The following is a 121,896-nucleotide window of genomic DNA, read 5'->3' on the forward strand; positions in this document are numbered from 1 at the left end:
CTGAAAATGGTACATTTCCACAAAAAAAGCTATTACCATGGTATCGATACCATAGCACTTTTTTGAAAATGAAATATTAACCTCAGCTACAGACATAGAGACTACCTAAATTTAGTGACCCAGTATACTGAAAATGTTCGACTAAATTGCCAAGAAGCTTGTTAGCAAAACAACAGCGAGATAATCAGATTGTGGCTGATCCCTTGATGACCTCTGTGTCAGGGGTCAGAAACAGGGTTGTGGGCTAGCAGAGGATCTAGATTAGTCTCAGGATAAAATAGCTTTTAAAGCACTATGAGAGGATCTACAGGGGGTCGGTAACGAGATTATCGCTATCAGGAAAAGACTATATTCAGATACAAAATGCAGATTGAAAAAGTAAAAAATCAAGTAAATTTCATTTTCACAATGGACAGTGTTTCAGAGCAGATTTACAGAAAATTATGATGTTAATATTTATGCTTTCATAATATCTTAATGCCTTTTTGTAGTAGCATTTAGCAGATTAGAGCTGTGCGATAAACAATCAAGCAGTCGAGATTAGCTAGTATGTATCACTTTACATGAGTATAATGTATGCAGGTAAAGTTGGATATACAATTTTATATGTAAAACTGAGATAATATATAGCTTCACATGAGTATACTGTATCCATGCAGGTAAAATTGGATGTACTATATATCCAAATTTATATACTGAGCTGTGCGATAATAGTTACGTTTACGAAAATGTACGTTTAGATTTGTTATATAGTATATATGTAAAGCTACATGATAGAATAAAAAGTTGGCTATAGTAGTTATAGGTTGCATGAACTAATATTCAGTATTTCAATTCAATAAAATGATTTTGAACAAATATTGAATCAAAAGCATTTTATATCTTTGCATTCCGTATTTTTCCGAATTAGATTTCATTTCAGTGCACTTTTTTTGAACCCATTTTGCATTAATTCACAATTTTCCCAAATCTGAGCACATTTCAAGTCAAACAAATTGCTTTGTGGGATACATTCTTCAATGTACTGTACTCAGTTTTATACTTGCTCATTTTGACAAATGTAGGTCTTCTATTCCACATATACTGGAAAGCTGCATAAAGAAATCGTATGAGAAGTAAGTTATTCCAAAACGACTTGAGATTAAATATATTCACATTTTGATCATTTTAATTCATGCTTAAAAGTTCCTCTTTTACAACAGCTGAGCAAAACATTTCAATGCATAAAACTGTCCGATACCTGTCCAGATTTTCTTTCAATACGTGACCAGAGACATCCAGTCACTTCTGCAGCAGATGTGAGTTTGTCATGAACTACCATAGGCAGTTCAGCTCAAGGTCTTGCTTTATTTAGAGGAGACACATTTGAAAAGGTATGATGGAGACCGATGCTAGCGTCTGACACACACACACACACACCTCAGGTTCTGCTTCTCTCGTTTCCTCATCAGCATCACTCAGCTCCCGGTCGCCATGGCAACACCTCCCACGTCTGTATGCCAGTGAGATGTGTTCATTAGAGGCTTAATTTGCCTCCCACTGTCTCGCTTTCTATCCTATAGCATTACCTCTGATCTTCAGTCTACTGCTGCCTTTTCCTGTTGTCTGAGGCTGCAATAAAGAAGAGTATTTCATCCTAAACTGCATATAAAGCTCAAATTAAGTGTTCATACATAGCCCATTCATTTGGCGCTCACTTTACTAATAGCGTCTAAAGGGGTTACATTCAAAATACCCTCATGCTAAACTCTAGAACGCGCAGATTCATATTGGAGTGACTGGATTTTGCCCGCGAAATTTTGCCGCGCAAGGGTGTGTGACCGCACCTCAACTCTTAAAGGATTAGTTCACTTTCAAATAAAATTTTCCTGATAATTAACTCACCCACAGAGGGAAGGCGTGGACTAATCCTCAAAAAAATCTCGAAAAAAAAACAAACAAAAAAAAAACAAAATCACACCATACTCTCAGGTTCAATACTACATTTATTGTTTTAGCATTTCAAATCACTTTTTTGTGAATGCAATGGCCGTTGAAGCTGCAATATGCAGAATCTTTGGACATGTGGTCTTCACATCACAGCCGGTGGAAATAATCGGGATAGGACTCAGGAAGAAATCATGTTCATGGATGCGATTATTAATGTTACTTTAGTATGAAGCAGAGCAGGAGCGAGTGTTGTGGAGCTGAATGAGGAGCTGGAGCGATTGTGCAACGCCGCGCGCAGCTGAACTTTTATTATGACACAGTCGCCAGCGCCACTTCCGCTTTTCCAATCATGAGTATGAGGTAACACAGCTCTGTTTATCATATTAGATACATTTGAGTGTTGAAAATAATGTTATAACATTACTCTGTGCGTTCGCTCGGCGGCTGCTGTGAGACACTGTTGCACACTGCAGTAAGATAGATCGATTTTAGAATATATTAAATGCTGGATGGCTTGTGTTGATAAATGGCATGCAAATAATTTTAATACGTATGATGTAGAAAATGCGGTATTACTGTTACTAAAAATAAAGCTGCATCTGATTATGCTATGTTAGCTACTTCACAAAATAGTGTTTTTCTCTGAGGCATGGTAAAGCGTGGTACTCGCAAAAAAAAAATAAATAAAAAAAAATAAAAAAATCAAGAATTAAATTTAAACAATAAGACTAAATGTGTTGAGCTATATCTCAACAATTAATTTTCTGTCTATAAATATATAAAAACAGTTGGTCCCTTGTCTATTAAAACATGTATATATTAAAGCGTCTTCTACAAAATAAAACCAGAAACCGAGGGTAACGTGGGTATGACGCCATTGACAGGTGACTCCTCACACGTCCCGGAGCCTTGGTTAAAATTGCAATTTTCTTAAGATTTACAAATAGTTGCAAATATTTGGAATATTGTAAGTACTCAAGTGAACAAAATATATAACACTGACCTAGTGGTTTTTGGATATTTTACTGCAAAATTCTTACATATTGCACCTTTAACACCAAATCTTAGGCTGAACAGACGAGAGGCGTGTTGACGCCATCATGCATGTTTAAATTCAGCCTGTAAAGAGGTCAAAACTCAACAAGGAGAGGACGGGTCCCTCAGGAGAGGCGTACAGGCCAATCAAATCATCTTTACTAGCAGTGCACTTAAGAGATCTGTATTCTCTCGAGATTCACCTTATGAAAAGAGGTTAAAAGTTAAACTATTTGCAGTGTGCATTAAAAAAATCTAGACCAGATTAACAATACAGCAGGTGTTAAGATCATCTGTAGGACGACAGGACTTGAAATTCACCTTTTCATACTTAATATCAGAAGCCATTTGAGAGTTCTGCCACATTACAACCTAGGGACGCTTACACACCAGCGCCACACAGTGGTCAGCTGAGGAACAGCCATATTTCTAGTACTCGCTTATTTCAATGTCTTCAGCAATATGAAAATTGATTATGAATATCACATCTTATTAATGAGAATAGGACCATTATTTTGGGACATTTAACTAAACTTATTTAATTTTGCAATTACTGTGTTATGCAACATTCACACAGGAAGTTTTCTTGCTTTTAAAAACCACAGATAGAAATAGCAACAGAATGAACAAAATTCAATATTTAAACTAGTTGTTGAATTAGTGTTAGTGATCTTAAGTTCACTAATGTATAAATTAATGTTTGATTAATTAGAGAATATTTAACAACATCATGTGGCGCCAATGGTGCGACAAGCCAGAAAAATCTTGGCTTAAAATGAATACAATGTTTCCACAAAAATATGAAATGTGTTCAACACAGATAATAATCAGATATGTTTCCTGAGCATCAAATCATCATATAGGAATGATTTCTGAAGGATCATATGACTGAAGACTGGAGTAATGATGCTGAAAATTCAGCTTTTGATCACAGGAATTAATTACATTTTAAATATATATTACAATTGAAAACAGTTACTTCAAATTGTAATATTTTAATATTAATATCTTGCTGTATATTTGATCAAATAAATGCAGGCTTGAGAGTATAAGAGACTTTGTTAAAAACATAAAAGCTTTGTATACACCTCTGCAGACAATATAAATCATCTAAATTTTCCCACATGAGAAATTGTAAATGCACATGTATATAATTTAACAGAAGAAAAGACAAGAACATCATAAGTGTAAGGTTTTAAATTAATTTATAAAAAAAAAAGCATTGACCCACTGAAGCAGAACAAACAATCATATTTTTTTTTTTTGCTTTTGTTTGAAACATATATAATCAGTCAGACTCGTGGGCCTGACAAGAATCAAATTAAGCAGACACAATCGGCCTACACCAATACAGCCTAAAAAGAAAAGGGAACAAAAAGAAAACGGGGAAAAAGTAAACAAAACAAAACAAAACAAAACAAAACAAAAAAAGACTAATCAAGTGCAGATCTGGTCAGATTCAAAGCAGGTTCTTGTTTTTTTTTTTTTTCTTTCTTCTTTTTCTCCCAGATTATGTTTAAATCGACAGATCAGGTATGTTTGTCTAGTCCGTTACATGCAAGGTGGATGAAAACAGTTCAACTACACATGGAAATGACACGTCCACTCGAGCATCTGTGCAAGTATGAAAATATGTCGGTGTCACAAAGTCGGATTTAAAAATAAACAAAGGAAAAACATAGGAAGGAAATACTCCATTAATACATTTTCTCCATCTTAGAAAAGAATCTACACTTAGTTTCACAGAACAGAAAAGAGACACAGTCCAGACGTCCCACATCCTCTTCTGCTCGTATGCTGCTGCTTATATATCGTTATTGTTATTATTACTTTTTAAAACGTCTCTATAAATGAAAACACGCCCAGATCCTACGCTCCACATATGAACGACAAAATACTGCATATTATCCACTACGACGATTGCAGGGGATTGTAGGGGATGCTGTCAGGCTAGCTGCCGAAAGTTTAGGAATATCTGATGTGTTTTGGAATATTTTGATCCCTTTGGCTGAAGACAGTCTCCACATACAGCCCTAGTATGCACTATAAAAAAGAAAAAGAAAAAAACAACAACCTATTTGTGGTTCATGGTGTGTAATTCCATTCCAGGACATCCTCTTGGCTTTTCACCCTCCGCAATCTGAATGCCAAACTTGGAATGTTGGATCGAAGCCCATGTTCCGCTGTCAGAGATCCAGATTCCACAAGCGGGAGTTCTGGAATTCTCAGTCTACTGTGAACACCACAAGGGTTCTGGAGGTTCTAGAATCTTTCGGGTTCCGACGGTCCAGATAGGATCAACATCTGCGCATCCGGAGGGCATCGCATGTCGCAAAACATCCGGGACAGAGCGCGTTTTTTTGCTTCCAATTTTGGCCGCGAGTTGCTAAATATCAGAATCCAAGCCAATCAAACGCCTCCAATCGGGCAACATCTGCAGGGTCTGTGAAAGTCTGTAATAAAATGCCCAGTTATGGACCAGATGGCAGTTGCTCTTGTGTTTCGAGGTGTGAGTTCTTGTTCAATCGGGCTCAAGTCATAAAACAGAAAAACAGGCAGCTGGTTGCTGCGGAAAAAAAACATATTACAACAGTAACGGACGGTATTTTATGCGTTTGGTTTTCTTTTTTGACATTGGAATTCATTTTTGCTTCACTTGAAAGGGTTAACAGCGGTTGTCCAGCCTGAAAGCCTTCAGTTTTGGCACCGTCAGCTGGATGGAAGAGAAACCGTGATGAGAGAACGAAGAAAAAGGAAAAAAAGAGAAAAACAGAAGGAGGGAAAGTGGTGGTGGTGGTGTTTAATGGGTAACTAGTTGTGGTTGCCGTGTTGGTTGGTGGAGTCTGTGTCCGCAGCGGTTCCGTTCGGGTTGGAGGTGATTTTCTGTTCTTCATCCTCAGTTTTCAATCGTTTGCTCTCCGGCGACTCGCTCGCTTTTTCACCGTTCTGCCGCTTCGTGGGGAGAGAGGCGGACACCGAGGCGTGAGCGGCCAACATGTGTAATGGACTCGACACTGAAGACAAACAGAGAGAGACATTAAAAATAAGATTCCCTCCCAAGTCTTAAAGTCATAGTTCACCCAAAAATGAAAACTATCCCATGATTTACTCACCCTCAAGCCATCCTAGGTGTATCTTCTTTCAGACAAACAGTTTACTTTTATGATGGATGGATGCATTTTTTGGGGGCTTCAAAATCTTGACCCCCCTTCACTACCATTATAAAGCTTGGAAGAGCCAGGATATTTTTCATATAACTGATTGCGTTTGGCGGAAATAAGATAGGATGGCTTGAGGGTGAGTAAATCATGGGATCATTTTCATTTTTGTGTGAACTATGCCATTAAATGTTTTCCTTCACCCAGTCAAAAAGTACTTTGATGCCAATTCATCTGTCACTTGGTAGAAATTTGTCAAATTATCACCTTTATTTTACTTTAATGTGTGTATTTCTTTTGTTGTTGTTCACTTTCACACACTCACACACACTCACACACAGTCAAACCAAAATTTATTTAGACACCTTGAACATTTTCATTATTACAGTTTATTCACTATAATTAAAAAAAAAAAAGGTAATAAAATATGACTAGATCTCAGAGTTAAACTCTCAGAAAAAAAAATTGATCTTAATTATGTTAGATAACACCTAAAGAATTAGTTCACTTCCTGATAATTTACTCACCCCCATGTCATCCAAGATGTCCGTGTCTTTCTTTCTTCAGTTGGTTTTTGATGAAAACATTCCAGGATTTTTCTCCTTATAGTGGACTTCAATGGCCTCCAAACAGTTGAAGGTCAAAATTACCGTTTCAGTGCAGCTTCAAAGGGCTTTAAATGATACCAGATGATGAATAAGTGTCTTATCTAGAGAAACCATCACTCATTTTCTTAATAAAAAAAAAAAATATACATTTTAACCATAAATGCTCATCTTGAACTAGCTCTCTTCTTCTTCTCTATTTGAATTCCAGCACTGTAGACACTGCTAGGTGTATTACTGCCCTCCACAGGTCAAAGTTTGAACTAAATTGTCATATACAATATGCTAATGCAAGTATATAACAATTAGTTCAAACTTTGACCTGAGGAGGGCAGTAATACACTTAGCAGCGTCTACACTGCTGGAATTCAAATAGAGAAGAAGAAGAAGAACAAGAGGGGTAGTCCAACATGAGCATTTATGGTTAAATACGTATATAATAAAAAAAAAAAAAAATTAAAAAATGAGTGATGGTTTCTCTAGATAAGACTCTTAATCCTCATCTGGTATTGTTTAAAGCCCTTTGAAGCTGCACTGAAACTGTAATTTTGACCTTCAATCGTTTGGGCTCCATTGAAGTCCACTATATGGAGAAAAATCCAGGAATGTTTTCATCAAAAACCTTCATTTCTCTTTGACTGAAGAAAGAAAGACATGAACATCTTGGATGACATGGGGGTGAGTTAATTATCAGAAAATTTTAATTTTAAAGTTGACGAATGCTTTAAGCAAAACATGGTCAGGTCAAAGTGTCTAAATAATTTTTGGTTCCACATTTTTATCAATATTATATTCCCTCTGATTACATTAATAATAATGGAATACCTGAGTTAGCCTGGCTCTGTATCGCCGTGGCAATGGGCATTACATGAGTGCCATTTTGGGTGATGGCTTTGATTGGCAGTTGGTGCTGGCCCAATGGGGCTTGTTGCACAATGGTAACCGTTTGAAGGGGCGTGGCTGTGGTGCTGCTCTGAATGACCCTATTGGCTGAGCCTATAGAGCCGTGAGCGATGCCAGGAACTGACTCTACCTTCACTAAAGAGAGACAGAACACATGTTCGTTACAATCATTATCTGAATAAATTCAAATCAGTTCAAGTTCCTTGACCCAACTCCTCACCTTTGACCTCCTCGTACTCTCCGTTCTCCAGCGGTTCTGCTTTGATGGCGGGCTGCAGGCTGGTACTGACGGCCACCGCAGGGATCTGATGCACCACGTGCACCGTCTGCATCAGCGGCTGCGCAGAGGTGGAGGACGTGACGGGGGTGGCCACAGCGTATGTGACGGGTTTGATCGTCTGCGTTAACGGACGCTGGACCGCAATCAGAACCGGCTGGGTGGTGATGGGAGACACTGAGAGAGAAAACATGCACTACTTAGTGATCTTATGTAAACTAATATTAGAGCTGCATGATTTATCGTTAAAAGACCACAATCTTGATTCAAACTGCGATCTTATTCCTTAATGACAAGGATTCGCCTGTGTCTGTTAAACATACAAATCTCTGAGAAAGCTGTTGTCATGTATAGGTATGAAACAGCATCACAAACAGTCTTTTCAACCACACAGTATCATTATTTTCTTACAAATATTCATATTTTAACAGAAGTAATAGGCTAAAAATGTTTAAAGTTTGGATATAAACTCTAGCAGGATTTACATTACAGATTTCCGCAAAACTTTTGCAATAGTTTCTAAATATCAATAAAAAACTATTGAGAAATGACAGATAATGTTTCAAGTAACTGATGTTATTATTTTTTTCCTCTCATGATAAGTCATTCCAAAAATCATGGCAACGGATGTTAGTAGGTTTAAGTATATCGCAGCCACTGCACTAGCCATTCATTTTAATAGCAGGAGACGTAGGTGTGTTGTCCAAGCATTAAAGGAACTATCCATGTTTTTTTGAAAATAGGCTCATTTTCCAACTCCTCTAGAGTTAAACAGTTGAGTTTTACCGTTTTCTAATCCATTCAGCCGATCTCCGGGTCTGGCGGTACCACTTTTAGCATAGCTTAGCATAGTTCATTGAATCTGATTAGGCCGTTAGCATCTCGCTCAAAAATGACCAAAGAGTTTTGATATTTTTCCAATTTAAAACTTGACTCTTCTGTAGTTAAATCGTGTACTAAGACCGATGGAAAATGATATGTTGAGATTTTCTAGGCCGATATGGCTAGGAACTATACTCTCATTCCAACGTAATAATCAAGAAACTTTGCTGCCGTACCATGGCTGCAGCAGGCACAATGATATTGACTCACGATCCGCAACAACTGTTCAAGATGAAAACTGAAAAGTGACGCACAGTCTTTGTTCAACTTTCTTTTCATAATATAAATAAATGCATAGCCTAGGCCCACTTGCTTATCCTGTAAGATTGTGAATAAAAATTAAAATATGGATGAAAAAAAAGAAACTATTAAACATCTTGTAGACTGTACATCAGGTGACCTGTAACCCATTTCCATTGCAGTTGTGTGGATTCGCATGGGTGTATTTTCAATTCGCAATTTCCATTTGTGCAATTTGAAGGATAATGGAAACACATCTACTGATTTCTATGGTAGCGATCAAAATAGAGCAAATTACCTATTTAAAGTAACTTTAAGCTTCAAATAATGATTATATTGATTACACCGATTACATTGATTGCACAGATTATAATGTCAGATTATAAAAAATTATAATGTCAGAAAATAATAATAATAAAAAAAATAAAGATTATGAATTTCTAAGCATAAAAGATCAACATAAGCGAATGTTTGTTAATCAGTGTTTGAATACCTGAGGTGTTCTGGGTAAAACGGGCCTCTTGAATCACAGCTAGTTTGGGTTGGATGGCAGCAGCAGCAGGGGGCGGAGCAGAGACGGTTTCTGACTCCATGGGAACAGGTGAGCCTTCACGTGATAGGCTGTCGGGAGTCTGGACGCCGCTGGAGTGGGCGGAGAGTACGCCCGAGTGATTGGGTGATGCTGGGGCGCTCCTGCCATCAAAGACCAACACATCAGGATGCATTTCACATACACTAGCCATCAAAAGTTTGGGGTCAGTAAGATTTTTTATTCAAAAGTAACCAATACTTTTATTCAGCAAGGACACATTTAACTGATCAAAAAAGTGACAGTAAAGGCATTTATAATGTTACAAAAGATTTCTATTTCAGATAAATGCTGTTCTTTTAAACTTTCTGTTCATCAAAGAATGATGAATAAAGGTTTCTACAAGAACATATGAAGCATCACAAGACTGGAGAAATGATGCTGAAAATCCAGCTTTGATCACACAAATAAATTACTTGGTGAACAAAGTCTTCAAAGGCTTCAAAAAAAAAAAAAAAATCTCACTGTCCCCAAACTTTTAAATGGTATTGTGTAATGCAACATTATAAGATCATCATAACTCATGTTTTGAGACAAAAATAAAGATTGTGTGATATTTTACAGGCAAAAATACATAGCATTCAAACTATTCCGCTAATATTTTCGAGTTCTATAAAATCGTACGTCATAAAGGTTCATGTTCTGACCCTGACCTGGATGAGAGGGGTCCCAGTGGGGTCCTGAAGCAGGGGACGCCCCGCGGCCTGCGTTTCCTGAAGGCCTGCTCCACGAGTTTGCTCTCGGATGACGGGTCTATCCTCCAGAACGAACCCTTGCCCGGCTCTTCCTGTGAGCGTGGGACTTTGATGAAGTACCGATTCAGGGACAGGTTGTGACGAATCGAGTTCTGAAACGGAGAAATGTATTCACACTGTCAACTGAAATCTTCATCCAACATGACTGTAAAAATCATCTACTACACACAAAGAAAGCGGGACGGAGTGTAACTTTTTTCTACTTAAAACGGGATCATGTCAACAGATGAGGTAATTAAAATTACACTTATGATAGTTTGATAGCAACAATGAGAAGCACAAATCATCCACCAAATCCATCAGTTCTGGTGTACCTCAAGGTTCGGTCTTGGGCCCCTATTCTTTTCACTATTTATATGTTAGCAATTGGACAAATAATCAAACGCTATGGGTTTAACTTCCACTGTTATGCTGATGACATTCAGATTTATTTTAGTACATCTCCCACCTCAGTTTTTCCTGACAATTTGCATCAAGGAACTCAAGCTTTGGTTGGAGGCAAATTACCTAAAATCATATACTAAACACACACAAGCCTTTTTCTACTCTTAGGCACTCCATGATTGTTGAGTTTATTGCATTTTAAGTTTTCCAGATATTGTTCATGATTCACTGTAACTCTCTGTGAGGGTGTCTTTGGTTGATCTGACGGCGTGGAACTGACCTGCCAGCCCTTGTCTGCCGTCCTGTAGTACGGGTAGTTCTTGGTGATGTGTGTGTAGATTCCGTTTAGTGTTAACTGCTTGTCCTGCGCCATCGTGATCGCCTGGACGATCAACTGAGCGTACGAGTACGGAGGCTTGGAGTCGTCCTAGAGAGAAAGAGATTTGACCTTTAAGATGAACTAAAGATCATTCAGATTCGTTCAGAATAGATGGACAGTTTTCTCCAGGTATTATAAACTATTGGTACCAAAAGTTTGGAATAAATTTGAGTCTTTTCTGCTCACAGAGGTTGCGTTTAAATATGAAGCAGCACAACTGTTTCCAACATTGATAATAACCAGAAAAAGTTATTTTGAATAATAATATTTCCACAATATTACTCTTTATATAAGAATAAATACTGTTTATATAATTTGTATACACATAAAACTAAGCATTCACAATTTGTCCAAACTTTTGACCGGTAGTGTAGATCTCTCTAGAAGCATGATTTAGATCAAGAGATGAGCACAGAAAGCATTTGGCACCTTTGGACTGTCTCCTTCTGACGCTTCTTTGTCGTTCTCGGACTGAGAGTTATCATTCATGAGCTGCAGGTCAGGCACGATTCGGCCCAGCCTGTAGCCGGACGATCCTGCACCACGTGGACTGGACGGGCATGAGTTAGCAGCGCTGATGGAGAAACGACAGGGAAAATGCATTACCACACACTCCAAAACCATTTTGTTGAGCGGATAGAACGCAGGGAAGGAGGAAGTTTAATTTTCTCAGCAGAACAGGAAACTGCCTCATTTATGTGGGAGCCAAACTCAATTAAATCAATTAAATCAGAAGTGGCCCATAAAGGACGCAGCTGCAGCCACAATTCAAAATACAGACACTCAAAAAACACCAACCCTAATGAAGCACGTCAGCATTTGTTTCGTTTTAAATCTTCAAAGATCAGAAAAACTTCCATATGATTCTGCTATATCAATTGCATCTCATCTGTCAGTAAGTTTTGTTTTCATTAATATTTTTAAAAATAATTGTAAAAGATTTAGGTCATTGAAAAATGCTGAAGTACTAAATTCACTAAAACTGAAATAATAACTAAATAGACAAACAAAAACTAATAATAAAAAAAAATTATTAAGTGATAAAGCAACAAAACTGCGGAAAAAGCAACAAAACTGCCAACCAGCATTTTGCATGTCAATCTTGCTCAATTGTTTATTTATTCAGTTATTATTCCAATGCAAACTCCTGTTAACTGCAGCCAGTAACTACGCTGATGACATTCAGATTTTAGCACACCTCAGTGTTTCCTCCTCCTACATTTAAGGGTTAGTTCACCCAAAAATAAAAATTCTGTAATTTATTACTCACCCTCATGTCGTTCTACACCCGTAAGACCTTCATTCATCTTTAGAACACAAATTAAGATATTTTAGTTGAAATCCAATGGCTCAGTGAGGCCTGCATAGCCAGCAATGACATTTCCTCTCTCAAGATCCAGAAAAGTACTCAAAACATATTTAAATCAGTTCATGTGAGTACAGTGGTTCAATCTTAATATAATAAAACGATGAAAATACTTTTTGTGCGCCAAAAAACCCCAAAATAATGACTATTGATGGCCGATTTCAAAACACTGCTTTAAATATTTTGTTTTGAATCAGTGATTCAGATCGCGTGTCAAAATGCTAAACTGCTGAAATCATGTGACTTTGGCACTCCCGAATCACTGTACTCACATTAACTGTTTTAAATGTGTTTCGAGTACTTTTCTGGATCTTGAGAAGTTCAATGACATTGCTGGATATGCAGGACTCACTGAGCCATCAGATTTTATCAAAAATATCTTAATTTGTGTTCTGAAGATGAAAGAAGGTCATACGGGTGTGGAACGAAATAAGGGTGAGTAATAAATGACAGGATGTTCATTTGGGTGAACTAACCCTTTAACAACTTGCATCAAGGAACTCAAGCTTTGGCTGGAGGCAAATTACTTTACAGGATTAGTTCACTTTCAAATTAAAATTTCCTGATAATTTACTCACCCCCATGTCATCCAAGATGTCCATATCCTTCTTTCTTCAGTTGAAAAGAAATTAAGGTTTTTGATGAAAACATTCCAGGATTATTCTCCTTATAATGGACTTCAATGGCCTCCAAATGTTTAAAGGTAATTTTCTAAAAAAACAATGAAAATGTATATGCTTTATAGACACAAATGATCGCATCACAAGTGGTTCCACCAGAATGCAATTCCGTATTCTTGAAAAAGCTTATGCTGTATGTCCTACGCCTTCCCTATTCAGCTTACGGAATGAACGCAGCGCAAGTTCTGTTTTTTTCCTAGCTGAATAGGGAAGGCGTAGGACATACAGCATAAGCTTTTTCAAGAATACGGAATTGCATTCTGGTGGAACCACTTGTGATGCGATCATTTGTGTCTATAAAGCATATACATTTTCATTGTTTTTTTTAGAAAATGAGTGATGGTTTCTCTAGATAAGACCCTTATTCCTCGTCTGGTATCGTTTAAAGCTCTTTGAAGCTGCAATGAAACTGTCATTTTGACCTTCAACCATTTGGAGTCCATTGAAGTCCACTATAAGGAAAATAATCCTGGAATATTTTCATCAAAAACCTTAATTTCTTTTTGACTGAAGAAAGACAGACATGAACATCTAGGATGACATGGGGGTGAGTAAATTATCAGGAAATTTTCATTTGAAAGTGAACTAATCCTTTAAATTTAACTGCTAAAATGGAGGCAATACTGATCGCCTCTAAATCGGTTGCATCTAAACTATCCGGTTAACTGATATATTTGGATGGTGACTTGATAATGTCCTCTACAACAGTTAAAAATCTTGGCGTTCTCATTGATTCCACTCTTTCATTTAATGATCACATTGGTAAAGTGGTAAAGACAGCTTTTTCCCACCTCAGTCTGTAAATTTTACCCTGTTAGGGATGTTATTTGTTCGAATCCCTCTTAAAAAAAAAAAAAAAAAAAAAAAAATTCTCTCTAACCTAACTTTGTAAGCAACCTCTGTATAATACTTTCAGCCCTTGCTGTGTGTATTGTGCTTTGATGTTAATGTTCATTTGGTTCTGCTCCTTGAACCTGTCTTTGTAAAGTGACCTTAGGTGTTGGAAAGGTGGTAAATAAAAAAAAAATAAAAAAGTATAATTACTATATTAGATTATAAAGTATATTTGAGACTACAGACTATGCAGATCTAGCTATCTATTTATTGTGAATATTTTACAAAATCGCTCAGCCTTTCGACCTGTGTGTGTTTGTACCTGATGGTGCCGGTGGGCGAGGGCAAGGGGCTCATGAGGTGAGCGATGTTATCGGGAATGTTGATGGTTAAAGGGGAGATCTGTGGCTGAACAGCTTTCACCGGAGACTCCGGTTCCCTCTTCTCACGCTTGACGCTCGCCAGTGCCGTGAACGTGATTTTGATGTTCGTACTGGGGAACCGAAATGTGCACCTGAGAAAGAGAGACAAAGACAATTTGCAACTAAAGAGATGTAACAGTTATGGATCGAACAAGCATCAACATGAAACCAGGAACGAAATCTGCAGCCAAAAACAACGATTCACGCTTCCAAAACAAAAGGGTGGAGTGTGTATTGTGGAAAAGATGGTGTTTAACATTTGAAGACGGTCTGATGCGACAATATTAATTCACATGAGAAAGTTTTAAACAGTTAATGCAGAAAAACTGCTCATGTTTCATAAATGAGGTCCAAAGGATAAGCTGCTGTATAGATGTTAAAGTTGTTTACATGCAAAACGAAACCACAGAGACAAGCAAAACTGTAGGCGTGTCCATCCTTACTAGATAAAAGAGCACAGTTCAAGGTGTTTGTTTATTGTGCAGTCAGTTTAATAGGTGTAACCAGTGTGAGATTATTAAACTCATGTAAACACCCTCAATGTGCTTCAAATACAAGTTTTCTTATGACCAAGATGACTGTGGTAATAAAGCTCAGGAGTATAAGTAGACCTCCAGGCGGTGCTAAAATTAACTGTCCCTTGATGAACTAATATTCAGTCTTAACACTAACAGCCCCAGGAGTAAACAAGTCACCTCATCCACGAAAACATGACAGCACACACGGCTCACACAAACCAGTTATTTTAGCTTTGCTAATCACGATGCATGTTTTTTTTTTTTTTAGCAAAAAGTGCAGCATTACAATAAAAACAACACCATGTTCAATAAATAATAACATTAATAGAATCAATTCTCCAAAATGAATGCTGCTGAAAAAGGCCTTTAATTAAAAACAAAAAAAAATATGCACCATATATTCACTTATATGCTCCAACAAATAGCAATATTAAACAGCAATATTTGCATACATTTAAGAAATATGGATGCAATTAACTGTTAAATCAAATGCTATGAATCAGTTCCCGTGCAGCAGACACGCGAGCAGTGTAGTTATGTACACTAAATGTATTAATGTCTTCAAGCCATGCAATGGATTAGGTAGGCTAGCCGTTTATTTCGAAACATAATTAACCAAGGGTCCAAGGCTGATTTTAATGAACATAAGAACTACTTACTTGTGTAAATGCTACAATAAAAGTATAAACTAAATAAGTAATGATATGCTGGTTGATGATTGATGATCTTCCAGCACTGTGTCAGCTGTTGCTCTTATTCTGTGGAGCACAGTAAATCAAGACCGGTCAAATCTGAGCAATCAATCCAATCCAAACACACTCCAGCTGTAAAACGGTGTCTGATTAGTCTCGACACATTGTCCCTATGCACTACACCGGAGATTCAGTTTCCAGTGGTTAAACTTTCAAATGATGTTGAAAAACTAATTTGAAAGTGTTAAAACTGACCAATTGATCATTAATTGAAACAACAATCAATTGTGGGAATTTATCCTTAGTTGAACCAATTCACTTAAGTCATCGTCAAGCTATTCTTATACATTTTAATACATTCATTTTAATTTCCAGTTTCAGCTTTAATTGTAATTGTTCATAATGTTATGTTTGTATGTTTGGACTGGCTATTTTAGTTTAGTATGCATTTTAGTTTTATTTTCTTATAACACAGTACCAACAATAGTCCCATTCTGCCAATGACGAAGAAAAAACAACAAATTTTGGTAAGAAAAAGCAACAAATCAACAGTTTGCATGCCGATTAAACAGATGCTTCTTGTCTAATCGGGTGCTTTTATATACTTAGTTTTCATTCAATCGCAAACTCACGTTCTTACCATGTTAAATGAATAATACATCAAATGTATTAAAATCACAAAAATTCTTCCAAAATGATTAAACAAAAGTGCCCCCTTGGAAGAGTTCAGAAACAGTGCACTACGTCTGATGGAGAGATTTTCCTCTGTGGTGGACAAGGGCCAGTCTCTCCATTTCGGCATCATGGTCCATATGGTTGGCACTGGGCGATGAGGTTTTGTGCCAAGCCTTGTACTGAACTTTGCGCCAGGCCCCTGCAGACCTGGCACACACGCACACCAATCACACCCAGCATCTTCAATTATCCCAGAATGCAGCGGAAGACTACCGTGCTTATTCACTAACAAATAAAAGGAGGATTCAATCCTACTTTCATTCAGAAACAGAGAGGGCATTCGTACGTGTCTGGAATAAACACGGTCCTAAGTTAATTCACCACCAACATTAGGACTCAACTAATAAACTCTTGGGCCAGTTGTCCAAAAAGTTAAATCTGGATCAGAATGATCTGGATTTGGAAATCCCATGTTTTGCCATCCAGGATACGGTAAGCCGTCCTACTTTTGGTGTCAGTTTTTCAAAGCTATTGGATCACCCTGATCCAGATACACATTCTCTCATATTACCAAATCTGGATTACTATTGCTCTTACGGAGTCCCTAAAGAGACATGGTGATGGAAAGAATAAGAGATGGGAAAAAAAAAAAAAAAAAAGATTTCAATCATTTTGTGTTCTCTCAGAAAGGTTTCGAATAGTGTTTACCCGAGAAACTTTGCGTTCGCTCGCAAAGAGCTTTTGACTGGTTCATCTCTTATTACTGTTCCAATGTAGTTTACAAACTGTGATAGAAAAACATTAAATTATATATATATTATATTTAAAGCTGTTTGAGGATTATTTTATTTTATTATTTTATTATTTTCTTTTTTACTTTACTGTAGGTTACCAAAAGGCTTAATAGGTAGTCTAATGGTTAACTTCTAATTTATTACTTTAACAGTTAAACTAATCAAGGGCAAAATAAAAATAATAATAATAACAATAATAATAAAAAGTATAAATAAAATGTATATTACATGATAAAAATGTTGTATTTTTGGACTAGTTTTAAAGTTCCATTATGAATCCATGAATCCACCCTTCTACGATCAGTATGATCCTGATTTTTTGGATCCCAATCTTACAAAAAAGCTTTGAACAACAAAGTGGTAATTTGATCCAGATCAAAACCAAGATTGGATTTTGTGATCTATCTGATTTCAGAATTATTTTTTTTCCCCCTCAGTTGAACACACAATTTTCAAAATTTAATCCAATCCGATATCCAAATTCCGATCCATACTTTTGAACAACTGGGCCCTGATGCTTGTGCTATCTGATATTTTATTCGAATTTCATGCATTTTGATCTTCCATTTCAGTTAAATTTTAAATGTTATTTTGTTTTTTTGTTGACTAATTTTGTTCCGTTTTTATGCATAATTTTTTAGCTTTCATTCGTTAAAACACCGCACCAACAATACTTCCATTCTGCCATTGACGATTTAATTTAAAAAAAAAAAAAGAGAAAGCAACAAAACAACAAACTAACATTTTGCTTGTCATATTAAACAAATCCTCATCTAATTAGGCATATTTTCTTTTTCTTTTTTTCTTCCTGAGTCTCTCCATCAGTGTCGACTCCAGTTTGAACAATGTAAGGCTGAACACCATTACTGACAATCCTCATTTTAGCTGCGTGAGATTCTCCAGTTTTGTTGTTGTTGAGTAACTGAAGCGTGACCTGTTAAAGCTCCGCCCTCTTCTGGAAAGTGGGTGGGAGCAGCAGCTCATTTGCATTTAAAGGGACACACACAAAAACAGTGTTTTTGCTCACATCCAAATAGGGGCAAATTTGACAAGCTGTAATAAATGATCTGTGGGGTATTTTGAGCTGGAACTTCACAGACACCAGAGACTTCTATTACATCTTGTAAAAAGGGGCATAATAGGTCCTCTTTAACATTAATAAATTCTGTAGAAGTATTGTTCATTGTTCGTGTAGACTAATGAAACATTATTGTAAAGTTACCAAACCTGCAATCTCTGTAGGGGGCAAATCTGCTCTTCATTAGAGTCTGAAGTAAAATGTGGCACAAACTACAATAAATAACTTAACAAAAAAGCAACATTTTCCAATTCCAACAGGACAAACAATAAGAATACCACATGATCTGACAGATAAACCGTGGTCCTTATGGTTTCTGCTACAGTAAAAGACATCGGTGGTGTGACGACAGAAGTGACGTCCATTCAGATCCGCACCGGTCATGAATGAGCAGCGTGTGCCTGTGACGCTTTATCAACAACATCTGCTGGACATTTCTGCAGTAATGAGTCCAATTCCTTGAGCTCATGTTGTTGAAAACAGAATTCTTTCTCGTCGAACAAGAGTTTGATGTTCTACATGACAGAAATTTACAGTCCAACCACAAAATTTACTGAAACTAAAAACACAAAAACATTTAGACATCACAAACATGTTAATTAGCTTAAATGACCAACAACATGTGCATAAACACCCAGCAGTCACCAATGGCAGTAAAACTAAAACTATTAAAAACATTTTTGTTAACAGAAATAAGGTAAAATAAAGATATATAAATATTAATTAGATTGATTTTAGAATTAAAGCACTAAAATTAAAAATAAATAAAAAATGAACTACAAAAATAAAATAAATTAAACCTAAATGGCAATATTTAAAAAGAACAAACAAATAAAAATGACTAAAACTACTAAAAATGAAAACTTAGGCCTACACTATTACAAAAGCTGGTTTAAAATATGAACTATATTACAAACAAGACTTAGAGGTACAATAGTAAAGAAAATGTTCATGAAAAACTAAAGTATACTTCAGAGAAGAAAATAACCACTCTCATGTAGAATCTTGACTCTTTCAATAAACCTTCATTAATCTTTGCCAGCTTCTTTTGTGGGCTCTCTAACAATCGTTTTGCAATGCAAATTTTAATTAGAGTATTCAGGGTGAATTCTTAACTTTGTTTCTGCTCCAAGCAGCCATTTTAAGCACAATTACATGGCAACAACGAGGGACTCTTTAAAACAGGAATGTTGGGATCTCAACCCCTCACATTCCTCCCTGTGGGTGGTGTGTGTGTGTGTGTGTTCCGAACAGACTTGTTCTTGCATATCTCCTTGCATCTCTCCCACAAAACGTCACAACACACAATGACTACACTAATACACTACAGATCTCACACAGGAAGCATAGTTTGCTAAAATGCCCCAAACATTGCCTTGTTTTTCTTGTTAACAAAAAACGTCTGAAAAGCAAAAGTGTGATTAAGCACTTAAGTTGAGAAAGTTTTTAGCACCAAAATGGTCCAGCTTTCACCATGGTACAATATCAAGTGTTGGCCTCAACGAATGACACTGAAGGTATTTGACTATGGTGGGAGATTTAATCTGCACCACTCAACACTGAAAGCACAGGAATCATGCCAAGACTTACACTCTTTACAAACTGGGTTTAGCAACACTAAAACATAGTTGGCGCAACGCCATCTATCCTGTCTGTCTACTTCCCACATGCCCACATTATAAACGTACTGGATCATTTTCAATTCAATTAATTTAGTTTCAAAGCAGTTTCACAGAAAATGCATGTTTCAATGTGAAATTGCAATAAAGTAAATTAAATACAACCGCAACATGATGTATTGTTTAAATGCATCTGATGTTAATCAATACTGATGAAAGGATCAATCACTGTTGCATGCCTCACAACTTTAACAGTTCAGATGTTTCATTTTCTTTTACTGTCGTAACTTCAGAAGTCTGTGTGGCGTGACATTCACGTTAAAGGGATACTTCACCCAAAAATGAACATTTTGTCATCATTTATTGACCCTCAAGTTGTTCAAAACCTGTATGAGTTTCTTTCTTCTGCTGAACACAAAAATATATTTTGAAAAACCAGTCGATGGGCATCATCAACTTCCATTGTATTTTTTTCTCCATATTATGGAAGTCAAAAGGGTCCATCAACTGTTTGATTATCCATATTTTTCAAAATATCTTTTGTCTTCAGCAGAAGACAGAAATTCATACAGGTTTGGTACAACTTGAGAGTCAGTAAATGATCATTTTTGGGTGAACTATCCCCTGAAGCAACCAAAATGAAAATATTAGGTATATATAAAATTATATTTTTCTTATAAGAACCCATCACTTCACTTCAGAAGGCCTTTATTCACCCCCTGGAGCTGTATGGACTATTTTTATAATGGACGGATTAATTTTTTTGGGCTTCAAAGAAAATGTAAGCCACCCCCCTTCACTTCTATTATAAAGCTTGGAGGACCCAGGATATTTTTCAATATCTCTCTGATTGTGTTCGTCTGAAAGAAGATAGTCATATACACATAGGATGGCTTGAGGGTGAGTAAATCATGGGATAATTTTCATTTTTGGGTGAACTATCCCTTTAAGTTTCATGAGTGTAACAGCTACAGAAGAGAAGAAGAACTGAGTTAGTTCAGTCTAAAACTAGATCACGTCATCAGCTGGGGTGTGTATGCTCAAAGGCGGCCCGAAGCAGCAAACCCTAATGTTTTCCAGACAGAAACAATCCTATTCCCCGTGACTCACTGTCTTACAACAGGAAAATAGTCACTACACTATTTTATAACAGATATTAAAACTTGACTCACTTCTCCAGCGGTCTAGAGCCATGACGGTAAACCAAGATGTAGACGCAGAGGGAAAGACTGGGACTACAGAAACTATGACGCCATGACTAAAATATAAAATGATGAATAAATAAAAACAACAAATATTTAAACAAAAAAATTCTAATCTTAAAATGTGTCAAGTAAAAATAGATGTAGATAAATATTGTTGTGTACAGTTATTGTTGCACTTTAATAAAATAGGCTATTCCAGCTATTAATTAAGCCAATTAAACCTTAAGTTATTAAGTTAATAACTTAAGTTAATTAAATCTTATTTAAGTTAATAAATTAAAGTTTTAAGTTAATTAGATCGTATTCCTAAATGACAAGGATTCACTTGGATTGTCTATTAAACCTTTAACAAAATCACACCGGAACATTTAAAACTGTGTTCGTGCTGCTGCTGAGCCAGAGACCCGTTGTCATGTATAGGTATGAAACAAATCAGTCTTTTCAACCACACAGTATCATCATTTCTCTCTTACAAATATTCATATTTTTCACAGAAGTACTGGGATAAAAGTTTATACTTTGGATATAAACAATGATGTCTATGGAAACTATCAAAGAAGTAAATCCCTTTTAGAAAGCAACATGGCGCTTCAAATAATGATTATATCGATTACAACGTTACACCAGTTGGTGGAGACAAGTGACTGTCAAAAAAATGTATTTTCATTGAATCATTCATACAAGAGATTCATTAAAAAAAAAAAAACACTGATTCATCCAGTAATGAAACAAGTGAAGAATTTATGAATGAGTCATTGAATTATTGTAGCAATTAACATTTTTTCGGAACCTCTAGTAAATTTCATGTTATTTGGTTAAGTTGTCTGATCAGAATCATGGGAGATTTGTGATCTCTGTTTCAAACAAAAAATAAATAAAAAATTGTGATTCTCAATTTATTCAGAACTGTGCAGCTCAAACATCTTCACTTCAATCAATGGACTCACAGTGTAAACTCCCTCACAGTTTGTTTCTTTCCAGAAGGTCAGTGGGGGTCACTGTTTGAGTTTCTCTAGGTTCAACCGACTCCAGCAGGAGGTGCATTTGTTTAGCATAATCTTTTATGACATCCCAAACCAAAGAGCTTCCCCTCACCTGACACCTCACGGCTGCTGCACATAAAACCATGACAATAAATCAGACACACTCTGAAAAAGACCACCTACAATGATGGATATACGCATCAGTTTTTGACCGTGGCATTAAAGGGATGAAAATTATCCCATGATTTACTCCCCCTCAAGCCATCCTAGGTGAATATCTTCTTTCAGACGAACACAACTGGAGATATATTAAAAAAAAAAAAAAAAAAACTAGCTCTAATGGTAGTGAAAGGGGGTGGGCAGATCAATTACACAGGTTTTTCCAAACAATAAAGAAAAAAAAATGCTGTAAAGCCCTATTCGGACGGGATTAGTTTTACATGGAGAGGTGAAGTAAAGTAATTTTACCTCAGGACGTCTGTAATATTAATTGGCTAATTCACACGGACAACACATCTCAGTAAAACTAGCAGAAGTGGGAGGGGTAACTCGATTTACACACCGCCGTCATATGGGTATACGTTGCTTCCTGATACCATGTGCGCAAACACATATAATCTAAATATATAAACTATAAATAACAGTTAGGTCCTTTTTATTAAGTAAATTCTGATTGGATTATGATGGTAATAGGCACTAAAGATAAAATTAGTTTTGTGCCTCTGACAATTGCTTCAATCTTCTTTTTGCTCTGAATGGTATATGGAAAATACTTGAGATTTGCAACAGAGTTGTCCCACCACCTACAACACAAATGAATGTTTCTTCAAGCGCTTCCATGCTTGAAAAATGCGCAGAAAACTACTTTTAAAAAGGAAATGACGAATTTTACCGTACATATTTACAGCGAGTCTATTCGAACGGGATTGGTATTACCTGAGGTCATTTTTATGGACCTTTTTACAGAAGGTAAAAGTCACCGTAATCTTTACTGACATTGTTCGTAATGATTACGGAGATGGCACATTCAGACGGGACTAAAATCACTGAGAAGCTCTGGTAATAATTACTTTACCCCAGCTCCCCATGTAAAACTAATCTCATCCGAAGAGGGCTTAAGAGTGCATAGTTTCTGTCTAGGCCTAGTCATGACATCTGTGGAAACGTCAGCAGCTCTTTATGCTGACAGAGAGCCAATAGAAGTGAATCTCCACTAATTAAATGCTCTTTAGCTTCTTGATCAATATTGTAACTCAAAGCGTCTCTACCTCAAACATGCCATCCATTATAGTCCATACAAACCATCTGGACGTTCTGCACGTCTCAGCGGGAGGAACCGATTGATTTCTTGATAATTAAAGTATGTTGACGTGGCTCTGTTCTAATCTTTAGAGAAGTGGCAGTCTAATTAGCACAACATCCAGCCCGTATGGCATGCTAACAACTTCAGACACACAAAACTGCTGGTTGAGAATATTGATAAACAGCTCGTGCTGTAAACCATTTCAGTGCAGTCACCTGTAAGTAAGCCATTACTAGATTTTTTTTCCCCCTCAAGAAAAATCAAACTATCGGTATCGGCAAAAATCATTCTGAATAATCGGTTATCGGTATCTGCAAAGAAATTTAGTATCGGTGCATCTCTAACAGATACAGACTGAAACTCAAAGCTTTTCACTACAACCTGCCAAAAAAGTTTTAAAAGGTTTAACTTGAGTACATTATGACAGAAATATATTACTATTGCACAGTAGAATGTACTACTTTAAGTAACAATAACACTAATACGGTTAATTATTCATTAAAAGATGTTTTATCACAATTTTTGTACATTTACATTTTACCAGTAAACCTCTGTGGCACAATACCTTGTTTGCCAAAAAAAATTAGAGGAATTGTTCCAATTTAATTTGATTAGCCTACATTTTAAAAGATTAAACTGTTAAAAATGTATGCATTCATTTGATTACCACCGGTTTTGATAATACATTTTTATTAAATCAAAAACTCAGAATTCAGAAAAATTAAAATAGACAACACACACAAAAACATTTCATAGGGCACAATTATTAACATTTTAATAAATGATTAAAGTGTTAAAGTCTTATTTATTCAATTGATTGAAAATTTATGGAAAGATGATTTCATAGCACCCTAGATTTAAAGAGAAATTTTAGCTATAAAAAGCCTTATTTACATTTTCTGAAGCCACTTCAAGTCTGTCAGCACAAAAACATCAGAGAGTCTCTTTATAACTCTAACAAACATGGATGCTTCCATATTTAGAAAGTGTTAATCAGTCAAACTACATCAGCTCACTTCCTTACTGCACTCTTAATGTGACACCACATATCAAGATGATCTACAGGCGATATGCATTTTTAAATCTGTGTAAAATTCCACAGAAAGGTTTGCTGATATGAGACGGGCTGAAAATGGCTGTGCATAAAATAGCTTTTAAGGCTGGCATTGTAGGGTGCAACAGATTTGTTGTTATATTGAGATATGTGGGTCATGTGTTAAAAAAAGCAAAGGCATAAGTGTGAACTACAGTCGTGTTTGACGCTGTGATTTGATGTGCAAAAAAAAAAAAAAAAAAACAACTCAAATCTACAGTGCAAAATGATTCAGAAATATGCTGGCCAACTGTAGGTGAGACTGCATACAAATCAGACATTCAAAACAGATAATGCACAATCCAAAGTTCGACTTTAGGATAATGTCAACACAACCAGATGGCCAACATCTTCTCAAGACAAACAAATAAGAAAATGCAAACAGCTGACAGCAAACCTACCTAACTGACAGATGGTGCTTTTCTGAAATGCACCAAAAAAAGAAGCTACATAAATCACAACAATAAAGAGAATATCATGCATATAGTCAGGATATAAACTCCTAGTTATCACATCTCACCTCATGAGTGTTTACACTCCAACTGAGACAAAACAACACTTATTCTTCCATGACACACTTTTTTTTGTGCATGCACATTTCTGACGGGCAATATTTGCATGCATATGTCTGAATATGCATATAATGTGTTTGTGTTTGTATGTGTTTGAAAACCTACTGAGCCTACGTAGACAGCATTGCCTATGATGCCTAAAACTGCTGCACACACCTCTTATCCCCCAAAATGCAGCACTATGATACTCAAAAATGCTGCTGCACATGCCTATGATGCCCAAAAATGCTGCTGCACATGCTTATGGTGCCCAAAAATGCTGCTGCACATGCTTATGGTGCCCAAAAATGCTGCTGCACATGCTTATGGTGCCCAAAAATGCTGATGCAAATGCCTATGATGACCAAAAATTGCTGCGGAAAATGCCTATTGCCAAAAAAGCTGCTGTGCATACATATGGTGCCCAAAAATGCTGCTGCAAACGCCTATGGTCCCCAAAAATGCTGCTGCAAATGCCTATGATCCTCAAAAAATACTGCTGCAATCATGCTATGATGCCCAAAAATGCTGCTGCAAAATGCCTATGAAGCCCAAAAAAATGCTGCTGCTGACTATGATGCCCAAAAAATGCTGCTGCTAATGCCTTTGATGACCAAAAATGCTGCAACATGTGCCTGACTCCCAAAATTATGCATGCAACTATTTTACCCAAAAGTGCAGCAACACATGCCTATGATACCCAAAACACTGCTACAAGCATTTATGATGATTGATGATCACCAAAACCACTGTATGTTCCAATATCATCCCAATCTACTGCAAGCACCTATGATGCTCCCCAAAATGCTGCTGTACACGCCTCAGATGCCCCGGACTGCTGCAGCATGTGCCTATGACTCCCAAAATGCAGCATGCACCTATTGTTACTCAAAAACGCTGCTGCACACGCCTATGATGCCCAGAAATGTTGCACACACACACCTTTAACACCCCCAAAATCTTGCAAGCGCGTAAAAAGCCCCTCCCCAAAAAATCTGCATACCCATGATGCACACAAAAATGTTGCTGCATGCATTTGATGATCTGCTGCAGCTTGTATCCATGACACCCCAAACTTACTGCATGCACTCGGTCCCTGTTGCTCCAAAAAAAAAAAAAACGTCTGCCATGCCCTTATGATAAGCAGAAATGTTTCTGCACATGCACATTGATGCTCTATTAAGGCTGCTGCTGCACACAATGGCCACAATACTGCACAACATACGACGCTCGTCAATGCTGTCTAGATAGGCAGCTCACTAGGGATTGAGACACAGCCCAGAGGCGGTGAAAGCGAAACGAAAAATTAGTGCAACATAGGCACAGTAGCACGTGCTCCCGGCGTTCCATCATAACAACAACAATAACAGCGATGATGATGATGATGGTGTGATAAGTATGATGAAGATGAAGGTTATAATAACTCACACTCTCGGCAGCTGCAGGGGTGGCGCCCCCCGCCGCAGAAACACCCCATCCACGAACACCCCGTTTTTCCCCAGACAGCGCAGATAAAACTCTCCTCCGCCCGGGCCCGAGCCCGTGTCCTCCGCCGCGGCGGTGAAGATCTCCAGGTGCCGGCGGGAGATGAAGCTCGAGTGGCCCATGCTCACGTCCACCGAACCCTGCGACGAGTTCCGACCCACCGTCACCGAGCGCTTCTTCATCACATATTCAAACTCACGGCCCTCCAAACGGGCCACCGCTGCCATCTTTATCTTTCCTCACACGGAACGGGGCACGATGAATATGAAGGGAAAATATGAAACGTTAAACGTGCCCGACCGGAGACACCAGCATCAGCGGCGGCGACTCGACCCACCGCCGCGACACGCCACAGAGAGAAAGGGAAGGGGGGATTAGCCAATCAAAGCGCGCTGGTGGAAAGGGCGCCGTGATTGACAGGCAGGCCAACCAATTAGAGACGCTCTAAGGAATGCGGTAATTCAATCACAGCCAATGAAGTAAAAAATATGGATGGTTTGACGGACTGAAGGTCGGTTGCGCTGTGCCTCAACACGCACGTACGTGGAGAGTTGTCAACACCGGACTGGAGATTGGTTATGGACGCGGAATGGATTTATAATAATAAAATAATAACAAAATAATGGAATATAAATAAAATACAGTCAATTATAGAATATTAACGTTAAATATAAAAATAAATTCCTGCAATAGAGCAAATATTTATTTTTATTCATACTAATGTTTATTTTCATTAATATTTCTCTATATGTGCCTATTAAAGGGTTAGCTCACCCTAAAAATGAAAATTCTGTCATTTATTACTCACCCTCATGTCGTTCCACACCCGAAAGACCTTCGTTCATCTTCGGAACACAAAGATGTAAGATATTTTAGTTGAAATTCGATGGCTCAGTGAGGCCTGCATTCAAAGCAATGACATTTCCTCTCTCAAGATCCATAAAGGTACTAAAAACATATTTAAATCAGTTCATGTGAATACAGTGGTTCAATATTAATATTATAAAGCGACGAGCATATTTTTGATGCGCAAAAAAAAATAAATAAATAATAATAACGACTTATTTAGTGATGGCAGATTTCAAAACACTGCTTCAGGAATCTTCGGAGCACAATGAATCAGCGCGTCGAATCAGCGTTTCGGAGTGCCAAAGTCATGTGATTTCAGCAGTTTGGCGGACTGACACGCGATCCGAATCATGATTCGACACAAAAGATTCATAACGCTCCGAAGCCTTCATGAAGCAGTGTTTTGATTGGCCATCACTAAATAAGTCGTTATTTTGGGTTTTTTTTGGTGCACCAAAAATATTCTTGTTTCTTTATAATATTAATATTAAACCACTGTACTCACATAAACTGATTTAAATATGTTTTTAGTACCTTTATGGATCTTGAGAGAGGAAATGTCATTGCTCCCTATGCAGGCCTCGCTAAACCATCGGTTTTCAACAAAAATATCTTAATTTGTGTTCTGAAGATTAACGAAGGTCTTACGGGTGTAAAACGGCATGAGGGTGAGTAATAAATTACAGAATTTTCATTTTTGGGTGAAGTAACCCAATATAACATACTATCGCCAGTTTAACATACTAATGTATACTATGATCCTTCACTGATCTTTAATCAAAAAGCTTATAATAATCTCTCTTTATAAACTAAAAAAGAAAGCGTATAACCCTAACTAACTTTATTACCCAGTGTATGTGAAAACTGAGTAACCCTGGAGCAGGATCTCACTAAAATCCACTCCGTGTTTTACGGCTCTCCGCGTCTGCAGTCGCTGATTCCCCCATAATCCTCAGCGCCGTCAGCGTGTGTTTTGAGTATGGAGGTCATGAAAACAAACGCGTTTTTTGCCGCGTTTTAAGCGCGAAAATCACCCCTTTCTCAAACTACACACAGACCAGCGTTCATACGTTCAGCAGACGTCGTTTCTATAGAGAAGTGAACGCGTATGGGGAAATGCGCGAGCATACGCGCGGAACATGTGCTCGTGCAAGGTGACGTCATCTCTTCCTGGTGTTTGTAAACAGTGCTGCTGGGTGTGACCCGCCCGGGCGCGTTCACACCTCATTACTGCTCTGAGAGGACGCGCATGCTGCTTGTGGAACAATAGACAATCTTGTTCTACATAATCCCTTTCACACCTACTAACATTCATTTATTTTATAGTACAGTAGAACCATGTTTATTGATATACACTGTGGTTTTCCTGAGTTTTTTTTTTCTCTTAAAGTACACATGAAATCAAAATTGACCGTATTTATTTTGTTAGATCAAATTGCTAGTTTTGTGGTGAAAAAATCATCCATGCAAGTCAATCCACACAAAAAAATTGTTTGGCTTTGTAATATTTAATGAAAATGTGAAAACGCTCCTCCCCTCTGTAAAAGTCTGCTATGAGCGAGGGATGGAGAGGATGAGCGCTAAAGTAAAACTCTGCCCTCTATTCAATATTCAATTTCACTTGAAATACGTCACAACACTGGAGAAAAGTCATTTGCAAATTATGGTTCACACGGACTTTAAACATACAATATTGCCATTGTTAGCCTGTCATTTGAACATATACCATGATTCTTTAGGAGTACCTTGTAAATATCATTAAATTATTATTCAAGATCATGGTCACTAATTTAATGTGCAAACTTTTAATATCACATATTTGGCAGTTTGCACCGAGTGTAAACAACAACACAAGCATCTTGTTTAACTAAATGCAATTCACATAACATGTAAATATGAAGCGTATATTGGCAAAGTATTTGTCAAAAGGTGGGATAATTGCATTAAAAGTGCCTATTTATGTATGTTCATGACTAGTTAATTCAACATCAGCCACTAGAGGGAGACGTTACGCTGATGTTTCAGGAGAAGGGGTGTGGTGATGACTGCCTTCCCAATGAAATGACCGTTCAAGCAAATGTTTGAACTGCTGTTCAATCCCCATGGACGTTTTGTAAATGAGCACTGAGGGAAAGAAATCTGCAGGCGAATGTCACTCAGATCGAGACGCAACACTTACATTTATTCATTCAGTAGACGCTTTTCACGTCAAGGCCCGTTCACATATATAGTTCACGATAACTATAAAGATATAGCTCTAAAATCGATCTAAATATAAAATAATAGAGTCCATACCACAACTATAACAATAATGGCACCAAGAAATATCATAGGAATCACTTTCAGAATCTTATTTTTCAGTTGGTGAACAATATTAAACCAAAACAAAACAAAAAAACCCGTCAGAATCATCAGAGCCAATCAGAATCCATCCTGGAGCATTTAAAGCAGCATACAACAAAACTAACGAACGAGTTTTTGGGCCATTCCACCGAATCGGTGCCACTTCTGTCCCCAGGACATTTTATGTATTAATATGCATGAAAATGAACTCCAAAATATATTTTATTATTAAGCAAAGTGTCTTAAACACTAATCTAACTGCAAATTTAAAATATATAATTTAAAACATTATTAAAAACTACTGAGAATAATAAAAAATAGCATTTGTTACATGTCCGCGCTAACTAAACCTAAACTTTATCATGAAATAAATGAATCATTAAAATCTTTCAGAAATCTTATTATTTTTGCTTTGTTATGTTACTCCATATACCATCTATGCTAAACAAAAAGAAATGTCATAAGAAATCCATAATATGTTATATAAAAAACACATTTTAGTCGTGTCCCCAGGTTTTCACTCTGTTACCCTCACACATTTCCCCCTCTAAAAAACTTGGAACATTCCACTGGACTGAGTTAAGAGTAACAGGAGTGAGTGGAGTCCTCTGTTTTGTTGATTTAATTGTGTGAATATTAGTTGATATAATACTATTCACTTGTATCATGAGTTTTACAGTTGAAATTACTTAAATTGTTGTTTTTTAGGATTATTTTTACAGTGTGAATGCCATACTTGCAGGGAGCCAGTCCACCACAACGTGACTTCATCTTTTTGTCTTTCTCTTTCTTATCTTTTGTAGAAGATGGAGAGAACCTATGCTTTGCAGGTGCAAGAAACACACACCCATGGCATGCTGCAAGGGAAGGAGTGAAACACTCCCGCAACCCCTCTCTCTTTTCCTCTCTCTCCTTTCTCTTTCCACCTCCTTCACTGTTATATACTATCACACAGAACATCTCTTCAACACAGAAATCTCATTCACACACACATATTGGACACTCAGTCCTGTTACCCAGTGTTCATTCCTGTTACAAAGTGCTCAGTCCTGTTACTAAATTTATTTATTTTTCTAGAAAAATAAAGTTAAACCACTGTTTTTATCAGTAAATGATCCATCATTTACACAATTGTTAAATAAATTAAAATATTTAAAAATATATATATATATATAAACTTGAGGCTTTTGTCGTCTTTTAAATGAGAAAATTGTTTTGCATTTTTTATTAAAATACAACTTGCCTTAATATAAAGTGATTTTTTGTCACCAATATCAATTATTTGAACAAATAACCAACCATTTCTTCAAAATAAACACTTTCTTGAGGTGAATACTAAGGAATTAATTGATATGCATTTAAACAAGCTTTTTAAACAGCACATGAGTTTTGGTAACAGGACTGAGAAAACATGCATCCATCTTCTGCTTTGAAACCTTGTAAAAACTTAAATAAAGTTGCCTGGGATTGACCAATACACATTTTGAATAGTTAAATGTGTGTAGTATTAGATTCAGTGTTGAAAAAAAGATAGTTTAATTTTGAAGAGTTACAACAAGCAAATGTCACCCATTCAGCCCTTTTATATTTTCATAAAAAAAAGTATGTACATTTATAACACTATATATTTTATTATATTACCTTTGTATCAAATTAACTAGTTAACGCTTCAGTAAAAATGACATCTTTCTCTTTTCTGACTGCCATTATCAATCGCTCTATTTTTTCCCCTCTTTTTGAAAGTTGTGAAAACAAAATTGTGTTGTTTTTATTTTGCCATTTGTGCAAATGGAAACACAAAAATATATTTAATGATAAAGTTTACCCAACTAATGACGACTCCCGCTTCTGAGAAACCCGGAAATGTGAAAAGGGACTATAAAGTTCTCGTTCTTGGTGTGAACAGGCCTTAATGCTGAGTGTTTAACTGAAAATTGGTGCTTCCTTTGTTTGTGTCAGTTGAGGTCTGTGTGTCACCTAACAATACACATCCAAACAATAAACTTCGTTTTATTACCCAGATGAGCAAACGTCTGAGAGTCTGGCTATGGAAAGACTTTTATGAACTGATCACAAACCAGCTGCATAGAAATGGAGACAGCAGGTCAAAGTAAGATTTTAGAAGTCAATGAAATCAATTTCTATAACCACTGACTAAGCAGTGGAACTGAACACTTAAGAGGTGCTACTAGTGTACTGAGACACATACAACAACTTACATGACACAACCATTGTTTTGCTTGTATATTATTCTGTTATTTGTTTGCATATATTAACTTTTTGCATAAGCAGCAATAATAAAAAAAAAAAGGTCAATCAAATGTAAGTGTTGTGCATTTAATTGATCATGAAATCATTACAGCCACAGAATGATTGTAGGACAGATTTAATGCTTTATTTAGCTTGAACACTACATGTGACCTACATCACTTATGGGCTAACAATGTAAAAAAAAAAAAAAAAAAACAGCACTGTTTCTACACAGCAATATTAACCATGATAACATATATTATAGGCAAAAGAATGGAGTCGCTGTTCCACTTTTCTTTTTTTCCCTTTTTTTTTTTTAAGTCACTACAAATGAGTAGCAAAAACGAAAAGGTTTTAATAATTTGTCTTCATGAATGTGACAGAAATCAAGACCTATAGTGGTTCACCGATCAAAACCAAGGAAAGACTTCAAAAATCAGTAGGCGAAAAGTACCCAGATGACCTACTACTTCTGAAGTGTGCATATGATGGACACTTTAATATCCCATGAAGCCACGGGAGATGATTTGTGAATGGTAGTGAAGTGACGCCACTGACGCTGGTGGGTCACATGATAATGAAAACATGGTGAATGTAGTATGTCTGAATTACATTCACAGTATATGGAACATACTTTTTAACGGCCATAAAGTAAATTCAAAATCAAATGTAGTACCTACTCCGTTCACGATTTCGGACGATTGTCTGCGTTGAATAACTCAATTTTCAATAACAAACTGTCCACATCCAACAGAACTGGTTATCTTGTACTCCAATATATATCTCTACTCGTTATTCACCTCTACATGGACAGAATCCCAGTGACAATACCTGCAAAACAGACAAAATGTTATTTAAATAACATTAAAAAACCCTTTAAAGGGTTAGTTCACCCAAAAATGAAAAATAACCCATGATTACTCCCCCTCAAGCCATCCTAGGTGTATATGACTTCCTTCTTTCAGACGAACACAATATATTTAAAAATATCCTGGCTCTTCCAGGCTTTATAATAGTAGTGAAGGGGGGATTTTGAAGCCAAAAAAATGCATCCATCCATCATAAACGTAATCCATATGCCTCCAGGGGTTAATAAAAGCCTTCTGAAGTAAGGCGATGCATTTTTGTAAGAAAAATTTCCATATTTAAAACTTCTATCTAGCTTTTGGCAGACTTTCATCAAAATCCCAACCCCCCCTTCACTGCCATTATAAAGCTTGGAAGAGCTTTATAAAGAGAAGGATGTTTTTAAATAAATTTTGATTGTGTTCGTCTGAAAGAAGATATACATCTAGACTTGAGGGTGAGTAAATCATGGGATCATTTTCATTTTTGGGTGAACTATCCCTTTAAGGCAAGACATTTCACTCGGCAGCCATCTTTGAAACGCATCTCAGGCAGATATTTCAGTCATGCAAGTACAGCTCCTATCTCTTCGAATGGGGAAATATCCAATTCTCCAAAGCTGTTCACCAAGCTTACGATGAAATTTCACATTTGAAATCAATGAAATCTGACAACGACTGTCTCATTAAGTTTTGTTTCTAAACGCTCAAATCATGACAAAAAATAAATAAATAAATAATGCATTCACTGAGCAAAGTCTGAGCTCTCTGTGGAGCTAAAAGGATTTAACCTCTCAGATGGTATAAATATATCTGTGGCACAAAAATATGTTTGAAACAGTAATAAAATATAGATAGAATAGAATATGCCGAATAAGTAAGCCTAGTAATGATACAATAGAAAAAGCTCTCTTACCACCATCTTCTTCGTGTTCAAAATATCTTTAAAGGAAATGATGTAGCTGCGAAGTTCCAAGGATTTTCTGATTGGTCCTCACAGATCCTCTTTCCACCAATGGTGGAACCTTTTTGCCCCGCCCCCATCTTTCACTCCGCCAATAACAGAAACCGTTTAACACGCCATATATTCAACACTGCTAGTACAAAAGCCTTGTTCACACTGTTAGTCCAAATTAAAAAAATGTATCCAATTTGAATCTAATCATATTTAGCAAGTGTGAATGGCAAAAAAATAAATAAATGCGCTTTTTACAAATCCGTTTCGAGCTAAAATCATAGGTGGTTTGAAATCCTATTCAACCTGCATTTCTGCAAATTTGTTTCAGATATACACATAAATTCATATTCGTGTATATATATATATATATATATATATATATATATATATATATATATATATATATATATAAAAATCTCACACACATGCATTTCAACCTAAAGTTTTGATCTGAAACCGTTCACACCAAGAACGATACATATAAAGCTAACTATAATGATAACCATGTTTGCGTCCACACCAACAAACGATAAGGGTCTGTTTATTCTAAGCACACGCGCTGTGGTTTCAAAGTGTACACAACATGTTTTTGCTGTTTTTGCGTGCATTTACACGGCTTTAACCAGCAGATGTCCTCAGCATGCGCTTCTTGCACTGTTTTATTCAGCTCTTATGGTGATTTTCTGAAGAGAAAACGGACGCTTCATCTTTTGTGTGATGTACAATAAACCTCATAAAACTCATCAGTAAAGTTTTGGGCATCATTCAGGCAAGGTCCGCTACAACAGGCTTATACTAATAGTAGATAAAAGCAAGACAACAACATAAGTTATAACCGTAATTTAGCTAAACTATACCTGGTCTATCTCCATGCAGTAAATATTATCTGGCTCTGTAGGCATCATTGTCTGACTCTGGTTTGAACTGAACACCATTATTGACAGTTTCTGACATTTTCAGTGCGTGAGATTGTCCTATTTTGTTGATGCTATGAGCTCTTGAAGCTCTGTCCTCTTCTTGAAAGCTGCCGGGAGCAGCAGCTCATTTGCATTTAAAGGGACACACACTAAAATGGCGGGGTTTTGCTCACCCCCCAAAAGTGGCATTTTAACATGCTAAAAAAAAGATTTGTAGGGTAATTAAGCAAAACCTTCACATACAAGCTCTGTTGTAAAAAGGGGCATAATAGGTGCCTTTTAAGATTTGAAAATTGTCTAGCGTGTCCCAGACCTAAGAAAAACATGGTTGACTGAAAGGTTCTTTGAGGAACCTTCTGGTTCTTCTATGACATCACTGTGAAAACCCCTTATTAGGAACCTTTAATTTTAAGAGTGTAATGTTTGTTTCATGTGTGTTTTCTGAATTTCTTCCATATGCCACGGCACAGGTAGAGTCAGTAATCTAAGGGCTCTGAAGCTAATTAAAGTCAGTGCTTCTATAAAATGGTGAAATATCCCTCATGCATATCAAACTAACAGATTAATTCAGTAAAGGGACTGAGAGAAATGAGTGACATGTTCATTCTAGAATCTGGAGGGCATTTGATTGTACAAAAATCAGTAAACGCTACAGTGAACAAGAGGAGTCCTTAATACTGTTTGTACATTTACCACAAAGAGAAAGTCTGAAAACGTTAAATGTATATATATATATATATATATATATTATATAAAAAACATAAAACTCCCATTAAGATGTCATGTGGTCTTTAGAGCAACAACATATTGAACACACAGGAATTATTAGATTATGCCACATTATATTAGTTTGCTCATTAATTATGTGGATAATTCGAAACACAATCTTTATGTAATTTCTTGTTTTGTTGGGCTCATCCCATTATCACTGTCATTAGCAGCTCTTCTTCTTTATGGCTTGTCTCTCTCTCTCACACACACACACACTCTTAGTGCCTCGTTGTGGTATTTTCTGTATCTACCGATGTCCACCAGGATGCACAATCTTATGGGTTATTAAAATAAAGAGAGTAGCGATCAATAATCAGCACTCCTGAAAGCCTTGCCGACAATTACATTGGAAAGCTCTTACAGAAACCATTTAGGAAATCCGTGTAATAACGCTGCTAGGAGATTGTGGCTAACGACAGCACCCCATTTACGCAGAATGGCATTTTAGCAGCTTTTACAAGAATCTACAAAATATATGCCAACCCCTAAACCAGTGGTCTCAAATTCAATTCCTGGAGGGCCACAGCTCTGCACAGTTTAGCTCCAACCAGCTCCAGCTTACACCTGTTTGGAAGTTTCTAGTAATCCTGAAGACCTTGATTAGCTGGATCAGGTGTGTTTGATTAGGGTTGGAACTGTGAGCTGTGGCCCTCCAGGATTTGAGTTTGAGACCACTGCCCTAAACTGTAAATAAACATCTGGTGGCAACATTTCAGTAGGGGAGTAATGAATGATTGTCATTTTCTTGATACATCAATTACAAATCCTAACAATGCATATGCATTGATCTTAACACATGCCCTTTTGAATTGTGAATCGTTTGTTTTGGTCAATAACTGACTTAAAATGCTAAGAATCAAATTAATCATGATTCGATAGTGATTACCTGGTAAATCTTGATTTATGTACATTTCTACATATACCAGTTTTTATAAGCTATTAAATAAACTTATCTAAAGCCCAGAACACACCATGCCGGCGCCGACGAACTAGTGGCGACGAAAGCAGACTGCGGGGTTGGCTCACGTCGGCAGCGTCTGGGTCCAAAGTTGCCCTGACACACCAAACCGATGCTTGACACCCAGCGGCCAAGCAGCACGTCCGTTCTGCGCCTGCATGAGATGAAATGCCTGTCCGAACCAGCAGGTGACAGTAGCTGAACAGCCAATCAGAATGATCAGATGGCCCAACGGACCGATGAGCTCAGACGCCGATTCAACATGTCGAATCAGCCGAAAAAAGCAGATGAGGACCAACTTCAGCCGATGGTGCGGAACACACTGAGAACAAGAACTGCCCGACGGCCGACCATCAGCTTGGTGTGTTCCAGGCTTAACAATGGACAAAAGTTTTTTTTTTTGCCCTCACTTTCTTAACCCTGACTAAGACACATTAGGGGAAGCAATTTAAATAATCCCATGAATGCACTTAAAAAAAAAAATGCAGAATCAAGTCATTAATCAAATGGCATTGAAATGCATTGTAATTCGTCCCAACTCATTCAGAATTTTCAAAAATCGTTCTTGAATTGAATCGAAAACCTATGAATCATGAATTGAATCAATTTGCTGTCTACCCAAAGATTCGCAGCCCTAAATTTCAGACATCTTGAATCAGAATGCTTAGAAGCAGAATTATAGGATTTATCTGAATGCATATGGTATTTTACAGTTTATAACAATTATATTATTTTATATGATATAATTATATAGATCATGCATACGCACTATTTAACTTTAAATTATTAAAAGTGTATTTTAGCGATCTTAGCGACAACAAACGGAATTACATAAATAAATCATCCCCATTCACCTATTGTACTCGCACAAATCAAAAATCATTTGTTCAATGTATGTACAAAAACTATCTTTGCATAAACAATTCCTACAGGTATAAATAGGGTCAATTATTGCCAACCTCAATAAATCACGTGTTTGTCAAGTAATAATTTGAATAACACGCTACCTGTCTTCTGATTCTTCTGCTGACAGCATGTCTTCAGATTCTGCCATTTCCCTGTGTGAAAAGAAAGACATAATAAATCATATACACTAGATTTCAACACTATAATGAACACAAGAACACGGAAACTTATAATTTCTTACATGCCGGAGAGCCTTTTTAGATAAGTTTAGAGAAATACAGTGTAAAAGTGTAAATATGTAAAGAAAAAAAAAAGAAAAAAAAAAAAAATTTAAATAAATAAAATTATTTAAATAATTAAATAATACAAATTTACTTAAATAGATAAATATATAATAAAAAACATAATAATGTGACATCATAGAGAATAAATATTTTTCTAATAATATTTTACACATTTACATTGTAAATGTTTTATACCCCGTGTAAAAAGGGCTTCATCATTAAAAATATATAGCTGCATTTTAAATTTTAGGAATCTGTGGCATCCAAAAGTTTTTCAGTTAATGTTAGTAAAATCATTCAAAGCCCGCCTCCCGCCCCTGACAAAATATATCAACCACATGTCCTGCCATTGCATTGGTTGATAGCAGGACTTAGTGTGTAGATAAACTGTATGAACCAAATTTGTTGTAATGGAAAAGTCGATACTTCAGCAAACCACCGGCACACACCTGTCCAACAGAAGACATGCCAACCTCGCGTCGCTTGTCATACCCATGCTGGAATAGTTGCTCCCAGAAAGCAATATGTTAGTGGCCAACATGAAATCCCCCGCTTGTATCCCGCATTTCACTGTAGGCTGCGAGCTCCACCTCCACACAACATGGCCATTGGGACAGGTCTGAGAGCAGAGAGTTGGGGAAAAAAACATCCTTTTATAAATAATATTCTCACATGCAAGTGATTCACATTTATGAAAACAAAAAAAATGTTGGTTGCAGTGTATGGTTACATTTACATACCCATTGCATGATGCTTGCCGTACCCCTGGATGTGATGGAGACCTCAAAGGGGGGACGACATTGGCACTCCACATGACTGACAGTGCACCTGTATGGGCACTTTTGCACTGGCAGCCTGAGGAACGTTGCTAGCTGCTTTAGACATTCTTCATAGGTGATGGATGCATGTTTTCCTGTTAGGTCGTCCTCGGTGAAGACCTCGGGTGGAGAGGGAAAGACGGGCGGTTGAGTGGATGGAAGCTCGATGTCTATGTCGACAGTCTCATCCAGTCCGATTTTTGGCAGACTGTCAGTGCATGGCGGTGCATCATGCAGCGCTCCACCATTCCTGTCAGCACATGAAATATATTCATAATTACATTTAAAGTTGACATGTTGGTTTAGCCAATAAGCATCTCAAGCTCATATTCATGTTGCTGCCATTTTCTCCTGTCGCAAATGGGGTTAAAGGGTTAGTTCACCCAAAAATTTAAGTTATCCCATGATTTACTCACCTTCAAGCCATCCTAGGTGTATATGGATATATTTCAAATGAGAATAATCGAAGATATATTTATAAATAGGCCCCCCTTTACTACCATTATAAAACTTGGAACAGCAAGGATATTTTTAAATTTGTGTATGTCTGATGGCTTGAAGGTGAATAAATCATGAGATAATTTTCATTTTTGGGTGAACTATCCTTATAAAGGAGATTCAGTTTGTGTGTACATTGCGAGGAAAAAAAAAATCGGCAGTTAAATATTGTTAGTGACTTTAGACTCTTCCCTTTGTACACAAGAACAACACTGTAGATTTAAGTAATTCAGCCAGCAACTGGTTGGTTTGGTAAGAGCAATATACAACGTACCGTGTATAAAAACGAGCAACAAATTCATCATCTTGGCTGTCATCGCCTTCAGTTTTCTCTTCTTCTTCCTCATCATCTGTTCCGTAACTGGCACATTTGAGATTAGTAAACAAGGAATCATACTAAACCTAAAATTAATTTTACAATTACAAATATAACTTTTTATTTCAAAAAAGTAATCAAATTGCATTTAACATCATTTAACATGCATTTAACAACATCAAACTTCTTAATTTTAGCTGCATACTTACATTCATATTAGACACTGACCTGTCTGAGAGTCTTGATGGACATCCACTGTTGAACTGTGCAGGAGTCTTCCCGTAACGCTTATGTCTTTTACCAGGGGTGGAGGTGTTCAGACCCTCATATCTAAAAAGAGTGTGCCATAATCAAACTATTTACACAGAAAATTTAGTATACAAACAAAGTATACAATCTAACGCTAGCCACATTCATTCAGTCGCATTCGCATTAATAAATCAAGTCAATCTTCACGAGGATTTGTGGTAAACACTGCGTCTCAAATACTTGATAACCACAGAGTGTGAATGCGAGCACTCAAAAGCTGAATTGACTTATTCCTTCTAGTATCCTGAATACATCAGCTAGCTAACTTTAGCTCACCTATCCAGGAGAAAATCAGCCAACTCTGCATGCGTTTTAAAATCTTTCTGGGCTTTAAGCTGCTTCCATCTCTCAAACGCATCTCCAAGATTTATCCGCTTTCTGTTGTACTTCAGGTCATACAGCTTTTTAGATGGATGTCGAGGCTTTTTAGGTCGGCTAGAGCCTGCGATCTCTGACTCGGTTCGTTTGCTGTCTTCCATGGCTGCAACTCTGTCAATCTCTGGCAACCCGGGGTGACGCAATACTATTGGCTGAGGGGGCAGTGGGCGGGGCCACACGGACCAAAACAAAAACAGACATTCCGACACGCAAGGTTGCCAAGTCCGCGATCTAGTTTTCAGCCATTTGCTCACTTTGACCTATTATTTGTTGGTTTAAAACACAAATTTACTGACAACATTAATAATGTTATGCTGAATACTGGATTTATCAAAAACAGAGTAAGGGGTTGTTTACACAACACCATTTTCAATTAAAAACTTTTGGTCGTTCATTTACATGACAATGGTGTTTTGGTGCAAACTTTTGAAAACGGGTTTCAAAGTGCAAGTTTTTAAAAACTATACCGTTATCATCTCTGTGTAAACTGCAAAAATGTGAATCTGTGAAAACAGTGACGGCATGCACATGCGTATTACGTGTTTAGTCTATCCACTTTATTTGTCAATGCGGAATTAAGGTATTTGTGAATGTGCGGGACTTAATTAGCGCTATCAGGAAATAATAAGAATACAGTGTTTCCCACAGGATTTTGTGAGACTGTGGTGGGTGGACATCGGTTCCTCTAGGGGGGTCCGGGGGCATGCCCCCCGTAGAAAATTTTTGTACATTTTAAATTTAAATGCATAAATCTGGTGCATTCTGAGAGTAAAATTACGTTACTAGATCAATAAAGAAATTTGTTCTCTTGTTAACAATTTTGTGCTCTAAAAGTAATTTATTGGTGATGGTAGGGCACATTAGTCATGTACACAACATATAGTAAGCTAAATGATAGTTCATAAGTGGTCAAACATGTAGAGCACACATTTAAACCATTAAAAATATGTAGCAAAAGAGGTTACCTTTGTTGAATTAATTTATTAGTGGGAGCCTGTATCTTTGATTTGTTAACCAATCCAGAATGCACTAAACACACCATCTCATTATAGAGAAAAATAACAAATGAATAAAAAATATATTCATAAGCTGACCAATAAATAAATAAGTAAACTAGGCGAGTATATAAAATTATTCTAGCCTACAAACTTTGCACAGTAATTTTATAAATCCAAATGTTAATAAAAAGTTTAAAATTACTATTTGTATTCTTATGAAATGAAAAAACGATTTATATTAGATTATATGTAAATTATTATATGTATTTATATTAATGTAACATTAAAAGACGGTTATTTTAAATGTATTGTGCAGCTTTTTAATGGGGCAACAAGATATTATAGATACGACAGAACAGAATAGGCTATTAATAATCTTTCAGTGTGCAAAACCATGATAATATGAAACGCTTCAAAACAACAGCAAAAAAAAAAAACCGCGAATGCACATCCCGGGTGCAGAATGATGCGCTTGAAGCAATATAGAGTCAGAATGCGCAGTTGTGCTGCACATTGAAAAGTTCACGGGACAAAGAGAATCCCTGTGTATATCTGCATATAGCAGTTTATTAATCATAATGTTTCTTCTCATTTTTAAATTCCAGTTATTGTGCATGTGACGCAAATTAATAGTCGTGTTGTGCGATCTAACAGACATCCTGTAGCCAGTATGATGACATCATTCAGAAACGGCAGCAAGATAGTGATTTTATGCAAATCCACAGCCCTTTATCTACATATCAAGTATTAAAAGGGGAATATATCATATTGGAGAGTTTTACCGTGCTGACTGTCGTTACCGAACGCGACGCGCTGTTTGAGTGCTGAACGATATATAGGAGCGCAATTATCAGACGGTAATTTATATATCGCGACAAACCAAATTTCCGTTTCATTCTGAGGCTGTGGCGGGACAAATTAGAATGTGGCGGGCCGCCACAGTCTAGTCAATGTATGGGAAACACTGGAATATCAAAGTGCAGTAAACTGAAAAAATAAAGTGAATAGGCATGCGCGTTTGGCGCGAGTGCGTAAAGAATGCATATGCGCAGACGCACAGTCTTTCTTTACAAAGTGACACCGCCATCTACTTGTCTGGCATGCGTAATACAGCGTTTTTAGTCATTTTCGTGGATCTGCGTAAACGGGGATAGTTTTGATAACGCTTCATCTGTAAGAAAAAATCCAGTTTTTTGTACATTATTGTTGTGTAAACATACCCTAAATAAACAACACCATCACATTCGGAACGTAAGAAATTGAATAGTTAATGCGTTTTCGCCGCCAGAGGACGTGTTTTCAAAACAATAACAAAGGCAAAGCTTGATGACGCTACGAGAGTGGAACGATGGGAGATGTCGTTTTTACCATCCAGAGATGTGTGGAATTCATGAATCATGATTACGAATGCGGTAATTAATTAGTTTTTGTATTACCTGTACGTTTGCTCACACTTTTTTTTATCATCATAATGAATTAGCTGCAAGGAACGTGACATTTAATGCTATATTAGCCTGTTACTGATATGTGATTAATTGTCAAATTATTTGGCAGTTTAATGCTGCGCATTTTTACGTGTTTAAAACAATCGTACTTAAAGTAAATTTGAATGAACCCACACTATTTGCAAATAATAATAGATAAATATTGATAAAAATCGTTGCTGAAATACAAACAAAGTAAAATAGGCTATAACTGTATGTGTAAGACAAACGTTTTCAATTATCTTAACAGCTTTAAAAGTACTGATATTCGCACAATTTGTATATATGAAAGGTTTCAAGCATAAAATGATGACCTAGTATGTTATTTTGACAATTTTAAATAGTTTTTTTAGTCTATTCATTTTTGCGGACGGTTGCGCCACCTGACATTTTAGAAATTTAAGACACCAAAACATAAAATATTATTTATTTTTTGAATGTAGGCCTACTGAAAATTAATTCAAACTAAATAGCTAGAATAAGGTGATACATCATGTCAGTAATTTATCAAATTATTTTAAAAGGAAATACACAAAAATAAGCACATCATCATTGGTCCTGTACATAGCATTACGTTTCATCTATTTATTTGTTTATATGTTTTTATTTTCTTTTGGATTTATGATAGGCAATTTAAATATTTTTTTATCTATTTTATATCACCTGTGTGGGCAGAGCTCAAGTTACATTTATATTATCAGTTTAGTGGAGGTCTTTTAAATTAATATGGGGCGGAGATAAACAAATAAATTATTGCCTAATGTATGCTCTCTCTCTCTCTCTCAATAGAGCATGGCAAACTATGTCACTGCACGTTGCATTCTGGGTAGTCGCCGCCATGTTTTAGGTCACGCTCAGGAGCGTACAATCCCAACAGATACAAATCACCAGATGAAAAAAACTACTGTATTTACGTTAATTTTTTAAAGAGCTGCTTGTACTTGCTGAGAATAAATGGACTAATATTTGAATCTCCTGTGTTCATTCGATCGCTCAGTCGTGTGGCCAGGAGACGATATACACATGCATAGAAATCATACTGCCGCCTTCTATCGGACCACAAACAGGACCAAAGTGATTTCTCTATTGCAGTTTTTAATAAGTTGCACCGATATATCTGCCGGATAAAATAACACAATATAGATTGATCTCAGCCAGCATATCATCATATCACCCTGATTTCTTCACGTTAAAGCATTACCCTGATAGCACACGTACATCTCAGAGACGTCTATTTGATGTGTGTGTTTACGCCTGAAAGATGTATTTTTTAGAGTGTTTGCTCATCTGCAATACGTCTATAGGACATTATTCATGGCGTGAGCACTTGCATATTCAAGCGGATCAGAAATTATGAATCTGTAATAAATAAATACAAATGACAAAGCCACATTTTGGTCAAGTTTATTTTACGTTTCACCATTGCTAAGCTGAAAAGCAGAAAATTAGGGACATTCTAACGCATAATGTGAAAAAGCTTTACGTGGTTTAATTTACTAAGACAGTGTTATTAACAAACAAAACATAGTAAACACCAAACTAATGTACAGAAAAGCAGATGAGCAACGCAACACATTTAATTACACATAAGCATTTCCCTCCCATAAAGAAAACGCTTAATGGACAGTGACATTAAAAACCAAACTTAGTAAACACTATACTAAAGCATACTATACAGAAAAATTGGCATGTGTAGAATGTGATCTTTCAATATCACTTATAGGCTTTAAGCGACGTTAAGCATTTTCTGGTTTTATATGGATGAAAACTTGCTCTAAGCTAGGGTGACCATATTTTGATTACCGAAAACCAGGACACTGGGCCCGGCAATGAGATACTCAAATGATACTTGAAAGTTACTCAGAGATGCCTTATAATTTCAATACATTTAAAGTATGCCTCCTCTGTATGAATAGAAAATTGTTATATTACAAAATACTATAACCAAAGACACAAATTCAGATATGCTTCTCCGAGGTTTTATTATGACAAGTTTCAAAAATAACGAATGAAATAATGATAGAAATAATGTCTCTTTTGTATTAGAAAAATAATAACTAAAAAAAATACCTCTGCTATATTAGCAATCCAAATTTAACAGAAAATAGCTCTCACAAACTTACAAATCTAACAAAAAATATCAATCTCTTTAGTTTTCCTCTTCATCCTGTTTTTCTTCCTCATCCTCCTTGTTTGCCCATCTATATTTTGCTGTAGAGCTGATCTTTCCCAGCAATTTTTTGTTACTTAACAAATAAGAAAGTTAAAAATAAATTTATATAGGCCTGTAAGCTGTTACATCGCAAGGTACAAAGGAAGAGCACTGAACTCATAGTAGACGAGAGCTGAAGGTTGCTCTGCTGTTTCACAAAGTATTTGTTATTCATTTACAGACCACTGCACTGCACAAATCGTGCATATTAATGAAAACATATAAACTGTTAACGTTACCTAGAAGTAAACAAATGCAATTTAGGCATAAGTCAGCCGCGACGCTGAGAATAGTTACCTTTATGGAGTAAACCACTAATGTTAATGTCTTGAGATACAATTTGAACTAATATTCTCAGTTGCACGTGCATCTGGCTGCATAATTCAGATTTTTAATCCCCATATCCGCTTACATATATTTATATATAATTTATTTTTAATCTCTATAATAAAAATGTATAATTCAGATTTTGATCTCCATATCCATTTACATATATTATATATATCTTCCAAGGGGTTTTTTCCCTCCTAGGACTTTTTTCCCAGTGCTAGCACGCTGGGTTTTTCTCCTAGGGGGTTTTTTCCACCCCTGGAAGTCAGCCGACATTGGCTTAATGTAGCACCATCTTGTATATGTTATATATTACCACGCTTGGTTGTACAGCTTATTTTTAACCACTTCCCTTTTTCTGTGCTTCTAATATGTAAAGCTGCTTTGAACAATTACCAATTGTAAAAGCGCTATATAAATAAATTTGACTTGACATTATTAATATATGAATATTAACTCATTAAAGGAGCCGTATGTAGGATTGTGGCCTAAACTGGTACTGCAATCACTATAAAAATACTGTAGAGTGGTGTATCCCCTCCCCCTACCCCCTGACTCGAGGTTGCCAGATGAGCTGCAGGATTCAGCAGAAACGTAGGCTGCTAATGTAATTTAATGTATTTAAAGACAAAAACACAATTTGTTCAGTAAACCTCTGTTTAATAATAAAAAAAGCAATTTTATGTTTAGTTTTCTCTCCACTTGCTGTACTGAAAACTGTACCGAACCGTGACTTCAAAACCGAGGTACGTACCGAACCGTGAGTTTTGTGTACTGTTACACCCCTAATGCTCGTATGTGACAGTATAATCGTAAAGATTTATGCTCGTATGTGACAGACAGAACGGTAACTGTTAGTCTAACTTGTAACGTTATTTATCTGTCATTAATGTAAGTACAAGCACAAGCCTCACTATGTGTAACCAATATCAAAGATACAGCTATTCATTTAGTTGATGCTATAAGTGAAAGTGGCCAGCTGTATTTTTTTTACTTACCCTGCAGCACACGTCCATAACGCTAAAATATGTGAAAGAAATAAAAGTGGTGACTACTGACCGATTTGAAAGTGTTTCAGATGATGCACATACAATACTGGAAAGTGATGGTGCAGTCAGGTGGTGCTTCTTCAAGGCCGCATTTACAAGTCTTAATGCACAGATCCGATCTTTTGACCATATCCGATTTTTTTGGACGACATGCTTACATTTCTTTTAAAAGCGACCTGTATGTCTCCTTTTTACACTGCACTTGGTGAAACGTGCCAAAAAATAGCCTATATGACATCACAAATCAATTTCAATGGTACACTGAGCTTACTTTATTGACATGGATTCATACAGAAACCCTTTTAATGCAATAGTTAGGCCTACTTCCATATATAAAAATAATACAAATTCTTCACGACAAATGCAGCTCCGCTGGAAGCGTGCGAGTTGAATAATACTCGGGTACGGGTAGATATAGAGAATACGAATCTATAGAGAAATCACGCCGCATTGAGTTCTGGGTAACTTCTTTGTTTATCCGCCATCTTGACAGGATCGCGCAGCCTTTCCCTTATTGAGTTTAGTGCAGTAATTTGTTTTCTGTCATGATTGTGAAACATGTCATCATTGCATGTCATTAATGCTGCATCGATAATTGTGATAGTAACTCAGATCATCGTTCTGAGAGAAAACAAGACAGTGAAAAACGTTTTTTCGCCTTTTCTACGTGTAAAAACACCAAGGAAAAGCAGGTCGAGGAGATGACGAGAAGACGCCGGATGGCAAATATATTATTAATGGCACTGATTAAACTCACTGCTTATCACTCAATAAAAGAACGACATTGCTAAGTGTTTTTGAACATTTTGATTTCGTTTGGTTTAATAATTAACATTACCTTTGCGAGTCTGACTCTCACTGCGCTCGTGAATACTCGTGAATACTTGAACTTGACGGGGACATTCAAATGCTTAACAAGAAAAACGCTTCATGTGACAAACAAACAATTCTTTCTGTACATATTTATTAAAGCATACTGTGTGGAGATACGCAAATGAGCCAAAAATATGAACGCAACATGTTTATATCTTAAACGGTTTCCTCTGTCCTCTCAAGAAAAGGCTTAATGCACTTAGACAGAATTTGGTCTCTTTAATATCAATTATATAAGAAAAACGGATGAGACCAAAATATAAACTTCCAGTATCACTTAAAATGCAAGCATTTTATACATTTTCTTCATAACGGTTGGTAGGAAAGGTAGGAAATTGCTTAGTGTGGTTGTCATTTGTTAATATAAAATAGTATGTTCGTGTCCGTCTGTCCGCTGAATTTGACCCATAATCTCTGATTCTCCTCATCTGTGATCATGGAAAAGGGGAATTACAGTGACAAGTTGTAGGCCTACTCAATATGCTCGTATAAGCATCATTTAAATGTTTCCAACAAATAAATGAATCGACTTTCTCAGTGTGTTGATCACATTTATTTGGATATTCATACGATGGCTGAAGCAGCGGTGAGCGTCCAGCGTGTGACACGGTAAACAGATCAACATTGTAAACGAAATTCTACAAAACTTCAGTGAAAAAAATAAAAATAAATAAAATGATCATGCGATGCGATACAATAGCTTCTATTCCCTGCAAACGATACCATTAAAATGTTAACGTTCCACTTAATGGCAGAAACAAAACAAAAGGCAAGCAAGAATCTGTATTAATTTCAGTACGAGTAATAGGGTGATCCTGTAAAAATGGCGGCGCCGCCCCGGCATGCAACGAGGCGTGACGTCGGTTCATATTCTCTATTCACAGCTTCATGGGCTTTTTTGTCATTAAAACCAATGCGTTCATCATTGATTGTATATCAAGGGCACTTGCAAGTTTGTGTGCTTTTTATTTTGTGGTTTCAATGGAAGGAATAGTTGTCTCAACGGGACTGACCCAGCTAACAATTTTTGGTTCCCAGAACGTTCTGGGAACGTTAGTTTCTAGTTCCCAGAACGTTCTGGGAACGTTCCCAGAACATACATCCTAACGTTCTCTGTTGGTTAGCCAGGAAAGTTTTCTTTACGTAAATAGAACGTTCCCTGTTGGTTTGGAGAACGTTCCCCTAACCTTCCCAGAACGTTCTTAGAACGTTCCCGGAACGTTCCCCTAACCTCTTTTTACTCCGATATAATTTACTGTTGTAGGCTCGTTGTCACTCCGCGTCCCATATGATGTCAGCGGCACGGAAGATCGCATGAATGGACGTCAATACTACAGACCATGTTTTGTTTTGAACTTTTATTTAATCAATAGAAATATGTTATAAATAATCCGAGCACATAAACCTTATGGAGGATTAAATAAGATCGAATTTATGCATTAATATGTAAGATTTCGTGAATTGTATCAGTGACACTGTACCAATAGCAGATTTTACGTTTCTTAAGCGACAAACAATGACTTCAACACAATATTGGGTTTTTAAATATTAATTTTATTCACAGACACTAAAAAAAATTATAACAATTATGTGACTTTAACTGGGATAACATTACATTAATTTCTTACCACTGAATTAGCGGGTGCTCTCTTTTGGTCGGTTAACAAAAACTTCTCGGTTAACATCATGTTGTCTTCAATTACATGTCAAATGTCTCTGAAATCACACTATTTACACTCGTACATATATTAATTATAAATAATTATTGAATAAGGAGATCGATAAACAAATGTTAGCCAGTCAGTAAAATGAAATGACCGTTAATTTTTAAATTACGCGAGTGCGCGGCTCTCTGTGGAAGACAGAAGCGCGTGCTGGAGAAGCGCGTGATCAGACACTTCTGCAATAGTTTGGTTATAATGAAATCTAAAAATAAAAATAACCTGCAGGGAACGTTCTGGGAAGGTTCTCTTTAGGTTGCAAAAAGGAACAAAAAAATTACCTGCAGGGAACGTTCTGGGAACCTTCTCTTTAGGTTACAAAAAAGAACCAAAAAATAACCTGCAGGGAACGTTCTGGGAACGTTCTCTTTAGGTTACAAAAAAAAAGAACCAAAAAAGAACCTGCAGGGAACGTTCTGGGAAGGTTCTCTTTAGGTTGTCAAAAAAGAACCAAAAATAACCTGCAGGGAACGTTCCCAGAACGTTCTCTTTAGGTTATAAAAATAAATCCCAAATATAACCTGCAGGGAACGTTCTGGAAACGTTCTCATTAGGTAGCAAAAAAAGAACCAATAGAGAACGTTCCTAGAACGTTCTTATTTGGTTCCCCAAAAAAATAACCAAACGGGAACCATATGGGAACGTTAGGGGAACGTTTGTGTTTGCTGGGGAAGCGCGCGTCTGTGCACGATCCGTTGTCACTGACAACAGCGGCAACGAGCCCTCAGTGTGATTTCAAGAGCAACAAATTTCAACGTCATATCGACTTTTATTTAACACAAACAAATGAAATAGACCTTTTTCACAAGAATCGGAAATCACGTGACGCAGGGTAAAGTTAGTTCCGCTATGCGTCTACGGCTATTAGATTGATATGCTCTTTTCTCAAATATCGCTTCTTACCTTTTCTGTTTTGTCTGTTTTCCAAGTTGCTTTTGTATAATCTACAAAGAAATTATTTTCTACTTGTTTGTAGCTTATACGGCACTCAGACCGTTTACCGGCAGGTGGATATTACCAGATGTCATACAGTAAAGGCTACGCAGCTACTCATTTAGCAATTTCCCCAATCGTATTACGTACGACGAACATTATTTATATAATTTATTCATAAAAAAAAAAATTATACTTTAATGGGGGATATAAAGTCTTGAGATACATAATATTGTCGTGAGTTTAATACGTTTTAAAAAATATATAGCATGTTAATCTCATATGGCATCACATCCCACATTCAAGCACGTTATAACTAATCCTGATCGATTAAAATGATTAAACTAAACTGTACACAACTATCAGTCTTTGCATTTATGTTGCACTACCACAATAATACTGTGCATAATACACACTTTAAGATGATGACGACAGGAAAATATGAGTGACAGATGACTGAAGTGTTTATATCCAAAAAAAATCTGGGTGCGAGCGGTCCTGTTTCATGAATCAGAGGATCAGACTTGCGTGATGGGATCTGCCAGCCGATCATTTCCCCAGCACGTCGCTAAAAACACTCTATACATCCCAATATGTGCATACTATCCACCCTAAATGGTACTGAATATTACGAATGTCACATAGACTATTATTTAGGATGGATAGTATGCACGTTGAAACGCAGGCACCGTCTGTACAGCACATGGAGCGCGATAATGCACAGCCGCGCCAAACAGACACGAAGAATATAACCAGTTTAACTGCCATCACTTCGAATTATTTATTAAATGTAGCTCTTAATGAGAGCTCTGTAGTCTCACCAATAATTCACCAAGAACGTTCAAACATTTTCATGACATTTAATTCGTAAAACGACTTTGATTCCAGAACTGGTTCTGATCGAGGCTATCTATCACTGTAACCGGAAAAACCTTTACACTGCGTGGATCATTCCGGAAGCCAAAAACCCGGAAGTGTGAAAAAGGTCTATTAATAATCTACCAGTCAAGATGCTCCGTTTGTTAGGTATGTCTGTACCGCGAAATGTTAAAAAACCCTCACTTTTCAATGACGCAGGATCGAGTCGCATTTACGGGGGAATATCCGACCTGTCCGCTTACACTGCAGGCGCAAATGCACGTATCCGATTCATATCTGATTAACCACATATGAATGAGGCCTGAAACCGAAAATGTGAAAATCGGAATGCGCTTTTTTCCTGCTTAAGTTACACGGTCGTGATATCCGATCTGTACCACATGGGAGGAAAAAATCGGAATTGGCTCACTTGAACCGTGCAGTGTAAATGGGGCCTATCTCTCTTACTGGTGAGGTGCTGGGGCCATAATAGCTGAAGAGATAAGCGTTTTTTATTTGATTTCTTTTTTTTTTTTTTTTGAACATATACAATTACAATAGAAAAAAATCTGAGGAAAAAAAGGATAATAGTAAAACAAAACAAAAATAAACAAAATAAAAATTCCTTATTTTTCAATATGAAAAAAAAAATCGATTTACAAGTACTAAAGTTTTTGTCATAAGTAAGCTAACAAATAACCAAACATTTGCCACAGCAATTATAACGCGGGACAAATTCAATATCACCAATGGCTATCACAGGGTTGTTTTCAGTTCCATCAGAAAATATTGTTAGTAACTAAATTACATTAGCAGTGGTCATACAGGTCAACTTGCAGCATGTGTAACTTAGTCCACGATATACGTGAAGAACAAATGACGAATCATTTTTACTGAGGTAACAAGGTGCGTTCACGCGGCCTCGTAATTCCTGTAGTTACGAGATTCTAGCTTGTAAAAAGCGTTCACGTCCTCGTAGAGATCGTAATTACAGCTGGTACGCTGGGAGTTTTCTGAAAGCTCCCACATGTATCCCAGCTAACACACGACGTAACAGTTACGTAATGTATTCGTACTTTTTGGTAATGTCATGACTTACTAACTGACAACGTAACTACGACGTCGCATGCCAGTAATTTCATTACCTTCAGATTACCATCTCACAACGTCGTCAGTACGTTCTCCTAACGTTATAAGATTACCAAGAACGTTCCAGATACGTCCTCTATTCGTAATATATTGGTAATTCCATGACTTACTAGTAACGTAACTACAACGTTGTATGCCCGTAATAATATTACCATCAAATTACCATATCACAACGTCGTCAGTACGTTCTCCTAACGTTACAAGATTACCAAGGACGTTCCAGATACGTCCTCTATTCGTAATATAATGGTCATTCCATGACTTACTGGCAACGTAACAGCAACGTCATGTGCTCGTAATTTCATTACCATCATTTACACATTCTTTATATGTTATTATTACCAGAATTTGCAATATAAAACGTGTAACTAAATGTCAGACACAAGACTGAAATGTCCCTTAAGAAAAACAAACACTTTTTTTATTGTTATGTTTACGTTAGTGCAGGTGGCCGTTAGAGTTGCCATGGCAACCGGGAAAACATTCAAGCTGCTGGAGAGGACAGCGTCGACGTTTCTCCGTGTTTCTCGTCAGTTTTATAGCAATAAAGTTCAACAACTGCGTCAGATTGGTTAAGTAACATTACCCACAGTCTACTTTAAGTACTTTTGTTAATATTTTTACCTCTGTGATTTCCTTGATCGTCTGAAATATATGTTAGCAAAATGTTAAGTTAGCATATATGTTTTTAATGATACTGAGAGCAAAACGTCTTGAATGCTTTTATTTTATGTTTCGCTGTAGGCTATATGTTTTTATTTATAGTTTGAGTGTATTTTATTATTTTTATTTGGGAGTTCATGTTCTGTGTTTTTTTCAAAATAAATGAATTGAATTAATTTCGAGTCTGCATTCATCGTTCACAGCTGTTGGAATAGCCTTTACATTAGTTTGGGCAAATGAGGACATAAATTAGGTTAAACTACTGCATGTCCGACCATAGAAAAATAAATAAATATAAGAATTACCAACTGATGACCAACACACAACTATAGATACACAACGTTGCCACGACGTCGCAGTTACTAACTGGCAACGTCACAAAGTTACGTTGTGGCGACGTATACGCACCTTTCACTTTTCCGGTTGCCACGACGTAACTGGTTACGTCGCCACGACGAAAGTTTGGTCACCAAATTACGTTGCAGTTACGTAACAGTCACGTATTTTGGTTACCACGTGGCCGCTGTACCACCTGACCGCTGTAGATTAATTTAGGCGTTGATAGTGGTGCCATGGAAACGCTTAATTCCCAGTCAAAGGACGTGAACAGCTCCGAATATAACGTCACGTGTTGTCATTTCAAGATACCGGTAAATACGAGGTGACGTGAACGCAGCTGTCTCAATTACGTTTCAAATTGCTATAATGGGCGTGCTAATGTTGTTTTCACCAGCGTCTCAGCATGACAGAGCATACGTCCATGTGAGCTAACCTTATACTTTGCACAAACATGCATAACTTTGTTCGACTGTCATGAATATATGAAATGTCCATTGACATAAAGTATAAGTTAGCCAAGCATAGATGAATCTTACCTGTCCAGGAGAAAATGAGCAACGTTGGCGTCTGTGTGCAAATTCTTTTCCGTTTTCAGCCGTCTCCATCTTTCAAAAGCATCTCCAATACAAATTCTGGTTTTATTTCGGACTTTGTCACGACGAATTTCTGAATTATAACGAGGTCTTTTTGATTTAGTAACATTAGACATTTTTATCCGACTGGAGTAGGTTGCAAAGCTGGCAACACGGATCCCGAAACACTACTGACTTCGTGATTGGTAGATAGGTGGAGGGAGGCGCGTCAGGCCAAAACACAAAATGACAACATCAACATCAGTTGAGGGCTGCTAGTCCACTTGCCGGACTACTTTTGTCAGAGATATAAGTATTTGAAATGAACATGATTTCTTAATGTCTATAGTGACACATCAGGGCCATTTTATGATTAATTGAAATATATTTTTTACAAACAGCTCCTTTAATATTCCTGTTTGCTCCGCCTTCGGAAACCGAAAATCTCGTACCACCGGTAAATTTAATGGCCCAATAAAAAATAATGAAAAACAGGACATTTTCATCACTTTATAAAAAACAACCAGGACGGCGAGGACAGGACGTGAAAAGAGGACGTTTGGTCACCCTATCTAAGCGATCCTGGGTGGAGTAACTTCCTGTTGACGTTGGAAGTGTTGTCAAACAAAGCAGAGGCTATCTAGACCCTCCCTCCCCCTCCCCTCCGCGCTTCCTGAAACAGTCATGAACGCGCATTTAACTCACCTCTCCAGCAAAAAAAGAGCCACCTGAATGTCGGATTGGAAGCCCTTCTGCCGCCGGAGTTCTCGCCACCTTTCAAAGGCTTTTCCTATGTAAATTCGGGACTTTCCGCGTTCCTTCTCCTTTTCCCTTTTCTTTTCCAGGTGTTCACTAGAACGTTGTCTCTTTGGTCGTGTTTCGGCCATATCAAGCTCACATAATCTTCCCTCTTTATGCTTCTCTCTTCTACACTAGTGATATGTCGTTCATTTTGAACGAATCTTTAATGTGACTCGGGAAGAACGAGTCGTCTCGGGGGGTGATTCGTTCAGTCGCGCATGTGCAATATTCTATAGGTTCTGTACTGCTAGTAGTAGTTCACCCCAAGTCACTGGAAGGCAAGCCTGCCTGCAACCTTTAGCCAAAAAAAGTGTAACGGCTAAAGCTAACGCTCCGCCCCCCGCGGTACGCAGGGAAGGAGACCAGAGGCTTTTTGAATGGAAGTCAATGGATGAGAGGCTTTCACTATGCTGATTAAACAGCTTTTGTGGGGAAATAGCTAATCATTTAATTAATGGACGGCTTGTTTGCCAATCTTCAGAATGTTTTACACTAAACAATACTTTCGTTGGGAACTATGTGCATATTTTAGCTTGATAAAAAAAAATATTTTTTTTAAGAGAAGGCAGACTAGGGAATATATTTCGACTGACGTCACTGCCATTACATGATAGGCTGAGAGGTGCCACACGTGATTAAGTTAGCCGTTATGCTTTTTCCAATGGTAAGAGATACAGACCCTCTTATCTCCCCATTAGCCTATATACAATCTCTGGTTCACCTGTTTCAGTCAATTCAGTCTGAGCCGGAAAGTGAATAATTAGTTCATCTCATGAGTCTTTCGGGTTTTTGAGTCGTTCCTTAATCAGGTGACAGACCCATACACTAAACCAATGTCATTTAATTCATGTCATTGTGTCCTTTTTGAGCAATCTTCTTATATTAGACCAATATGTCAAGTCTGCCTAGGAAAAGCAATTATTAAACCAGCAAACTCAAAATTGGAGTAAAAATGAACAAACTATAGGCTATAAATACTTTGTATTGTAGGCTTGGATTATTATATTATTATATAGCCTAGTGTTTATTTACAGTTAGACAGTCCAAAAGATAATCAATATTTTATTTATAACAGGGCTTTATTTATTTATAAAATAATAACACACCATAAAATCCTCAAGAAACCGTAACAAAAACATAGTGACAGAAATGTCAGAAATAGCGTATGGGTCTGTCACGTGATTAAGGAACGACTCAAAAACCCGAAGACTTTCCAGACAAGAGGTGAGTTGAGCTTATCATAGACCCAGGTAAAGAATGAATTAATCTTTTCTGTATCTTATAGCATTGTAGTTTTGTATTGTGATCATTTGTAGTGTGATCAACGTTTGCGTAAGTAGTAGATGTGTTGGGGAAGTATTAATATTTTAATACATTTTGCTAAAATTAACGAAATGACTCGAAAAAAGATTCGTTAATTTTGCTGAATGAGACTCAAAAGAACTTCCCATCACTATTCTACACACCCCCCTTCATGTGCACGCGCACTAACCCCAAAACTCCACCCCCAAATCATTCTTGTCGGTTATTGGCTGGAGCATGTTTATTATGTTTCGTGGTCCAGACTGCACCAGTTTGTTTTTGTTGCCATTTTTGGAGCTTGTGGCGACTACAGAGACCGTGTTTTTACAGTGTGTTCAGGGGACAGGCAGCTAGCGGATAGTGAGGAGATGTTTGCTGTATGTGACAAAAAATGTTTTGGCCTAAAACGCGTGACATCGCTTAGAGCACCTTTAATGTGTAATAAGACGTGTTTTGTTCAAATTCTGGGCTCAATTGCTTTTATGCACATATTATGGTTTATTAGTATGATGTTTACTTACATTAACTCACGCTAAGCATTTTAGAATGTCCTGAAAATGGGACAAAATGGCGCTCCATTTCACATTCGTTTTCCATGCTGGTCAATATATGCAGATTCATAACAGCCAGCGTTCACCATTCTCATATGTTTTTAACTGTATAATATATATTTTAACATCTTCCTCCACTATTTCCCTGTCTAGTGTAGCCTATACTGTCGGTGACCTAAAGTCCTAGAATGCATTGCGTTGCTGACGTCACGTTCCCTTGTCTGATTTTGCTATATTAGACACTTTACAAAACAGTGTTGTCTCTGAGGCATATGATACACGTGTTACTTACTCGCAGTAAATGAAGAAAGCAAGACTTTCAAACAATAACCATGTTGTATAGTAATTTGTTTACTATATGACAACTGCTTACCTGTCTAATAAAACATGTGCAAGATCGGCGTCTCTTGCTGCGTTCCAATTCGCCTACTTATACTACGCCCTAAAAGTATGTACTCTTTCTGTGAACAAAAAGTACTTACTTTTGAGTGTGTAGTAAAAGAGTAGACAAGCTTTGGGACATACTAACACGTCATACAATCGCGTCTTTTCTCTCTGTCGCATCCTGTCACCGTAAACTGCCCTGTCAATCATCTTACATCCTCCACATTTCATTTAGTTAATTTCCTACCGTATCGGAGAGAAATACAGCACGTTGATCTGCAGTCGCGGGTCTTTCATGTGGAGAACTCTCCTCATATTAATGCATAAAGATGCATTTAAAAGTTAATGGCCAATCAGATCTTCATAAAAGTCCACATTGGTATTTGCAGATGAAATATAACACGGGTAACATTAAATATATATTTTCTATCAGGTTAAACTGATTATTAGTCACTCAAATCTCTCAGCGTAGATTGCATATATCCGCCATGTTTTGTAGTTTTTTAACACTTTTTACTCGTGTTTGTAGTTCTGAACTGAATCCTCGTCCAATGCGCAATGGGTTGTGGGCAATATTAGCCTCTATAGTGTGCACGGATCCACACTTCGAAAATCTACCGGAAATAGTAGACCATCCTGGGACTTTTGGCATACTCTTTTCAACATACTATGCTTTGGGACAGACTTATTTTAATCTCACATACTATTTAGGATGGATAGTATGGACATTGGAACGCAGGGTCTGTCTATACGAAGTTCGTCGCGAAGTTCTCTCCACCTTGGAAATGTCACACCAATATTAATCCTTGTTTTGGCTCTCTTCCTGTCCCAAATTCTTCTTGGGTCATTTGATTTAGCCGTACGTTTCCGTTTCTTTAAATTACCTTTGACGACAGAAGCTGCAAACGATAACGAATAATCATGGTCCATAATTTGAAAAACAAACAACAGAGTGGACCGCTAGACGCTACAAATACTTCCGCTTGTTGCATGAGACGCACTGTGTTGCCATGGTTTCTACGGAAGTAAAACACGAATTTGACGCCATTGATAGGTGACGCGATGTCACGGGCCGTTACGCTGGTTAAAATCGTGTATTTTTCTGGATTTTCTCTGGATTTGTTGGAAACATTTGGTGGTGTATGCGAAATCTTTCATATTTGAATTTATTCAACTTTATTCTTTTTATTGATGTATTTTACGCATTTCTTTTATTAATATTCCCTTGTTATGAATCTTCTAGATCCCTTTTATGCCTTCTGTTTATGCCTTATGTTTCATGATTATTCTTTAACATGTTATTGATTTCTTTAATCAATTACTCTATATGCTCTGATATGTTTGATTATTTCCAAGATCTGGTCTCTTCTGATCGAGATGGTGTGTTTTCCTCCAGAACTGATTATGTGATGTACTTTGATATCAAAACATATCATGATATCATGTCTGTTTCCATCTCTGCAGACATGAGATAGGCTAATGCAAGATCTGTGATATTCTTTTAAAGGTCTTAAAGGTGTTAAAACAGTTGCTTAAGTCGTTAAAACGGACTTTCAGCAAAAAGAGACAGGGTTGTTTTATGTCATATTTCATTTGATTACAGACACATACGCACATACAGTGAAGATAATCAGAGTATATGCACATATTGCCTGAACCACATATTATCAGGTTTCATATTTTTAATATGAAAATGAAAAAGAGGCAGTGTTGTGTTTTATATTTTGTTGTTCATATACAGTGAGGATAACCAGAGGTGCGTTTCCCAAAGCCAACCATCATCGAAGTTCCGTAGTTATCAACAGAATTCAATGGAACTTGCGACCATAGTTGGCTAACAATGCTTTGGGAAAGAGTAGCCAAAGCGAGAACAATGTTAGTCTCTCTAATCCCCCCCTTTCTGAGAGCAGACTCTGCTCTGATTGGTCAGATGGCCTGGTCTGTTGTGATTGGTCTACTCACTTACAGCATGTGTTGAATTCCAGCTTTAAAGTGCTTGATACACAGTAATACAAATGACGGCATCGGTTTTTCTGTACCAATTCCAGTGCGAGTCCTCATCCTTTTGCAGTGCATCAAAGTGGATTTGCAGCTCAGAAAACAGCGTCTTCTCAGCATGTCGACAACATGAACCAAACTTCCAGTCTCAGCTACTAGTGTTTGAGGGTCGAAGTAGACGTTGTTCACAGGCAGCCAATGAAGACCATAGGCTGGCATTATGCACATTTTTTACATTGTTACATTGGTCTTTAACAGGAAACGAGACTGGAATTGCTTGCGACTCATTTCAGCATTTCAGAATCGTGAACTTTGATCTTTAAAATTTAGCAGACCTTTTACATTCACAAACAGCTATATTACACAATGCATGAAAGGTGTTACCCGACAAAGCATAGGGGCACGTTAATATTTAATTGATTTAGTTGATAATTCAAAAGTCAGTTGGTCTCAACTGTTTTTGCTTCAGTATCTAGAATTTACATTGGAGATCAAGTGTTAATCGTACCAAAGTAAATAAAAATGTCTTCAGAACTGAACGCTGAAATGCCGAATTCATATCACCGTGAGAATTGTGTATTGGATCATATGATCTCAACGGTGGACACCATGACAGGAATGCAAAATAACAAAGTAAAAATATCCTGAGTCACGCATACAGGGTGGATCTCTCACATTCAATGATGACATGTGTGCTGGCATTTCCAGTTCATCTGGTTTCCAGGACGGCATCTGACCAAAACAGGAGATCATAAAAGACGACGCCCCTGACTGTCATTGACCAAAAAAAACTTCATTTCATAAATGAATCTTATATGAAACATTCAAAGTAAACCACAGCATAAATCAATACAGGTGTTCACATTCAGCATTGGCAGTTTCTGTTCTTATTTGTTATAATGACAAGATTAATTACAGTGCATTTGTTAGCCAGTAAATGAAGTTAAAACTGTGGAAAAGGCAAGACATTGACAGTAAATCAATAATTAGCTTTCAGTATAGTGCAGTAATCAGTGTCCATGGGCAAGCCTGAGGTTTTCCAATGTTTTCCATAAAGTGCATGACAGGATCTCCCAAAAAGAGTCAAGAACTCTGTATGTGATACTCAACAATAAGTCTTTCATGATCAGGAAAAATTCAATGTTTAGAAATGAAGAAGAATTCAAGATTCTGCCATTAAAATTCATTGACATGATTTCACTCAATTTTTCCCATTCTGGAAGCATCCTGAGATGGTGAACACTGTTAAAGTTTTAAATTCCCAAGCTTTAAACTCCAAAAGACATGTTGGCACAATGATGGTTGACTCCAGCTGTGACACATCATCATTGGTCGTTTCAAGTGTTTCCCGGAATCCCTTCGACTTCCAAAAGTTCATATTTTCGACTTCTCCAGTCCATATTCCTCCTCCTATCTGGGTTCACTTGGGCAGGAGTTCACGGTACGGCACTGTGAGGTTCCCCAGGTACCAAAAGATCCAAAACACCAGACTAAGAAAGATGATGATCGGTCCAGACAGGATGAAGAAGTCCCAAAAACTGATAGGTGCAAAAAGACCTATGAGGAAAAGAAGCAGTCCGACTACATCAAACAGAATGGCCAAGAAGAGAAAGAGGAAGCATCGTCCTGCTCTTTCCTTGCAGTCCATCTTGGAGAAGCTCAGGTAAGGAGAGCCAACAGACGTACAGCAGGCTGATGGGCCTGAAGAATGAATGACAAAAATCTTTTCTTCATAAGGCTTTTATGAAGCAGCTCACCCACATTCTTACGTAGAGCATTTTTTTTTTGACGGCAGGTATGCAGCCACCAAAACAAGTTGAACCACCTGGTAAAGGCATGATGAAGAGGTCAAGACTCTATTTTTATACATATTTCAAAAAACTGTTTTCCTCACCATGAAAGTGGATCCACTAGAACAACAACAACTGTAAAGCAGAAGAACAGATTCAGATAATTCTACAGACAGAGAAAAGCCTTTGTAGATTCCGCATTACAAGTTGTTTGAGTTATGTAATACTCAAACAACCTGTATTGGTTACCAGGGCTGAATAGGTTACTTTTAAAATGTATTTCACTTCCTACAGATTACAAAATACATGCTTTAAAAAGTTATTTGTAACATATTTTGTTACCAAAGTTTTGTAACTTAATGTAAATACTTTAGAATACTAATAAATATGCAACAAAAGGTAATTGCGAGTTTTTATTTTACAATTCTTTTTTTCTCAGAATTTCGTAATATAAAGTTGCAATTGCGAGTTATGAAGTCAGAATTGTGAGATAAACTCAATTTTGAGAAAAAAAAGTCAGAATTACAAGAAAAGTGCAAATTGAGATATAAACTCACAACTGCGAGAAAAGTCAGAATTGCAAGAAAATAAGTGGAAATTGTGAGATATAAACTTGCAACTGCAAGGAAAAAGTCAAAATTGTGTGAAGAAAGTCAGAATTGTGAGATATAAACTCACAATTGCAAGAAAAAAAGTCAGAATTGTACATTTTTAATCTCGAAATTCTAACTAAATAACTTGCAATTGTGTTTATATCATCCAAATTCTGACTTTATAAAACACATTTGTGAGTTTAAATCTCACAATTCTGAGGGTAAAATAAGTCAAAAGAGATGCACACTCGAAATTGCGAGGAAAAAAGTCGGAATTGTGAGATAAAAGTCGCAAATTACCTTTTTTACAAAAACAAGGGACTCACAAACAACTATCACAAAACATGAAAACAGTTAATCATCCAGACAAGAGCGTTAAGATTCAATATGTACATTTCTATATGGGGCAATTTTTATAAATTCAGTCATTTTGTCATCATCTGTTATGTGAAATAACTTATTCAGGACAGTACCCAATAAAAATAACATGCAATTTTTATGATCCTTATTTTGTTAAAATTATTAAAATGTTGCATATTCTGCAAGGGATATAAAACTTATGAGCAGAAATGTAGCTTAGGATGCTTTTGCAGACTGTCAGAGTCAGAGAATCACCAATTGCTGTTTACATAAATTGCCCGTCACAGTTTACATTAATGTTTAGATTAAATAAATGACATTAAAATTCAAAGTAATCACTTTGGTAATCTAAAATACTTTTTTTGTTGTAACGATGTAATTTTGATTACCACCCATTTAAAATTTAACTGTAATGAAAGTACAGTTACTCATATTTTGTATTTTAAATACATAACTAACTTACATAGTTACTCCCCAACTAAGAAAGAAACAAGAAATTGCACATTTCAGCAAGGCACACGATTTTAGGTATCATTCAATTTGACAGCTAACATTACTCAAAGTTAGGGGTTTGAAAATCACTAACCCTAAGATTGTGTCAAATGATGCTTGACTTACAAACACCACCAAAACAAAAAACAAAACAAATACAGTAATTAATTGTGAAATGTGGTTTAATTTGATAGTGTGGATTGTTTATACAGTCTTGAGCTGAAGACAGATTTAACTTCTTATTGCACTGGTACAATATACAGTGAAAGCAGGAGTGTTCACATTCAGGATTTGTTTGGCATGTCAAGATTATGTGTATTATATTTACATACAGTACACCACAATTCATCATGTTCTACTGCCTTACTAAATATACTCTATATTAAAATATACTTATGTTACACCTCTAGAAATTTCATGATCTTGCAACATATAATCCTTCATATATTTTAATGCCACAATAACATAACATTCACATTTGATTCTCTTTCCACTAAAACTAAAGTATTGCATTTTCAGGCTGGATCAGTATTTGCTGTCGGACTGGTTTGGTGGAGTTTAGATTGGCCAACAAGAGTCTTACGCTTGACTCTGTGGAGCAGTTTGCATGAACGCCCAGCTGCCGCTTTGAAAGGGAAATGGATTCGTACAATGCATGAGGCGATGCATGAATTTACAAATGAGGATGTGCAAAAACAAGAGCTGTACCTGAGTATCACTTTAAAACAACACAGAATAACAGAAACATGACACAAAAGGACACAACGACACACACTGAAATAGCGACTGATACAGTATATTTGGCCATTCTGAAATGATCAACATTTGGCTGGTGTTACCTCCACCTCCTGGAGGTAATTTGTCAACAGCTTTGCCAATGCCTTATAAAATTGATTAAATATAGTTCAAAGTAAGAGTTCACTTATTTCACCAGTTTAGTAACACCGCTAAATTACATTATATAGCTACACTGCTTTCCAGGTTGCTGGAAAACCCATTTCAACTGACCACTCCACAACAGACAGTTGAGTTTTAGTATATTATATATAATATATATATATATATATATAGCGGTTTACTTCAGACCCCATTTGAAATATACGCAGTATCTCTAAACGTACTGTGGATGGAAAATGTTTAGCAAATAGTTGAAGGTTCTCGGCTATTCAGTCACTGTTTCAGGACCTGGAAAAAAGAACAGTTTTCTTTTAACTTTAGTGTGAAAAGATATCAGGCCTCATTCATGAGTAGAACTACTTTCCATGTAAATTATGTGTAAAACTATGCTTGCATAAATTCATTAATGAATTAGTAAATTTGCTTAATTTAATACATCTTGATAGGGTCTAAATATATGATCAAAATACTAACAATAAACAGAAAATGTACATAGAAATAACATCAAAATATAAGTAGTAGTACATTATGATCTTATGTAAATAACACTGTAGGTTTAGATTTGTCTTGGTAAACAATTACACAGCAGTTAAAATAAGACACGGATGTTTATTTATGAAAATATGGGCATAGCATGAAACTATGTAGAGTTCATGTCACATGGATGTTGAATTTAACTTGATGCAGGGTAATGTTCACTCACCTCTTTTCACAGCAGATCGTCAATGCTCTGTGACTCTGTCTGATCATCTGGTTTTCCACCACCTTTGGTCACATCTGATTCTGAACTCTCAAACCCTTCATTCTGGTAAAAGGTGAACTGGATATCTTTTGGCTTTTCCTCCTGAAATGCATCTGATTCAGAACTCTCTGTGATTGCTTTGTGTCCTTTGATTATGCCCGACTCCTCGTCCTCGTACCCTTGATTCTGGTAGCACATGAACTGATCATCATCTGGCTTTTCTTTGGAAATTTCATCACATTTGATCATATCCGACTCAAAATCCTTGTGTCCTGGGAAATAGGTGGATTTGCCCCACGTTACATTTCGAATGGTGGAAGATTTGCTTAGTGTTTTCTCACCTGTGCAAACAAAAAGGCAGATATATAGATATGCAGACAAGAGGATATACAGACAGGAGATGGACACAGTCTTAAAAATAAACATTCCAAAAGGGAGTTTTCGCAGTGATGTCATAGAACTTCTACATTTTAATAATCTAAAGAACCTTTTGTCACTAGGTGATGATACACGGGGCAACTTTTTGAGCAATGTTGCCGAGCAACGTTGCTTGGGCACTTTTTCCATTGAGAATGAGCAACAAATATATATCTGGATACGTTAGATCGGTCGTGGGCAATTTTTTGAGATCCTCCAATCAGAATGTTAGCAGCCGATCACGTGACCGGTTCGGAGATTTCAGAAAAAATTCAAACAAGATGGCGGCCTCTCAGCGGCAGTGGAGCGGAGAAAATGAGTGTTAACTTTTATCTTTTTACGCTAGTAAGTTGTCATGCGTCAACCCAAAACAGGGAATTTACCTCATATATTGCTTAAAATACCAACAACTGTCCGACAGTAATGTGTGTATGCTGTAATGAAGCTATTGAAGGATTTAAGTTACATACTAAAATGAGGAAATTTCCAACGTCTGTAGTAGTGTAGGCTGTAGGGCGTTTGACATCGGAATAGCTTTTGATGCGATCGACGCGGGTTCGAATCCGCCTTTTGCCGAACTCGCTCTTCTCCCTTTTCCTGTCACAAATCAGATCGGAAAGGCATTTATTTTTAATAAAAATGAAGAAAATATTTGAAAAGTTGAAATAAAGTGCCTAACAAGTGTTTATAATAAAGTATTTATTGAGTTGGCAATAGATTTGCTCCTCTCTGATTAGTTGCTGCTGCCAACTGTCTGTTGCGCTAATTGGTTGCCCTGTGTCTCATCAGGTTGCCCTTTGACGGCAACATTGCCCAGCAACATTGCTCAAAAAGTTGTTGCGTGTATCATCACCTAAAGAAACTTTACTGGACTGGAAATATTCCATAGATGTTAAAGATTCTTCATGGAACCATCAAAGCCAATAAAGAACATTTATTTTTAAGAGTGTATTATTTGATTTTTAATTTAGTATTTAATCTTAATAGTAATTTATATTTTTTGAAAAATTATAATACTAAAAATAAAAATAAATAAAAACACAAAAGAATAAGGATGCATGCACTTTAAAGGGTTAGTTCACCCAAAAATGAAAATTCTGTCATTTATTACTCACCCTCATGTCGTTCCACATCCGTAAAACCTTTGTTAATCTTCTGAACAAATTAAGATATTTTTGATGAAATCCGATGGCTAAGTGAGGACTCCATAGCCAGCAATGACATTTCCTCTCTCAAGATCCATTAATGTACTAAAAACATATTGAAATCAGTTCATGTGAGCAGGGCCGCGTTATCCTAATGGGCAACATGGGCTGCAGCCCAGGGCCCCGAACACTTGGGGGGGCCCGCGATACAATCCTCTTTTGTGTTTTAAAACGCATCGTTGTCACACCCGAATCAAGAGTCACAGGCGCGCAGCGGACACGCACGCAGGAATAAAACCAGGACAGTGTGCGTAGCGTCTGGGTATGCACGTGCATATGGCTGGATTGGTGGCCCGCTATTACAGGCTTAACACCAAGGTATACTTCGGGCGTTCGCATCGCGTAATTTTCGTCATCAAGAGGGTTCGCAGACGTCCGCGCTCCCCGTCCAGCCCAATTTTTGTGATGGCACGGACCGTGTGTGTACTGTACAACAGCCCATGCGAAAGTGAATTGAGTGCTTGACAACAAAAGTCCACTATATAGTGCGCAGTGCACACGCCGAACGCATCTTTCCGCAGCCAAATACTTTTAGCACGCGCGTCTGTGCGCGAGACAGAAGCCGTGTGCATGTTCATAAAAATGAAGCATAATAGAAATAATGTTGTCAATAACTTGTTAAAGCTTATCTATGCTGTTACTACTAAAATCATTAAGGAGCTGAATAAATGGACAAAGAATGGGTCCATACAATGTCTTAACGATGATCTATTGCATTTGACCGTCATTTTTAAGGTGGGTTTCTGTAATGTTAGTACAGAATTTTAAATGAGTCATATTGGTTTTCTGAAAAAAAAAAAAAAACGGCCACATCTGCACATTTTAAGATACTGCAATAAATGTAACTCGTACACTCGTTGGGGTGGATACTTTTTATTGAACGAAATAAAATGCACATAAAACGTGATGGAAACATATTTAGAGAAGAAACTTATAGTGCATTAAACAAAGTCTGTGACAATAATTAATCAACTAGAATAATCTTCAGACACACCGCATCTGAAATGATGATATGACCGTTCTGAAATTCCAAAGCCAGAGTCGAATCGGTCGAATTTAAACTTGGACTTGTTAAAAAGGGCTTTGCGTTCGTTAGCCCAGGGCCCCGCGAAGGCTTAACGCGGCACTGCATGTGAGTACATTGGTTCAATATTAATATAATAAAGCAACGAGAATATTTTTGGTGCGCCAAAAAAAACAAAATAACGACTTATATAGTGATGGCCAATTTCAAAACACTGCTTCAACAAGCTTCGGAGCGTTATGAATCAGCTTATCGAATCATGATTCGGAACTCGTGTCAAACCGCCAAACTGCTGAAATCATGTGACTTTGGCGCTCCGAACTGCGGATTCGACGGGCTGATTCGTTGTGCTCCGAAGCTTCCTGAAGCAGTGTTTTAAAATCAGCCATCACTAAATAAGTCGTTATTTATTTATTTTTGGCACACCAAAAATATTCTCGTTGCTTTATAATATTAATATTGAGCCACTGTACTCACATGAACTGATTTAAATATGTTTTTAGTACCTTTATGGATCTTGAGAGAGGAAATGTCATTGCTCCCTATGGAGGCCTCACGGAGCTATCGGATTTCAACAAAAATATCTTAATTTGTGTTCCGAATATCAAGGAAGGACTTACAGGTGTGGAACGACATGAGGGTGAGTAATAAATGACATTATTTTCATTTTTGGGTGAACTAACCCTTTAAAAGCTCATTCACACATAACGCGTTTTTGCTTTGAAAAACGCGAGACGCTGACAGTGGAATGGGGAAAAAACGCAAGGTCTCGAGACGCGTATTTTAAAAAGTTGAACTATAAGCGCCGCGTTTTTAGAACGCCATGTCATGCGCGAGACGTACTATAGCGCGTGTTTACATAGAAAAACAATGGAAAAGTAGCGCACTGGAACGGAAAAACGCGTTCTGTGTGAACTGCCCCCAAGGTGGTACATTTTCTTCAATGGTTCTTTAAACGGAGATAGTATGAGATGGAAAAATATGAGATGGTGCGTTCTCGTGCAAAAGCACTGAAATATTAGTTAATTTTTTTCATCTCAAGGATCCTATTTTAGCATTAGCATAAGAATCCAGCATTTAAATAGCCTATTTTTTCTACCCATCTCATTTTTTCACCATCACCATATTTCTGGGCTATAGCTTTTTTCTTTTCTTTCTTTCTTTCTCTTTCTTTCTTTCTTTCTTTCTTTTTTTTCTTTTTTTGTTTAAAAAAAAAAAAGATTCTTGAAGCTGTATAAGATTCTTGAGTTGCTATTATAGTTCTTTGGAGATTACAAAAGTTCATTACAGGGTCTTCATGTGTTTTGGTTTCTGAGATATCGAAAGCAGCATCAGTGGCTTCAACAATAAAACGCTTCTCACCGGTGTTGTCCTTCAGGTGTTGTTTGGAGAGTCTCTCCGTGAGTTTCCTCGCGATCTCTTTGACGCTGAGCGCGGCGCTCGATTTGCGTTCAAAACTTTCATCCTCCACCCTGATGTTCCCCACGTACCACATGAGCCACCAGGCCAGACTGGCGAACAAGAGTAGCGCGCCGGTGTGAATGAGAAAATCCCCGTAAAACACGCCATTCCGCCGCACGTCACCGAATATACCGACGAAGAGCAGGATCACACCGATGATGTCGAAGACAATCGCCATGACGAATAACGGCAAACAGCTGCCGATGCACCTCAGCTCCTTCATCTTCGGGAGGAGGAGAAGGATGCTGCTGCTCCTGTGCTATAGCGGAAGAACTGCCGAGCTCAGGTGAGACGCACCTGGCGCACATGAAGGAAACGCCCTTGTGACGTCACGATGGCTGCAAAGCAATGCAGTCAAATGGCCTTCCTACTACATCCTATGTTTAATTCAGCGATAATACTTCTATTTAGGCATTATATAGAGTGTAGCATTCCATTTTGACTTTTTATTGACTCCAAAAGCCTATAATATTTAGCACAAAATTGAATTACAAATGAAAAACAATACCTCAGTATGTTGGATTCTGTGTCAGATTGTACATCCTAAAAATTTGCCTGTCAAATGTGTGCTCAAGTTATTCAAACTAGAGATCTGGGTCTGTTTACCAATGCCAAACTCGTCTTTCTGGTCCAGTCATGTTTAGTGACTTAAATTTCTAATCTCAGAGACTTTATGACTGGATAGTATGATGAGAACAGAAAAGTTTTTTTTGGCAGCTTGACTTCCTGTTTTTTACAAGACTGTTGTTAATGCTAATTGAATTTGAAAGCAGAAAACAGACAGAAATGTAGGGTGGCAGAGAGAGCTCGACACGCTGCAATTGAAAGAATAATAAAAAAAAAACAAACACCAAATTAAGAAAACATCAGTTTGACAACACATATGCTGCAAATACTCACAATGCAACCAAATACAGAAACACGCTGCAAATACTCACAAAAATACTCACCAAATACAGAAATGTGTTGTACGTATTTGCAGTGTGTTTCTGTATTTGGTTTGCATCGGAAGTATTTGCAGTGCTTTTCTGTATTTGGTTGCATTTTGAGTATTTGCAGGGTGTTTCTGTATTTGGTTGTGTTGTGAGTATTTGCAGTGCTTTTCTGTGTTTGATTGTGTTGTGAGTATTTGCAGCGTGTTTCTGTATTTGGTTGTGTTGTGAGTATTTGCAGTGCTTTTCTGTATTTGGTTGTGTTGTGAGTATTTGCAGTGCTTTTCTGTATTTGGTTGCATTTTGAGTATTTGCAGTGCTTTTCTGTGTTTGATTGTGTTGTGAGTATTTGCAGTGCTTTTCTGTATTTGGTTGTGTTGTGAGAATTTGCAGTGCTTTTCTGTATTTGGTTGCATTTTGAGTATTTGCAGTGCTTTTCTGTGTTTGGTTGTGTTGTGAGTATTTGCAGTGCTTTTCTGTATTTGGTTGCATTTTGAGTATTTGCAGTGCTTTTCTGTGTTTGATTGTGTTGTGAGTATTTGCAGTGCTTTTCTGTATTTGGTTGCATTTTGAGTATTTGCAGTGCTTTTCTGTGTTTGATTGTGTTGTGAGTATTTGCAGTGCTTTTCTGTATTTGGTTGTGTTGTGAGTATTTGCAGTGCTTTTCTGTATTTGGTTGCATTTTGAGTATTTGCAGTGCTTTTCTGTGTTTGATTGTGTTGTGAGTATTTGCAGTGCTTTTCTGTATTTGGTTGCATTTTGAGTATTTGCAGGGTGTTTCTGTATTTGGTTGTGTTGTGAGTATTTGCAGTGCTTTTCTGTATTTTGTTGCATTTTGAGTATTTGCAGTGCTTTTCTGTGTTTGATTGTGTTGTGAGTATTTGCAGTGTGTTTCTGTATTTGGTTGCATGGCAAGCAGGGACGTGCACAGACATTTTGGGGGGCAGGGGCTCAAGTGGAAAAAAAAGGGCACTTATATTTATTAAAAAAAAATAATAAACCCTTAAATATATTAAGACAACTCCTGACTTCCCTTACACTCATGCAATTGTTTTATACTCCACAGATTTCTACAAAATAATTAATTCACATATAGAGACCATGGTCTTCTTTAGTAGGCCTATTCACTAGGTTTATCACAAGAGAAGGCAACAGCAACTATTTTCAAGCTATATATTTAGAATAAATGACTGCACCTAGGAGAGGGATATAGTTTCACTAATAATTTGTTTAAATCAATAAATCATTTTAATTTTTTTTTTTTTTTTTTTTTTTTTTGGTGTTATTGGAATACTTCTTTCATGAAGTGGACAGTTTTAAGATTGTGGTCCATTTTTGCTGCCATGTCTTTTACTCTAATGGAAAGAAAACTCAACCCTAACCTACACATTTAGATGGTGTTTGTTTTAAGCCTACTACCCTCCATCTGTTTGCATCTGTAGATTTATTCTAAATTAACCAAAACAAGCTAATCTGCATATTTAAACACGTCAATAATTTGTTTTCCTGAACTGTTAATGCATTATATATTATAACAAATGCCGGCAGAGGGCACCAAAAGCGTGCTGATTTTTGTTGTTAGACAGCACAGCACAATCAAATACACGATCAAAGCCAACCATGATTCAAAATATGTTATTAGCTAAATAATAATATTCGGCCACTTCTTTGTGATAGAAATGCTACAGCCACTGTAATTTCTTCAACAAGAATATGTGGACATCAAACATGCAAAGACAGAGCGAGGGTTTAAACTTTTGTTGATGTATTATCATGTGCGTAGATTTAAGAATAGAATTATGTAGCTAATGCTGTATTATGATTTTTAAATAGTTTTAATAAACCATGCATCCTTAGAAAACTGTCTAATAATGCGGTTCATGTGCGTCCATGGAATGATCCTCTTCTGGTATTGACAGCCCTACAGTTATCTTCACCATGGTTCAAAACGCAATGCATAGCACAGTAAAATAATTGAAATTATAATATAACATAAATTAGTATCAAATCAGGCAGATGCGTTGATGGTGGTCAAACTATTAATGCAGCGTTACATGTAAAAATAACCATAAATAGCCAAAATTTCAGGTTTGTGAACATAGGCTAGCCTACCTGAAAGAAATGCACGGGATGCATCCATCTAGAGCTTTTTTTCTTTTTCGCTTCTCATCGCCAGACAGCAGTTGCATTTTCACGGGAATAGCTGTCACAAGTTTTCAGCCAGCAGCAAACTCGAGGTGGGGTGAGGTAGGGCGGGGCGCGCGAGCGTGCGGGCATGAATGGCGCGTCGCGGAGTGAGGGCATCTGAACTCGACAATGCCGACCTGATATAGTATTTTTTTAATTTGTTTTATTCAGTAAATATATTTGTTTGACAGGGAAGCTGTGCGCAAAGAGGAATATTAATTTATTAAAAAAAAAAAAAAAAGCACCCTAGAAAAAAAAGGGCACTTTCTCTTGAGAAAGAAAAAGGGCAGGTGCTCAAGCCCCTTTTTTGTCTATGTGTGCACGTGCCTGATGGCAAGTATTTGCAGTATTTTTCTGTATTTGGCTGTGTTGTGAGTATTTGCAGTGCTTTTCTGTATTTGATTGTGTTGTGAGTATTTGCAGTATTTTTCTGTATTTGGTTGTGTTGTGAGTATTTGCAGTGCTTTTCTGTATTTGATTGTGTTGTGAGTATTTGCAGTATTTTTCTGTATTTGGTTGTGTTGTGAGTATTTGCAGTATTTTTCTGTATTTGGTTGCATTTTGAGTATTTGCAGCATGTTTCTGTATTTGATTTTGTTGTGAGTATATGCAGTGTGTTTCTGTATTTGGTTGCGTTTTGAGTATTTGCAGCGTGTTTCTGTATTTGGTTGTGTTGTGAGTATTTGAAGTGTTTTTCTGTGTTTGATTGTGTTTTGAGTATTTGCAGTGTGTTTCTGTATTTGGTTGCGTTTTGAGTATTTGCAGGGTGTTTCTGTATTTGGTTGCGTTGTGAGTATTTGCAGCATGTTTCTGTATTTGATTTTGTTGTGAGTATATGCAGTGTGTTTCTGTATTTGGTTGCGTTTTGAGTATTTGCAGGGTGTTTCTGTATTTGGTTGCATGGCAAGTATTTGCAGTATTTTTCTGTATTTGGTTGTGTTGTGAGTATTTGCAGTGCTTTTCTGTATTTGATTGTGTTGTGAGTATTTGCAGTATTTTTCTGTATTTGGTTGTGTTGTGAGTATTTGCAGTGCTTTTCTGTATTTGATTGTGTTGTGAGTATTTGCAGTATTTTTCTGTATTTGGTTGTGTTGTGAGTATTTGCAGTATTTTCTGTATTTGGTTGCGTTTTGAGTATTTGCAGCGTGTTTCTGTATTTGGTTGTGTTGTGAGTATTTGAAGTGTTTTTATGTGTTTGATTGTGTTGTGAGTATTTGCAGTGTGTTTCTGTATTTGTTTGCATGGCAAGTATTTGCAGTATTTTTCTGTATTTGGTTGCATTGTGAGTATTTGCAGCATGTTTCTGTATTTGGTTGTGTTGTGAGTATTTGCAGTGCTTTTCTGTGTTTGATTGTGTTGTGAGTATTTGTAGTATTTTTCTGTAGTTGGTTGCATTTTGAGTATTTGCAGCATGTTTCTGTATTTGGTTGCATTGTGAGTATTTACAGTGCTTTTCTGTGTTTGATTGTGTTGTGAGTATTTGCAGTGTGTTTCTGTATTTGGTTGCGTTTTGAGTATTTGCAGGGTGTTTCTGTATTTGGTTGCATTTTGAGTATTTGCAGTGCTTTTCTGTATTTGGTTGCATTTTGAGTATTTGCAGTGCTTTTCTGTGTTTGATTGTGTTGTGAGTATTTGAAGTGTTTTTCTGTGTTTGATTGTGTTGTGAGTATTTGCAGTGTGTTTCTGTATTTGGTTGCGTTTTGAGTATTTGCAGGGTGTTTCTGTATTTGGTTGCGTTGTGAGTATTTGCAGTGCTTTTCTGTATTTGGTTGCATTTTGAGTATTTGCAGTGCTTTTCTGTGTTTGTGTTGTGAGTATTTGCAGCGTGTTTCTGTATTTGGTTGCATGGCAAGTATTTGCAGTATTTTTCTGTATTTGGTTGTGTTGTGAGTATTTGCAGTGCTTTTCTGTATTTGATTGTGTTTTGAGTATTTGCAGTATTTTTCTGTATTTGATTTTGTTGTGAGTATTTGCAGTGTGTTTCTGTATTTGGTTGTGTTGTGAGTATTTGCAGCATGTTTCTGTATTTGATTTTGTTGTGAGTATTTGCAGTGTGTTTCTGTATTTGGTTGTGTTGTGAGTATTTGCAGCGTGTTTCTGTATTTGGTTGTGTTGTGAGTATTTGAAGTGTTTTTCTGTGTTTGATTGTGTTGTGAGTATTTGCAGTGTGTTTCAGTATTTGGTTGCGTTTTGAGTATTTGCAGCATGTTTCTGTATTTGGTTGCATGGCAAGTATTTGCAGTATTTTTCTGTATTTGGTTGCATTGTGAGTATTTGCAGCGTGTTTCTGTATTTGGTTGTGTTGTGAGTATTTGCAGTGCTTTTCTGTGTTTGATTGTGTTGTGAGTATTTGTAGTATTTTTCTGTAGTTGGTTGCATTTTGAGTATTTGCAGCATGTTTCTGTATTTGGTTGCGTTGTGAGTATTTGCAGTGCTTTTCTGTATTTGGTTGCATTGTGAGTATTTGCAGTGCTTTTCTGTGTTTGATTGCGTTGTGAGTATTTGCAGTATTTTTCTGTATTTGGTTGTGTTGTGAGTATTTGCAGTGCTTTTCTGTATTTGATTGTGTTGTGAGTATTTGCAGTATTTTTCTGTATTTGGTTGTGTTGTGAGTATTTGCAGTATTTTTCTGTATTTGGTTGCGTTTTGAGTATTTGCAGCGTGTTTCTGTATTTGGTTGTGTTGTGAGTATTTGAAGTGTTTTTATGTGTTTGATTGTGTTGTGAGTATTTGCAGTGTGTTTCTGTATTTGGTTGCATTGTGAGTATTTGCAGCATGTTTCTGTATTTGGTTGTGTTGTGAGTATTTGCAGTGCTTTTCTGTGTTTGATTGTGTTGTGAGTATTTGCAGGGTGTTTCTGTATTTGGTTGCATTTTGAGTATTTGCAGTGCTTTTCTGTGTTTGATTGTGTTGTGAGTATTTGAAGTGTTTTTCTGTGTTTGATTGTGTTGTGAGTATTTGCAGTGTGTTTCTGTATTTGGTTGCGTTTTGAGTATTTGCAGGGTGTTTCTGTATTTGGTTGCGTTGTGAGTATTTGCAGTGCTTTTCTGTATTTGGTTGCATTTTGAGTATTTGCAGTGCTTTTCTGTGTTTGTGTTGTGAGTATTTGCAGCGTGTTTCTGTATTTGGTTGCATGGCAAGTATTTGCAGTATTTTTCTGTATTTGGTTGTGTTGTGAGTATTTGCAGTGCTTTTCTGTATTTGATTGTGTTTTGAGTATTTGCAGTATTTTTCTGTATTTGGTTGCATTTTGAGTATTTGCAGCATGTTTCTGTATTTGATTTTGTTGTGAGTATTTGCAGTGTGTTTCTGTATTTGGTTGTGTTGTGAGTATTTGCAGCGTGTTTCTGTATTTGGTTGTGTTGTGAGTATTTGAAGTGTTTTTCTGTGTTTGATTGTGTTGTGAGTATTTGCAGTGTGTTTCAGTATTTGGTTGCGTTTTGAGTATTTGCAGCATGTTTCTGTATTTGGTTGCATGGCAAGTATTTGCAGTATTTTTCTGTATTTGGTTGCATTGTGAGTATTTGCAGCGTGTTTCTGTATTTGGTTGTGTTGTGAGTATTTGCAGTGCTTTTCTGTGTTTGATTGTGTTGTGAGTATTTGTAGTATTTTTCTGTAGTTGGTTGCATTTTGAGTATTTGCAGCATGTTTCTGTATTTGGTTGCGTTGTGAGTATTTGCAGTGCTTTTCTGTATTTGGTTGCATTGTGAGTATTTGCAGTGCTTTTCTGTGTTTGATTGTGTTGTGAGTATTTGCAGTGTGTTTCTGTATTTGGTTGCATTTTGAGTATTTGCAGCGTGTTTCTGTATTTGGTTGTGTTGTGAGTATTTGAAGTGTTTTTCTGTGTTTGATTGTGTTGTGAGTATTTGCAGTGTGTTTCTGTATTTGGTTGCGTTTTGAGTATTTGCAGCGTGTTTCTGTATTTGGTTGTGTTGTGAGTATTTGAAGTGTTTTTCTGTGTTTGATTGTGTTGTGAGTATTTGCAGTGTGTTTCTGTATTTGGTTGCGTTTTGAGTATTTGCAGCATGTTTCTGTATTTGGTTGCATGGCAAGTATTTGCAGTATTTCTCTGTATTTGGTTGCATTGTGAGTATTTGCAGCGTGTTTCTGTATTTGGTTGCATTTTGAGTATTTGCAGTGCTTTTCTGTGTTTGATTGTGTTGTGAGTATTTGCAGGGTGTTTCTGTATTTGGTTGCGTTGTGAGTATTTGCAGTGCTTTTCTGTATTTGGTTGTGTTGTGAGTATTTGAAGTGTTTTTCTGTGTTTGATTGTGTTGTGAGTATTTGCAGCGTGTTTCTGTATTTGGTTGTGTTGTGAGTATTTGCAGTATTTTTCTGTATTTGGTTGCATTTTGAGTATTTGCAGCATGTTTCTGTATTTGATTTTGTTGTGAGTATATGCAGTGTGTTTCTGTATTTGGTTGCGTTTTGAGTATTTGCAGCGTGTTTCTGTATTTGGTTGTGTTGTGAGTATTTGAAGTGTTTTTCTGTGTTTGATTGTGTTTTGAGTATTTGCAGTGTGTTTCTGTATTTGGTTGCGTTTTGAGTATTTGCAGGGTGTTTCTGTATTTGGTTGCGTTGTGAGTATTTGCAGCATGTTTCTGTATTTGATTTTGTTGTGAGTATATGCAGTGTGTTTCTGTATTTGGTTGCGTTTTGAGTATTTGCAGGGTGTTTCTGTATTTGGTTGCGTTGTGAGTATTTGCAGTGCTTTTCTGTATTTGGTTGTGTTGTGAGTATGTGCAGTGCTTTTCTGTGTTTGATTGTGTTGTGAGTATTTGCAGTATTTTTCTGTATTTGGTTGCATTTTGAGTGTTTGCAGTGCTTTTCTGTGTTTGATTGTGTTGTGAGTATTTGCAGTATTTTTCTGTATTTGATTTTGTTGTGAGTATATGCAGTGTGTTTCTGTATTTGGTTGCGTTTTGAGTATTTGCAGCGTGTTTCTGTATTTGGTGGTGTTGTGAGTATTTGAAGTGTTTTTCTGTGTTTGATTGTGTTGTGAGTATTTGCAGTGTGTTTCTGTAGTTGGTTGCATTTTGAGTATTTGCAGCATGTTTCTGTATTTGGTTGCATTGTGAGTATTTGCAGTGCTTTTCTGTGTTTGTGTTGTGAGTATTTGCAGCGTGTTTCTGTATTTGGTTGCATGGCAAGTATTTGCAGTATTTTTCTGTATTTGGTTGTGTTGTGAGTATTTGCAGTGCTTTTCTGTATTTGATTGTGTTTTGAGTATTTGCAGTATTTTTCTGTATTTGATTTTGTTGTGAGTATTTGCAGTGTGTTTCTGTATTTGGTTGTGTTGTGAGTATTTGCAGCATGTTTCTGTATTTGATTTTGTTGTGAGTATTTGCAGTGTGTTTCTGTATTTGGTTGTGTTGTGAGTATTTGCAGCGTGTTTCTGTATTTGGTTGTGTTGTGAGTATTTGAAGTGTTTTTCTGTGTTTGATTGTGTTGTGAGTATTTGCAGTGTGTTTCAGTATTTGGTTGCGTTTTGAGTATTTGCAGCATGTTTCTGTATTTGGTTGCATGGCAAGTATTTGCAGTATTTTTCTGTATTTGGTTGCATTGTGAGTATTTGCAGCGTGTTTCTGTATTTGGTTGTGTTGTGAGTATTTGCAGTGCTTTTCTGTGTTTGATTGCATTGTGAGTATTTGCAGTGCTTTTCTGTGTTTGATTGCGTTGTGAGTATTTGCAGTATTTTTCTGTATTTGGTTGTGTTGTGAGTATTTGTAGTGCTTTTCTGTATTTGATTGTGTTGTGAGTATTTGCAGTATTTTTCTGTATTTGGTTGTGTTGTGAGTATTTGCAGTATTTTTCTGTATTTGGTTGCGTTTTGAGTATTTGCAGCGTGTTTCTGTATTTGGTTGTGTTGTGAGTATTTGAAGTGTTTTTATTGTGTTTGATTGTGTTGTGAGTATTTGCAGTGTGTTTCTGTATTTGGTTGCATGGCAAGTATTTGCAGTATTTTTCTGTATTTGGTTGCATTGTGAGTATTTGCAGCATGTTTCTGTATTTGGTTGTGTTGTGAGTATTTGCAGTGCTTTTCTGTGTTTGATTGTGTTGTGAGTATTTGCAGGGTGTTTCTGTATTTGGTTGCATTTTGAGTATTTGCAGTGCTTTTCTGTGTTTGATTGTGTTGTGAGTATTTGAAGTGTTTTTCTGTGTTTGATTGTGTTGTGAGTATTTGCAGTGTGTTTCTGTATTTGGTTGCGTTTTGAGTATTTGCAGGGTGTTTCTGTATTTGGTTGCGTTGTGAGTATTTGCAGTGCTTTTCTGTATTTGGTTGCATTTTGAGTATTTGCAGTGCTTTTCTGTGTTTGTGTTGTGAGTATTTGCAGCGTGTTTCTGTATTTGGTTGCATGGCAAGTATTTGCAGTATTTTTCTGTATTTGGTTGTGTTGTGAGTATTTGCAGTGCTTTTCTGTATTTGATTGTGTTTTGAGTATTTGCAGTATTTTTCTGTATTTGGTTGCATTTTGAGTATTTGCAGCATGTTTCTGTATTTGATTTTGTTGTGAGTATTTGCAGTGTGTTTCTGTATTTGGTTGTGTTGTGAGTATTTGCAGCGTGTTTCTGTATTTGGTTGTGTTGTGAGTATTTGAAGTGTTTTTCTGTGTTTGATTGTGTTGTGAGTATTTGCAGTGTGTTTCAGTATTTGGTTGCGTTTTGAGTATTTGCAGCATGTTTCTGTATTTGGTTGCATGGCAAGTATTTGCAGTATTTTTCTGTATTTGGTTGCATTGTGAGTATTTGCAGCGTGTTTCTGTATTTGGTTGTGTTGTGAGTATTTGCAGTGCTTTTCTGTGTTTGATTGTGTTGTGAGTACTTGTAGTATTTTTCTGTAGTTGGTTGCATTTTGAGTATTTGCAGCATGTTTCTGTATTTGGTTGCGTTGTGAGTATTTGCAGTGCTTTTCTGTATTTGGTTGTGTTGTGAGTATTTGAAGTGTTTTTCTGTGTTTGATTGTGTTGTGAGTATTTGCAGCGTGTTTCTGTATTTGGTTGTGTTGTGAGTATTTGCAGTATTTTTCTGTATTTGGTTGCATTTTGAGTATTTGCAGCATGTTTCTGTATTTGATTTTGTTGTGAGTATATGCAGTGTGTTTCTGTATTTGGTTGCGTTTTGAGTATTTGCAGCGTGTTTCTGTATTTGGTTGTGTTGTGAGTATTTGAAGTGTTTTTCTGTGTTTGATTGTGTTTTGAGTATTTGCAGTGTGTTTCTGTATTTGGTTGCGTTTTGAGTATTTGCAGGGTGTTTCTGTATTTGGTTGCGTTGTGAGTATTTGCAGCATGTTTCTGTATTTGATTTTGTTGTGAGTATATGCAGTGTGTTTCTGTATTTGGTTGCGTTTTGAGTATTTGCAGGGTGTTTCTGTATTTGGTTGCGTTGTGAGTATTTGCAGTGCTTTTCTGTATTTGGTTGTGTTGTGAGTATGTGCAGTGCTTTTCTGTGTTTGATTGTGTTGTGAGTATTTGCAGTATTTTTCTGTATTTGGTTGCATTTTGAGTGTTTGCAGTGCTTTTCTGTGTTTGATTGTGTTGTGAGTATTTGCAGTATTTTTCTGTATTTGATTTTGTTGTGAGTATATGCAGTGTGTTTCTGTATTTGGTTGCGTTTTGAGTATTTGCAGCGTGTTTCTGTATTTGGTGGTGTTGTGAGTATTTGAAGTGTTTTTCTGTGTTTGATTGTGTTGTGAGTATTTGCAGTGTGTTTCTGTAGTTGGTTGCATTTTGAGTATTTGCAGCATGTTTCTGTATTTGGTTGCATTGTGAGTATTTGCAGTGCTTTTCTGTGTTTGTGTTGTGAGTATTTGCAGCGTGTTTCTGTATTTGGTTGCATGGCAAGTATTTGCAGTATTTTTCTGTATTTGGTTGTGTTGTGAGTATTTGCAGTGCTTTTCTGTATTTGATTGTGTTTTGAGTATTTGCAGTATTTTTCTGTATTTGATTTTGTTGTGAGTATTTGCAGTGTGTTTCTGTATTTGGTTGTGTTGTGAGTATTTGCAGCATGTTTCTGTATTTGATTTTGTTGTGAGTATTTGCAGTGTGTTTCTGTATTTGGTTGTGTTGTGAGTATTTGCAGCGTGTTTCTGTATTTGGTTGTGTTGTGAGTATTTGAAGTGTTTTTCTGTGTTTGATTGTGTTGTGAGTATTTGCAGTGTGTTTCAGTATTTGGTTGCGTTTTGAGTATTTGCAGCATGTTTCTGTATTTGGTTGCATGGCAAGTATTTGCAGTATTTTTCTGTATTTGGTTGCATTGTGAGTATTTGCAGCGTGTTTCTGTATTTGGTTGTGTTGTGAGTATTTGCAGTGCTTTTCTGTGTTTGATTGCATTGTGAGTATTTGCAGTGCTTTTCTGTGTTTGATTGCGTTGTGAGTATTTGCAGTATTTTTCTGTATTTGGTTGTGTTGTGAGTATTTGTAGTGCTTTTCTGTATTTGATTGTGTTGTGAGTATTTGCAGTATTTTTCTGTATTTGGTTGTGTTGTGAGTATTTGCAGTATTTTTCTGTATTTGGTTGCGTTTTGAGTATTTGCAGCGTGTTTCTGTATTTGGTTGTGTTGTGAGTATTTGAAGTGTTTTTATTGTGTTTGATTGTGTTGTGAGTATTTGCAGTGTGTTTCTGTATTTGGTTGCATGGCAAGTATTTGCAGTATTTTTCTGTATTTGGTTGCATTGTGAGTATTTGCAGCATGTTTCTGTATTTGGTTGTGTTGTGAGTATTTGCAGTGCTTTTCTGTGTTTGATTGTGTTGTGAGTATTTGCAGGGTGTTTCTGTATTTGGTTGCATTTTGAGTATTTGCAGTGCTTTTCTGTGTTTGATTGTGTTGTGAGTATTTGAAGTGTTTTTCTGTGTTTGATTGTGTTGTGAGTATTTGCAGTGTGTTTCTGTATTTGGTTGCGTTTTGAGTATTTGCAGGGTGTTTCTGTATTTGGTTGCGTTGTGAGTATTTGCAGTGCTTTTCTGTATTTGGTTGCATTTTGAGTATTTGCAGTGCTTTTCTGTGTTTGTGTTGTGAGTATTTGCAGCGTGTTTCTGTATTTGGTTGCATGGCAAGTATTTGCAGTATTTTTCTGTATTTGGTTGTGTTGTGAGTATTTGCAGTGCTTTTCTGTATTTGATTGTGTTTTGAGTATTTGCAGTATTTTTCTGTATTTGGTTGCATTTTGAGTATTTGCAGCATGTTTCTGTATTTGATTTTGTTGTGAGTATTTGCAGTGTGTTTCTGTATTTGGTTGTGTTGTGAGTATTTGCAGCGTGTTTCTGTATTTGGTTGTGTTGTGAGTATTTGAAGTGTTTTTCTGTGTTTGATTGTGTTGTGAGTATTTGCAGTGTGTTTCAGTATTTGGTTGCGTTTTGAGTATTTGCAGCATGTTTCTGTATTTGGTTGCATGGCAAGTATTTGCAGTATTTTTCTGTATTTGGTTGCATTGTGAGTATTTGCAGCGTGTTTCTGTATTTGGTTGTGTTGTGAGTATTTGCAGTGCTTTTCTGTGTTTGATTGTGTTGTGAGTACTTGTAGTATTTTTCTGTAGTTGGTTGCATTTTGAGTATTTGCAGCATGTTTCTGTATTTGGTTGCGTTGTGAGTATTTGCAGTGCTTTTCTGTATTTGGTTGCATTGTGAGTATTTGCAGTGCTTTTCTGTGTTTGATTGTGTTGTGAGTATTTGCAGTGTGTTTCTGTATTTGGTTGCATTTTGAGTATTTGCAGCGTGTTTCTGTATTTGGTTGTGTTGTGAGTATTTGAAGTGTTTTTCTGTGTTTGATTGTGTTGTGAGTATTTGCAGTGTGTTTCTGTATTTGGTTGCGTTTTGAGTATTTGCAGCGTGTTTCTGTATTTGGTTGTGTTGTGAGTATTTGAAGTGTTTTTCTGTGTTTGATTGTGTTGTGAGTATTTGCAGTGTGTTTCTGTATTTGGTTGCGTTTTGAGTATTTGCAGCATGTTTCTGTATTTGGTTGCATGGCAAGTATTTGCAGTATTTCTCTGTATTTGGTTGCATTGTGAGTATTTGCAGCGTGTTTCTGTATTTGGTTGCATTTTGAGTATTTGCAGTGCTTTTCTGTGTTTGATTGTGTTGTGAGTATTTGCAGGGTGTTTCTGTATTTGGTTGCGTTGTGAGTATTTGCAGTGCTTTTCTGTATTTGGTTGTGTTGTGAGTATTTGAAGTGTTTTTCTGTGTTTGATTGTGTTGTGAGTATTTGCAGCGTGTTTCTGTATTTGGTTGTGTTGTGAGTATTTGCAGTATTTTTCTGTATTTGGTTGCATTTTGAGTATTTGCAGCATGTTTCTGTATTTGATTTTGTTGTGAGTATATGCAGTGTGTTTCTGTATTTGGTTGCGTTTTGAGTATTTGCAGCGTGTTTCTGTATTTGGTTGTGTTGTGAGTATTTGAAGTGTTTTTCTGTGTTTGATTGTGTTTTGAGTATTTGCAGTGTGTTTCTGTATTTGGTTGCGTTTTGAGTATTTGCAGGGTGTTTCTGTATTTGGTTGCGTTGTGAGTATTTGCAGCATGTTTCTGTATTTGATTTTGTTGTGAGTATATGCAGTGTGTTTCTGTATTTGGTTGCGTTTTGAGTATTTGCAGGGTGTTTCTGTATTTGGTTGCGTTGTGAGTATTTGCAGTGCTTTTCTGTATTTGGTTGTGTTGTGAGTATGTGCAGTGCTTTTCTGTGTTTGATTGTGTTGTGAGTATTTGCAGTATTTTTCTGTATTTGGTTGCATTTTGAGTGTTTGCAGTGCTTTTCTGTGTTTGATTGTGTTGTGAGTATTTGCAGTATTTTTCTGTATTTGATTTTGTTGTGAGTATATGCAGTGTGTTTCTGTATTTGGTTGCGTTTTGAGTATTTGCAGCGTGTTTCTGTATTTGGTTGTGTTGTGAGTATTTGAAGTGTTTTTCTGTGTTTGATTGTGTTGTGAGTATTTGCAGTGTGTTTCTGTAGTTGGTTGCATTTTGAGTATTTGCAACATGTTTCTGTATTTGGTTGCATTGTGAGTATTTGCAGTGCTTTTCTGTGTTTGATTGTGTTGTGAGTATTTGCAGTATTTTTCTGTAGTTGGTTGCATTTTGAGTATTTGCAGCATGTTTCTGTATTTGATTTTGTTGTGAGTATTTGCAGTGTGTTTCTGTGTTTGGTTGCATTGTGAGTATTTGCAACATGTGTTGTCAAACTGATAAAGATGTTTTCTTAATTTGCTGGTTTTTATATTTGCATGTGTTTTCTTCAGTTGCAGCACATTGAGCTCTCTCAGTCACCGTAGAAATGGGATCAAAGAATCTGCCAAAAAGATCCTACTGGATTAACAGAAATTCTGAGAAAGAAATTTTAGTTTATCAAGTAGACTTGTGTTTGAATATAAGTGGATTCTTATTTAATCCCATTATAGGTTTAATTTGTAATAATGAAGTGCAACAACAGAATGCTGCATGTATAAACATTAAAAAAACTTCAAAGCTGAAGTGCTTAGCTTGTATTTCAATGTAACCTTATATTTGAGCCTTTACAGAAATTTGCCATGATAACCATTCTGCTTAAATACAAAACAGTTTTTAACATGAGATCTACTACAAAATTTGATATTAGACAACTAAAACTACTAAAACTTATAATACTAATAATTACTATAATGGTATAAAGCTGCTTTACACATTTCTAGGTTTTAAGTCAAGTCAACAAATACATCTCACACAGTAAATATGAATCCAGGTCAGAATTCAAACAGACTTTTAATATATGTTCACATTATGCTTTTTTTTTTTTAACCCCAGTGTAAATTTGTGTATAAAGCTACAAAGCAGGCAAGTATGGAGTCTATGAGATGTTTTGCCTATTTAGTCATTCAAAACAAATTGTTTAATACTTCCTTCCTGTTCAAATTCCTAAACTATGACCAATGTTGACTTCGATTCCTATCTTAGAAAACACCACTAATCATTGAACTGTATTGTAGATATGGCTTTGTGTGGTCAGTTTTGGGATTTTATGGACTCAAAGTTAATCACATCAAAAAGACAACAGCAAACACTCTCCAAACAGCTGAATAATCCAAAAGTCCTTATTAAAGTGCTTTCTTAGTAATGCATCAACAAGCTATTTTCAAGGCATGCAAGTTCACAGCTCATGTGGAATTAAAATAATGTATAAGAATTAAAACTTTGTTTGCCAAGCCTATGTTTCAATAGTCTCACAAAGCCAGACTCCTTAGCAGCTTTTTCATTGGACAAGGACCGCCAGGAGGCTGTCTGACTGACACATAAAGCAACCTTTCACAGCTGGTTTCGTTCATTGTCGTATTTAGGGGTGTGACAATGAAAAGTCATGTCCCCACGATGACAGAACAGCATGCAGTTTATTCAAGAACATTAAACAAGTTTACTTCAACAATGGTGGTGTGAACTTCACATACTTTTAAAAATCCAGCGTTCAGTTGATACTGATAAGCACTTAATTGTCATAGTTGTAAACATGATGGCTTTCTTCTTCCAAGAAGGTTTGGTGTCACAATGTCTTTGTTTCCAGGAGGATTGTTAAAGAATGCAACACACACATCTCCCAGAAATCCAGGAGAATTCAACCAATCAGATGACAACAAAAACTTCTGAAGTGTTTCCCATTTTGTGTGCCATATGCATCAGATGTTCATCCAACAGTCCGTGGGCGAGACTGAGGTTTCAATAACACCAGTGAACTCTGACAGAAATTTCATTGAACAAATCAGGCCTGAAACCTGTATATTTCACATTGGCTTAGTTAATGCACATGTATGCAAAGTTTCAGTACATTTGCCAAGGAAGCGGGACTCCCTTTACAGCCACAAGACACTACAGGTGATTGGGGTAAACAATTTAAATAGATATCACCATACTTTCCCCACTTGATTAATCATTGTACATCAAGTCAATGTTTTGCATTAGTTTTATGAAATAGTATGTTTAAATGTGCAAATGAGGTACAACAGTATTCAATTATATATGCATTAATTTACATCAATTTCCAGAACAGAAATCTAAACATCGGATAAAGCTACGCTCAAAATTCTTGTATCATTTTGACAACATATTTTCTGTAAAGCTGTTTTGGAACAATATGTATTGTGAGAAGTGCCATAAACTTTTGAATTGAGCATTTTATAGAATAGAATTTTATAGAAATTATAAAAAATTACATTAAGCTTTATTTCAAATAACACATTTTTTTACGCATAGTTTTAGTTAACAACAATAATGACTCTGGTCTGAAAGAAGAAAAGTAATGGAAGCAAAATCGAACAGTGCCAAAAAAATAAAAAATAAAAGGTCTTGCCCAGGGGTGTCCAGTCCTGCTTCTGGAAGGTCACAGTCCTGTAGAGTTCAGCTCCAACCCCAATTAAACAAACCTGAACCAGCTAATCAAGGTCTTGCTAGGCATACTAGGACTGTATCCGAAATCGCCCTCTATTCCCTTAAATAGGGCACTTTTTGAGGGAACAGCTATTTGTAGGGGTGTCTAAAACCATAGTGGATGATTTCAAGTGCACTCATTCAATCCCACAATGCACCGCAATAACGAGTGCACAACTGATGTACACTCAACAGATAGAGAATACACATAATGTACCACAAGAGTCGCAGGCTGAATTAATTCCTGCATCTGACCAGAAGATGGTCCATTTTCTAAACCGCTGGTCCAGTGTGGACCAGCACAAACTATGCAAAAACCACAGCCCTTCTGGTGCACTCAGTGTCCAAATTCACTTACTCACTTTAATTAACTCCTTCAATATTAGTGGACTAATGTAGGGTATAGTGAATGAGGGTATAGGGGATGATTTCGCTAGCTAAACTCTGCAGGACCGTGGCGCTACAGGACCAAGTGGACACCCCTGGTCTTGCCTTACGTTATTCTCATAGGTTTATCTGAGGCTTGTAGTAACTGCAGAGGCGTTTGGTCGCACTCTGATGCCTCATTTCCCGTATGATGGGCATCAAAATCACACCCACCACCAGCACCATCAGACCAATAGACAACAGGGCGGGGCCTAAAATATTGGTGGCCTTGGTGGAAAACCCAGCAAAGTAAAGTCCACTCAGCACCATCCCACAGAGCAGCACGCTGCCCCCGGCAGTCATGAGGAGGATCGCCTGCCAGTAGTACTCGCAGTTGCCCGGAGGGGGCTGAGGGTTCCAGCGGATCTCTTTGTGGGACAGGCTGAAAATTGTGTTCTCGGAGCGTGGCGTCAGCTGCTCGCAGGAATACGAGCGGGAACAGTCCCCGAGGGGAAGGTGCTCTGGGACAGACGTCATGTCTTCAGATGTCCTACACCCCTGCGCCGCCCGTGGCCTCTACTGAACAGCACTGTGATGGCCAAGTCTGGGGAGAGAATTAAACCACTGAATTCAAGCATTCAAAATTACACCACAATTTAACTTTACTTAATGCCTTAACTTAATTGTAAAAATCTGTACTATTCACATACTATAGCTACGTCTCCACTGCAGGAACTTTCCCTAGGAACCAGGGTGGTTCTTGGTGTGTTTCGACCACAGGGACCAGAAAGTCCCTGCTCAGGAGGTAGTACTTTTTCAAAGTTCAGGAACTTTCGGGGGTGGGGCTTGGATGTTGAACATGCCGATTGGATGAGCTCACACAGTATTTTGATTGTTTGACTCATACAGCATTTTCTTTCAACCACCATCTTTAAAAGTCTGTTGTGGTGCATGCAGTAAGAGTTGTTTGCTATTCGAATCAACAATGAAGAATACGACCGATGGACCTACAACGAGGTTCAGGCTTTATTAATATTATATGGGGAGGATGAAATCCAGCGGGAACTGGAATGTCGCGCGCAGTCCCACGTCACTGGACTTTAATCTTCACTGTACTTTAGACCGTGATGGAAACGCAGACAGCAACTGGTCTGGGGGACAAAAATGTAATTTCAATGGAAACGCGGCTTATGTCTTGGACACTCAGAAAACTCAAGTTAAGATTAATTGATTTGTTCGAGTGCCATTTTTGTAAAGCAAAAATATAAAATAAATAAATAAAAAATAAAAAGGTGGGGCAATTCTTAATAGACTTCACTCATTTCCTCCACTTCTGCAGTTATCTTTCTCTAGTTGCATTCTCTCATTTCCCAAAGTCATCTTGATTGTTGGATTATCAATACAACTGAAACATTTGAGAGAACATCACATTCATAAATTGACGTTGATTTTCCTAAAATGTTTTTGTTTGAACTCACCATTATGGTGATCAATATTTCATTTGGTTGGGCACTTGGAACTTCATTTATGTTACTAATTCTCTTCCTATTGCTGCAGTGATGCAACAAGAAAGGTTAAAAGGTTACCTAACTTCTAACTAAATCATCAACTAGTACATTTTTTATATCGAATAACGATTTTTCAAATTTTATTGCCAACTCTTATGGCATAAATACCTTGTGTAACTTTTAATTGGGTTGGTATAATCCCTCTATATTTGTGAAATATCTTGCAATTGACCAGGCTTGAGTCACACACAGACTTTAACATTCAGCAAGCAAAAACACAACTATGGTAACAAAAATGGTAGCTATACAAAGTAAATAGTAAATCTAAAACAAATTATCAAGTACACTCTACAGCTCTTTTTTAGTTAGTGTACGTGAACTATCCTAAGATTTTGTCAGAACAACATACTATTCCTATTTCGCTTAGTTTTTTAAGGCAACTGGTTTGCCTGCTTTTTTTTTAAAGTAAGTCTAACTTATTATATTTTACAGAGTAGGATGTTCTGGGTGTTTTTATTCTTGGTAGTTGCTAGATGGTTTCTTTCTCTCTGGTGAGAAAGAGACTTGTACATCACATCTCTGTGATCTTCTAGTCTGTATATTTGATCGGGTTCCTCCTTCAACATGTGCAAGCAAGCATTACTAATAAAGTCCAAAAAGAAGACTATGAGCAATGTTGAAATATATGTTGAAATTAATGTCATAAATTACATGACAGTAAACTGTCATTACACATTATATGCACTGTTGTTGTTATTGGTCATCTCAGTGTTACTGTAGTAAAATAACTGTTTATAGAGCATACAGGACCACACCCTGATGAGCTTCTGTAAATAAACATAAACAGCCCATAATAATGGAATATTACACTATAGTATAAGTGAAGATAAGCATTTAATGAGACAAATGTTTAATGCATAACTTCTGTCTAATAAGATTTACAAAGAAAAGGAAGCTATACATTTCAGTTCTGTTCATTAATATATTGTTAATCTTTCATTTTGAATAAAGAAGGTCACATAATTATAGGTCTTACCTGACAGAGTAATCTGTGTACTTGTGAGTATACTCTTATCCGGAGTCTGATATCTGTCAGATGAGCATCAGTCCTGTCAACTCCTCTGCTGTGAGATGATCCAGGACCTCAGAGGCATGTGTGTGTGTGTGTGTGTGTTTGTGTGCTAAAGTGCTTTAGATGGATGCTAAGTGGAACTTTCACCCCCCTCCACCCCACCTCTCCTCCGATTTCCACCCTCTCTAATCCTCTCTTGACCAGCATAATCCTGACCATTTTTTTCATGATGTTTTCATAGATTGATAGATAGAACCATAGACAGACAGAGATAGATATATAGACAGACAAAAAGATAGACAGACAGATTGAAAGATTGATTGATAGATAGATAGATAGATAGAACAACGACAGATAGATAGAAGATAATTAGATAGTTAGATAGATAGATAGATAGAACAATGACAGATAGATAGATATATAGATAGAAAAACGACAGACAGATAGATAGATAGATAGATAGATAGATAGATAGATAGAACAACGACAGACAGATATAGATAGATAGAACAACGATAGATAGATAGATAGATAGATAGATAGATAGATAGATAGATAGATAGATAGATAGAACAACGACAGTGTGGCAAGGGGGGCGTGGTTTAGCGAAGGGGAGAGCGTCAAGAGATGCGCGGTGAGTGAGTGGGTTAAGCGCAAATAACAAACACCTGTCTCTTGTTGCAGTAATTGGCGTGGAGAGAGTATAAAACGGCAGGAGAAACAGGAGCGAGTGAGAGAGAGAAGGACTGCTGGCTGCCACACTCCAGGACTGTTGTGTTTATTTTGGTTGGAGTGATTTATTGTTGATTTGTGACCGTTTTGTACACCCTTTATTTTGTGACTTAAATAAAAAGCAGCCAGTACTCAAAAGCTGACCCTGTTGTCTTCCCTCCTACATCACGAACATTGTTACACTGGTGCCGAAACCCGGGAGGGAAGATGGATGCAGCCGCCGCTGCACCATTTGTAGAGCTGATTACATCCCTCGCGGTCATGCAACATGACCAACACCAGGCCCTGCCGTCCTCCAAGTCCAGCAGGAAGACTGCGAGTGGTTCCGGAGCTGGATGGACCAGGAGGTTCGGCCGGAAACCACGGTCCAGCAAGCTGTGCCCGCCCATCTACCGCTCAACAAGATGGGGCCTGAGGACGACCCGGAGTGGCCCAAGCGCCTGGTCCCATTGCTCTCCGGGGAGTCCCAGGTAGCAGCACAGCAGCTTTCGGTGCGGAATCTCCTGGTCTTTGACCTGAAGAGGGCCATCATCCAGCGGGTCGGCTGACCCTTCGTGATGGCCCAACAGCTCCGGGACTCCTGCCGCAAATGGTTGCTGGCCGACGGAAGCGACGTGGAGAAGATTCTCGACGAGTGTTACTGGAGCAATTCGTCACTTGGCTTCCTAGAAGAATGGCCGAGTGGGTCCAGTGCCACCGCCCCCACGTCGCTGGAGTCGGCTATCCACCTTGCAGAGGACCATATGGTGGCGTGCCCCGGGGTCGGCGAACCTCTGCAATCTGCTTCTCTCTCTCCCTCTTTTTCTTCTCCTTCTCTCTCTCGGCCTGTCCCGTCCGCCTGGCCCTCCTCGGGGGCGGGGCAGGAATGGCCAGAACCACTATGTGGCTCCCCGAGTCCCGCCCAGGGGGGAACCTGCCTGTGGACAGGTGTCCCGTTATGGAGGTGGGGACGATGATCCGGGTCCTGGATGTCTCGCAGGCTGCCCTTGGTCAGGCTGGCTGGTACCAAATACCTGTGAGTATCAAAGGGGGTACCTATCAGGCATTGGTGGATTCAGGATGGAACCAAACCTCGATCCATCAAAGTTTGATACAATCCAGGGCATTGAATAGGAGCCGCATGGTTAAAGTACGGTGTGCACGGGGATGTGGTTGAGTATCCTATTTTGCCGGTCATTATTACATTTTGGGGACAAAAGCATAGTGTTGAGGTGGCAGTTAATCCAACGAATTGGCCAGAGTTTAAAGAATTATTGGGGACTTTATGTACGGATGCCTCTTGGGGGAAAAATGCACCGGAGGGGAATGCGAGTGTGCAGGTGGGAGAGACTGAACCGGGACCACTGAGTACTGCCTCAGGGGAACAGAGCAAAATCGAGAGAATTATTCTCTCGGAGTGCGATGATTTTCCCCTGGAGCAGTCTCAGGATGAGATGCTGAAACGCGCATTTGAACAGGTCAGGACCATCAACGGTCAGCCTCTCCAGCCTGAACAACCGCTTACCTATCCATATTTTGCAATAATTAAAGATAGGTTGTATCGAGTGACCCAAGATGCTAAGACAAAAGAAGATACAACCCAGTTATTAGTGCCTAGGAGCCGCCGGGAAATGCTTTTCAGGCGGCTCCTTCTAATCCAATGGTTGGTCATTTAGGACAGGTAACGACACTAAATCACCTCATGACCCGATTTTTTGGCCGGGCATTCACGAGAATGTGTGCAGGTGGTGCGCGGCTTGTCGTGAATGTCAGTTGGTAAACTCACCGGCCACCCCAAAAGCGCCTTTGCGCCCCCTTCCATTAATGCAGGTCCCATTCGAGAGAATTGGCATGGACCTCATCGGGCCATTAGAGTGATCAGCACGAGGACATCGTTTTGCATTAGTCATTGTGGATTATGCAACACGATATCCAGAAGCAGTGTCGCTCCGCAACATTTCCGCTAAGAGTTTTCTTTAATCTCCCACTTGAGGATTCCCAAGGAAATCCACACTGATCAGGGCATGGCGTTTTTGTCACGGACGTTACGCAAACTTTACGAATTATTGGGCATTAAATCGATTCGGACCAGCTTCTTTCACCCACAAACGGACGGGCTGGTCGAACGGTTTAATCGCACGCTTAAGACAATGATTCGTAAATTCGTTCAGGAAGACACCAAAAATTGGGACAGATGGTGGAACCCCTGTTGTTCGCTGTGCGAGAGGTCCCGCAAGCCTCCACTGGGTTTTCCCCCTTCGAGTTGCTCTATGGTTGCCAGCCCAGGGGGGTGCTGGACGTCATAAGAGAGACTTGGGAGGACGGACCTTCTCAATCTAAAAACTAAATTCAGTTTGTGATGGACCTGAGAACAAAACTCCATACTTTGGGGCGGCTCTATGGAGAATTTGTTACAGGCCCAGGACAAACAGAGCCGGCTGTATAACAGGGGAACCAATTTGCGTAAATTTGCACCGGAAGATAAAGTGCTTGTATTACTCCCAACATCAAATTCAAAATTACTTGCAAAGTGGCAAGGACCGGTTGAGGTCACACGGCAAGTTGGGGAGCTCGATTATGAGGTAATACGCTCAGATAGGAGAGGAGCACTTCAAATTTATCACCTCAATGAGGTGACGGTGATTAGTGGAGAGGATGATCTTGGACCAGAAGCGAAAATAAAAAAACAATCTCTCGCTCTGGCTCCAGGGGGAGATCACCTCTCACCCTCCCAACTTCTGCCCTACCTGGCCGTACAAACCTCATTCAGCACCATATCGAGACAGAGCCGGGCGTGGTGGTTTGCAGCCGGCCTTATCGCTTGCCTGAACACAAGAAAAAAGTAGTTCAGGAAGAATTAGGTGCGATGCTTGAAATGGGGGTAATAGAAGAATCCAACAGTAACTGGGCAAGCCCGATAGTTTTGGTTCCTAAGACGGACGGCTCAGTGCGGTTCTGTGTGGATTTCCACAAGGGAATGCTGTGTCGAAATTCGACGCATATCCAATGCCACGGGTTGACGAATTGCTTGACCGGCTTGGTTCGGCTCGTTTTTTTTCAACATTGGACTTAACTTAAGGGTTATTGGCAGATCCCCTTGTCTCCATTATCCAGAAAAAAAAACAGCCGTTTGGATTACACCAATTTGTTACACTTCCTTTCGGGCTGTTCGGGGCACCGGCTACCTTTCAGCGGCTGATGGATAGGGTGTTGCGGCCCTACTTAGATGATATCATTATATTTAGTAATGATTGGCAGCGGCATATGCAGCATGTGAGGGTGGTATTGAGGTTGCTGAGAGGAGCTGGGCTCATGGCCAACCCGAAGAAGTGTGCGATTGGGCACGTGGAGGTAAAGTATCTGGGTTTTCACTTGGGACATGGACAGGTGCATGCCCAAATTGATAAGACTGCAGCAGTTGTGACCTGTCCGCGTTCCAAGACCAAAAAGGAGGTGAGACAGTTCTTGGGGCTGTTGGGATATTATAGAAGGTTTGTGCCTAATTATTCGGACCTCACCAGCCCCTTGACTGATCTCACTAAAAAGGAAGCACCAGATACGGTCAAGTGGACGGAACCATGCCAGCAGGCGTTTACCCAAGTAAAGGCTGCTCTGTGTGGTGGGCCGTTTCTTCATTCTCCTGATTTCTCTCTCCCTTTTTTGTTGCAGACGGACGCATCGGACAGGGGGCTGGGTGCTGTCCTGTCCCAGGAGATAGAGGGGGAGGAACGGCCGGTGCTGTACATTAGTCGTAAGCTCTCTAAGAGAGAGACTAAGTACAGCACCGTGGAGAAGGAGTGTTTGGCCATCAGGTGGGCTGTCCTCACCCTCCGCTATTATCTCCTTGGACGGGAATTCACCCTCTGTTCGGACCACACTCCCCTGCAGTGGCTCCACCGCATGAAGGATACCTACGCGCAGATCACTCGTTGGTATCTAGCTTTACAGCCTTTTAAGTTCAAGGTGGTCCACAGGCCGGGTGTTCAGATGGCTGTGGCCGATTTCCTCTCCAGAAATTGGGGGGGGGGGTGGGGGGGCTGCAGTCCGGATGGCTCCCCGGCCTGAGTCAGGCGGTAGGGGTATGTGGCAAGGGGGGCGTGGTTTAGTGAACCCTGCAGCGGGGGAGAGCATCAAGAGACACGCGGTGAGTGAATGGGTTAAGCGCAAATAACAAACACCTGTCTCTTGTTGCAGTAATTGGCGCGGAGAGAGTATAAAACGCCAGGAGAAACAGGAGCGAGTGAGAGAGAGAAGGACTGCTGGCTGCCACACTCCAGGACTGTTGTGTTTATTTTGGTTGGAGTGATTTATTGTTGATTTGTGACCGTTTTGTGCCTGTCTGCACACCCTTTATTTTGTGACTTAAATAAAAAGCAGCCAGTAGTCAAAAGCCGACCCTGTTGTTTCCCCTCCTACATCACAAACATTGTTACAGACAGACAGATAGATAGATAAATAGATAGATAGAACAATGACAGATAGATAGATAGATAGATAGATAGAACAACGACAGATAGATACATAGATAGATAGATAGATAGATAGATAGATAGATAGATAGATAGATAGATAGATAGATAGATAGATCTACTAAACCATGTGTTCTCCCATAATGCATTAGTGGTGGTGCCGTGATCAATAATGATGTTGTGGTTTTCCCAGCTGGCACAGAACCACACACTCTGGTCCACGAGGATTTGATGGTATCATGATCTCACCTATCTGTCGGAAATCCATTAATTACTCTGTGATTAAGTCGGAAACATGACGGTCAGAAATTCCCAGAAGAACCATGTAGAGCTTCAGTGCAGGAGTGCGGGAGTCTTTCCATAGTATTCTGACTTTAGAGGAAGAGGAAATGATGTGTTCCATAAGCTGTGTTCAGATACAAGAAATGATTAAGCTAAGATCATTTGATGAGAAATTAGTTCATATTAAGATTTATGAATGCAGTCAATTGGTTTCTTAGTGAATCTGAGGAGCAGATGTCAGTAAAAGTCTCTTTGCTCTCCATTTTATCTCATTGCTGTAAGAGAATAAATGATATGTAAACTTAATAGTCAAATGCAACATTATTTAATGAAACTGGATGTAACTCAGACAGGAGGAGAGCATTCCAATGCAAAGTGCATTCTGTGAGAGAGATGACTAGAAAAGCAGAGAAAAGGCGTTTCGCTCATTTGATTTCTGCATGGGACCCTCAAACAAACAACGCTATAAGAAGTACTTAATTAAATATTTGACTAAAAGAAGAATACGTTAAATGACTTATAAAACTGATGACTCAAATCGTTTCCGAAGCGTACATTCAAATGAAACAGACTTACCTGCGCTCAACACTAGAGGGCAGTAGAGCTTTATTATATTCCACCTGCTCTGAATCTAAACAGCAGGGTGTTTCAGAGAAAGTTAACTAAAATCTATACTGCCCGTGCTCTCTCTGAAAGACAATATTCTGAACACACTTGCTTACTTACATGAGGACAGACTCAAGTTTGTGAGCTGTTTATCGACAGAAATATCAACTGTACTACTGTAGAGCAGAACCACAGCAACAGAGCAACAAAAAACAACAACAGCAGAACTTTAATGTTCAATCTTACCCAGAAATGGATCCATCTAGTCAAAACACAGTTGAAAATGTTAGTTTTACAACTTAAAATGTTAAAATATATATAGAAATTATTATTAACCTATAGGTTAGTTTGTAATTTACATTGATGCATTTGGCAGACACTTTATCCAAAAACGACTTGCATTCAAGGTATAGCTACAGGATACATTACCAGCTAATATTAAACCAGACCAACAAAAAACCCACCTGCATGTTCTAAAACATATCAACCAGTTTAAGCTGGATTTCACAGCAGGGAATCCATCAGGTGAACGATGAAATAGTGATCTGGAGTGAAAAAAATACTTCTTTTTTACACCAGATCATTATTTCATAGTATTATAATATAATAGCTTTTATAATAAAATGACAGAGTGAGGTGGAGGTGTCTAAATGTGAAGCTGTGTCCCGCAGAGATTTACAGCTGAAGTTGGGTTTAGATTGTAGTTAGTCTACTGTGAGTCAGCGCAGTTCTGTGATGATAAAGGCATTATGAAACCCTGAGAGCTTATGAAACCTCCAGCTCTGCACTGGCGCTTCATTCAGGACCCAATTTTACTGTCATTCTTTACGGGTCAGCTTGTTTTTTATGAGCCCTGTAAAATAAGCTGCGGTCACACTGATCACATTAGCACACGACCATCGCTTGTGATGATTAACGGGGTGATTTAAAGCTGCTTGGTGTCATTTGGTTGCCTATTGGTAGTTTGGCATCCTGAAGAGTGATGCTTGTGTTCAGACCTGTTGACAGTTAATTTAGTTCAAGGAAAACACAATGATCCACTTCAAACAAGCAGCTGTACTGATACAAACTCAAATACATTTTCAAAAAAGAAAGAGAGAGAGAGAGAGAGAGAGAGAAAGGGTGGGTTGGGAGCCCTTTCATGTTTCTCTTCACCACAACAAAAAAAGCCCTTTGGCCAGACAGATAACTCGATAAATCTGCTCCAAATCAGACAAATCACCCTGTATTCCAGTACTAGCAGTTCACCTCAGGCTTTGAACAAAAGCCACACAGACTGTGGAGGACTCAGTCTTAAAACACGGAAAACAGGATCTGAAATCTGGAACAGACAAATTTAACAGGGTTTTTCTTTGCTAGTATACCCTTACGCTAGGTTGAAAATGCTGTAAATGTGTTACATTGGTGTTCTTGGTCAAAAATGACCAGCTGAGCCTACAGTGAAATAGCCTTTATTTTTGCAAGCACACATGGGAACTAGGGGTGCAATGGTTCGGATTACTCACAGTTCGGTTTGCGTCAAGGTTTCGGTACGGTTCAGTATGTGCAATGTTTAGGTAAAAATGACTACTGTCAAATAAAAATAAAGAAAATAAGAACAAATAATCAAACAGCACAAACAAATACAGTAAAGCAAAGATACAAATAAATAAAGCATTGCAGGTTTTTCATGTATCCAGTTTTCAGGTACAGAAATTGAAAATAAAATGTAAAACAACATTGCATACAATCTTCACTGTTTAAATTAAATAAAGATTAATAATTATTTATTATTAAATTACTATTCAGTCATGTGCAATGAGTGATTTTCTTGTCTTTTGTTGTTTGATTAACATTAAAAACACATTCAGACAGCAGGAATGCAAGGGCTGCTGTCTCTTTAAGATATAATACACGGATCAGTACACTGATACTGGACCATAGACTGTAAAAAAGATGGACGACGTGACACCGCTTCCTTCCATTGTATTGAACTGAAGCCAAAACGGACGCCATGGGCGCTGACACGTTACGCAAAAACGTAAAAAAAAACCCAAAAAACGTTTGGAGCCTGGGCATGCGCAGAACGAATCGTCAGTGGAGCCCGGAGGTGGAGTCGCGGTATCAAACTTCTGCCCAGACGACTGCGTCATCATTGATGTATTTTAAATAGGCTATATAAATTATACATAATTTAAAATTTTTCCTATAAATAATAGGCTATTCTGTTTCTAGAGCAATAATATTTCTGAAACAGCAAATTCAGTAGATAAACTTAATATAATATGCCTCTAGAAACAACTCTAAACTGTCAGAAACGGTCCTGCCATTTTAAAAAAAGGGTTTAACTAATGTACAGGAGATCGATTGCTGTAGACAGTGCTCTAGAATTAATTAGAGTAGGCTATCATTAGTTTTATTCTGCTAATTATTATTTTATACCCATAAAAATAACTGCTAGATAACGATCACCTGCTTTTTTTCCTTCATGGGTAAGGTTAGGCATGTTATTTTAACTAATAACGTTTATTAATTAGCTTATGAAGCCCACAATTAACGTTACAGAGAAAAGCTCAGATATCCGTCAGATCCTGTAGGCCGTCAGTACAGGTTTCTGCTGAACAGCTCATTTTGTCGGTGTGAAATAACACAGAAATTGAAAATTAATAGTTAGTTATACATCTTCAATCTCCCCTCCAAGCTCCGACAGTCCTCAGAGAAGCTGTCAATCAACTGTGAATCACGACGACACGCCCCGTTTCTATAGCACAAAATTGCTAGCTAAAATCAAACTTATCACAAAAACTAACAATTGAATATAAATCAGCATGATAACAACTAGCTTAAATGACCAAAACCCTCTTTCAGAAAATTTTATTTGAAGCATAAGTTATTTTTATGTTTTAACTTAAGTCTCATTAATTTGCATTGAGAGGGCGGGATTTATGACCTGTACTGCATCCAGCCTCCAGGGGGCGATCAAAGAGCCCGCAGCTTCACTTTTCAGGACGTATGAGGTACACCCGTACTGGACACATGCGTTCTTTCTCAAGCGTATAAGTTCACTTAAAGGAACACTCCACTTTTTTTGAAAATAGGCTCATTTTCCAACTCCCCTAGAGTTAAACAGTTGCGTTTTACCGTTTTCGAAACCATTCAGCCGATCTCCGGGTCTGGCGGTACCACTTTTAGCATAGCTTAGCATAGTTCATTGAATCTGATAAGACCGTTAGCATAGCTATGCTAATAGTTGGAAAATGAGCCTATTTTCACAAAAAAAAGTGAAGTGTTCCAGAAAATCCAAGCTTCTCACTGATATTTACGACTTTGTGGTGGCTTGGTGTTCATGTTCATGTATAATATACCCTTTTGGGGGGAAGTCAGTATGCTTTAGACCAATTCGATAACATTTACCTTATCGGGAAAAAAAAATCCTCGTCATGTCAAAATGGACTGAAACTCAACTTGAGGGTTAAAGGCCCGTTCACACACCAAGGACGATAACTTACTATATAAGTTTTAATAATCCTTGAATAGGGACACACCATGGGACACTGAGAATAGATGTTGCTAGAATAACTTTCAGAATGATTTTCACCCAGCTGATAAACAATAATAACATCGACAACCAATCAGAATCCATCCAACCTCAAAGAGCACGAGCATTTAAACTACCAGAAGACGTTAAAGGTACAATATGTAATAATTTTGTCCGCTAGAGGTCTATTTAAAACAAAGGTGTAGCTTGATGACGCCAAGTTTGAGAGCGGAATCTTGGGACATGTGGTCTTCACCTCAACGGACAGTGCAAAAGAATAGGGATAGAACTCAGGAAGAAATCATGTTCATGGATGTGATTAGTAACGTTACTGTAGTATGAAGCAGAGCAGGACCGAGTGTTGTGGAGCTGAACGAGGAGCTGGAGAGATTGCACAACACACGCCTCACGAGCAGCGGGACTTTTATTATGACACAGTGGCTGGTGCCGCTTCCGCTTTTCCATTCATGAGTATGAGGTAACGCAGCTCTGTTTATCATATTAGATACATTTGAGTGTGTTGAAAATGTTATAATGTTACTCGGTGGCTGCTGTGAGACACTTGTTTGAGACACACTGCAGTAAGACGGATCGATTTTAGAATATATTAAATGCTGGATGGCTTGTGTTGATAAATGACATGCAATTAATTTTAAAACTTATTTTATGATGGAGAAAATTCTGTATTACTGTTACTAAAAATAAAGCTGCATCTGATTATGCTATGTTAGCTACTTCACAAAATAGTGTTTTTCTCTGAGGCATGGTAAAGCGTGGTACTCGCAAAAAATCAAGAAAATTAGATTTAAACAATAAGACTAAATGTGTTAAACTATATAACAATAATTAGTTTTCTGTCTATAAATATATCAAAACAGTTGTTCCCTTGTCTATTAAAACATTTAAATATTAAAGCGTCTTTGGTGTTTCCATGGTTTCTACCAAATAAAACCGGAAACCGAGGATAATGCGGGTATGACACAATTGACAGGCGACTCCTCACACGTCCCGGAGCCTTGGTTAAAATTGCAATTTTCTCATGATTTACAAATAGTTGGAAACAATTGGGATATTGTAAGTACTCAAGTGAACAAAATATATAACACTGGCCTAGTGGTTTTTTTCGCTCATATTAAAATGTTATTATGCTTTGGTGTGGGCCATAATCAATCTATCGTTATAGTCATCTTTATACTCATCGTTTTTGGTGTGAACAGGTCTATAGTTTTAATGTAAAGTTTTAATAACCTTTCTAATTCTGTAAGAATAGGAACCACAACTTTAAAGACAGAGAAGCGATATCTTAAGAATGATTTTTTCCTCAGCTGATGAACGATAAAAACATTAACATTGGGAATCCACCTGATTTTAAAGAGCTTGTGCATTTAAAGCCGCAGTAGAAAAAAATCCTCCCAAATCATACTAAATACTAGTGGCCGACTAGCTGCATATCAGTATTGTATGGCAGTACTCCAAAGTATACTGCTTTCCTTAATATTTCCAAATTTTAAAGAACACTCTTCATTAATGTGGCAGAAAACACACACTGGCTGTGGATGATCATATTACTGACATATATGTAAATATTCACCAACAGACCGGCCCATTTCTCTTGGTCTCTCTGTTTACTGGTGTGGATAGGATAGTGTGTGTGTGGTAAAGATTGTTACCAAGCCCTCGCTGGTCCCAAAAGATCTTTGTCTGCCATATAGATTTGTTTAACTGAACGGCCCCTTTCACTCTCTTTCACACACATGAACATTTATGACCGATGCTTGCTTTGAAAGCAATTACAATCAGCTGCTTTTTCTTCTTGAGTGTAGATTTTTATTCATACCTTAAAGTCTTTACTTGCTAAACCATGTGTCCTTTCTTCAAGACCCTAAACATGCAAAATGATTGACAGTCAGTCAGAGCATTATTTCTGAAAAACTAGAACACATTTTCACCATAAATTATAAGCTAAATCATCTATTTTCTGCAGATTCATTAATATTTTAATCGTGTTTCAGATGTTTGCACTGACAGATTCTCTCATCTTGTGTTTCAGAAACAACAGACGTCACAGAGTCGATGGCGCATCTTGCAGGATATAAGGATGTTTATTTCCTAATTATTATGTGCCGTGAGGATGTTGTGAGTAAACAGCTCATCCTCTCTGATCAAACAGAAAACTTTTGAGTCTGTTTAGGTAATTAGTTAACACACATATTTGAAAATCTGCACTATAGAAACGCAGTGAGACTCTATTAGACTTTACAGAGAGAGACAGCAAACGCTGGATGTTCAACACACTCATTTCATTGGGAAAGATAATTTCAAACCTGACATGTTTGCACTGAATAATATTTCCGGTGTAAGCAAATTTTCAAGAGATGTGAATGATGAACAAGACTTGATTAAAACAAAACAATCAGAGTGATTCCTTCTCTCTGTCTGTGACGGCAGAAAACATAATATATCATGAAAACTATAGGAGCCATATCATACTTTTTTCCCCTCAGAGGTCTTTTGATAATAATTTTTTTCGGCAATAATTATAATAATTAATATTTCAATAAATTATTTATTTGCCTCTAAGATTTTCATGTAAACACTGTAAATGTAACCAATGTTTAACTCCTTTTTTTAATTTATTATTATTTTTTTTTACAGATTTATAAAACAACTGGCTATGAAATATGCTGCTCAAACTGTTAAAGGTGCCAAAGAACATGTTTTTAAAAGATGTAATATAAGTCTAAGGTGTCCCCTGAATGTGTCTGTGAAGTTTCAGCTCAAAATACCCCAACGTTTTTTTTTTATTAATTTTTTTAACTGCCTATTTTGGGGCATCATTATAAATGCGCCGATTCAGGGCGGCCCCTTTAAATCTGGTGCTCCACGCCCCAAGAGCTCGCGCTTGCCTTAAACAACAACAAAAAAAGTTCACACAGCTAATATAACCCTCAAAATGGATCTTTACAAAGTGTTCATCATGCAGCATGTCTAATCGCGTAAGTACAGTGTTTATTTGGATGTTTACATTTGATTCTGAATGAGTTTGATAGTGCTCCAGGGTTAAAGCTAACATTACACACTGTTGGAGAGATTTATAAAGAATGAAGTTGTGTTTATGAATTATACAGACTGCAAGTGTTTTATATACGAAGAAGGAAACAATGGAGTTTGAGACTCACTGTATGTCTTTTCCATGTACTGAACACGTGTTATTCAACTATGCCAAGGTAAATAACATTTTTGAATCTAGGGCACCTTTAAAGAGTTAGTTCACCCAAAAATTAAAATTCTGTCATTAATTACTCACACTCATTCCAAGGTCATTCTAAACCTTAAGACTTTGTTCATCTTCAGAACACAAATTAAGATATTTTTGATGAAATCTGAGACCTTTCTGTCCTTCCATAAACAATTTTATCTTTCAAAAAGTTCATAAAGAGATATAAACATTGATCAGCGAACGTAAACAAAAGCTCACCTGTGCTGTGCAACACAAGAATGGATTCTTGCTGAAGCTCAATAAGATCTTCATTTGTGTTCTGAAGATGAATAAAGGTCTTACGGGTGTTGAACGACATGAGGGTGAGTAATAAATGACAGAATTTACATTTTTGAGTGAACTAACCCTTTAGTATCATTGTACAATAAACTTGTATTTCATAAGATGAGGCAACATTTGATTTCTCATTACACAGCCCCTTTAAGTACTACAGTTGATTGCTGTTTTCTGAAACCTGTGTGATTTGAACATGTTTTATAATGCATCTGTGTATTTTAAAGCAAAGAGTCTTTCATCTTTTCAACGTCTCTCTTTGTTCTGACCTGATGAAATGTTTCTCACCACAAAACTCACAGTCACATGCAGGTTTTGTCTCTTGTTCTAATTTGTTTTGTCTTCAAATGTTTTGCCTACATTTCATTAGTTATGTTTCCATTCAAAGTTGCAAATTTAACTTATGCACAAAATTGTAATGTCGCATAAAACATTTGCAAATAAAGCAGCGTTTCCATCCCATGTGTTCAAGAGAACATAATCGTCATTTCTTGGGAAACTGGTGCAAAATATCTGTAATACAAAGGGAAGTTGCTGCAATCGAGGGAGACACTGTGGCTCTTTTTTCCGCCATCATAAATGACTCAGAGCACATAGACAAAGCACTGGCATGTTATCTTGTGTTCGGATGCTGGTGTTTGATTGGCTCAGGCTTTTCAGAACAACCAAACCAACATTTGAGATGCCGTTCAATGAGATTGGTTAGTCTAGTTATCTAATCACTTCCTCTGTTGAGGCAAAGTCGTGTGAGTTTTCTGTTGCACATCAATGGATTCATTCAGTAAATGTGTTTCCATTGTAGTTTATGAGCATGTCTTCTTATTGGACAAAAAAAAAAAATCTCTTCCTCAATTGAGCGCATATGCTTTTTATGGACATTTTTAGAATTTAAGTGCATCTTTCCATTTCACATAAACTATATGAACACCCTAAAATCTTCATCTTTAAATACATGCAAACATGCGCCATCGTGTGTCGCTTTTGAATCCTCCTCGCCTGCTGCACTGCGTCTGCCCTCAATCCTGAACTTATTGTCTCAAGCTAGATCTGAACCCACTGACTCTTGTAATACATGTCGTTTCTCTAGTTTCTCAAAGGCCCCTGGCAGCACGTATTGCAGTAAAGTCAGCCAAAGCAATAAGGAGTTATGAGGCCAAAGATCCCGAGCAAGACTCCCTTTCTGTGGGGGAGAGATGGAGAGAGAATTACAGCAGCGCTGCCGAGATCAGAAAAACAAGAAAATCAACAACTTTACACTCCTTACATTAGTTTTAGCATGAAAAAGCAGTATTCTTAAGACCCGTTCACACCAAGAACGATAACTATAAAGATAACTACATTTGCATCCACACTAAGGAACGATAATGTTCTGTTTATTATAAACTCACGCACTGCGGTTTCATAGTTTGTCCATGTTTTTGCTGTTCTTGTTGCACTTACAGGTTTTAACCAGCAGATGTCCTCAGCATGCTATGTTTTGAGTGAATAGCTAATGAATCGATTTAATCTAACAGTGAATTTAGCTGACGAAGTCAATATAGTGGAATAAAAACAATGCCATTTTTACTTGCAAATTCAAAGGAAGTAAGACAACTCTCAGCTCTGGATACCTGAGGTAATTTTATGTTAAGGCAGGAGCACACCAAGCTGACGGTCCATCGGGCCATCTGATCATTCTGATTGGCTGTTCAGCTACTGCCACCTGCTGGTTTGGAAAGGCATTTCATCTTGCGCAGGCACAGAACGGACGTGCTACTTGGCCGTCGAGCGTGTGTCAGGGCAACTTTGGACACAGACGCTGCCGATGTGACCTAACCCCGCAGTCTGCTTTTCGTCGACACTAGTTTGTCGGCGTCGGCTTGGTGTGTTCCTGACTTTACACTATTTGCTAGCCTGGCATTATGATCATCATTAATATTTCTCACCATTTATTCCGAGGGTATGACTGATTGTTTTCCATATATCCATTTTTTTAAAGTATCCTTGAAAAAGGGGTTTGACTTGTCAAACAGTGGTGGCTTTTTCTGGACCTCGGCGATTAACTTCTCCGCCATTTTAAATGCGGGGGTCCTTAAATTAGAATGGATTCTGATTGGTTGTCAGTTTTCCTTAACTGTGATGAAATCACTGCATTGCAGGCTTATTCTGGTGGTGGCAACATAAGTATAATAATAATAATAATAATGATAATAATAATAAAAAAAACTCTCATGTTCTACACTGTAAGCAAAAAAGCAATTAAATGCAATTGCAAATGCGAAGAGATTAAAATCTAATTAAACATGATTCTGAATCACAGATAACAAATTAACAAATACATTATATCAACTATATTCCCCCAAATATCATCTCGACTAGCCAAACAGACTGTAAATAAACAATTTAATTAAAAAAGTTGCTTATTTGTTAAGGCTTTGCAAACTTCCAGCATGCAATGCAGCATGAATAAATTATTGCTGTTTTAGGATTATGGACTTTATGATGTTATTTTTCTGCTGTTGGTATACAACACTAATATCTGTTTTGCAAGCTGTTTCTTTCTTCAGAGGCAAATGAATTCTTGCATATTAAACGATATGTAAGAATGACAAATTGTAATCAGCCAATCATTTATCAGATGCTTTTATCTAAAGCGACAATTTATCATATTTTAAGCATTCTGTGTTAGTTCATGCAGGCCTCGTAGTCAAGCTCTGCTATCAGCTGATTCGCAAATTCCAACCCCACCCATATCAGCTGATCCGATTTCTATGGACTCCATTGGCAACTCTAAAATAAGGTGCATTACTTAAACGCAGCTTCCGAAGCTTGCTTGGCTGCTTCCACTGCAACCCAGCTCCTCCTTAAACTTGTGTCTAACTTAATCAGTGTCATTCTGTTGTCATTGATGCATGCTCTGTTCTCAATAGGGGATTTTTGTGCTGCTCTCTCAGTTAAAAAATGGGAGGTTGTCCCCAGAAGCTGCTGCTGTTCCCGGTCTTGGCTTTCATGGAGCTCATGAAAAGGATGGGGAATTTAGAACAGAGCCATACCGCCACATTGTAACTTTAGCAAAATATGCCAATAAAAAAATTGACTAAAGTTTGTCTCTTTTAATTTTTGACTTAAGTGGTCCTGACTGAAAGTTTTTTGAGTTGATAATTGATATTTTGCAAGGAATCTAGTTTCTTTGACAATGTTTTATTTGCTGAAGGTGCTAAATTTGCATTTAGTGAATAAACAAATTCAAACTGACTAAACAAATGACTGCTACATAAAGTTTGGGGGTCAGCAATATTTTTTGTTGTTGTTGTTGCTGTTGAAGAAATTAATACTTTTATTCAGCAAGGATGCATTAAATTGATTAAAAGTGACAGTAAAGACATTTATAATGTTGCAAGATTTCTGTTTCAAATAAATGTTTAAACGTCCTATTCATCAAAGAATCTTGAAAAATAAAACGTATCAAGGTTTCCACAGAAATATGAAGCAGCACAACTGTTTTCAATATTGATAATAATGAGAAAAGTTTCTTGAGCAGCAAATCATCATATTAGAATAATTCTGAAGGATCATGTGACACTGAAGACTGGAGTAATGATGCTGAAAATTCACTTTTGATCACAGGAATAAATTATATTTTAACATATATATTCACAGCTGTTTTAAACCATGTTCACCCAAACCTTTCTCTGTCTGATTTTGCAGCAGAATTCATGTGAACGACTCACTGTTGACAGTCCAGCAGGGCTTCATCACGGTGCATCATGTCGATCCTGCATGGCTTTTAAAATAAAGAATTCAATCACAAAAACTTTTTATGGAAAGCTCAAATGTCACAATATTCTTAAAGATGCGATGTTAAAAGGTGAGTTTTGTGTTTCGGCAACTGGTTTTATTGAGAATTTATTCTTAGGACCACTTTAGTTTTACTCCTATGTATAATTTTTGAAATGCAATTGTCTCAGAAACTAAATGTTTTTTTTTTGTTTTTTTTTTGTTTGTTTTTTTCTGTAAGCAACTTTTATATCAATGCATGAAGAAATGGTGAACACCAGGCTGAAATAACCTAATAAAAATGTACCATGGTAAACAGTAAAATCATAATATAATATTGATCTTCAAACAGTTAAAGAATTTAAGCATTCATAATTTTTCTGTCATTTATTTCTATTTTTATATGATATTATTTTACTTTTTTCTTATGGCATTTATAAAACCAATACAGTTGTTGTATATTAACAATAAATGTGGTATTTTGTACCCCCCATTTTTTTATTACAATATTTTCTTATTTTTTGTAGCATTATCTAAATCAATACAGTTTCTTTTCTATAGTAACAATAATTGTGGTGTTTTGTGCATTTTTAAAATGGACATTTTTCCCATTTTTTTATTACTTTATTTTCTCTTTTTTTGTTACATCAACAAAATGAATACAGTTTTTTTCTATAGTACCAATAAATGTGGCATTTTTTCCTGAATAACATTTTTACTATAGTATTTTTTTTGTCTTTTTTCTATTTTATTAAATTATTATTATTATTATTATTTAGCATTACCCAAATGAATATTTTTTTTTCCTATAGTAACAAGTGTTGAATTTAAAAAAAAAAATAATAATTTACTATGGTTTACTATTTTCTGTTTTTATTGTTATTATTACCAAATGAACACAGTTTTATATATATATATATATATATATATATATATATATATATATATATATATATATATATATATATATATATATATATAGCAACAGTAAGTGGTATTTTGTACTGAATAGCCTGAAGACTATGGTAAATTGTCATTTTTAACATTATTTTCTTATTTTTTGTGGCATTAACCAAATCAACAGCTTTTCTAAAGTAACAATAAGTGTTTTAAAAAAACATTTTACCGTGGTAAATTTGGCTAAGTTTAGGATTTTGATCAATAGCAGCCTGACATTGGAAATGGACTTAATCAACTGAATTTCCATGCAAGTCTTTGTTCTCAAAGTTCTAAACTGACAGTCCTGATCCTCTTCCTCAGTTTCTCAGGCTCAAACACTTTAATTACATGCACAGGTGAAGCAAAGCAGCGTTTCAACTCTTTGTCCTGGAGTCTGACCTGAGATTGTCTCCAGCGGTGAAGGGTAAAGGTGAATCCCTCAGCCTCTCACAGGATTGTCGATTGCTATTTTCTCCTTCTGAGGTGAAAAATCGATCCTCCTTAAGCCCCTCAGAAGTTCCCAGCTCCACATTTCGTTTCTCATCTCTATTTCCACACCCATGGGTCCCGCAATGTCCTGGGAACTTGTCTTGTATCACTGGGGATAAAAAGCAAACACAGCCGTATTACTGATCTACAAGGTTGTCAATCAAAAATTATGTCTCACAAGTTTGTGACCAATAGAAAATGACCTAAAATGTAAATTCTGTCATCATTTACTCACCTGCTTGTTGCTCCAAACACGACTTGCTTTCTTGCATGCAACGATAACAAGAAAGCTGCTCCTTCACATAATGAAAACAGTTTACACACAAAAAGCACCAAAAAAGCATCACAACATCAAGTAGTCATAATTGTTTCTTTTTATCTCACAGTTCTGACTTTTAACTCACAATTGAGATAAACTCACCATTGTGAATTATACAGTAAGAATTGCGTGACAAAAACTCACAATTGAAGTAAGAATTGCGACTATATCACGTAATTCTGACTTTAACAGCTTGTGTTTCGGTTGCTCAACAACAACAAAGCTGGAGAATCTCACGCAGCTAAAATGAGGATTGTCAGTAACGGTGTTCAGCCTTACATTGATCAAACCGGAGTCGACACTGATGGAGAGACTCAGGAAGAAGTTACAACTTTTAGAATGAAACTGGATGTTTCTAAATGGTTAGTGGATAAATTTATGTAGCTGCTGTGGAGTTGATTCAACTAGCATGTTAATCTTTTGTGCAAATCCAGTGTTGAATTGACCCTCATTTGTGGGTCTTCTTACTTTGCATTGAACTTTGAGCATCGTAACGTTGCAGATGCTCAAACAGCAACATTACACACTAACTAAACTTAAAAAAGTGAAATCATAATCAACCACCCCTTTAATATATGTCAGTGCCACTGTTCTGTCTCAAGATGCATACCAGTAATGTTGTTGTTTTTTTTCTACACATTTTAGTACCAGTACATTTATAAAAGACATACTTAAATGTCCAAACTGAACTAAGGCCTAATCCTGACTTAATCTAAGCCCTGTCAGTGAAACCATGCCTTTAAGTCTTTAGTTGTACACTATACATGAAAATCTCCCTCTGGCTGTAGCTCTTAAATCTCATTTGTGCATACACTAAAAACATAACTTTGCATTTAAGGACATGAATGCAAATATTTGTATCTACACAAGCTTGTTTTCATGAATCACACAGCTCTGAAAAGTGTCCAACACATAAAACAAAGCAATTATTGCATTCTCAGCAGTGCCACACGAGGCGCTACAGCAGTATTAGCATATACTGTCGTTTTTCTTTTCAGTGCTGAGCAGTTCAAGTTAGTTAAACTGCTGACATGTTTACAGCAGCTATACCTTAATAATAACACATCAGATTTGATGGTACAGGAATTTAAATGTAATGTCTCTAGGGATTTATTTGCATTCATAAATTAAAGGCATTAATACCGTATAATTCTCTTTCTTACGATAACAGCAAGCAAATAAGTCATTACATGCAAATTCCAGACAGCCGCTGATTCATTTTCACAAACAGACAGAGAAGCTGCATTTGGATTTGTTGTTGTACGTCGGTCTGTAACGCGGCGCTTAGAGGATTTGTGCAGTGCAAGCAGTCTGAGCCGGGGTAAAATAATTACCCTCAGCCCTCTCGCTGTCATATTCCTAGAAGCCGCATATACAGATATCACGGTTTATTGTAAAGTAGCATTTACAACGAGCGACATGCTGCATTATTCATGAAGTTTTTCTCTTTTTTTTTTTCTGGCGCGTTGCTCTCTCACTAACTTCCCGGATCTGAACGCTGAACTCTGATCGAGATTCACTGGAGAACATCACTGTGCACAAACAACTGTTTCCAATGTTTAACAAAATGAAGTTCAGTTTCTATTGGGACAAAAAAGAAGCTTCTGAAAGTATGAATGTGATTTTGGGGCTGAAAATATTAGTTTTTCTCTATTGCTACTAACACAATATAACTGATTCACTTGGCCTAATTTCCCAAACCGTTTGTAGCCATAAGTACTTCTTACATTTGGTATTTTTGCATAACGGAGAGACGACTGCCTAGGGGAGGGAGAGAAAGTCTTTTGTCAGAAGACACTGTTATACAGTTTACTCGATTGCTAACACACTGTAACTGGCTCAGTTGGCCCAATTTCCCAAACCATTCATTCAGTTCTAGAAACAAAGACACATTTCTCAAAATGTTTCACACATGTTCCAATTTTCTGAATGTTTTCTGAGAAACTGCACAAAAATTCCCCTTATTTCACACAGGTTTAACCATGTTCTCATTCAGAAAACACAAACACATAGTATAAATAACTCAAGTGTCACACTGAACTCAAATAGCACACATTTATCCATCTGTAAACATTAAGTAGCAAAATTGATGACTGATCAGAATCTCAGGATAATAAAAATATGCCCACAGGTGATTATGTGCTTTGGAAAATGAGTCGTAGTAGTGGGAAACAAAGAGGAAGGGGAGGGGAAAAGAAAAATGAAGGAGATGGGATCAAAGGACATTTGTTCCTGATGAAATACAAGCATTAGTTTCATTTTCTTGCAATGACCATGAGGGAAGTTGGTCTGCAGGCTCATGTACGCCCTCAAACTCAATTGTCAAATTGATTTGTAGCCACAAGTACTTCTAACATTTGGTATTTTTGCAGAACTGAGAGACGACTGACTAAGGTGGACATATTTTCTAAATGCATTAGTGATCATTTAGAAGGGGTGTACATTTAAGCTGAGTACTGTATATATTATAACCAGGGGTGCCACCTTTTTGGTCTGGTTCTCAAGGGAGCTCCTTATCTCTTTCCTCCTGACTTGTGGGGTGTCCCCGGTCTGACAGCATCTATCAAAAGTGGTCCAAGGCTGGCCTGTGTGATCCGATCCAACAGACGAGCTACTGTAGTTCAAATGGCTCAAGAAGTTAATGCTGGTTCTGATTGAAAGGTGTCAGAATACACAGTGATCACAGTTTGCTGCATATGGAGCTGCATAGCTGCAGACCAGTCAGGATGCCCATGCTGACCCCTGTCCACTGCTGAAAGAGACAACAGTGGGCATCAGAACTGGACCACGGAGCAATGAAAGAAGAAGGTGGCCTGATCCGATGAATCACGTTTTCTTTTACATCACGTGGATGGCCGAGTGCATGTGCGTTGCTTACCTGGGGAACACATGGCACCAGGATGCACTATGGGAAGAAGGCAAGCGTGTGATGTTTTGGGCAATGATCTGCTGGGAAACCTTGAATCCTGCCATCCATGTGGATGTTACTTTGACACATACCACCTACCTAAGCATTGTTGCAGATCATGCACCTTTCATGAAAACGGTATTCCCTGGTGGCTGTGGCCTCTTCCAGCAGGATAATGCTCCTGCCACAAAGCAAAAATGGTTCAGGAATGGTTTGAGGAGCACAACAATGAATTTGAGGTGTTGACTTGTGCTTCCAAATTCCCCAGATCTCAATCCAATCGAGCATCTATGGCAGGGATGGACAACTCCGGTCCTGGAGGGCCAGTGTCCTGCAGAGTTTATCTCCATCCCTGATAAAAACTCACTTGCCTATAACTTTCTACTAATCATAAAGACCTTGATTAGCTGGTTCAGGTGTGTTTGATTAGGGTTGGAGCTAAACTCTGCTGGACACTGGCCCTCCAGGACCGGAGTTGTCCATCCCTGATCTATGGGATGTGCTGAACAAACAAGTCCAATCCATGGAGGCTTCACCTCACAACTTACAGGACTTTAAGGATCTGCTGCTAACATCTTGGTGCAGAAACCACAGCACACCTTCAGGGGTCTAGAGGAGTCCATGCCTCGATGGGTCAGGGCTGATTTGACAGCAAAAGCGGGACCAACACAATATTAGGAAGGTGGTCATAATGCTATACGCCTTATCCGTGTAAAAGAACTTACAAAAGTTTGTACAAAGATGCTTGTTACTGTTTTGCATTTGAAGCAATGTGAACAAAAAACAAACAAAACAAACAAACAAACAAACAAACAAAAAACACCTAAACTTAATAAGTTGAAGTGACTTTTTAATATATTAATCTTTTGTAATTAAGGGTTTTGATAAATACTCTGTTAATTAAATATATATATAAAAATCTCATGTTATTGGTGGCTAGTTCTAGGGTCAGTGCTGTTCCATATATGTATTATGCAAATGGGAATGGAAAATTCATTTTCAGTACCTTGCACTTAAAGAAGAAAAACACCAAACCCACAGAGGGGAATTTGCCCCCTCATTTCACAAAACCACTCACGCCATGCATAACCTGGTTCTCACGTCTCTCAGGTACATCCTCTCACACTTGCACAAAATGATCCACATATAAATGAAGATCTTCTACAAATGCATGCATTATAAATTGACAAATATATATACTGTTTTGTACGCTTATACAATACAATCCACAAACACATACAGGTTGCGTTATATATGTATCTGTAATTTAATGTCTCATAATTTATATAATTTACTGTGCATTGCTTTAAAAGTATTATAAAATATAATTAAAAACTCACCTAATAACACTAGTTGCATGTCTTTTGGATGCACATTTGAAACTGAATAACAAAATAACTATAAATGTTGGAACTGTTGCATTTACACTTTTTAACATATTTGTTTTTCTGACTCACTGATACTGAACCTCTGACACAGATTGCACATGTCTGTGTCTGCATTGCAAAAGCTTTCTTGAGTATGGAACAGAATTAACAGTTTAGATGTTGATGTCTGGTTGAAAATGTTTAGTTAGAAGTCGTCATCATTGAGATCAGTGTTTCATCTAGTTGGTCTCTTGACTCTTGTTGCTTTCTATTTTAACAATTGCAGGTGTTTTCAGAAAAACAATTCTGCATTGATGAAGCAGGTCTGTTTTAACTAGCCTGGTAATACCAGACTCTGCTACTTCACTTTGCTTCGTAGACAGAGTCTGGAATGGCATAATAGAGAAGTGTTTTCTCTCTCGCTAGGGGGCGCTTGTCTGAAGTTTAAAATCATTGGTTACCCGTAAGCCAATCAGATACGTTTAGTTTTGACGTATGTTATGCGCCTGTACAGCCGCATCGAAGCACAGACATCATGCTTCGAACTCAACATCACCTCCATTTAAAATGTTTATCAAACACTCTTCTTGTTCTGGCTTCAGTTTGAAAAAGAGTTGAATGTTCTCCATAACAGAGCGAATTGCATCCCGTGTCTCGTTTCCCATTTCCGTGGTCGTTTTGGTTTTCGATTTCTCTAACCTACAATGTAAAACTTGACGCTTAGCATCTACGTCACGGCTCTCAGCCCGCCCTCTGTTCGTTGATTGGCCCGGCTGTTTCCAGACCGGTGGCAAACAGATAGCTCTGACTCTGTATCAGACTGAGTACAGAAGCGAAATGAAATTGAGCGGAAGTAGGAAGTCTGACGTAGTCAGGCTATGTTTTAACGGTCAAATGACTGCATTAAAGTGGTTTAAACAACTGCCTTTTCTGTAATTGACTTACAGAATTGAAGCATTATTGAAAAATATTAAACTTAGCTGATGTGATAAAGATAATTTATAACACCAGTGTTGTGTTTCAAATGCTGAATGTTGATGTCTGTGAGTATATAAATAACACTGTCATTGTTAACTTTCTTTTTTAATCAAATGTTTTGTGGCTCATTCATGGCTCCCAGCATGCATTGCAGCATAAATACATTATACAGCTGAATTGTTTTTTTGTTTTTTTTTGTCACCATTGTTGAGGTTTATATGATAAGTGTTGATGTCTAGATGTGTCATTTTAACTTAGTTTTGGACAATCTTACACAAATCACTTCAGTGTTACAAATGATGTTTATCAAATCAGTTTATTACTGTCTTCTCAAAAATGCTTCAATACCAAAAGAAAGGTTGTAGTTTTGTGTTCTTATTTCTCTTTCTTTCAGTGCTTGTTCACAGCAGGTGTTTGAATGACTGAAAGAATGTTTCAGGAACATCATACTAACCTTTAAATAGCATTCTACTAACATTAAGGAAATGACATTTTTATGCTCTTGGAATGTTACAAATCAACATTCCTAGAATGCTGAATTTATCAAAATACAGTTGATAGAACATTTGAGGAACATCATACCTTTTAAAACACGGTCCTCTAATATCAAGAAAACGTCTCGGTTACATATGTAACCCTTGTTCCCTGAAGGAGGGAACGGAGAAGTACGTCAGTAGTGACCAACGAATTGGGATATTGTCGGAGAGTCCTATCAGCTTCGAGTGAAACTAAACAAGCCAATGGAATTGGTATGCGATATTTGCATAATGTGCACCGTCCCCGCCAATTGTATAAATAGGGAACCAGATGCAATCGTACTCTGTTTTTCGCTGAGGAGACAACCTGGATTCTGCACTACAGTGAAGGCACAGGAACTGTGGTGACGGGATGTACATCTCTGTTCCCTCTTTCAGGGAACGAGGGTTACATACCTAACCGAGACATTCCCTTTCAGTCAGTCACATACAACATACGTCAGTAGTGACCGACGAATTGGGATCCCAAATAAAACGACACAGTTACTGACCCCTTCCAGCGTAAGCTCCAGCTACCCAGTGCACCTGGGAGGCGGAGAAGGGGCGAGCTTACACTGAGAGAGTCTACTGCTGTTCCCACTACAGTAAGACTTAGACAACACTGGGGAAGTGAACCTATGGGGCACACTGCAGAGGCCACAACTTACCCTGCAGGGGAGGAATTATGTGGAAATACACATATGGACTGGCCGTAGGCAGTACGCATATGGAGTCCCTGGGATGGCTCCAGCCTAGAGGTAGGGGGATACTCATCTGACAGGTGACAGCAGAGCTGACTCTGCTAAGGGAATGACACAGGCTCACCGTAGGGAGTTTAACCGTGGACAATATACATATGGGACCACTCATGTGGAGTGTTCACAACATATGGCACCCAGCCAAACATTCTGGCCCAGGGGGCAGGAGTGGCATAGCAAGCTGACACTAGAAGGGGTTCTTCACGTTAGTACATGGGAAGATAACGGTTCCACACTAAAGCTATAGAATCTAGCGAACATGTTGGGGTGTCACCCAGTCTGCTGCTCTACAAATGTCTGTCAGCGAGGCACCGTGCACCAGCACCCATGAAGAGGCAACTCCTCTAGTGGAGTGAGCTCTTCACCTGAGTGGGCAAGACATGCCTTGCGACTAATAAGCCAAGGCAATGGCGTCCACTATCCAGTGGGCCATCCTCTGCTTGGAGACAGCCTTTCCCTACTGCTGGCCTCCATAACAGACAAAGCGCTGATCTGAGGTCCTAAAGCTTCGCGTTCTGAGGTGCTTTGGATGATCAGATAGCCAAAGCTATTCGCAATGAGATAGCTCTGTCAGGAGGTCCTGAGGGTTGGATCAACATCCCAACATCTATTAGTCTGCCCCTCATGGACTCAATCCACACCCCTCCGGGCTCTGAACACCCAGGCAGCCAACAGACCCTCTCACTCCTCCACAGTCGTTATTGGTGGTCCAATATGACCCAGGATGTCTCCCAATACTTCAGAGGATGCTCAGTCTAAGGTTCCACATCATTTTCTTGAAGGGAAGCTGGTACCCCTACCCATACCACGGAGACCCTGGTCACATCTAGGAGTGGACTTCTTGTTAGATCTCCCACAATCAGACACATACACCTGCATCCTAGTAGTGGTTGATCGCTTCTCGAAAGCCTGCAAACTGATCCCACTTTGGAGCTTACCAATAGCTTTTGAAACAGCTGAGGCATTGTTCAAACACATCTTCCATCACTTCAGAATCCCTGAGGATATTATGTCAGATCAAGGGCCTCAGTTCATCTCACGGGTATGGCGTGCTTTCTTCCAACTCCTGGGAGTGTCAGTGAGTCTTACGTCTGGGTACCACCCTCAGCCCAATGGCCAGACTGAACAGAAAATTCGGGAGATTGGGAGATACCTGCAGTCATATTGCCATCATCACCAACAGAGCTGGAGCATATTCGGAGTTCGGAGACATTAAGAGCCAGGCCAATGCAAAAAGTACAGCTACACCCCAATACCATCCGGGACAAAAGGTCCGGCTCTCCACAAGAGACATCCATCTCTGAGTGCCTTGTAAAAAGCTGAGACCCTGTTACATTGGACCATTCACCATCCAGAGGATGTGAAGTCACCTACTGGTTAAACCTTCCACAACACTATCGTATATTACCATCTTTCCATGTTTTTCTGCTCAAACCTTACACTAATCTTCTCACTCCCTCTCTCACAGGTTCTGGTGATGATGACAAGCCTCCTTCTCCTCTTGTCGACACTGAAGAAGTTCAGATCTATTGAGTCAACACCATCCTGGACTCCCGGCAACAGGGTAGCCGCCTCGAATAGACTGGGAGGGCTGTGGTCCAGAGGAACATTCATGGGTTGCTTGAGACAACATTCTGGATCCTTTACTACTCACCGAATTCCATCACAACAATTCCAGCTGTCCAGCACCCAGAGGTAGAGGTTGGGCCCATCATTGGTCGCAGTGGTCATCAGGAGCTGGCTTAGGGGGTGGGGGGTCGTCACAGTCTCAGTTCCTGCACATGCTCATTAGAGCTCATATAAATACAGCCACTTCACATAGCACCTTTGTCTGGTCTCTTCGATTCCAATGGAAGACTTACCCAATTACTCATCTTGGAAACTTACCTGTCTTCAGTCCTTCTGCACATCCAGCCATTACTTAATTTGCAGCACACACAAGTCAGCACCTGCAACAAACAAAGAACTATGAATGCACAAGCTAAGTACAAACTTGCTGTTTTGAATTCCATACTCACCTGCTTACCATGCTGCTTCTTTGAACTTCCTGTGGATAAAGAAATTGTTGTTTACATTACATTTGTGTCTTCTACATCTGATATTGTGACATTACGTTCTCTTTTGGCTCATGCACATTCTTCACACAGATGACCAATCTATCACTTAATCACTGAAATGGCTCTATTCTTCTGGTGAAATCACAAAACAAAATCACACAAACATGTCCCTGCTCTTGATACACAATAATTGATGAACATCTTTGTGCCGTAGTTACATTGTAAGTTGTCAAATAAGTACTGAATACTATTACGTACTATAGAGTTACAGTTAGGGTTTGGTTTAGAGTTAGTTACTTGTAATTATGCATAATTTACTGAAGTGATTATTTGTGAGTGATTTAGAGCACAGCAGAACTCGGTCAGATAAAGGCTTATTAATGATAGTTCCTGTCAAAAATTTAATTATATTAAAAAGGCAGCTATAAAAAAGCCAGTGTTGAGCAGCAAACAGGTATTTGAAGCTGCTGGTGTCTCTGGAGTCTCAAGAAGCTCTCCATGCAGGCTGGCAGTTGTGCGTAAAGATGCATTTTAGCCACTCCACTTCAAACCTCACAAAGAGAAACATTTACAGTGGGTTTAGACATACATTTTCAAACAGTTTTAATGCTGTGGTGTTTTTTGCAGCAGGAGAGTGCATAGTGCATTGTATTTCAGAAGGCACTATCCTCCTTTTTATAACATAGCTGAAAATGGCTAGTTATGAACTCCACATACCTTGCAAAAGTCATTTTAATACCCTCAGAGACCCTAAAAGGATCTTCCATCTCACTTACCAATATTCCAGCCCAAATCATCACCTGCTAGCTTGTTGTTGGAACGTGGTGGCCATTCACCAACCATCCAGAAATCCATCCATTGTAGTACGGCATTCGTCAGTGATTAAAACTATTTAAAAATGAGTCTTCATGTATTACTACACCCACTGTAAATGTATTTCTTTGTGAGGTTTGGTTTGGAGTGGCTGAAATGCATCTTTACGCACAACTGCCAGCCTGCATGGAGAGCTTCTCGAGACTCCAGAGACACCAGCAGCTTCAAATACCTGATATCCTGATATGTCACTTGCATAATAATTTGGAACGCAGTGTAAACTGTTACCTTATTTTAATAATATTATTTGCAAATAGTTCCAAAATGATCATTTCCCAACTAAAATTTTCTTCACTGTTCTTTTTATTATGCTTTATAAAAAATGGTCCTGTTTACAAATTGAATTAGTTTTTACTGTAGCATTTTAACAGTCTTTTACTTTTAAGATCAAAATAATTTTTTAGAGTTATTTCCTTATTTTCTATTTTACAGAAAAAAAAATCTGTATTAATCAACATTTTATGTAAAACTACACATGCAAAAATACAGAACATTTAATTTAAAAAAGAGTATATAGAGTGTCGGAAACAATACACACAACTACTGACACAGACTGCATTCACACGTTCCACATCCAAACCAAACCACATTCACATGTCCATGTCTGCATTACAAAAGCTTTTATGAGTATGGAAGCTCTCATCTAAAATAAATAGATAACAGTTATTAACAGATAACATTTCCTTCAAATGTTTATACTATATGTTAAATGTGCAGGGCTTTTTGTGGAACAAAACCCCCACAACACTTCCTAAAGCGTGATGCAGCTATAGTTGCAACAATGAGAAAGGAAGAATTGAAACTAATTGTGCAATGATTTCCCATCATCACTACCCACTACCCTAACTGTCTGGTCCAATGATTTACCTACTGTAAACACACACAGTTAAGTCCTATATACCTTGATGAAATTAACCAGCCTTGACCTACATGAGTTTCCTGTTTTTTGAGGTTAGTACTGTGATGCCAGTCTAGCTGGTGGATCAGAAAAGCAATGCAGTTGACCAGCTGAAAGATTATATAATCAATTCTAAAACAAAAATGAATTTGATGGGTTTTTTTACAGTTTGTGGTTAAAGGGAAAATTCACCAAAAATCTTTGAAAATTATAATTTTCTTCGGACAAATCTTTTTTATTATTATTTACATACCTCATTTACAAATGGAGAGATTTATTTTGTTAGTAAAATTCTCTCTGTCATCAACTGACAAGCAAAAAACACAAACTTAAGTTCCTATTTCATCAACTATCCACTTGTTTTATTTCATTCTCTTTCTGTTAGACTTCCATTTCCTCATAAAGACCCTCCCCTTTTGATAAACTATAAAATGGGTGCTCAAACAGGCATGTTATTTCATTCACCTGCTGATCAAAGATGGATCTGCAAATCTCAGTTTTTCTTCTGTTCATTCTGTTCACTGCAGGTACAAAGACAAATAGTTTTTATAATGTTCCTGAGTTCGACTACAGATCATATTGGTCCTCTCGCTATTGTTATGAGTGCATGCATGATCTGATGGGTTCTTGTGTGAAAAAAATGGTGAAATGTCCCATTGGATTTTCCAAATGCTTCAGCTCGACAATGGTAATGGAACTCGGTAAGTTCAATATAATGGGTTGAAATTCACTGTCATATGTGACTAATGGAGAGGCTGGTATTATTTACTGGTGCTGATACAGTGATGTAACTTGCTACTCATGAACTAGATGAACTGCTACTCATTTTCTGGCAAATATTAACAAATTCAGTTGCAGAAAATTCTATATATATTTCTACTTTTTACTTAGCTTTCTCTCAGATAGTAATAATGCAATTGTATTTTTTTAAAAAATGATTGAAATTACACTGTAAAAAGAATTGTTGGTTTAACTTAAAAAGTAAGTTACCTGGTTGCCTTAAAATTTTGAGTTCATTTATATTAAAAATTTGAGTTAATGAAGGTGATTGGTTTAATGTACAGAAAATCTAAATACTATGTTAGCTGAACTACATTGATTAGGTTAATTTGACAAAATAAAAATGTAATAAATCATGAAAATAATTTTTAGTGTAGAAAAATGCTAAATTTTGTCTTTTCTTCTTTGCAGTTGTGAGATAATTCATTATCAGAAAGGCTTTTTATTAACTCTCTCACTGCTTCTTTTTAATATACATAACATTTTCTAACAAAACAATGTGCACTCGAACTTGTCTTTCCTTTATTATTCAGGTTTTTTAGGTTTTGATACTGAAGTGATGAACAAAACATGCTTTGCTGGCTGTAAAAGTGGGTCCGTGAACTTAGGCGATGTAAAGATGTCTGGTTACTGCTGTGGCACTGACTTTTGTAATGCCAAAGATGCTCCAGGTACTGACCAAGTGCAAATGACTATCGTCTTCAAAGTCAAAAGTCAATGGGTGGACTTGATTTTCTATCAAGAACCGATAGGGAATTGGGGCAGCTAAAGGGATGTTGTTTCATTATTTGATGTTATATATGTAGGGAACAGAACTACATATACTGTTTTTCCTCCTGTAGATCCCAGAAAGAACATTCCTAATGGAAATAAATGTTACTATTGTGATGATCAGAGCTGCTCAAACATATTGAGCTGTTCAGGGACTGAAGACCGCTGTCTTACATCAACAAGTAAGAATTTGGAAAAGAAGAAGATTAAAGTCATTATTTGTGCCTCTCCATCATTAACAGATACCAATTGCTAACTCGGTTCACACTATTCTCAAAGCAGACATACCAACCCAGACTGACTAAACCTGTTTTTATTTTGTTTTTTTCATCAGTGATTTTCAGAGGCCTACCAACAGTTAGAAAAGGGTGTGTCTCTAAATCTCTCTGCGATACCCCAACATCTACTGATATTCAGGAGTTCTCATGTTGTGAGGGGAGCCTGTGTAATGGTGATAAACATGTCCCCCAGGGCGTCACCCAGAGTTCCATGTATAACCGTGATAAAAGAGTCACCCAGAGTTTCATCCAGAGTTTTGTGCATGAGGATGCTAAAACCGTCACCCAGAGCTCCATGCATAACGGTGATACAAGTGTCACCCAGAATTTCATCCAGAGCTTCATGCATAAGAGTGACACCCGGAGCTCCGTATATAACGGTGCTCAGAGCGGCACCCAGAGTGAGAGCACCCTGTTCCTCTGCTCTTCTCTGCTCTCCTACTTCCTGCTGCACTGAATTGTACTGATTATATAGTCTGTATTTCTCATTTCATTAGTCAAAAAAATAAATAAAAATAAAAATCTCACCTGTTTTTTTTAATAATTTAAATGAAGTTTAAAACTGCATTTAGTACAATTTATAAGCAGGTGGCAGCAGATGAACTTTCGTACTATATATATTGTAAAAATAAAAAATATGGAGCTTCTCTATATTTCCTTCCAATATATAATCCAAAACACCCAAGAAATAGCCTGTCATCTTGTGCTGATGAAATCCTTTGGAGTTTGAATCTGTGTGAGGTACGCTGTAAAACCAAACAGTTTCAACTAATTATATCAAATTAGTTTGTTTCACTCAAATACTAAAGTTTATTGTACTTAGAAAAAAGTGAAAATAGCAATATATTCTATTTACACTATGTAAAAGCAATAAGAGTAAATAGTAATTACGCTATTTATACTTATGAATAGCGGCAGATATTTGTGTAACAGACATGCCAAGCTCTGTCACCAGTATTTAAACACACACCTCGAGCCTCATAGTTATCTGGTCTCGTTTCAAGAAAGTACTGTTTACCTGTACTCCACATCTCAGTGACAATACTCCCAACATTCTCTCTGTTCCTGTTCTCCACATCTCCCCAGTCTTCTCCTTGTGTATGTGTGCAACTTACCTCCAAACTCACCAGTATCTACTCGAGGTGTGTACTCTCTCCAGTTCTGAAGATCTCCTCACCATCTCATCTCGCCATTGAGCTTGATGATTTACTGTTTCCTCACCTGCTTCTGTTTACCCTGCTTTGCTGCAATAAACTCACTACTGTTGAATTGTATACTATCTGTCTGAGTAATTCTGTTACAATTTGCACCTCAGTATTGTTGTATTGTCCCGAATATTATTAAAAACATACAAACTTTTTGGCATAGGCTACCATAAAAATAACCCTGTAGCCAAGCATTTTGAAATCTAGTTTTAAAATCTGGGTACCGTCTTATGTTTTAAAATCACATATGGGGAAAGTTTGGTCCTGTGAGTGACGCACAAAAATGGACAGTCACACGGCTCTTAGCGGCCGTTCTCACAGAATGCGTTTTTCTATTCCAATGCGCTACTTTCCCATTGTTTTTCTATGTAAACCCACACACTTGATGGATGTGCATGACCGTTACGCTCGCATCTCGCGTCTTTTGCAGCGCCTCACACATGAGCGCTATGTTTTTAAAGGATTAGTTCACTTTCAAATTAAATTTTCCTGATAATTTATTCACCCCCATGTCATCCAAGATGTTCATGTCTATCTTTCTTCAGTAAAAAAGAAATTAAGGTATTTGATGAAAACTTTCCAGGATTTTTCTCCTTATAGTGGACTTTTTCACAAAGTTTTTTTGTTTTGTTTTAAAAGACTTAAACTGTAGGATTTGATCACTAGTGATAGTATTTTATTGTGTGTTGTCATCATTCAGGTTGGATTTCAGCTTTAATGTACGTTTTTTTTTAACAAAGCAGCTGATATTGCCATAGAAACTAGTGACTGACTCGCTTTCACCCCAAAATGGCGGAAACGCAGGGCTGCTGCTGGGCGCCGGTGTTTCAATGGAACGTTCTATTGAGTGTCGCTTCTTGTTAATGTATTTTCTTCTTTGTTGCGATCTTCTAACATTACACTCTGAAACACCATATTTTTTGACACTTGTTTTACTCATATTTGGCGCCACCTATTGTTACTTGACTAATCCATTTTTTCAGATGTGTTTCTAAGAAAGAAAAAAAACACATTGTCTTATATTCAGAACAATATGGTAATAGGCTGCAGTAATAACAGTGTAATAGTTTTTACTTAAGAAAATTATTAAATGGATGCAGCTTTACTGAGATAATAAATCCCTCCCTACACCTACCCCTAACCCTATTGATAAATAGGCCTAATTTATTTCCACTTTTCTGACATTTACTGATTTTTTTTTTTACTTAAAGTAAATGCCTTTCCGATCTGATATGTGATGGGAAAACGGAGTTCACGCACCATACTCCCTACGGCCTACATCACTACAGACAACAGGCTATTTACACTTAGTGTAAATAAACACTGATATAAGTGGTAGTATGTTTAATCAACTCAAAAATTAATTACACTATAAAAAATTATTGAAAAAAAAAAAGTAAACTTAGATAATTAATGTGGTTCAGATAACATAATATTTTGAGTTCCTGTAGATTAAACTAGTCGCGTTCATTGTATTAACTCAAATTTTTAATTTTAATTAACTCAAAATATTAAGGCAACCAGGTAACTTACTTTAAGTTAAACCAACAATTATTTTTTACAGTGTACTTGATCAGTGATTAGTAAAGTCAGCAGAAGTATGATCATAGATTATCACAATGAAAGATCAAGGACAATGAAGGCCAAGTTCTGCCTGTATTTGTTCATGTTTCTAACAAATCAATTACTGTTTAGAAAATGACTATGAAAACAGCGATATTGGCACACCTTATCTGTTGTGCATGACCTGTAAAACCAAAAAACAATCTGCATAGTTATTTATTGAGCAGAGGGTCTTTCTGTCCCCTCTCTGTTGGGACGCCCCTCACTTGTCCTCCGTCGTTTCTGAATGAGAGCGCACAGCAGGGATCAGGGAGACTCTGTGCAACGCTGCAACTGCAGACCAAGTTGTCCTGTCCCAGTGTGAACCTGACAGCGAGAGAAAATGAGAAGCTGAACCCTGAAAAATGGCATCTGGAGAGTCTGTCGCTGAAGGTGAGCCTTTAAGATGCGTGTTTACTAAAGAATATATTTTTCTATATGGAAAATAGTGTTACAACCTGATTGCAAAACAAATTTTAAACCAGAAGTGAAATATTCCTTTTTACCTGAAAATTCTTAGTTGTTCTGACAATTCTTTTTTCACAGATTGTTGATACATTTCAGTTTTTCTATACTTCTGCTCACCATACACATATAAAAGTAGTTTCTTGATTGGCCATTCGACATCTGTTGTACTCAAACTAACCTGATTTCTTTTTTTCCATCTAAATGCAAATGATTGCTCTCAAAACATCAGCCATATCTGTGGCCCATTTACAGTGCTGTCATGAAGAATTAGAGCTCGCAGGCATTGTTCTCATGTCCGGAAAGATGTATCACCCCACGATCCCCGAGTATAAAGGGACGGAGGTGTTTGTGTTCTGCTGGAACATTCATCTAAGACTTGTGCTCTTAAAGGGGTCATATCACGGAAAAACTATGAAATACGAGTTCAGCATGTACTATGGAAACATACTCAAAGTTTAAGTCTTACTGTAAGAGCATGTATTGAAACAATGGTGATTGCTTTAAGATTTGCACAAAAAGCCTAGCTGGCTTCCCCTAAAATTCCATCAAATAAACATCGCAGTTGGTGCATTTCAGTATAGAGTACAATAATATAAAGGCTCATTTAAGATTTGTTATATATGACATTATAAAATATTTTTGTGGCACGAAATCAACTGGTTTTGTATAGAAATACTAAATTTGGTATTTTGTGCTGAATAACATTTTTACCATGGTAAATTTGGGTATACAATGTTAACATACTGTAAGTTTAAAAGGCCCGTTCACACCAAGAACAATAACTATAAAGTTAACTATAAAGATAACTATATTTGCACCCACACCAACGAACGATAACGGTCACGCGCTGCGGTTTCAAAGTGTGCACAACATGTTTTTGCTGTTCTTGTTGCATTTACAGGCTTTAACCAGCAGATGTCCTCAGCATGCTATGTTTTGAGCTCGTGTAATCTAACCGTGAATTTAGCAGACAAAGTCAATATAGTGGAATAAAAACAGCCTAGTCTTTTTCACTGGAACTTCAAAGGAAGCAAGACAATGTTGTTGTCGAAACTAGCACTGGATACCTGAGGTAATTTTATGTTACACTGTTTGCTAGCCTGATATAATGATCTCATCGTTAATACGTCTCGCCATTTATTCCGAGGGTATGACTGATTGTTTTTTTTTCATATATCCATTTTCTTTAAAGTATCCTTGAAAAGGGAGTTTGACTAGTCAAACAGTGGTGGCTTTTTCTGGACCTCAGAAATGAACTTCTCTGCAATGTTGTCCGCCATTTTAAATGTGTGAGCCCTTAAATTATAACAGATTCTGATTGGC

The 121,896-nt window shown here is 37.5% G+C and overlaps 4 protein-coding genes across 11 annotated transcripts; 1 reads left to right on the plus strand and 3 right to left on the minus strand.

Annotated features, from left to right (window-relative positions):
* Nucleotides 1-3,722: 3,722 nt before the first annotated feature.
* foxk2b (forkhead box K2b) lies at nucleotides 3,723-54,099 on the minus strand. Of its 6 annotated transcripts, none has more exons than XM_067381231.1 (14): nucleotides 53,721-54,099; nucleotides 39,376-39,477; nucleotides 39,106-39,192; nucleotides 38,256-38,583; nucleotides 37,965-38,134; nucleotides 37,333-37,383; nucleotides 14,339-14,530; nucleotides 11,566-11,710; nucleotides 11,038-11,184; nucleotides 10,266-10,465; nucleotides 9,523-9,722; nucleotides 7,851-8,084; nucleotides 7,553-7,765; nucleotides 3,723-5,978 (listed from the first exon to the last, which is right to left on the minus strand). In XM_067381231.1, the coding sequence occupies exons 1-14, from the start codon at nucleotides 53,900-53,902 to the stop codon at nucleotides 5,776-5,778; spliced, it is 2,454 nt and encodes an 817-aa protein (XP_067237332.1). In that variant the 5' UTR covers nucleotides 53,903-54,099; the 3' UTR covers nucleotides 3,723-5,775. The 6 variants fall into 6 exon arrangements, with proteins under 6 accessions (XP_067237332.1, XP_067237333.1, XP_067237330.1 ...); XM_067381232.1 differs by lacking the exon at nucleotides 53,721-54,099 and adding an exon at nucleotides 52,980-53,640; XM_067381229.1 differs by lacking the exon at nucleotides 53,721-54,099 and adding an exon at nucleotides 39,733-40,465.
* Nucleotides 54,100-62,356: 8,257 nt separating this feature from the next.
* Nucleotides 62,357-67,278, minus strand: LOC137009163 (uncharacterized). 2 transcript variants are annotated; one of them, XM_067371146.1, is made up of 3 exons: nucleotides 66,934-67,278; nucleotides 62,887-63,197; nucleotides 62,357-62,471 (listed from the first exon to the last, which is right to left on the minus strand). In XM_067371146.1, the coding sequence occupies exons 1-2, from the start codon at nucleotides 67,253-67,255 to the stop codon at nucleotides 62,893-62,895; spliced, it is 627 nt and encodes a 208-aa protein (XP_067227247.1). In that variant the 5' UTR covers nucleotides 67,256-67,278; the 3' UTR covers nucleotides 62,357-62,471; nucleotides 62,887-62,892. The 2 variants fall into 2 exon arrangements, with proteins under 2 accessions (XP_067227247.1, XP_067227239.1); XM_067371138.1 differs by having other exon boundaries at nucleotides 62,887-63,266.
* A 16,754-nt stretch (nucleotides 67,279-84,032) lies between these two features.
* On the minus strand, nucleotides 84,033-84,431 carry LOC137012664 (phosphoinositide-interacting protein-like). The gene has a single exon (XM_067376038.1). The coding sequence runs from the start codon at nucleotides 84,429-84,431 to the stop codon at nucleotides 84,033-84,035; it is 399 nt and encodes a 132-aa protein (XP_067232139.1).
* A 31,517-nt stretch (nucleotides 84,432-115,948) lies between these two features.
* On the plus strand, nucleotides 115,949-118,509 carry LOC137009176 (uncharacterized). 2 transcript variants are annotated; one of them, XM_067371157.1, is made up of 4 exons: nucleotides 115,949-116,170; nucleotides 116,783-116,920; nucleotides 117,092-117,202; nucleotides 117,355-118,509. In XM_067371157.1, exons 1-4 carry the CDS (start codon nucleotides 116,077-116,079, stop codon nucleotides 117,753-117,755), a joined length of 744 nt encoding a protein of 247 aa, XP_067227258.1. In that variant the 5' UTR covers nucleotides 115,949-116,076; the 3' UTR covers nucleotides 117,756-118,509. The 2 variants fall into 2 exon arrangements, with proteins under 2 accessions (XP_067227258.1, XP_067227269.1); XM_067371168.1 differs by lacking the exon at nucleotides 116,783-116,920.
* The last annotated feature ends 3,387 nt before the right edge of the window (nucleotides 118,510-121,896 follow it).

The sequence above is a fragment of the Chanodichthys erythropterus genome, chromosome 3, assembly GCF_024489055.1.
Source record: "Chanodichthys erythropterus isolate Z2021 chromosome 3, ASM2448905v1, whole genome shotgun sequence".
Taxonomy (NCBI): domain Eukaryota; kingdom Metazoa; phylum Chordata; class Actinopteri; order Cypriniformes; family Xenocyprididae; genus Chanodichthys; species Chanodichthys erythropterus.

Bases quoted from the DNA above. Each gene is read 5' to 3' on its own strand.
- foxk2b (XM_067381229.1), bottom strand. From the start codon at position 39,935: ATGGAAGACAGCAAACGAACCGAGTCAGAGATCGCAGGCTCTAGCCGA. The intron at 38,584-39,105 runs GTACGTTGTATA...ATGTGCTGACAG, and splicing joins GTTGCTCGTTTTTATACACG to GAATGGTGGAGCGCTGCATG. The intron at 9,723-10,265 runs GTCAGAACATGA...CTTTGATGGCAG, and splicing joins CCCCTCTCATCCAGGTCAGG to GAGCGCCCCAGCATCACCCA.
- LOC137009176 (XM_067371157.1), top strand. From the start codon at position 116,077: ATGCATGATCTGATGGGTTCTTGTGTGAAAAAAATGGTGAAATGTCCC. The intron at 116,921-117,091 runs GTACTGACCAAG...TTCCTCCTGTAG, and splicing joins TAATGCCAAAGATGCTCCAG to ATCCCAGAAAGAACATTCCT. The intron at 117,203-117,354 runs GTAAGAATTTGG...TTTTTTCATCAG, and splicing joins CCGCTGTCTTACATCAACAA to TGATTTTCAGAGGCCTACCA.
- LOC137009163 (XM_067371138.1), bottom strand. From the start codon at position 67,255: ATGAAGGAGCTGAGGTGCATCGGCAGCTGTTTGCCGTTATTCGTCATG. The intron at 63,267-66,933 runs GTGAGAAGCGTT...TTGTTTGCACAG, and splicing joins ACACCTGAAGGACAACACCG to GTGAGAAAACACTAAGCAAA.
- LOC137012664 (XM_067376038.1), bottom strand. From the start codon at position 84,431: ATGACGTCTGTCCCAGAGCACCTTCCCCTCGGGGACTGTTCCCGCTCG.